Source organism: Cibotium barometz, chromosome 14 (assembly GCF_041138505.1).
Source record: "Cibotium barometz isolate CiBa-2024 chromosome 14, ASM4113850v1, whole genome shotgun sequence".
Classification (NCBI taxonomy): Eukaryota; Viridiplantae; Streptophyta; class Polypodiopsida; order Cyatheales; family Cibotiaceae; genus Cibotium; species Cibotium barometz.
In genome coordinates this window covers 9,282,542-9,426,720 of record NC_141059.1, presented here as the reverse complement: position 1 = coordinate 9,426,720, position 144,179 = coordinate 9,282,542, and the positions used below count along the sequence as shown (strand labels likewise).

The window sequence follows — 144,179 nt, the reverse complement described above, 5'->3', positions numbered from 1 at the left end:
CACCGACCTGCTCATCACAGATCAATGCCGTGGGGTTGAGTGAGATGCAAACCAAAAATTGGTTGTACGATCCTATGCGCCCGGAGGTAATCTTCATCTTCCTAGTTGAAATCACGCCAAGATATGGCCTCCACCAGCTGCTAGAAGGCCTCCACTAGCCGGGGGTTCTTCTCCACAAAAAATGAAAAGTGGATAACCTAATCTACACCAACCAAAATGTGACCTAATCTACCCAAGCTCTAAATACCATGTTAGAATTCGTGGTGCTCATGCTAGATTCAAACATGTGGAGGAGAGAGACCCCAAAATACAAGAAGAGATCTTGCTTATTAAGTTGCTTAGAAATACAACTTGGCTTTTGCATCCCCTTGCCTAATGCCTTCTAGCTTCACCTTTAAATAAGTGAGCTAGTGGACCAAATTCCATTCACACACACACCCTTCTCCTACCCTTTTACATGACCTTAGTCTTTTAATAAATTGTACCCAAAGGCTAAGAAGTGCATATTCATTGGTTGTGCACAAGATAGAAAGGCTTACAAATGTTCCAATCCAGAAACTAAATAGGTGCTCATTTCTAGAGATGTGGTGTTTGATAAATTAACAAGTTGGTACAAAAACAAAGATAATGTTATGGTGGATGGCATAGATGCAGATGTGCATGTGAACTTGCCAAAAGATAGCACTACTTCATTATCTGGGCCGGGTGAAACATCAAGTGGAAGTGATAATGTGATTCCATAGTCACTCAGGAAGGTTGAGACATGGTAGTGTGAGCATAAGTGGAAGTGTTGTTGATGACAGAGGCAAAAAGAAGGTTGAAGGAATTGGCACAAGTTATGAGTCATCTAGCTTGGAAATCTTAGATGAAGAACTTGACATGCCAGCCTTACTACGTACTTTAGGTGTAAGGCAAGAGAGATATGTTCCTCCACATGCTAGAGCATAGGGTGTACAAAGTGATCCACATGTTTTGAGAAGGTCACAAAGGATTAGGTATCCAGTGGAGAGACTGACATATGATGGGTATGCAATGCATTATGCATACATGACATCAATGATAAAGCATGTGGAACCATCATGTTTTGGAGAAGCTATTAGAAATCATGTATGGGAGAAAGCAATGGACAAAGAAATGGATGCCTTGGTACACAATGATACATAGGACTTGGTTGCATTACCAAGTGGAAAGAATGTCATTGGTTGCAAATGGGTGTATAAAGTGAAATGTAAGTTGGATGGATCAATACAAAGGCACAAAGCAAGGCTTGTCACAAAGGGATATGCATAGAAACATGGTTTGGATTATGATGAAACATTCAATCCCGTGGCTAAGATGGGAACACTGAGATCTGTGATTGCATTGGCTGCATCAAATGGTTGGGAAACACATTAAATGGATGTAAAGAATGCATTTCTAAATGGTGAATTGCAAGAAAAAGTGTTCATGGAGCAGCTAGAAGGCTATGTCCATCCCAAATATTCTACACATGTATGTAAGTTGAACAAAGCCTTGTATGGATTGAAGTACGCACCACATGCTTGGACAAGGAAGATAAGCAGGTATCTCATTAGCATTGTTTTTCATGTGGGAACATCAAACTTATCACTATATGCAAAGAAGACATGACATGGTATTGTGGTGATTATCATCTATGTAGATGACTTCATTAACAGGTGATTTAAGCAAGGATATTGTTGATGTGAAAGCTTCATTGTGTGGTGAATTTGACATGAAAGACTTGGGGGAATTGAGATATTTTCTTGGCATTGAAGTGGTGAAAACAAAGAGAGGCATTTGGTTGGTTCAAAGGCGGTATGCATTGAATATGCTAGCAAAGTATGGCATGGCAAGTTGTAAGCCAATGAGAACACCATCGGAGCAAAATGTAAAGCTAAGGGCTGATTGTGGTGAAGAGATTGAGGATGTGACAATGTATAGAAAGATGGTGGTAGTTTCATATACATGAATATCACTAGACCAGATTTATGCTATGCAGTTGGGAGCTTGTGAGTCAGTTTATGCAAAGCCCAAGGAAACCACATTTGGATAAAGTGAGAAGAATCTTGAGATATGTGAAAGCTACATCACATTATGGACTCCTTTATGAGTATGGAAAACCTATGGATGTTCATGGATATACATATGTAGATTGGGCATGTAGTTCTTATGACAGAAGATATACTAGTGGCTATTCTTTCACATTGGAAAGTTCAGTGGTGAGTTGGAGTAGCATAGAGGCAGAGAATAGAGGAGCAGCTATGGTTGCATGTGAGGTGGTATGGATGAAAAAGCTGCTCAAAGATTTGGGACAACAATGTGATGGGAAAGTTATCATACATTGTGACAACATGAGTAGCATATAGTTGGCAAGCAATCTCGTCCATCATGTGAGGACCAAACACACAGTCCATTATCATTTCATCAAGGAGAAAGTGTTGGATAGGTAGATAGAGTTGACATATGTGAAGAATAAAGAGTAGGTTGCATATATCTTTAACAAACCACTTGGTAAAGAGAAGTTTGAGTACTTCAAAGACAGGCTTGAAGTACATGAGATGAATATGGTGAGCTTGAGGGGGAGTGTTGAGAATGCAATCTCATTGGGATCTGGTGTGGATAGCAGTAGTGTGTGGACACCAGTCTAGCAGTGAATGTGTGGACAATAATGACCCCATCTGACTGGCCAAGTGTGTGGACATTAGACTTAGGTTATTTAAGTGTGAACTTATCACTCACTAGGAAAATGTGTTGTGTTGCTCATTTTGAGTTCAGAAGTCAAGGAAAGCAGCATTTAGCAGAAAGGGAATCAAGCGCACACATAGAATTTTCAAAATGTGATTTGGAAAAACTAGGCTTTCGATAGAGAAGCACTTGGCCATTGTGTACACCTTCCCCGAGGATGACCGTTAATTGCTTCATATTCTCATGATTGGCCCACATCCTCCTCGCTACCCAATCATCAATGCAATGTGCACTATTCTCAAGGTTATTAATGGTCGGGCCAAGAATAGGTGTTAGTGATGTGACGAGTTCCTTTTCACGTCCATGCACCCCTTTTTGTGACAAAAACCTCGACTTTCCCACCTGCGCCTTGTTGCTCTGCCACTTGGCTCCTCGATATCTATACATACCATTATTATATTTACACATGGGAAGTCTAATTTTGGGCTATTTTATTTACCATTTTTTATTTCTCCGAAATCATGTCCTTCTTCCTGCTCCTAGCTGGACATGGATTTTGGTTCCTCAATCAACTCTGGACCGACACTTTCTCTCTTCATCTGGCATCTTTCCATACTAGGGCTTCAACATGTACCCATTTACCAACTTCGTGAGTTTTTCAACATCCAAACTCACTAGCTCAAAAGTTCTTGTCCCTAGCTTTCTGACAATCTTGTATGGGCTTGTCCGTCTCATTTTCAATTTTCTTGGGTGGGGTCCCATTCTTGATGTGAACAACAAGACAACATCTCCTTCCTCAAAGATCTTGAACCTTGTGTTCCTGTCCACTTGCAGTTTTCTTCTCTTTTGCACAATTTTTGCTGTCCAGGCGCTGTGCAGTCTCCTTTCATCAAGCTTCAGGAATTGTTTGATCATGTGCACCTCTAATTCTTCTGGAGAGAGCCTTTCAGCCCACTGTATCATCCTGAGACTCTATTTCAGGAACTCCATGGGCACTATTGCTTCCAGTCCATATACCATACTGAAAGGTGTAAGTCCTATTGTATATCTTATAAGTTATCCGAAATGCCCATAATGCCAAGTGCAGCTTCGTGTCCCAGTCGTTCCTGTTCTCATTTACTATCTTGATCATGATTCCCTTGAGGATCTTATTGGTGGACTCTGCTTGCCCATTGGCTTGTGGGTAGTAGACTGTCGACTTCTTGTGTATTATTATGTGCTGCTCCATCAGTTTCCTGATCACTTCATTGATGAAGTGAGTCCCTTGATCACTGACTATCTCTATAGGGCATCCGAATCTTATCATTATGGTCTCATAAAGAAACTTTGCTATGGATGACGCCTTGTAGACTCTAAGGGCCTTGTCCTCTACCCCTTTTGTGCAATAATCAGTGCCACCAAGATGTATTTGTTTCATGTTCTTTGAGCAACTAGTTTGAATGGGCCGATAAAGTCCATACCCCACTTTTGGAATGGCTCGAGTGGCAGAATTGGATTATGGGGCATTCTATCTGGGTCGCTTGGTTTCCCCATCCTTTGGCACATGTTGCACTCTTTTAAGAACTTGTGTGCATCTTTTAATGCACTTGGCCACCACAAACCTACCTGGAACACCTTCCGTCGTGTGACTTCTTTGGAAAAATGCCCACCGCTTACACCTTGATGCGCTTTTGCTAACACAACATGTTGCTCGTGCTCGAGGACACATCTCCTAAGAATCTGGTCGATGCCCATCTTATAGAGCTACCCAGCTACTACCATGAATGACTTTCTCTAGAGAGTTAGCTTCTTTCTCTGATCTTTGGACATGTACTCCGAAAAGGACAAGTTAGACAGGAATTGCAGCATTTTGTCATACCATCTAGGTCTTTCTCCTTCTGTGAGGAGAAGCTGCGCATCTAAGAAATCGTCCTCCACCCCTTCTGGTTCTTCTCCTATTTCCACTCTTGATAGGAAGTCTGCCCACTGCATGCTTGTTTCTTCTAGGGGTATGCCTTATGTTGAACTCAAATTCCTCCAGCAAGAGTATCCATCTGGCCAACTTTCCCACTAGGTTTGGTTTGTTTATTAAGTACAATAGAGCTTTGTGATCTACATGAAATTCAAACATCTTACCTAGAAAGTAGTGCCTGAACTTCTTGATGGAGTAGATAATTCCTAGTGACTCTTTCTCTGTGGTGGAGTAGTTCTTTTCTGGTCTTGATAGCCTCCTGTTTGCATAGTGCATTGGTCTATACAATCCCTCCTACGCTTCCTACATAGCTACATTAGAGGCATTGAAAAACACATGGAACACCAGGTCATAGTTGGGTTCCTAGTGATGAGAGCTGCTGACAGTATCTTCTTGAGATTCTGGAATGCCTCTTGATAGGATCCAAACCAGACATATTCTACATCCTTCACCATCAAACTATACAAGGGAACCGTCACATTAGCTAGGAGCCTCATGAATCTACTGTGCTACTTGATTAGCCCCAGGAATCTTGCAAGCTCTTTGGCACCACAAACACACCACAAACACCCTCATGAAGGTGGTCAAATATTCATAGAACATTTCCTAAACCATCCTCTAGAATGTAGCAAGAGTATTTCTCAGAGCCCGAATGTCATCACATTGGAGGCAAATGCCCCCCATTTTGTCACAAAAGCATTTTATTCTTTATCTTTCTGGGCCATTTGCACCTAATTGTACCCACTAAATCCATCCAAAAAAGAATATGTTTTATGTCCCGCTACTGCATCCAACAAGGAATCAATGAAAGGCAATGGGAACGGGTCGGATATAGTGGAAGCATTCTGTTTGCGGTAGCTGATACACACCCTAAGCTTTCCATTCATTTTTGGAACTATGACTATCGGTGACAGCAATTCCACCCGATCCATAAGATAGATGAATCCTAACTTCAATAATTTATCAATCTCTTCCTTCACTTGTTTAGCATAGTTTGGGTTCATCCCGTATCTGCTCTGTCTGATTGGGGTTGCATCTTCTTTCACGTTAATTTTATGTTGGTAGAAATTGGGATCAATCCCCTTCATGTCAGAATAGTTCCAAGCAAAAGCATCCTTTTAGGAATTAAGCAATTCCAAGAGTCTCCCTCTGAACTCATAATTCAGCTTGGCACTAATCCTAGTTGTCTGGGGTTGCTGATCATCCCCTAGGTTCATCTCCTCAAGCTCGTCTTCTTGAACTCTGATATTCCTTTTCCTGAGCTCGGTGTCCTCTTGTTTTAGAGCCACTATGGGCCTTTTCCTGTTCTGCCTATAGCTCTTCCACATTATCCTGAGTGTCCTCTTCCTCTTTATAAGTGCTTTTCTCATTCACACTCACTTCAGGATGAGCTACCAGGAACTTTGGATCATACCTCTGCACTAATCATCTCTATGTCTACTTCAAACAAGGATAACAGATCTGGATTCTCCTTCAAGATCTATTCTTCTTCATCATCTTCTACCCGTTTAGGTAGTTTAGTCCTTCTGCATACATTGGTCAGCTTGCCGGATTTATTAGCATGTCCTTTCCTACCACTGAGATGCATACTTTCTTTTTGCCCCTTCTGATCGTGATCTTGTCCATCTCCCAGTTATGCTTTATTCTTCCACTCATAAGCCACGGCCTTTCTAGGAGCATGGGATATGCACCTGCTATCTCTGTCATCTTAAGAACAATTAACACAGCAGTGAAGCTACATCCTGCCACTTCTATTTGTTCTTCCCTGATTATCCAGATAGGTCGGACCCTTCTCTTGTCAGCCATGAGAATCTGGAATGGAGCAGGCTGCATGTTAGTAATCCCTAGCTTTTTAGCCAGGCTATTTGATATTATATTTACCCTTGACTCTTAGTCCAGAATGACTCTTGTCACTATCTTGCCTCTGATCCTGATGGTTTCTTCTGGAATAGACATATCACAATCTTGGATTGTCTCCACATTTCTGCATTTAGCTGCAAGGTGTTCCATTTCCTGCAAAGGCATCTGTAGTAGATTTTCATTCGGCACTATAGCTTGAAGCATCTTTTAACTATAATTGGGGACCAGATTCAACATTTGATCTAACATGATGTTTAATTTCATCTTGCTGAGATCCTCCTACAAGTCATATTCCTTGCTACTTTTCTCCTCATTCGCATTGGCGTGTCTTGACTTTTGTACATCCTTCTTTCTTTCTCCTTTCTTTCTTGTCCTTGACTTCCTCATGCCCGTATTCCTGTCTAGATTCCCTTCAAATTTCCTTCCTTTTCTTGTTCTGTCTGGACGCTTTTGCTGCTCTGTGCTGCACTTAGCCACAAAATTGGCCAAGGCCAAAGCAACGCAAAAAGCGGATGCGAGGGCTACCCATTTTGGTTGCCCACTAGAAATAGTGAGTGATCGTGGTACACATTTTATCAATGAAGTGGTAGAGTTCTTGCTTAAGGAGTTCCTTATGGTGCACAGAAAGTCGACACCTTACTACCCACAAGTGAACGACCAGGTTGAAAGCACAAACAAGAGTTTGTGCACTATTCTCACCAAGACGGTAGAAGCATCGAGGAGAGATTGGCAGTACAAGTTGGGCATGCATTATCTGTTAGTGTGTGCAACGTGTAGAGCAGCACGAGGGTCGCAAGCTAGCACGTGGATACATAGGCCAATGCATAGTGCGAATAGAGGCTTGTAGAGAGAGCGAGAGAGAGAGATTTTATTAACGTCTTCCAAAAGACCGAACTCCGCCTATGAGACAAATCAGTGTACATGTGTGGGGTATCCTCTGTCATCCCAACAAAATGAAAAAGTACTGAACTAAAAAGCTGACTCTGGGTGTGCAATAAGTACAATGAGTGGGAGAGGGGATGGAGCTCTACTACTAGGAGAATGCAAAGCTATATGCATGGAGTATACAATCATGATATGCAACCTAGCTAGCTCCATCCTGTACCATACTGGGGGTATAAAATGGTATACATCAATGAATAGAGAGAGAGAGAGAGAGAGAGAGAGAGAGAGAGAGTATCCAAACCCCTCTTTCCTTTAGAGAGAGAGAGAGAGAGAGAGAGAGAGAGCGAGAGAGAGAGAGAGATCTTGGTGTATGTGATATAGAGAGAGAAGACCGTCGAAAAAAGTAACAGCATGCACAATGACACGTGTTTATTTGCCATAATAATAATTGAAAGTTCTCCACTTTTTGAAAGCGTGGTTTAACATAAGGCTGTGAATAAAAAATTTAACACCACCACGCATTAATTAAGAAACAACGTTTTGGGGCCTTATTTCATGACAGCAGTGATGTCAGACCATGCGTTTTTGGAAGATGGAGAGTGAGGATGCTTGCAATGCCCTCATGCTGCCTGCTCGCCCCAAGAAGAAGCACAAAAGAAATGCGGTAGAATCTCTTAACACTTGTTCTCTGAATCATTTGAGTAATTCCAACTACTATTGTCATTTAATTTCTTCTCACCGTGAGACAGGATCAACCATCGCTAAGATCAAAAGCTCCCCGCCTTTTCAAAAACCAGCAAAGAAAATTACATCGGTTGCAGGTTAGTTAGCCCATCGATTAATACATACATACATGTGTTTAATGTAGAAAAAGTATCGGTTTTATCAACATGTGCATACATACATACATAAACATACGTACATAATACATGCATGCATGCATATATACATATAGATACATTCGCGTATGTTTAAGTAAAAGCCAATACTTTGCTGCATTTTTGTTCAACTAAAAAAGAATGTTACCAGTATTTCTTGTAGAAGTTTTTGCATTCTGTACACGGCATAGAAAAATTCTGCATAGTTTGTAAAGTGTAGTACTTCGGTCTTGGGAAACACAACGATGTCATCAGAGAAAGTGCCTACATACTTTCGATGTGGTCTAAAGATTCGATCCATCAGGGGGTCCCTACCAACTTCCCTAGCACAAGTCCGTGTGGTCCGTTCTTTGATGGGGTCCCGGATCCTCAACTTCTAACTGTCCGAATCCAGGTTCTCAAAAAAGATGTACGAGTGTAACAAATGGCGAAAATTTTCAACAGTGGCCCAAACGGCGCCGAAGAGGCATGTAATTCAAATCATGCATGGACAAATGTGTGGCAAGCAACCCGGATCGTTCTTGTTGTGTTCAGATGAGATTCGGACTCATTTCAGATTCGAAACTCTGTTATGGCGATTTTACACTATCTTCGTCGGGACCCAACTTTGACACCCTGGGAGAATTGATTGTGATGCCCAAATCCATGCACGGAGTGATGTGGACATAGAGCAACTTCCCTAGCACAAATCCGTGTGGTCTGTTCTCTGATAGAGTCCTGGATCCTCAACTTCAAACTATCCGAATCCGAGTTCTCGAAAAAGATGCACAAGCATGGCAAATGGCGAAAATTTCCAACCGTGGCCCAAACGGCACCGAAGAGGCAGGACGAAAAGGAGAATAAGGAGAAAAGTCTGGAAGTTCTAGCTACTCTTGAGTATCCGTCACCATGAAAGTTTCCCAATAACACCATATTGGGGAATATGAAAATTTTCCACAAGTTTGGGACACGTGGTCAAAAGTTTGGATTAACCATAACTTGAACACCACTAATCCAAAATGAGCGCTTTATAGCTCTTTAGATTCCATTTTTCAAGCGCTTTCCAACGATAGGTCATATGATAGGGTTTTGAGAAACTTAAAAACATGTTATCCATGTCCCCTTTTTTAAGTATTCAAAAATGAGAATTGGGAAATTCCCAAATTCACTAATATGGTGTTCAATGACACATTTCTTATCAGCCTTTTTCTCATGTTGATTACGCGAGCAAGTTTTGAGTTGTTAAAAACATAGTGTTGGGGATTTTAGGCCATGTAAAATGTGTGCAGAGATGTGATGGTGTAAGCATCTAGATAGATCAATAGGCCCATGTGCTAGTATATATATGTCTTATGAAGGTATATAGGTCTATGTGATTGTCGGTACGGACATCTACGTTCAATCAATCTTGAGGAGACAACATTAGGCCTTGTTTATACGTCTCAATCCATGCATCATTCACCATTAGAAGACCATTGGGCTCTTGGCCTTGCAAAGCTACCACCTTGGTTCTTGACAAAAGTTCAGAAAGTACAAGCTGGCTGAAAATGCCTATGCTCTGCTGCACGCCTCTGGTACACGTGGGCAGGTTAGTATATGGAAAACTAATCTATTCCAAGTGCATATCTTGTTAATTTTTTTAAAAAAATTAGGTCTGTTTGTTTCAATAGTAGAGCCTGTGTTTTGTGTATTGTGCAGAGAGAGAGCATGCGAGAGAAGCTTCGAAGGGCTATTCATTATGAACGCGCAGGATTGAGAATCCCATCTGAAGTCTCTTTAGCATTGCTTTGCATGTGCTTTGGCACTGCTTTGTATGTGTCATTGTTCGTTAATGACTACTTTGTGACTGCTTTCCCACATGCATGTGCTTCTAGAGAACTTTAGCACTACTTTGCATGTGCTTTGGCACTGCTTTGTATGTGCTTTGTGACTGCTTTGTATGTGCTTTGACACTGCTTTAGCATTGCATCTGCTTCTAGAGGGCTTTAGCATTGCTTTGCATGTGCTTTGGAACTGCTTTGTATGTGTCGTTGTTAGTTAATGACTACTTTGTGACTACTTTCCCACATGCATGTGCTTCTAGAGGGCTTTAGCACTACTTTGCATGTGCTTTGGCACTGCTTTGTATGTGCTTTGTGACTGCTTTGTATGTGCTTTGACACTGCTTTGAGTTGGGGGACTATTTTTGCTACCCCCCTTGCCCCTCTCTCCCTCACTCCCCTTCCTTCTCCTCTTCCCCTTGCCCTCCGTGGCCTTCCTCCCCTTCTCCATGCACCTTCACTACAGTGGTATCAGAGCACTGCTTTCTGGCACCTTTACTTTCATCCGTTCACTACGCCAACAAGCAACAAAGCTACGATCACCTTCACTCTGTTGTGGCTATAGCGTTTGCAGCTGGCTACCGCTTCTGTTGTGGCTATAGCGTTTGCACAGCTGGCTACCGCTTCTGTTGTGGCTATGACTCAGAAGGAGCTGTATTGATCTTCACACAGGATGGGGGATGACTCGGAAGGAACCATTGCATGTGAAGGAAGGAACAGGTATTGTTGCATGTGCCCTTTAAGTAACCGCTTTGTATGTGGACATGTGGCTCAAAGAGAGCTCATATTTTCATTTCATCGCATAGTGCTGCCTGCATAGCCAAGAAATAATACCTAAAGAACAATATCCCAAAGAAAGGAGACCTTTCATGCCCATTAACAACTAACACAAAATTAAACCTAACCTAATTTCTAACGCAGTAGAAACAAAGGAAAAGAACATCTGTCCACATTAGCAAAACAAGGTCTCTGCTGCTTTCAACTGGGTACTTGCTCCACCTTCAAACCTCAAGGCTCACATCGCTCCATCTGGTTGTGACTGGGAGAGCCAATGTAGCTTTGCAAGTCCCGAAATCAGCGGGCAGTCTTACCTATTTACAGCGTGATTTGGGGAGTCTGTTAGTGTCTTTGCAAGTCACCTTAACTTAGTGTTCAACTCTATCCCACGCAGACTTAATGAGTCAGGCACGTCTGCAGCTCTTACATGCATAAGAACAATATACTAACAAGGGTGCACGAGTGCGCGCAGGCACTGACTCCCCAGGTGAAGTTGTTTGGCAAGGTGGATGCAGCTATGGATTCATGCCAACTTTTTGCTTTTGGTTGTTTTGATTTGTTGTCAGCTTCTTCCGTGGCTCTAGTTGGCACCCTAGTATTGTTTGCTAGCTTCTCAACTTATCAAGAAATTTTTACTTGAATTTAGCACCACAATCAAATTTTCATAATCACAATAATAATCACTTTCTCATATTCCACACCATAAGCAATTCTCATGATCAGCATCATAATCAATTTTTATATTCAACATAATAATCAATTTCTCATAATCAAAACTATAATCAGCTTTTGATAATCAGCGTCATAAACAACATCACAATATTCAGCACAATAACCAGCATCATAAACAGATTCTCATAATCATTAGGATATTTCACATGACATATTTCCAATAGATATAGCTTCAGATGACAGCTTTTATAGTAGATAGCTTTATCACTTTCTCGTAATCAACAGCAAGCACACGTAGTGATGAAACAAAGCTTTAGGCAAGTCAACACTGTAACCAATTCACCGAGGGCCACGATTACTTGTCGCAATGTGCTAGTCCTCTACATTGTTTTGTGACCTGTGAAAGATAGGTGCAAAATATGTGATTGTAGGAAAGCTCTGGAACTTCGCCGATGCATCATAATGTTTTCATTGTTGCTTCGCCTAGAATGGAAGTACTTACCTTCGCGTCGAAGTGGAAACAATCAACTCCCTTCCATTGATCCACGGGTGCGGGCAGATGGAGAAGATTCCTTTGGGATCAGCCTGACGTGCAAATCTCTACAGCAAAGGGTTGTTGCCCGATGGTAAGATCAAATAGAAACTATCATCATCTCCCAATTTTTTGGCAGCGCAGATGGAGGCACCACTGCAGATTTCAAAAAGAAACTCTGTGCACAAACAAATCAACGATGCAACAAGCGGGCGGACATGGATTTTGTTCACCGAAAGTGCACACGGCCTTGCACACAAGCCTTCAAACAGAGGCCTGATACACTACACAACGGCCTTTTACAGATAGGCCTGCAAACACATGGCCTTCTGCACACAACCCTTATACACACGGCCTTTTGCAAGTTTACAGACAACCTTTTGCACACAGCCCTTGTACACATACGAAATGCACAGAGGCCTCTCACACAGGCCTGGGCCTTTAACAGAAGCCTATACACATGCCTTCCACACAGGCCTGTAGAGAGCCCTTCACACAAGGCCAGTGTATAGGCCTTTATCAAAAGGACTAGGCCCTACACACAGGCCTTTAACATAGGCTTGGAAACAAAATGCCTTTATCAAAAGGCATTCACACAGGCCTACGAAAGGCCTTTAACAAAGGCCTCATACACAGGCCTTTATCACAGGCCTCTACAGAGGCCTCACACACAGGCCCTTATACAAAGGCCTTATTCACAGAGCCCTTACACACAGGCCTTTAGAAAAGGCCTGTACACAGGCCATTGTCATGGCCCTCTGAAAATGGAACAGCACAAGTGTGGGCATGGTGGTTGCTGAGTCAGAATATTGAATGATTCACATGGGGGGTGCCCGGACAGAGTTAATGATGTGTGGACATCCCTAGGTGTGAAGGGGGGAACTAGAACATTAGTATTTTAATGTTTTATTAAAGTTGCCCCTAGGCCCTAGTGGCCCCTAGGGACTTTAATAACTTTTAAAGTGGGGGGGCCCCTAGGATTATTATGGGAAGGGGGCCACTCCACTTTTGGAGTGTGTGCTTCTCTCTCCTCTCTCTCTCTCTTCTTTTTGGGAAAAAGAGTCGTGGAGCATACTTGCATGTTCTCATGCGTGGAAAAGCAGGAAGAGGAAGAGTCGACTGCTGAAGGGTGGTTTTGCCGCTGTGTTCTCAGAGAGCAAACCAGCCGTACAGCCTTGTACAGACAGGCTGCAGGTTTTCTCTTCTGTTGCTGGCTGCGCATAGGAGTTGTTGCGTGAATCTCTGCTGCGCACAGGTTCTGGACAGGCTGTAGTTGCTGGTACAGGTGGCTGATCAGAGGGAGGCACAGTGTGTTATTTTGAGACGCAGATCTGTGTGCATGGATCCTCTGTGCTAAGAGGGATTGTGGGCCGTCAGATTGGACATACAGGTGTAATCTCTTGGCTGATTTTTGGTTGTACTCAGCCTTTCATACTTTTGGAATTGAATAAAGAAATACCGCAAGGGGCGCCAAGCTTTGGGGCCAACAGGTGTCGCTTTGTTTTCAAATTTGGGCACTCTAGCCCCAATCTTTTCTGTTTTCATATCTAGACTACAAGTGGACGGGTGACTGCTAGTCTACCGCACTCTGGTTTCTATCAGAGGCCGGTTTCAGGCCATTCCACACAAGACCTGTGTATGAAAACGCCTATACAGAGGCCTGAACACATGGCTATACACACAGGCCTACACACATGCCTATACAAACATGCCTTATACATAGAGGCCTATAAACAGCCCTATACACACATGCCTGTACTCACAGGCCTTATACACACAGGCCTATACATAGGCCTTATACACACAGGCCTTACACACAGGCCTATAGAAAAGGCCTATACAGAGGCCTATACACTGCAGGCCTGTGTATCAAAAGGCCTATACAGAGGCCTGTACACACAAGATGTGTATGAACAGGCTTGTACAGAGGTCTAAACAAAGGCCTTTAACACAGGCCTCATACTCAGGCCTTACACACACAGGCCTTGTTCACACAGCCCTTTATACAAGCCTTTAACACAGGCCTTGTAAAACAGGCATTCTACAAAGGGGCCTTTATACAGGCCTGTGGATCAATAGGCCTTTACAGAGGCCTGTACACAGAAGGCATGTGTATGAAAAGTCCTATACACAGGCCTAAACAAAGGCCTTTAAAACAGGCATGATACTCACGCCTTATACACAACGCCTTATACACAGTGCACACATGCCTTGTACACAAAGGCCTTGCACGGGTCATAGCAGAAGCCTTTATACAGACAGGGCTTAGCACAAGCCTTTATACAGACAGGCCTTTGTACTATCAGGCCTATACAAAGGCCTATAGTAAGGCCCTTATACTCAAGCCTTATGCAGAGCCTTCTACACAGGCCTACACAGCCCTCTCTACAGACACAAGAAAGAGAACAAAGTACAGACCTTTATACAGACAGGCCTTTGTACTATGAGGCCTATACAAAGGCCTATAGTAAGGCCCTTATACTCAATCCTTATGCACAGCCTTCTACACAGGCCTACACACAGGCACACAAAGAGCGTTGTAAAGAAAAGCCTGCACAGGCCCAACACACACAGCAATGGCCTTACACACACGCATGGCTTTTGCCTTACAGACAGGCCTTTTGCAGACCCAATACACAGGCCTGCACACTTGTCTTAAACACAGGCCTGCACAATAGCTTATGGGCTTGGGCCTTAAGCAGGCCATTGCAGGGCATTGGAGCCTTGGCTTTGGGCCACTGCTGGCTAACAATAGAGCCTTGGCTTTGGGCCAGTGCAGGCCATTAGAGAGGCCTTAAGCTCACAAGTGAAGGGGAAGTCGCTTCTCTGGTCTCCAATACCCAGATCAGGGAGTTCCGAACAGAACTAGGCTTTCAGTGCACTTTTCTTAGAAATTCCAACTAGCACACCCGGAAACTTGGCAAATCCAGTGCAGCGCCCTGTGGCCGTTAACTCCAGCTCCGCGCCCAATACTTTGTCCGCTCCAAGCTGATTTTGGGCGAACGTTTCAACCATTATCCTGGGACATTCGGTCACGACGTATTTTTTCCCGAAAGACGAGAAAACCCGCCATGATTCTGGATGGACGTCGTCAGCATAAAACTTCTGTAAGACGGCTAGGGCTACGGACTCAATGTCATGAAGCTTCAGGCCTGTGCAAGAGACGACAAAGGCCGGTGGACACCGTTTTGTTCCTTCCTCCATGCAGTGTGCGGAACGCGATGCGGAAGCAAAAAACAAGCAACTGTGATAGGGCTGGAACTAAAGAGGTGGCTACAGAAGGTGAGCAAGATGAACGTTACACACGCAATTCAGCCAACACGGCAAAAATTCTCGGACATGAGACTGGCATCTATGCCATTGACAAGATTTGAAACCAAAAATGGAGGAAATCGGAGATGATTCGCAGGGCACCCACCTTCACCTTCAACTGGAGGAAACCGGAGATGACTCGAAGGGCACCCCCTTCTCGATAAAGCTGATAGTCTCTGCGTTGGTTACTTTGTTCCCGTAGCTCCTCTCTTCATCAATGACATCGCGACAGAACCTGGTTTGCCTTAGAATTAAGGTCTCCACGCTTTGTCTCTTCTCTGACTTTTGCTTCCTCACCATCCTGCTTCTGCCCGTGTCTGTGCTCCGTTCTACTGCTCCCACCTCCTTGTTACGCATGTGACCAACCAGACATGGCCGATCTAAATTTCGAGGGATGATGAGTGCTTGAAGTGGCCATTGTAACGAGAAATAGAGCATGAGGAGCACCCCGAATGTTCCTTGCTTGGCTGTCGAATCAGGTTCGGGCTTCTTTTGGACTTTCCAAACTCCATTGACGGTTTTCGGGGGTAGCTATAGCTAGAGCGAGATTGTTCTGTCGTTGCAAGTTCCCCTGCCGAACCAGCGTCGTCGACGGAGCTTCCACACCAGAAGGGACACTTGTAATTGCGGAAGCCATAGGCTAGCTCTCCTCTGTTGTCCATCCTTGATTCTTTTTGTAATAGTAACAAATCCTTTAGGCTTGCTTTGCTACTATTCCTCTCCATGGCCATTGAAACTCGTGGCGGTTGCCCGGGGAACTAGGGCCTTTGACACACTTGTCGATACCATCAAAGCATATTAAAACATTTAATCATGGCCACAGCCTTAACACATATCCATCATCATTTTGCATAAAACATAAAAGCTGGACAAAATAGCCACAAATGCTGAAAATGAAGCTTGCAATTGTGACACCGCATAGAGGCCGGAATGGGCCGACCCCCCCCCTTGGAGTATTTTATTACCCAAGGAGAATAATATCATGTACAAGCTTTGAGGGCCTTACTCTCCCCACGGGAGATGCCGGATTATCCCTATACAAATGCCATAACACAGCCCAACGCGAGGCAACCAAGCCGGAACATAGGCTGTAGAAATGCCGAGCCAACAATATAATCCATATACCTCCGTGTGGGTACTGATTCTTCCCCAAAAACCACGGGTCTTCATGCAATAGAGCTGGTACAGCAAGTACAACTCTCCATTCAACCGGTATAGTAGGTACAATGGCTGGTACAGTAGGTACAGTAAGTACAAATGCTGGTACAGCAGGTACAATGACTAGTACAGCAAGTATAATGGCTGGTATAGCCGGTACGATGGCTAGTACAGCAAGTACAGTGGTTGGTACAACCGGTACAGCAAGTACAAATGCTGGTGCAACAAGTACAATGGCTAGAAATCATAATAAATGATTAAATACCCTTGCCTTCAGTATTTCTTCGCGATGGAAGCCTCCAAAACAGTCCCCAACAACCGGTATTCTTCATAGGCAGCCTTCAAGAGAGAGAGAAAGAGAGTAGCCATCATTAGGGCAGCCTTCAACGGTGGTAGAGGCTAGTTTGCAGCAAGAGAGCTCCATTAATGAAGAGAGAGGGCTCCAATTTATAGATTTGGGCCTCCCATGAGCTAAAATGGCAAGAGAAGGCTACAATGACAAGTGGAGAGCCACACAATAGCTGAAGTGACAAGTGTGAGGCCACATGTCTCACTTTGATCCATTTTCTAACAAGTGTCAGGCCACTTGTCTCACTTTGGTCCACTTTCTTGCCACATGTCTCAATCTAAGAGATGGGTCCTTCCATAAACTTTCTCTCTAAAAATATCCCAACTGGTAGACATTCTGTCATGGGCACTTTGCCAACTCTTGGTATCTGCTCAATTCTAGATGTAATGACGCGAACAGAATTTCCATCCGAGTCGGGCCAATAATAGCAACTCTCCTAAATTTTAGGAGTGTGGTCCTTTGTATGCTAGGATAATCCCCCATTCCCAAAGCTTGTACTTTCCAAATATTTAAACATACTGGAGTCCACCAGACCCCTTTCAGACTGGGAAATGTCCAGGCTGGTGACAGCCATAAAAGTTTTCTTGAGTATGGGTAGATTGTGAAGCCTTTTTCTAGCTTCCATCCTTGTCTCCTAAGGTGGAGAGATGATGCTAGTGAGGTGAGGATGAGGTTAGGTTGATTGAAATCATAGAGACACATTGTTCATATAAGATGGAGGCATACTAGAAAGTAATACAAACACTTCATCTACGGTAACCCCAACACTACTTAGTTGATCAATAAGACACCTTATAATATCATCTTATCCACCCTATAAAGTTTCACATTTTTTATCATCACCTAGACCCATAATCTCTCCTAAGGTGGAGAGATGATGCTAGTGAGGTGAGGATGAGGTTAGGTCGATTGAAATCATAGAGACACATTGTTCATAAGATGGAGACATACTAGAATGTAATACAAACACAGCTTCCTCTTCTTCTACAGTAACCCCAACACTACTTAGTCGATCAATAAGACACCTTATAATATCATCTTTTCCACCCTATAAAGTTTCACATTTTTTATCATCACCTAGACCACAAATGATAATGAAAGTGCTTTGGTGTCTAGACTAGTCCACTTAGCAATTTCTTCTTGATCACGATTAGATTACTTATCGGTGCCATTAAATATTCCTCACATGTCTTTATCCACTAATCCCATTTGCATTTGATGCACCAAGTGTGGTACTTGGTCCCATCAAACTTATCACTTCTTCTTAAGAACGATGGTTGCACACACACAGAGGTAGGAATGTCCTTTATAGATGAAGGACTACAATAGAACTTGATCATAAAGGTTTTAGGTTTGGTCACAAAGGCTTGGATCTCACTCACACAGTGTGCACATCTAGATCATTATACTTTCACACACAAACAAAGAGAAATTCCTTTATAATAGTAGGACATTACAAAGGACCATGTAGTTTCGCAAAGGATGACCACATACAAGGGTTTGTTTTCTTCACACAAAGAGTATTTTAACCCTTTACCCACAAAGGTTTGAGAACCTTATATCTTATCTTTAGGGTATTATAATAAAGGTTCCTAGGAATCATTCTTTTGTAGAAATTTGGGTGTCCAACATCTAAATTTCCACAAAACTCAACCTTTTCCATATTCATTCTATTAAAGTTCTTACCTGGCTGGTTGAAAGCATTCTGAAGCTCCTGCAGCGTAAGGGAAGCTGTCGAATGAGGGAGGTGAAGGAGGAAGCGTGTGCGGGGGATGAAAGAACATGTTGGAGGAAACTTGCAAGGAAGCGAGGGGGATCCAAGGGTAGGGATGAGTATTGCAGTAGGGGACGAGGATTGCTAAGGGACAGGGAGTGGGGAAATGGAAACAGGAGGGTCGAGAAGAAGCGTGGCAGTGGGAGTGACCTGTCAACCATGCAGAGTGCTACCTGGAAATTCGGAAATTAAGAAAATCCATTCTAAATGGACAAAAGAGCTCCATTTCTTCACTAAAGCCCTACCTCTTCGAGTCAGTGCTAATAAAAAGACAAAACTAGCATTGGCCCATTTAAGGCTCAAATAAGCAATAACTAACTCACACTAATAGCTCATTAAAAAATAAACTAACATTACACACTAACATCACCCTTAAAAACTCGTCAAGCTTGACCAAAAGCAAAGGAATTCAAACATGTGCCCATGCACAAAAATACACCACTTTTCATAGACCCTTGACAGGGCCAATAATAATATCCCAAAAAACACGGGAAGGCATCAATCTGTGAGTAAGAATTCTATCAATAAATAAATTTATTGCAGTCCCTCATCAAAGGATTTCACAAGTAGGATAGACCCACGACTTCTAAGCTTTCCCCTCTACTGTTACAACTACTGCATCTCCCTTTCCTTGGTCCTCAGAACTGGGTTTTGTATTTGGATCCTCCTTTGTGCCAATGGTCGAATTTATGTAACCGTCCAGCCTCTCGCGCTCATATATGTTCAGATAAATAGGATAGCAAGTGGCGAAGATGAATCCTGCCATGGGGACACAGAAAGCATAGCGAGTGCTATTGTGCCTATCTGCGGTGGCCCCTAAGATTGCCGGAAAAACGGCGCCTCCACTCACAGACGCCACCAAGAAACTCGCACCGCGCTTAGTATGGCGGCCAAGGCCGCGAAGGGCGAGGGTGAAGATTGTGGGGAAGATACAAGACTCGAAGAATAATATTAGGCTTACCATGGCGATGCCGGTTGCGCCAGTTTGCGTTTGTGCGCATGCACTGAATACCACCGTCATGGCGAGGAAGAAAAGGAGGATGTAGCGAGGCTTGGCAAATTTCATGGCGAAGGCGGCACTGAAGCGGCCAACTGCGAAACAGGACTGCGCGGCGGAGAGGTAGTTACTGGCCTGGGCCGAGCTGAGACCTTGCTCGACTTCTGTGGCGTAGTTGATGAAGTAACTGGCGACAGCCACTTGGGCGCCCACGTACGAGAATTGGGCAGCCGTTCCCAAGAGCAAGTTGCGCTGCTGATAGATGGGCTTGTCATCACCGAGGCCGGTCTCTTCCATTTGCGACTCCATGTCTGCGTCTGTGATCTCGGGGATCGGGGCAAAGTAAAAGGCCACGGCCAGCAGGAAGACAAATATAGCGATTGCAAGGTAGACGTATTGCACGCTCTTGAGATTGTTGCTCCCAACATGCTTGAAAAACACCTGAGCAGCCAACAGCGGCGCCACAACCGTGCCCACGGCTTGGAATGCCTGCGATGTGTTGAGTCGGATCTCGGAGTACTTTGGGGGGCCACAGATGGCAATGTAAGGGTTGGCTGCAGTTTCCAGAGTGGATAGCCCACAACCGATCACGAAGGTAGCAGCACAGAAACCTCCAAACGATCTGTACACGCCACTAGGCCAGTATAGGAGAGCACCCACGCCGTAGATGCAGAGGCCGGTCATGAAGGTGAGCCTGTAGCCCCAGCGACGGAGGACATAGCCGGAGAAGGTGAGAGGGGCGAAGAAGTAAGCACCGAAGTAGGCGCCCTGCAAACCAGAGGACTCAGTTCTGGTGACATTGAGGGTCTGTTGGAAGTGCTTGTTGAGGACGTCCAGGAGTCCGTATGCAAATCCCCACATGAAGAAGAGGATGGTCACCAGGCACACCGGGAGGAGGGACTGGCGGAGCGTCAGATTTGTTGCTTTATGGGCAGGCTTGGCAGGAGGAGGAGCGAATTCCATAGTGCTACTGGAAGAATTAAGCTCCATTCTTGCCAAGCTTCTGTGCCTGATGATGATGATCCCAGGTCCAGGAGCCTGAGCTTCAAAGTATACTGTACCTGATGATGATGAAGAAGAAGAAGCAGACGTTTCCTTGGGCCTTTGACAAGGTCCAGGAGCCTTAATAAGGCGTCAGGAGTTTCGACTCAATAAGATATTCGGTTCAAACAATCACGTATGCACCGAGCATAAAGTCAAGCGCTGATGACATATATATGTCACACAGCCAAGAACCGGGGCCTGCAGAGTCCAAGACACAATTCCACACCAAGACACACGGCCAACGTACACGGAGAAGCGGAGAGTTATTAAAAGCTGCTCCAATGCTTTTTGGATAACGTCTTTTGCAACAAAACAAGGGAAGAGTTGAAAATCTCCAGCAGTTGCGTGATACACTTGTGCTGTCCAATCTAGTTCTGAATCTTTTTCGTTGAATTCTCCTTTGTGATCATGAACGTTTGTGACTTCCCACTTGTTAAAAGTAAATCTCCCTTCAACACTAAAATTGCCTTTTAACTCACTGTGCGCCTTTTACTTTCCATCCAAAAGCACTTGGCACAACTCACTAAAAAGAGCATGTGCTTTTTATTTTGCATCCAAAAGCACTTGGCACAACCCCATTCCTTGCTTTCAGTAGTTTTTTATTTTATAGTTGAAAGATCCATTACTTCATATTATGAGAAAAGATAAATAGGGTAAATACATGCCTCGTGGAAACTAAGGAGAATAAGAAATGCTTTCAATAGTTTCCATTAATTGCTTCCCAAAAACTATAGACGCTTTTGACTTTCTTAATAATAAGAAATGCCTTTTCAGCCAAAAAGTTTTTGTCGAGGTAGGAGGCAAGAGAAGGAAGGCTCGTTGCATGAGCGCCACGACTGGTCCTAGCGAGCCCAGGTGTCGCTCATGCGTTCCTCCCTCTGCATGCAAAGCCGCCCCTCTTCCCTGCTTCGCCTCCCCTCTCAGCCTAGCCTGCTAAGCCTTTCATCGCTCAACTCCCTCCCCCCGAGAGGGGCCCCGAGAGGGGGAAGCCGTGTGCTGTGATGTCTCTCCAAGATATAGTACTCTATGGTGCAAGCACGGCCCCTCATGTCATCCGTGATGGTGCTGGTCCGTCGTCCCTAGTTCTGCATCAAGCGCCAACGAGGCCCCATGGTGGTTCGCATGCCACATCAAAGGCTGCTGCTCCTCTTCTTCGTCAGCAGAACGGCTCTGGAGGCCTGCGTGAAACGGAAGGCGGCCAGGGAAAACATCTTGATGGTCCCCCTCAGGCTCATCCCGGACCTGCCTCCCTTGGTCATCCGATCTCTTTCGCTGAAGCTATCCGTCATCCGAAAGGCGCCCGCTCTTTCAAGAGTCATGTTCACTCTTCTCTCCCCCCCAGGTCTGTTGAAAACCCTCTGCTTAATCTCTCTCAGAACCCGGCCTTTGAAGAAAGGACTGGTGATTTTGATGTTGATGTTGATGGAGCCGTCATCTGTGACGACGACGAACTGGCGGCATGGCAGGACCACCTGTCATCTCACTCGTTGATAGGGCTCTGTCATGGGGCTAGGCCCCCGGTGGATACTCTGAAGTTTTGGATTAAGACCAACTGGGAACAGAAGGGGATTAGAGTGGCATCTGTTCAACATTTACCAAATGCTTACTACATGTTTCATTTTGAAGACCCGGTAAGTGCTACCTCTGTAATTAACAGTGGCCAGTGGATAATTAGGAACACCCCCCTTTCTTTCTTCAGATGGTATGATACCTTCGACCCCAAAGGCCCCAAACCCACCAAAATCCCTGTTTGGGTAGAGTTTACAGACATGCCTGCTAAGTATTCCATCTGGGCCAAAAGGATTGGTGGCTCTGTTGGTAAGGTTCTAGGTCAAAAGCCCTTTCAGGTTGTCAATCCTCAATGGGCTCACCAGATGCTCATCGAAGTGGACATCGAAGTGGACATTGCAAAACCCCTAAAAGATAAAGTTCCCTTGAAAAACAGAGAGGGCCAGATTATATACGAACAAGTTCTAACCTATAAGAACCTTCCCAACGCCTGTTTTAACTGTAATAAGCAAGGCCATATGATCAGGGACTGCCTTGATCTCCACCAGCCAGCTGTGAGTGATAAAACCCCTGGAAAAGAGGAGGCCTTTGTGATGCCCCAGAAAAAACATGTGTCAAAGTTCAAAAACCCTAAATCTAATTGGCATATCCCTGCCAATAGATTTGCCCCCCTCCTAGCAGAAGTTCAAGATGGTCTAGGCAATCAGTTTCATGTCAAGGAGGCCCTAAATTCAGCCCTGGTAGGCAATGAACAACCCTCCCCGGGAAGGGCTTCTCACAAAGACCGAGTACTTTTCAGTCAAGATCTTGACTCCCCTATGGACTCAGATGAGGACTTCATAGATAAATCTCAACGAATGGATGAGGTATTCAAAGCTCGGCTAGAAGATGAGGATGCTGCATTGATAAAAAGAATGTCCCTCTCACCAATGAAACAGCATGAGGAGGGAGATTTCTCTCCCCTTCTTTTGGGTTCCAAAATGAAGAGGAAGAAGGAAAAAAGTCAGGAAGCCCTAAGAACCTCCATGTCCGCGGGGAAGCCATCCAAAACCAGTAAAAAATGAACTCTATAAACCTGCTCTCCTATAATTGTAAGGGGCTCACGAACCCTGAAAGGGCAGTAGCCCATCAATAGGTGGGTTAGTGACTTGGCTATTGATTTTGACCTTTTCAGTCTGCAAGAACTCAAAATTGGGGGTCCTCAACTTCACTTGAACCTTCAAAGAATCTCTCGGAAAGCTCTATGGTTTTTTACCAATCATCACTCAGGGAAAGGAGGGTCAGCAATTGGCATTCACATGAAGTGGGAGCACTCAATCTTAGATGCATGGTCTGATGATAACCACAGTTGGACAGCTGTTAGGTTGGGTAACCCTTTCAACTTCACTTTGATTTCGGTCTACGCCCCCTGTTTGGCCAGCATGAGAGCTGCAACCTGGCAATCTATCATGCAGGTAGTGGGGCCCATCTTGCTTGTTGGTGACTTTAACATGGTTGAGGTTCAGGGAGACAGAAGTTGGTTTCTGGGTAGAACCATTAGTGGATACGAAAAGGATAAATGGGACTTGCTGAAGGTGCGTAAGGATCTTTCAGACCTTTCAGTTAAAACTGGTTTCTCCTGGTCTAATAATCAGAAGGGCCTCTTCCATAGAGCAGCTAGATTGGATAGACTTTACGCCTCGGGTTGCCTTGTTGATATGTTCTTAAAAGTCAAGTGTAGTGCAGAGCCCTCCCTAACCATCTCAGATCACCTCCCTTTGATTGGTAATCTCTCATTAGGACAGGCCAAAGGAAGGGCTGGATGGCCCCATCTCGACCCTTCCCTCTTCCGTCTTCCGTGTATCCAACAGAAGATTAAATGTTTCATCACTGAGGCCTTCAGTCAATTCTCCTCCCCCTCCAAAGGATGGGCTTGTCTAGTCAATAAGGTTCATACTACCTGCAGGGAGTATAAGTTTAAAGCTTCTGCGATCCGTTGGAATCGCAGAGTCCAGATCAGGAACCAGATCCAAGACATCTATCAAACCAAAAATGGGGTAATGGACCACTCTCTGATCGAGCTTAAGAATCAACTCAGACTTGAGGAGTTGTTGGCAGCTAAGGCCACAATGCTGTGGTACAGAGAGGTGTGGGCTGGGAAAATAGACACGCCTCACCCTAAGATGTTCTCTCTCCTCAAAAGGAAAAAAGTTAGGGATCTTATTCCTATGGTCAAGAAACCCAATGGGCAGGCAGCAGCCGATGATGCAGAAAACCTGCAAGTTATCAAGAATCATTTTTTTGACTTGTTCTCCACGGCCCTTCCTCCCTCCCTCTCAGGAAGTTATTGCAGCTAGGGCCAAGATTGCTCTCATGAGGAAAAAGGTGGTCAACCCCTCTGTAGCTTCCAAGCTAGACTCCCCCTTCTCTGAAGAAAAGGAGGTCAAAAGGCTATCTCTCATCTCAAAAAGGGGAAGTCTCCGGGTGAAGATGGGATCCCAAATGAATTCTTTCTTGCATTTAAAGACGAGCTTACCCCTCACATCCTAAACATCTGGAAAGAAGCCATGAAGAAGGGGGGACTTGCTGAGAAGACTAATATGGGGGTTATAAAGCTTATTCACAAAAAAGATGATAAAAAAGATCTAGGGAACTGGAGACCCATAACATGTCTCTCTTCTCTTTACAAAGTTTTTGCTCATATCCTAACTATTAGAATCAACCCCTATATGGATGAGTGGATCCTCAAGGAGCAGAAAGGTTTCATTAGGGGAAGGTATATTCTAGATGCTATCATTAGCCTATGGGAGGGTATGGAACATGCTGAAAACTCTGGTCAGAATTACATCTTTCTCAAAATAGATTTTGATAAAGCCTATTTGACAGAATTGATTGGTCCTTCCTCTTCCAATCCCTTCAAGATATTGGCCTTAACAGGAAATTCATAAAGTACGTTCAAACCTTACTAGGTAAAGCTTCATCAAGGGTGGCAGTTAATGGGTCTCTCACTGATGCCTTTCCTCTTAGGAAAGGCATAAGGCAAGGTTGTCCTCTCTCCCCCCTGCTCTTTGCTATTGTTGCTGATGCCCTGGGGTGGCTTGTGAACGAGGAATTAGCCAACAATAACATCAAGGCTATTTCGGTTCCAAACAGGGCAAAACCCTTATTTCGGTTCCAAACAGGGCAGAACCCTTATGTCTTCAACTCTTTGCTGTGATTGATGACACTAATGTTCTTCTTCGTAATGAAGTGCAGACGGCAGCCCACTTCATGGCCTGTCTTGATACCTTCTGTTTAGCCAGTGGATCTCAAATAAACCACTCGAAGACCAGTTTCAGAGCCTTCGAAGGTGTGCCTCCTCCAGCTATCCTGTCCGCAGGTTGTAAGGCTATCCCTGAAGGGGTGGTGTTCAGGCTGCTTGGCATTCCCATGGGTTTTAACATTTCTGCCAAACAGAGATGGGACTATGTGCTGAATAAACTTAAAATTCAGGTCAAGAAATGGAGTCACATAAACACGGGGGTTGCTTCTCGAGCCTTTGTCCTCAACCACTTCATCACCCCCTCAGTTGTTTATTTTCTTGCCTGTTGGAGGCCCTCCAAGACTCAACTCCAATCCCTGAACTCTATCATGGGTAACTACCTATGGGGGGGTTCACTTGACAGTAAGAGGATCAGCAAGGTAGCCTTTCAGGTATGTTGTTTGGATAAAGAACAGGGGGGTCTTGGCATAATCAACATTGGTTTGCTGGCTGAGAAGCTAGCAGCTAAATGGGTTCAAAGAGCAATCTTTTCAAATGATGTATGGGCAGACCTGCTCAAAAGGGATGTTGGAAAATTCTGGCTTAAAGAAAAAAGGGCGTGGAAGGGGTTCTCTCTCAATGAAGCAAGGCATACCTCTCTCCAATAGGCAGCAAGCTCTGCTGCAGAATGTGGGAGTCATGGATGAATTATAAGAAGCTCTTTTCCTTTCAGACATATACCAAGAGAGGTCGGTATGCTTATGCTGCTGATTCAGTGTGGTTTGGTCATCTGGTGAAACCGATTACCAATGATCAAGTTCAGATCGGCCTCTCTTGTTTCAAAGCTCTGGTGTAAAGGTGTGGGGAGACCTATGTGACTCATCTGGCATGTTAAACAATGAGCAAATCAGTAATAAGTTCATCTTGCCACGGGGGGGAGTTGAGCTTGTAATACAAAGATGTAATGCTTTGAAGGTTTCCATTCCTCCGGGTTTTATATGTGACTACAAGGCATTTTCTAAAGCCCTTCTGTGGGGGTACTCTAGTAATCTTGTCAAGCTTCCTAACTTGTTTCATGCAGGAAACCTGGTTCTCAAACTCAACAAAAGGTGGTCCTTATCCTGGAACAAACATCAATGGGCCTTTCGCTTCAAATCAATTTGGGCCTTTGCTCAAGAAAGAAAACACGCCATTCTGGCCTGGCTGGTCATTCACAAAGCAACCTGGACCCTCGAGAAGGCTATGAAGATTGGTCATGGGAATGGTCTCTGTCCCCGTTGCAAAACCAAGCTAGAAACTGTCCCTCATCTTTTTTACTCTTGCCCAGACACTAGGCAGTTCTTGAGTGTTCTGAACAAGGCCTTCATGAAGATTAGAAACTCCCCTCTCAGTTGGAAAGAAGTCCTCTTAGGAGAATGTCACAACCTCCCCTCTCAGTTGGAAAGAAGTCCTCTTAGGAGAATGTCACAACCTGGACCCCTTAACGTGGCAGTCCGTCAGAATGGTGCTTCTATGGCATGTCTGGAAACAAAGGAATGAAGCCCTTTATGAAATTAAAACTAATCACAATTTTTATCTTTTTCTTGACAGTGTCCGCAAGCTTATCCATCATCTCCAACCAATTGGTGTTCCTATGGCGGTGGATCGTTGGCAGGACCTACCATGGAGGAAATGGAAAAAGTTTCTCAGCTTCTCGCTCTTCAAAAAGAAGGAAACTATGTTACAAGGATTGGATTTCGAATGTCAAAGAAGGCTTCAACACTCTGCTTATCACATTCAGGCATCGGAAGGCTTTCGAGGGGTTCTTTAAACCCTCCCGGGCGGTCAGGACTTGGGCTGCGGTTCATGTTGTTCTTCCATGACCTTTCAGGAGGAAGTGGATTGCGCAGCTCTTCTCTCCCCTAGAAGGAATTTAAGCTGCATGATTTGGATTGTGTTCGCCTTAGTCGATTTCAATATGCTGGTCATCAAGTTTTGGGTTCATAAAATATTTGATTATGTCTACTGGTTCAGTCGTTGCTCCATCTTCAGTTGTAGTCTGCTTTTGATGGATTACTGTTCAATTTTCTCATCTGTATCTCTCAGTTTAAGCTAATCCCATTATCTAGCAGTTTTAGCAGTTCTCAGGGTCCCCCCATGGACCTTCCTCATGGGGACTTGTAACCTCACCTTTTTTTTAAATATATTCCACTGTTTTAACAAAAAGAAAAAAAAAAGAAAAAAAAGAAATGCCTTTTCAATCTCTGTCCTCTTAATTCATTAGATATCACGAGATCCCATGCTAGTATTATAATCCCATCAACTCTCACATCTAAGCCATTTATGTGACACAACCATTCAAAAAAGGCCAAGTCCATTCTTAATAATAAGAAATGCCTTTTCAATCTCTGTCCTCTTAATTCATTAGATATCACGAGATCCCATGCTAGTATTATAATCCCATCAACTCTCCAATCTAAGCCATTTATGTGACACAACCATTCAAAAAAGGCCAAGTCCATTCTTATGTAATCCTAAACATGCCAAAGCTTCACCAATCCTCAAGTGCAACATGAGAAAATGTAAAAATGCAAGAATAGGGGTATTTTTAATACATGCTTGCTCGCACGTGCTATGTGGGGTTTATGAAGAGTGACCCCCCCAAGTGAGGGGATTTCATAAAATAGCAACTAGTGTAGTTCTTATATGTGTAGATTTTTGGAGGGGGATCTAAACAATGTATATATCCAAGAGGGTCCAAGAGGGGGTTCATCAATTACATCAAAAAATCTAAAAATGCAAGAATAGGGGTATTTTTAATACATGCTTACTCGCATGTGCTATATAGAGTTTATGAAGAGTGACCCCCCCCTGAGCCTTTGACAAGACCATATGCTCCTACAACAAAACTTGCATTGGATGATGGGAAGACCACTAAGTGGGCAAAATTCAAGGCATTTGAGGGACAACTCGGCTTAGAGCATGGCAATGTTCATCCATAAACACATCATTTGTAGATTGACTCCCCGATCAAGTTCATCAGCGATCCTCAAGGCAAGCATTTCGTGATTCAACATTCTAGCGAAGGACTATGTGCCAAGTTGCAACATGCTATAAGGCCAACCTAGGTGACAAACAAGATGTCAAAGTTTATCCTCACAAGACCATGAATGCAAGTCGCTCAATGCAACCCTTTGGGCGTACAAGACAACATATAAGGTCACAATAACACTCACCCCCTTCTTCGTGGCCTTATAGCATGGAGGCAATTTGACCTTCTGGAATTTTGATTTGCAAGTTTAAGAGTCGTAGCTAATCACAAATATGGATAAATAGAAGCCATTTGACGACAGCTTCACCACTTAGAGGAGCTCGATAAGCTCTAAGCCAAAGCATCTTGGTCAACATGTGATTCAAAGAAGACAAAAAGATTGGCATGACTACTACATCACACCTAACCACCTTAGGAATGGTGTGCTTAGGATTCTCTACCATTCCAAAATTGGTCCCAAGAAGCCCAACCTAAACTCAGTTGGAATGTTCAGTTTTGAATAGTGGAGGTTTCCTGCCAATTTGCAGAAACACATGATTGCGAGCTACTTGTTGATGGTGGCAGTAAGCTCAAGCCATATCATGTTGTTGCCTACCATGTTGCCTATTTTGTGGAACTAATGGCATGCCAACATCACACATACGGGAGTTTTATTTTAAACTTGCTAGTTTCAGCAATCATGTTGCAAATCACTCACTAATCCACTTCCTTTTCTCAGTGATTGCAAGTGCACAAGCAAAACCACTCTATTACTCTATGGTGCATATGCTTCTTCCTCCACAAATCTTCTTCTTATTTGTATCACTCAACTCCACTCTTTGCTTGTGCGCTTCACGCAACCTCTTATAGTATCCATACTTGGGGGGTCACTGTGTATAAACCCTATATATCATGTGCGTTCAAGGCCTATTTGGAAAACTCCTTATCTGTATATTTATCATGAATAAAACACACCCTTTTTCTATTCAATCTATGTATACGTCCTTTATATGATACCCTTCTATATTTAAAACATGTGTAAAAATGTGATTTAAAAAACGCCTTCTGTTGAACCCACGTGCTACACTTACATATTTACGAGTGACCCCCCCCCCTCTCGTATCCATAATGGCCTAAATAGACAATTTCCCCCTCTTTGGATGTTTTTCTTCATCGCTACTACTAGTGGTGCATTGTATATCAACAAGAGCAATATGCCTTCTTTGATATTTTCTTGTTGTGGTTGTCATGCCACACCTTTTTCTACTAGATTATGCTTTGAAATCCTTGCCGAAAAACATAGCCCAAAATGCCTTAAATCCTCATCTGCAAGTCATCAATCTTGGACAATTTGTCCAATCATTTTTGAAGGGATTTCTCTTGGACATTTGTATGTTGGACAACTATCCTTATACTTGGCACAAGGAGTTCCACTAGTAGAACTACTTCTAGAAAAAATGCTAGCTATAATATACGGTGCTTCCCATGCTCTTTTCAATCTCTTTCTAACGATTGCTTCTTGATAGCGAAACTTGTGCTTGTTGATCCTAATTTCACTTGGCTTCAAGTCAAGGGTTTATCCTTTTTTGGCTCTCCTCCAACCCATCTTTGTTCTTCCATTGTAGCTACAATCTGCACCATGTTGTACTACAGTGGTGGTGGCTGTCATCCTACTATTCCGTATGCAACCACCATAAGGATCCATGGATGAATAGAGTAGAGGATGTGAATGACACCACGCTTGCTTATGATGTGTGTGTCCATGAAAGAGAATCAATTCCACCACATACTCAGCCCACTAATTTTGGCAATCGATTCTCTTCAACAATCTTTCTTAAAAGGGTATCAGTGCCAATATATTACAAACATGCATCGTCTAGTTGTCAAGATCATTCCATATTTGATTTTGCAAATGAAGATGAAAGAGAATTGCCTTCACTAACGAATAGTGAATCTAGACAAAACGAAAGCTCCAATGCTAACAAAGAAAGTATGTAAGTGTGAAGAGGCGTCGAATCATGGCACGAGTTCTCAAACCTAAGAGGCACGTAATGTTGTCGAAACAAAATATTCAAGAAAGTATTATGAAAGTTTGTTGCAAGGGACTTTGTATCAGGTGAGTCACAAAAGAACACTGTGAGGCGCTACATACTAGCATTTGGAGCAAGACAAGGCCAAAAAGATATAACTATCTTCTTCATCGTTCTTCGTTTTTTTTAGACAATCTCATGACAGCTTAAAGACACGGCTCTGCAAACCGTGTCTCAAACCGATGGTAAATGGGGTATCCATTTGTAATCGAGGATATCAATGGCTGATTGGTTTATTTCATGGACATATTGGTGCATTTGGAATGAGGTGAAAGATAAAATTATTTTTAAAGTTCATGGAAATGTATAGAGACTCGTCTGTGTGGAAGAGGAAGGTCATGACTATAAAATTACATGGTGCAACGGATAGAATCTGAACAAAGAATACATTACACAACAAATTGGAGAAGAACAAATCCTTTCAATATCCAAATAGTATACATGATGGCTTTGCCAACCCATGTGCTCCCATAGTGGAGCTTAGATGGTGTTCTAGACTTATAGGAACTGATTAGTCGAGCAGTAATATACAAGAAGATTTCCTTAGTCGGACAGGGAATATCCTAGGAATATTCATTTTTTCCCCGCGGCCCTTGGGACCCCCAATTGAGGCCCCTGATAAACCTCCCAACCCTCAACTTGATGCAATGTTCCTCAAGTTGCTACCAGCTTATCTACCCTGCCTAACCCATATGCTAGGCCCAGACAGGTCACCTGTCTACCATCAACGGTCACACGATAGACTCATCTGACATGCAAGTCAAGATTCAACCAATGAATAGACTCACACATGGCTTCTTCTCATAAATGGGGCCTTACATCTTTAAGCACCATGGACCATTGGCGATACCTAATAAGGGTGGGCCATTGAGCATACCTAACACCCCCTCTCATTGTCCACCTGCTGGTGAACTACCTCCTTGGCCCAATTCCCAGTCTTTTAAAATTTGTGACAGAAGTTGCTCATATCATATTCAGTCCCACTTTTCCCACAAATGACATCTATGTCTTCCACTGTAGTAAGAACTTCATGCCCAATGTCACTAATCCGATCATGGATCTGCATCATTGCATCGCTCAAGCGCCTATAAATGGCATCTATATCTTCCACTCTAGTTAGCACTTCATGAGAAAGGTAACTACTATTAGTGATCCATCTTATTGCATCACTTGTATCACAAACAACATTAGATCTTCCACGTTGGTGAGAACTGCATTGACGTTGTCACCATATTTATCCAAATCACTTGTCTCAGAGGTGGCATCAGATATATCTTCCACTCCAATAAGAACGTGGATGTTTTCATAAACTAAATCTGTTACTACATCACTTGTCCCAAAAGCAACATCAAATATATCTTCCACACCAGTGAGGACTTCGAGGATGTCAATAATATAATTATCCACTATTTTTACACCAATTGATCCACCATTCCCTTTCCTTTGAGATCCATGAATTTCAAGTGGGGTTTTATCCTTTTATCTCCTTTTACTATTCTAGTTATATGTTATGGTGTCTTCCACTACATTGAAGGAAACAATTTTTTGCAAATGTAATGCCAAGAAAGCTACCCCCCACATGATAGTATTATGTATGTGGAAATGTTTTCCTTGATCCACCTTCTCTTTCTTACCTCCTCCCCTTACCTTCATTTCCTTCCCTTACCTCCTTACCTTCCCCTTCCTTCCCTTACCTCCTCCACCTTCTCTTTCTGACCTCCTCCCCTTACCTTCATTTCCTTCCCTTACCTCCTTACCTTCCCCTTTCTTCCCTTGCCTCCTCCACCTTCCTCTTTTTATAAAGAACCTAAATTGTGATAAGCATAGAACGAAAACGAAAACGAAAACTCAAGCACAGTCATGTGTAAACACCCATTAAGAAACGTGTGTAAAAACCCGCTAAGAAATGCGTGTATATCCACGTAAAGCAACTGTGCAAGAAGCAGACTATACATAGACATATATGCGCTCCTACACGCGACCCTACGAAAAATGCTTCGCAAAAAATGCCAACCACCAACAAACGTCCTTAAAAGCAAAGCCCAAACTGTCATTTTCATTCACAAAAGTACACAGACAGTTACTCAAAGACCAAAGAAGGAAAGAGGACAAAGACGGAGACAATTGCATAAAGAAAAGGGACATTTGTATAAAGAAAAGGAAGGAAAGAGACAAGACAAACTGACTCTAGAAAAGTGAGTCTTCTTTTTGGCCTTTGTGCGTAAGTTTCCTTCACTTGTGTTTGTGCACCTTCCACCCATGTGATCCTCCTAGCACTTGGCTTTCCTTGTTTGTTGGAAGAGGGAAGATTTGGCGGCGAATGAAGAAGATGAAAGATATGAAAATAAAAGGTTTTTGGAGTAGGCGGCGGGTTTTGTTTTAGATATGACATAGACCACTGCGTGTAGGAGCGCGTGTTCATTCGTGTGTTCAAACAAGGTAGCCACGTGCATACACATGTTTTCACACAGGGTAGCCGCGTGCATACATGCGATTTCACACAGTGTAAGGCATCGTTACACGCATTTTCACACAATCTAGACGCAAGTATACACGCAATACAGAGACTTTTTATACTTTGATTAAAAACTGATTATGATTCTGTGTTTACTATTTTGTACACAAGATGTCATCAACCTCCTCAAGTAGTTCTGGTGAAGATGAGACAATGCACAACCTTTCTGTTGCAACTTCACCCACGTGCAAAAACAGGACATATACAGTAAAAAACAACCACTTCTTTGAAGTGCCTGTTATAACTTTGCTATGCAAAAATGGATCCCAAAAAGTAACTTTTTGCAATAAATGCTATTGTGCATCACAACAAAGGGTGTCTCAGTGTGAAATTGTGCACTTTGCCTTCATAATTGTTTACTTGCACTAGTATGCTCCCAAAAGCTTTAAAAAAAGGAGACGTTGATCTTCTTACTAGGGTATCGTGATCTCCACTTACCTCTATTTGCTTCTTAAGCTACTCACCACAAACCAAGCTCTCATAGCATGTAAAGAATTAGGGAGAGAGGGAGGAGACTTGATTGTAGTTTACTTCACAACTCACAAAAGAGAGACCATACATGGTTGGAGGTTGAAGCTTATCTTCTTAGCACACAACAATAATACAATTCGAGATGGATATACACTATATGTGTAACCCTAAAATACATGGTTCATATGTGAACCCAATCCAAACATACGTGGCTATCTAACTATGCCACAAGTACAACTAGCAAAAGGCAGTGACATAAATCTGAGTCACCCAAGATATATATCAAGGATGGAGCTTCATATCTCAACATATTGGGCATTTGGTGTCTATTGGTTACCAAATGTGCATGGAGCTAGGCCTACTCTAGTACAAGGGCAGTGCAAAGTTTCATCTCCAACATACTTAGTTAGCATGTGTGCTATTTGTCCATAGGTGTGCAATGGCACACCTATGGACAAATGGGCACCTAAACTTGTAGAGGTGTAGTTCTAGAATATAATGAGGTCCATGCAAAGTTCTACTCCCAACAGATAAGTTTACATTTGTATTTGCCCCATAGATTTGCCCTTTTTTTACATGTGCTTACCTAAGAGGTGCATACGATATTAATAGCATTTCTTTGCAGTGCATCCGATGTTTGTTGAGCACCAAAACCTACGTGGCTCTATTTTTAGGATAGTAGGAGGTCTCGACAAAGTTTTGTCCTAAACAGATGAGTTCACATGTGTATTTTGTCACCATGTGCACTCTATTTTATACGTGCTCAGCTAGGAGGTGCAAATGAAATTAATGGCACTTCACAATACATATTTTTCATCCGGTTTCTATTGGCCACAAATACTAGCACAAATATAGGTTTACTCTAGTATGAGGGATGTTTAAAGTTTCATCCCCAATAGATAAATTCACCCACATACTTGGTCAGCATGTGTGCTATTTTTTGAACGTTCTCACATAGGACATGCGTGTGAAATTCATGGCATTTTTCCTTCCATGTGGTACACCCGTGGTCAAATGGGAACCTAAACTTGCACATCTATAAATCTAGGCTACTATGAGGGCCGTTCAAATTTTCATCCCCAATAGATAAGTTCACATGCATTTGGTTAGTAGATGCGCTTTGTTTTTATAAGTGCCCACCTAGAAGGTGCATGCGAAATCAATAGCATTCACCATCCTTGCAGTGCATTTGGCAGTAAAACTTTCATGGATCTATATCTCATCTAGTAGGAGGGACCTGCAAAGTTTTGTCCCAAACAGTTAAGTTCACATGTGTATTTGGTCGCCATGTGCGCTATTTTTTATACGTCCTCTTCTAGGAGGCGCATTTGAAGTTATTGGCATTTCACCATCCATATTGTGCATGGATCAAGGTCTACTCTAGAAAGAGGGCCATGCAAAGTTTCTTGTCCAATAGATAAGTTCACCCATGTACTCAGTTAGCATGTGCGCTATTTTCTGAACGTCCTATGCTCTTGATGGAATGAAAGTCGAGTGACACACATAGAATGACAATCAAAGGGCCTAGAATGATTGATGCTAATAATGTCTACACATAGAAAATAACGTATCACAACCCTATCATCATGCCAGTGAAATGAGGAGGGTGCACTCATGTATAAGTGATGGGTGCACCTCGATACCATGATCATGTGCATCCCTAAAGTGATCCACATTGTGACATAGATGTTATCACTGCAAAGCATGCTTGACACAACTACTTGCACCATCGTGCTCTCCTTTACCATGCATTGTCTCAAGTAACTCCACATGATTGGAATGTATGTCTTGTGTTGCCATCTATAGAACCAATGAAATTGCCTGGTAGACTCCAACTGAGCAGCAGCACAACCATCAGACCAAACCTAGCATTGCTACCATGTCACACCCTGCATGTCACACCCTGATCCCTCAAGAAACCATCATGAAGAGTAAAGTGGTGCTACACAAAATGGACATCTTGCTATTGATCATCACTAATGTAGAAGAGATACTCTCGCACAATGATGCATGAGTCCATGTTACTATCAATGCCATCCACTTGTGCCTATGCATGGCAATAGCTAATGTGCATAAATATAGTGACCTACAAAGCAACACGGAAAAAAAAAAAAAGAGGATCATGGAAAAAATTTAAAATTGATGAAAACAAAAAACAACCAAGAACTCGTTTTCACGTCACTTGTTTAGAGAAATAATACTTTGGCTAGATCTCCCATTGTGGTATGAAGATATAGCTCTCCACAAAGTCCACCACCACAGAGACAACCACCCCTATAGGAAATGTGCTCAAATAGTGTAGAATTGGCGATCCTCCCACTTCATAGTGTGCGAGTGGCGTATGTAGCGGTACAGCTTCCCTCAAAAATTGCCAATGAATACAACACGTGTAGTCTCCTTCTTTACAATCTGCAACCTCCTTGATTGTGAAACATCATCTACTATGTGTGTGGTGTACTCCTATTGTTGCCAATGCACCATCTGCACATCACAAGCATCCAATGCAACTCATGGCACTCTAGCAAAGTCACCACACACGGTACACCTAACCCTCCACACAGTCAAGGTAGAGGTACAAAGCATTGCCATCTCATGCACACAATATGGAGTGAAAGAAGTCAAGAGGGATACTAGGAACCACTCACCAATGACCATCAATGGTACAGAATAAGTCGTACATCAAATCAAAATCTACATCGTAGCGACAGCAACATGTGTCACGCTCTCTTGAGCATTGCAGAAACCATGGCCTACACCGCTCAAATGACCTCTACCTAATCCTAAAGTTCGTGTGTGCCTCTACAAATTGAGTGTACAACTCAGTTTGGGTACACTCCTACAAACACACACCATGCTCAATGTAAACACCACGTGGCATTGTTGAACATCGAAGATGCTCTGCAATGCTTCTTCCAAAACTGATGTGTGAAGGACCTAGTGTGATCATTCAACAATCGATCATTATAGGGCACACAACCACTAGAATCCCACAGAACATCAATATTGATTACCTCTCGACTACGCCTCTTAATGATGCCTCCTCGCATAATGTGCACGATGCAATATGAAGAAGAGGTGAAGCAGTAAGCACATGGCCTAGCATCAAAGGTCTACTAATGATAGCCACAATAGCACAACCTACTGGCAATGCAGGCATTAAAGATCCAAGTGGCATACCTTGTGGCTGGTACCCCTAATGCTGGCGGTATTTTGACTTGCGATGTCGTGGCGATGACCGAATTCGCAAGGTTCTTGAGCATGGTCGTGGTTTCCTTGATGATATTTGCTTCAGAATTCTCTTCGATGCTTGTATCACTAGGGTGGAGAACAGGTTCTTGTGGTTCTACTTCTGTGGTGGAAGTAGGTTCTTGTGTGTTTGCTCCCTTTCCCATGTGTTTTGTGTCGTCCTTTGGAAGACTAGTTTTACCCATGGTAGGTTCTTGTGTGACTACCTTAGGTTTAGTCACCCTTGTGGTTGTGTGTGTTAATGGCAAGAAAGATATAGATGTCGATGATGAAGGAATATTGGTAACATCTATCTCTTTTGCCTTGCCTTTGTCTTTTAGAGTAGGTTCTTGTGTAGCTACCTTTTGAAGTGTGGGCATTGCAATCACCTTCCTCCAGGTAGGTTCTTGTGGTTCTGCTCTTTTGCGTGGTACATCTGTTGTTGGTGATGGGCATGGTTCCCGTGTAGATCCGTTTGTCTTTTGTACCCATACCAGCTTAGTCTTTTGTGGTGCTCGTAGTTGTGGTGCGACTGCATATGAGGGTTCTGTGATAGCCACCTTCTTTTGTCTAGGTATCCATATCTGATCATTACCCTGGTAAAAAACTTGGCTTTTTAGTAACTTGACTGGCACCCATTGTTGATGTATTCTTTTGCTTCGTTGAGCTCTCTTGACCTTGGATTGGCGAGGGTTGGAATGCGAAGAAAGTATTGGCATTTGATGTCGAGGTTCACAAGGTATCCATACACTTTTTTCTCCTTGGAAATATCCTTGAGCATGAAGCAATTTGGTGGGGACCCACCTTGTAAACTGATGATATGGTCATGGGATTGCACGAACAAGGTGTTGGTCGTGGGCGAGGTTGTGGAGTGTGGAGGTGTGTAGTTGAGGATGTAGGTGTAAAGTGTGAGCTAGAAGAACTTTGGACAAGTATTAATTAAAGGCTGCAAATAGACATCAACATTCTTCACTTTATGTCTCCCAGGATTTAGAAGGCCAACACTCTAGGGTCCTTAGCCAAACTACCTCACAAGGGCAGGTACATTCATGCACAAGCACTCACAAGTCTAAGGTCAAGCCCATGTCCTAGTCAAGGTGAATAACAAAGTTAGGTGCTAGAGGCACAACACACTCATCAAAGAGCTTAAGCACTAACTAGGGTCAACACGTTCCCAGCACTCACATCTGCCCTAATTAGGTCAACACGATGGAATGCACATAGCTACAAGCACAAAATCATGAAGGAAGGACACTGCAGGACAGTTTTGCAGGAATGCAAACCAAGGTTATTGCAGCACGCTGCAATAATCCATGGCAACCAAAATCAATTCCAACTTGTTCTGGCAACTGAATGCATTGGAAAGTGGAAGTCTCACAATGGAAGGTGAAAATCAGCTCAACAAGTGCCAGAATTCAGGGCGCTGCAACAATAATACCGCATTGCATCGGGACTATGGAAATTTCCACCAAATGTCATCCAGGCAGCAGACAAGCCATATACCATGCCTATCAAGTATGCCAGGGCCAATCAATCACTAATATCAGCCAGGTATGTATCGTGTGTTCGTCTTGATGCATTAACGGTCAATGCATCGGCAGGCTCAATTCCACATATCGGAGGGCAACCAAGGGTCCCCAATGGGTATACTGCATCTCAGTAATGCTATGAGACCACTCAAGAGGCAACAAAGTGACTGGTGCAGCCAAAAATCAGAGCGCTGCATTAATTGGCTAATGCATCGGGTGCTTGAGATGAACAAAAAACTCATCAACATAAGTGATATTCATGCACAAATGTGTTCAATTAAGCATGTAGGAGGATAATCATAATTGTGTTGCATCACAATGGGGCAAAAGTACAGCAATTTATGGCACGTTGCAATAACAGGTTAATGCATCAGACTATGCCAAATTGGTCAAGAAAAGGACCAAGTATGGATTTTGCAGCATGGATTAGGGTCAAGACAATGATAATGTACCACTGATCACTTGACAGCATCAACAGGAAGCATTTTACAGGGGCGCTGCAAAAGCAGATTAATGCAGCGTGCTGCAATAAATCTATATAACCCAGAAGAACAGGTTGCTGCATTACCGATTAAAACTGCTGAATTTCCTACTTGATTTCCAACTGCTGCAATAAATCTATATAACCCAGAAGAACAGGTTGCTGCATTACCGGGTAGATTACAACTGCATGCTGCTGAATTTCCTACTCAAACCCAAACACTCCAAACCAACCCCAACTTGCACAACCCCCTAAAACAACTCTCCAAACATGTCTTTTGACACCGAAGAATTTATCCGCCACCACTTCACTCCCTTCAGGACGAGGAAACAGAAACCCAGTCACATCTTCCTGGTCAGTCCACTGACAAAGCAAGAGAAATCGAAGAAGCACTTAATCTCAGCCCAGGAGGCAGCAGGAAAGACAAAAAAGAAAGGGAAAGACCACGCAGATTGCACCACAAGAGGTTGGAGAACCCTCAACAACAAGCGCAGTACCACATAAACGAAAAGCCAGCTCTGACACAAGCGCATCCAGCCCAATGACTGAAAGGGGCATTACAATTACAATGCATTTGCCGTTAGGGCAAGAATGGGAGGCATGGTAGTGCATTCGACCTACATGCTGAATCCCACCACTCGATTCAAAGTGACCTATCACACATCAGAATGCTGCCAAGCACTACAGGACCCAGAGGTTATACCACATCTTGATGCGTGCGGGCTTGGCAGGATGAAGTACAAATTACCATGCAAACTTGACATGAGATATGCAGTTCAGTTTGTAAAGAATTACAACAGGAACACAAAACAAACAAAAATCATCGCTGACGATGGGCAAGAGAAAGTCTTGACACTCAGTGTGGATGCGGTACGAAACGCCTTTGGCCTTGAAGTGGTCGCAGAACCATACGTCGACCTAAGGAAGCTTGGAAACAAGATCGAAGGCGCAACAAACTATGAGAGCCATAAACCAAGAGGTGGGGTGAAATTTGTTGACATCACACCACATTTGCAAAAGGCGGCAAGAGTTCTTAGGCTACTCACAAGGGTTGAGCCGTGGGATCATCATAATATAATCGCGGCCAATCACTTGTTGAGCTTACATAAGCCATTGCAGCATGTCACAAACTGGCCGACTACTTTTACCAAAAATTGGATAAAGTCTGTGCACATCATAATAATCAAATCCAACATCCAATGTTGCTAATGCCACTCCTGTGTCACTTGGAAGCTTGGAGATTGGATAGGAAAAATTTTGGGTTCGCAGACAAAAATAGGACAGAACTACAAGAACTCGTGCCACAACCTGAACCAAAAAGATTAAGAGTGGATCCTGTTGGCCGAATGAAAACACACCGAAAGGAGAAAGAGGCTGATGAAGCAGCAAAGCAGAAGTTGCAGCAAGAAAAAGAAGAGTTAATCAAGGACAAGGATCGAATAACACAAGAGCACATCCAAGAGGCTTACCAGACAAATCTGCTGCATCGCAGAATGACACAACTGGAGAGTGCATTTCAGAACACAGAACGGTTGCTCAGAGAAAGGGAACAACAGATCCGTGAGCTGCAAGAAATTCCCAAAATTCCAGTCTCATCGGATGATCAATTGGAAGCACAGCACCGTATGATAATGGCGGCATCTTCAAACATTGTCAGTTTAGCTCTAGAAAATCGTACGGTGGACCAGATGCTAACATATTACTTCAATACCATTACCGCTTCATCTGTATAGTACTCTATCGATCTCACCCAACCTCTCTCCCCACTTCAACTTACCACCCTCCTAGAAAAGTATACATATTACACATCCAATTTTGGCTATGTCCTTTTTCCGAGGCGATCTATGCCTTGAGGATCAGACGGAGATATACCAATTATCTCTTCATCCCATAGTCCTTAATTTCCATTCATGGTGCCGTTGTATACAGGAATCGAACGATTTCGCACCCTCTCAACCAGTCATGGAGCTGTCTAAGCCTACTGACTTGCCGGATTATCCTTATCCGCAAGCTCAGATTTTTGAAAGCCAATTTTGGATGCAAACACAGGGCTGGATTGAGGCTAGATCATGCTACCAATTTTTGGTAGATCGAGGAGTGACACAATACACTCCGATGGGTATAATCATTTTGTACAATCGGGTATATGAGTGCCTTAGCACCATGTACACCGAGTATGCCAATAAATATGATACCTCGCATATCGCTTATCCCGAAGGCCAAACCTTCGAGGAACAGCAGGCCGAATGGGCAATTTTTGCGGCCCTACAGCCCCCACCAGAAGATCTTACCACCGATCACCATACGCCAACCCCCGAAGCCATGCATACTTACCCTGTAAAATACATTCCTTCCTACATCTTCAATACTCTCACCACCATCACTACTCCCCCAAGTCCAAAACCAAAATCCCCTCCATCTCTTGATCAACAAAGCAAGCCAGGGAATGAGCAAGCCATCCACCACGAAGTTCACGACAACGAAGAGGATACAAATGCATTTGTGCACATCAGATGTTAAAACCTCTCGTCAGTAATGCTGAAGCTGCTCCGACCCCAACAACTTTATTCCCGGACCTACAAAGGGAATTACCCACCGAAATGGAAGATGACGACATGCCACAACAGCCACCGCCAGCGCCACCAAAGGAGTGGACAGAAGCACTATATATCTTCCAAGATGTGCAAACCCAAGCCGATCTTTGCACCTAGACAGGAGAAATGCAGAAACAGGGACTCAGGATGATCAACATCGTGGATGTTCGAACCCTCACCAGGTTTATAAGCAATGCCATGTGGTGTTGGGCGAACGATCACCCTCGCTGATCACGTGGTGGTGGGTACATACAACCGCAAACAAGCCATTTCTCGCCAACAGAGCAGTAGATGGGCATCCAGCCAAAGTGGAGAGTCCGATTTCTTCAACAAAACCTTCTTGCATGGAGCTTTTACTGTAATGCTCATAGGGATAGACGAGTCAATCCCACATTTATGCCCATGACAAGAAGGTGGAGTTGGACAACATTCAAGGACTTGCACAAGCAAGATCCTAACGTGGTTTACAATTTTCCCAAATTCAATTTTGCGCCAATGGCAACTTCGAAAGGCTTAGCCCAGCAACTGCGGGAGTGGAACCAATAGTATCATGATGTACCAGATCCTGCCTTTGTTGCGGCAAGTCATTTCAACCGCCTTATTATACTACTGCTCGGTATGCCGCAACATTCGCCTACTTTAGAAGAACAAGAAATGGGGCTAAGGCATGAAATCAACTTCAACCCGGACATTGGACCGGATTTAAAACAAATCTGCCGCTTATATATCAGAGTCCGTAATTTGCATGCCTGCCATATCCGCACCTTTGAGGATATGGTAGATACTCATTTTTTGCCACCACATCCATATTTTACGGGACTCTCTAAAAAGTTGTTTGCCAGACATGCTTTAATTAAAGCATGTATGACAACCAACATTTTGAAGCCAACCCAATTTTGACGAATTCCAAGGATGGAATTCAGATCAGGAAGGGGGGCATGTTACGCAAGTAACATCTCCCATTTTGGCAATTGATTGTATTCTATTCATTATAGGCTGTGGGCCAAGAATGTCAAATATAGGGGCTAGAAGGCTAAGGCCAAAAATTAGGATTAAACCTCCCTTCAAAAGGTCTATGTATAAAAGCCAAGTTTGTTGACTTGGTCTTCATTCTTTCCTTGCTGGAGTATGGAATAGAGAGCAACTTTCCTTCTACCTTGTGTTGATGTCTATTGCTTCCTTTCCTTTTACTCTTGTCTTGTTGCTATGACTACGATCGATTCCCCATTCACCACGCTCACGCTTCTCTCTTCTCTCAAGGACGGTGTCTGTGACAACATCGCGCAACGGCATGCGAATCAACTCCCACAAGGAAGTTGCTTGGAGGACGAGCTCTCCGAGGCGGCTTGGCTGAAGATCCCCACGACACGTTAGTCTCCGTCGAAGGCTTAACAACAACATCTCATTCAGTGATGGCATGGGAGAGAATGAAGCATAATGAAAGGGTGTGGGCTTTGAAGCTCCTTGCTACCAAAGCTCCATTTCAAAGGCAATTACAATATTTTCCCTTGCATCATGTAACATAAATGCTATTGAGATATTTATCTTTGTCGACTCTCACAATCTACCCATTCTTCACTACAAAGGCACGGACAAGAGCCCCTCTACATCACAACTCCACTCTCAGGGAGAAACATTGGCTAAAATATATTGTGCCCATTTTAGTAGCAAACAAGTTTTAGCCTAATCAATCCCATCACCACGTCCTCTAGTTTTGGCCATGGTGTGGAGAAGGATAAAGTGACCATTTATTGGTTCCCAAAATTTTCGATCAAGCTTTAGTCATTGAGGGTGCCAAATATCTATGCTTGTGTAATCCATTCTCATGTTGTACCAAAATTGTTTGGGCCCCAAGAAAGGCATGTGGTTTAGAAAAAATCAAATAGCCACAGTGCACTCTCCTTCATTGATTCTTCAAGCCACTAGAAATGCATTGAGAGGCAACAATCTTAATCCAATTACTAGAGCGACAACTGCCCAAGAATCAAGGCAGAAGAGAACTCCTCCTAATTCTGACCGATCTATTTGAGGTAGCAAGCTAAGGGTGTCCACTTTTTGTTCACTCCCCAATCCGTAAAAGGTGGAAAAACAAGTTTTTGGCACACAAAAATGCACACTTGACCTACTTCCCTATAGATCTAGTCCTTTACATCTTTAGACACAACATCACACATGCTGTTATGCACACAATGGTATGGTCCGATCTAAAATTCAATGCACATATAAAACATTTCTTTGTGTCACACGGCATGGTTAGAGGGCAGTCACACATTTGACACAAACAGTTTGTGTCATATTAAATTCACAATTTCTCACTCATTTTGAAGCAAATGACATTTTAAATTTGCAAGAGCTATCATTACATTTTAAATTTATGAAAGTGTATGTAATTGAAATTAATTATTTTCAAAAATATAAAGTCCTAAAAGAGGTACACTGTAGTAGCACACCATATTTTTTAGTTTTTGGAAGAATTAATCAAATCCCATTAAGTGGAAGGTTCATAGACACATAAGGTTGTGTGGTTCAATCATCAAATACCAAATCCAATGGTTAGATTTCGAGAGATTGGGAATTAAATTTTACTTTTACTTGTGAGAGGAGCACCAAAGAATATAAGAAATAAATGTAGTAATTCATGCACATGACCAAACATGCCAAAAATCACATTATTATTATTTCTCCACATGATGAATAAGAGGAAATCATTTTGGTTAAATTTGACTAAGGTAAGGGCCAATTATGGCCTCTAAAAGTGAAATCCTCCTTTGGTAGGGGGAAAAGGGCCACCCTAGCTAAATACCAAGCCTACTATGCTTGGAGAGGTAGGTTAGGAGCATCATCGATGCTAGTGGAATGCCTTTCATGTGTTCCTATTGCCCATGTGGAAGGCCTAGCCATTCACAAGTCCTCAATTTTTCCTTGTCAGCATGCCACCTCAATAGCTCACATGGTGCCATGTCATTCCTAACATCCCATATCACCTCACACTGACACATGAGGTGCCACATTAGCCACCACGTGCCACCTCATCATGCCATATCACACCCATGCTTGGAGCCATGTCATGCCATATCACACCCATGCTTGGAGCCATGTCATGCCATATCACACCCATGCTTGGAGCCATGTCATGACACATCACTTCTTCAAACTACCACCTCACCAACTCCAATCCATGCAATCACATTAGATTGTCACTTCATGCTGCCACATCACCATTTCCACCTCATCATGCCATAGCACACTACCACCTAATGGAGGAGCCTCATCTTTTCCACATCATCATCACCTTGCATGGTGCTACATTAGCATGGCGTGTTGCATCACCCTCATGCATGGTGAAATGATACATGAATGTTATTCCAATGCATGTCATTTGAATTCTATTTATTCAAATTAGCATGGTTTATCACATAGGCTATTTTTCAATACCATTTACTAAAAAAACATTCGGATAGGCACATAGGGTATGTCAATGTTAAATTAAAAGATCACATAGGTTATTTCTCAATGTAATAGCATTGGGATAGGTAGATAGGGTATGTCAATGTTAAATTAAAAGATCACATAGGTTATTTCTCAATGTAATAGCATTGGGATAGGTAGAGATGGTGCCTGGGAGGGGGTGCATGAGTGTGTCTAGGAGGGGGTATGTCTCCTCGATGGTGCTAGCAGGAGACACCTGCCGTCTCACCATACTCATAGGCACAGAAGGAAGTGGAGTGACATGAACACTCGAGAGCGGGATGACCATACGAGGGAATCTGGGAGGGGGATGGACATATATATATTTTGTAAGCTCAATTGGGCTAGGGTGGCACCCAAAGTGAGCTAGCATGTCCATCATCCAACTGCCATACACAAATGGATCGGATGAAGAACTTGGATCCATGATTATCTGCAAGAAGAAAAGCATTTGTGTGCATCATGCATCATGAAGTGCATACTTTATGAGGCTAACTAGACTTGCATGGATCCTAATTTTAACACCTCTCTTTTTTAACTAAATCATATATCAGTATGAAGTAGATGCATAAGATGCGTGTATCCATTCGTGCAAAAATGCATGTATACACTCATGAAGAAATGTGTGTATGAACTCGTGAAAAAATGTGTGTATTAGTGCGTGAAACCTTTGTGTAAATAGTTTAGACATAGGCATACATGTGCATGTACACATGATTCTATGACAAAACGTTTCACGAAAATGGCCACCTGATCGACCAACTATCCATAAAAGAAAGCTAAGCTATCATTTTTCTACCAGTGTTTAGTACATTCTACAAACTTCAAAAGGGAAGCATAGACAGAGACAATTGCATGAACAAAAGGAAGGGGAGAGAAAGGAGAAAGTCACTCACCTCTTGATAAGTGAGTTTCCTTTTTGAATCTTATGTGTATGCTTCTTCCATCCGTGTGTATGCTTCTTCCACCCATGTGTATCTCTAGAAACTATGGTCCCTTGTATGTTGGAGGTGAAAACAATAGAAGGAGATGCTTGGTGGAGAGGATGATGAAAGTGATAGGGTTTCGAGATATGAAAAATAAACAACCGCTTTTGTTTTAGGTATGACGTAGATTGCCGCGTGTAATGTCAAAGTTACAATGAAAATACACGTGTTTTAACAAAGTATAGATGCGCATATACACGCGATATATAGATATTTTATACTTTAATTAAATACAGTTTATGTGATTAAATACAGTTTGCTTTTGTGTACCCAAGATGTCATCAACCTCCTTGAGTAGCTCTGGTGAAGTTGAGTCAATGTGTGACCACAATCGCGATGTGTGGTTGGGACAAAGGATCGAGTGTATTTGTAATTGATGTCAAGGATGCATTGTATGCGCAAGTCAAATTACGTTGAATCACATCTCCATGTATGGAGAATGGAATCAAACAGGTTTAGAGATGAGTAAAAGTAAATTGATAGTGTCTAAATGACTCATGGTGTCCAAATTACCAGAGTTGTGATATATATTCTAATTGGAGCAAGATGTAGTACCACACCCTAGCATGATGTCCTATGCTCGATGGGAGCATGCAAAGCATCGATGAAAAGATGCAGGAGCTTCAAGATCTACCGTCAGAGATGAGTGAGAAGGGGATGACAATAGCCCTCCACCCAATTACAACCTTCCACCATCAATGGCGATCAAGAAGGGACATCTTATGTTATCCCTTCTAATTCCATGGAAACATAAAGTAAAGCACATAGATGTTTATCTTAAACCGTTGATTGATGAGTTGGAGGAACTATGGAGAGGTGTTGTTGTGGTTGTTTGATGTTCGATGTGGATAATGCATGACTTTCTAGGATACATCAATTATTCTAGTAAGAATTTTAATTACCTCTCTACTCCAATACTTTTTGTTATATTAATTATAACTATTGACTTTATTATTCTAGCTTGTATTTATATTTTAACAGGTTTGAAAACATCGGGTAAATATGCATGTCTTGTTTGTGGTCCTTCGTTAGTAGATGAGTATGCTGATGGGTTGTGTAAGACTATATTCGATAATCATCATTGATTTCTTTCGTCAAATCATCCTAAATATGTTGCTAGTAAGAGTAACATTCCTTCACAAACACTTCGTACAAAAGATTGAAAGCACATTTGGGAGTCTACAAATGTTCTTCCTCTAGATGGCATGAATAGGTACAATAATGTTTTTCAATCTTATTTTGTGTAGTCTCTTGGATTAAAGATTACATAGAGCAATCTTGTGTAGGTACTTCATCCTTTTCTGGCTACCATATTAGGCCCATCTCAAGATCAACCATCTTCTTGAACCCATGCACATCTTTAAGAATGTGGCATCTAGTATTTGGGAACATGTTATTGGTAAACAAGACAATGTTAGTGTAAGGGAGGACTTACAAGTGTAGGATGGATGCGTTAAGCTTGGCCATGAGAGGAGGGTGGGCACATTTTTCTTTCGTGCGCACCGTGGATTATATCAAAGTAAGAGGAGAAGTAGGTGAAGCAAGCCATCACTACTTTGCATACTCCCACTAGATGCATGAGATTATTGAAGGGAGCCTTTACAACCACTAAGAAAAGAGGTATTGAGCAACTATATGGGTTGAAGTCCCATGATTGGCACATGCTCCAAGTAAGAGTTTCCCAAGTCGTGTATGTTCAAATTAAATTTGAGAAGGCCTCAAACCATATATACATGTGCTCTTATGTGCGTAGTTCGTACTACCTACTAGCATCGAGCATTGTGCGAACAAGAGTTTGAAAAAATGTATTTATAAGATGGGTGAGCTTGTGAGGTATTTTCCATGCACTCTTCATTATACTTTGCACTTCAATTTACACGTGAGTTTTTCAAAATGAATGTGAGGTATAATGTACTATTCATTGTTTTTAAGATATGTTAGCTCTAAAGCAATAGATCCTGCCATGTTGGATGGTGCGCACATTATGGCAATGGAGGTGGTTTGTTTGGTGGAGGAAACCTTTCTGTAAACCATTCTCACAAGCCAACTACATCTCATTGTGCATTTGGTGGATGAGATTACTTTACACGGCACTGTGCATGCACGTTGGATATTCTTCCTAGAGCACTTCATGAAGACCTTAAAAGACTGTCACGCAAAGTGCAAGGCCCGAAGGAAGCATGGCCAAAGGTTGGTTGATACAAGAGTCTCTCATATATACTTTAGAATTTCTTGGCCAAGTGGGTAGCTCTTTGCCGACTATGGAGCAATGAAGAGGACTTGAAGATGACCTCTATTGTGCCTTAAGGAAAAGGACAAAGTAGAATAATTGGCAGAGCATTGATTGATGATCTTAATTTCACTTGCATCCTTACTAGTGATATGATGAGCAAAAGGGTTACAAGATACAAGGATGCAAAGACAAGAAGGCAAGCAGAAAGAGCTCTCTTTTAGAGGCAACATGGCTCTCGTAAGGTGTACCCTAAGCATCTAGTAACACTTCCAAATGATATCCATGCTGATTGGTTGCAGGAGAAAATGGAGAGAGCAGAGCGAGATGGGGAAATGCATATCATGATGGAAGAATGGGAGTATGCACGAGGATGCATGTTAAAGGTACATAGAACTAATGTTTTGCATTAGTTGTAAGTGATTTTCTTTTAATATTTATTCACATTGCTTACACAATTACTTCTATTTTGGTCTAATGCACTATGTTCAATGCTATATGGTGTGAAGATAAGCATTTTCAAACACAAAAAATTGATGATAAGAGGAATACATAAGATGGTGGTGTCATTAGTAGCTTTGAGGGAGCCAATGGAAAAATGGATGATTATTGTGGCACAATCCAAGATATAGTTAAGCTTGACTTTTGTCGATTCTTTGTGTATGTTTTGGATGTCAAATGGCAAATGAACGTGGTGGAAAAAGGGCCTAATGCAACAATAAAATGCCATGCAAGTGGCTATGTAACTTATGACTCTACAAAGTTTTGGCAAAGAAAGAAAGATAGGCTCGTATTGCCATAACAATGTGAGCAGGTATGCATTTTTTTACTAATGTGTTTCCTATGCATATATATCTAAACTCACCCACCCCTTGACTTTTGATATGCTAACTATTTGAGTATGTGTATTTGAGTAGGTTATCTATCAACCAATGGTGCATGAGACTAAATGGTGGTACATCATCCCTGTTGCACCACATTTCAAAGTGATGTATAATACATTCACTGATATGGAGCATATGGAGGATGCAACACTAGGCCACAATGAAAATGATGTCGAACATGCCAATGAAGATGTTGATGATCAATAAAAAAGAGAGGATCATGATAATGAGGATAAGCGTGCCATTTCTCATGATCATGAGGATGACCCTACCATTGGTGATGATGGTGATGTTGATGAGGATTAGGGCATCGGTACCATTATCAATGGATAGATCGATAGTGAAATAAATTTATTCATAGCCTTACAAATTGATCAGATGGATATTGATGTTGATCATTTGGCAAGGATCTTCAATAAGATCAATCCTAACCAATCCATCATTGCTTACATTGTCCCTTCTAATTCTAGGGAGACATAAAGTGAAGAATGTTGATGTCTATTTGGAGCCTTTGATTGATGATCTGGAACAACTATGGTATCGAGGTTACTAACCTAAGTAGGCCTGCATCAAGAACAGCCTTTTCTTGAAGGCAGTGTTGATGTAGACGATGCATGACTTTCCAGGAGTGTTTGGTTAAGTATTCGTATTTACTTATGAGTATGTTAGTAAGTAATGTTTATGTAGTATATTCACTTATGAGTAGATTTACTTGTAACATGTTGGTATAGGTCTATCTACATCTGGTTACAATGCATGTCCAATATGTGGCTCTTCGCTTGTTGCATTGAGGCCAGATGTATTGAAAAAGTGCATATATGAGAACCACCATCGATTTCTTCCAATTGATCATCCCGGATATGTCTCTCCTTGGAATGAGAAACCTCCACAGTCTTTAAATGCAAGAGATGGAAGCATGTTCGGGACATTGCAATGAACCATCCTACACCAAGCGCATGAGCTAGTAAGGGTTTTAAGATAGTTTATGTTGTATTCTATGATGTTATCTTGTGCTTATATTCTAATGTTGCCTCCTTTCCGGATTCTCTATCTTCTATCGACTACCATATTGGCCGTATCTAAAGATTAGTCACCTCCTTGATCCCATGCATATCTTTAAAATGTTGCATCTAGCATTTGGGATCATATGATTGGGACATGAGATTCATTGGGCATAAGGGAGGATCTATAAAACATAGAGAGGATGCTTGAAGCTTGGCCACAAGAGAGACCGAATGGTGTTAACAAATGTTAACATTATTCTTTGTTTGTTAACAAAGGTTAACATTACTCCGACATATGTGTATATTAGAAGAGCCAATAAGTTGTTCCCAACACTAGGAATAGAATAGGGATCAACCACAAGGGTAGTTGCCTTGAAACTATGTAATGAAAAGGACTTTAATATCTAAAAAGAGGGCTAAATGTACTTAGGGTTAGGGCTGAACCCTAAGAAGCCTATGTATAAAGGCCAACTTTTGGCCATTTGGAGGATACTCACTTGTGGAATGAAAAGAGCAACAAGCTTCCCTTACATTGTCTCCCACTCTTGTTTGTGTTATCATTGTTGTTGTTCTCCTTCGCTTCTTGCGTTCACGATTATATATTCACCCTTCACCCTCCTCTCCCTCCCCTTCTTCTCCTCTTATTTGGATGCATGAATGAGTGGGACCGGGAGTAAGATTGACACTCTTGCCAGTTGGAAGGTTTGGTAGCTTTCAAACGAAGGTTCATGTGAAGGATGAGCTCTTTACACGCTCATGCCAAGTTCCACATGACACATGAAGAAGGAAACCTTAACAATTTTGGCACCGTTGCCAGGGAACCAAGCATTGAGCTTACTACACCCCAACCTCTCTTGTTAAACATCCATTGCCCACCATTGGATGAGTAGCAAACAATGGCTGGTTTTGGAGCAGTAGGTGCCATTGTGGGTGAATGATTTCTGGCCATTGTGGGTGAATGATTTATGGCCATTGTGGGCGTTTGTTTACTATTTTTGTTGAACTTGTGTGTTTAGTTAGTGTAGGTGACTGCTAAGGCATTGTAGGTGTTGAATCTAGAAGGAATAGCAAAAATGAAGTGATTTGGAGGTCGCAACACCATTGTTGCTGTGACAGTTGAATGGCACTTCGAACAAAAAATCTCCTTGTTTTGTGTTTGTTTTTGTTTTTCCTGGTTATAAAGTCATAGATCGGGAAGTAGAGCACCCATTTAGCAAATCATAGTCGAAGAAAACACGAAAAAACCTGCTAACAGAACGATTTTCCGTCTTCTGGCCACGTCGCAGGTGACTGACAGGCTTGCCACCGTCGTCACCTGGAGCATCGCCGATGGCACAGCCTTTTTAGGTGACCGAGAACCACGGATTTCGGCTCCTACTCAGATCCACCAATTTTGTGACACGTGTCCACCTACCTCCACCTACCCACAAGATAATTCATGTGGCCACCACGTAGTGATTATGCACCTTGGAAATTGCATGTTTAGCAAAAATTGTTTGTGAAAAACTAATGCATTGCATTCTAGGCTGCTAAATACACTATCAAACATCCAGAAAAACTTGACACCAATCTCTTTATTTCTTCTCTATCCTCTGTCTTAATCATGTGTAGTCAGCATCTTGTTCTTAATCAAGCTTAGGGATGTGGATCAGTACAACCAGACTCCCGTGCATGCAACATATGATGCATTGCACACACTTATGATGATATTGGTACACGTGTACATGATGATACACATGCACATGATCATAGTGGTACACATGCATATGATCATAGTGACACACATGCACATGATGCTATTGCCACATATGTACATGATGATGATAGTGATGTGTGTGAGTTGGATCATGTGGGCATGATCCCGAGGACAAAGATGGCAATGAGCACATCAAACATTGATACTTTTATGCCTATCTTCCTTCCTATGGATCATGAGGATACATAAGTTAATCATGGGAGGATATTGTGCATTCGATTAGTGATACATCTAGTATAGCACACGAGTTTAGTGATACTTCACATGTGGGTTCTCAGGATACTTATGAGCATAGGCCATAGTTGATTCCGTACGTCGTACGGTGGAAGACCTCCTGGCAGTGAACTCCGGGGGAGTGCAGGGACGTCGAGGGGGATGGTGTTCCCATGTAAAGGAGCATTCTGGAGATGTAGAAGAGGGGCGAGAAGGAAGACTTCACTGCAAAGCATAGGCTGGCCTTTTAATAGGTTCTTATTTGGCCTCTTGGATAGTAGCCACCCTGCCTCTCCATCTGCAACATCGCTCCTAACGATGAGCTTTTTCCTCTCCTTACAAGAAAGGCATCCTTTTTGCCGTAGCATTCCACTCTGTTGGAAGCATTTCCGTTTCTTTCTGCACTTCATATCTCGACAAATCTGAATCTTGGTTCACCTTTCCGTCCCATGTGTGGGTGTGTGCTTTGGGGGTTTGGAGGGTATAGAAATTAGCATTTCCCCCTAGCTTCAGTTGTGCAAGATTACTCATTAACAAGCTAGGGGGAAATTAGCATTTCCCCCTAGCTTCAGTTGTGCAAGATTACTCATTAACAAGCATTTTCTTGCATTTCAGCTCTTTTAGCGTCTGGATCGCTCTTCAATCATCCTCTCTGCCTGCTTTTTGGAGACGTCGCCGCTTTCAGCAGGATGCTGGGTCCTTAGAAAACCTTCAAGTCAAATTCACAGGTGAAAAAGAAACCAACGGAAGGCAAGGGAGGTTGTGCCATTGTTGCTGTTATTGCTACCTCACCAACGGAAGGCAAGGGTAGTTATGCCGCTTCTGCTGTTGCTGCATCACCATCAGATTCAAATGAAGATGTGAAGGCGTGGTGGTATGAAGCGGGAGGCGATAGATTCAAAGGCATGGGGGCATGAGGGCTTTGCCTGAGGGGTTAGGCATGGTGATGGTCTAGCCTCAGGCCCGAGAGTGCTCCTACAGGGAGCTACTGCTAAGTGGTAAGCTGCACCAAGGTGAAATACTTCCTAGAGGGCCATGTAGAGCATGTAGCCTCGCCACCCCATCTCCTTCACAGCATTGCCCTTACCAGCACCATACTGTGTGGGGTCGTCTCTCTGTCAATTTTCATGCCATCGACACAGAGACGTACAAAGTCTACGCCCGCATCCACTGCTCTAGGGATAGATGACTTGCTCTCTACCGCATGATCATCACCCGACCAGCAGTGAAGGAGGAGGTACAAAAGAAAGAGCCACTACCGTAGGGAATGTAAAGGTGAGCAACACCACCAGCCCACCACAGGATGTAGAAAGCCATAGGACACCAGGAGCTGGTCGGCGTAGCTTTGACTCATGCATGGTCGTAGAAAGCTTTCATTGCTGTTAGTATGAACTTTCGTCCGGCATACGTAGCACCAAATGTTTATGTCCAATGACATTCTGCTATGCACTTTCAAAGGTGCTCCATACTTTGTATAATCCCCCATTCAAGGTGACATTAGCAAAGGGCACTAATCAGAATTTTTGGAAATCCAAGGTTTTAAAATATATTGTGGTAGACCTAGGCTTTGGGACAATGAGGCGAAAAGTGTGCCAAGGCAGCTCCACCCACTAGGGTGACAGACTTGAGTGTGTGAACCTTTGGGACTCTAGAGGAATTGTATATATTTATGCTGAGAATGTGCATCCAAAGTTGAGAGTTTCGGGCTGTTATACGTTTCATTAATGAAGCACAAACTTGAGTGGAAATGGCTATAGGAAAGTTAGAGGGAAAGGTGGGATCAATAAAATGAAGGGAAAAAGGGGGGTAATCAAAGTGGGTAACTACATGGTAAAGGTGGCAGTAGAGAGAGAGAGAGAGAGATTGTGAGCTAAAGTATACGAAGTCAAAAGCCATGGGTGGTATCCAGGCAGTGCGCATGGAGCGGAGGAGGGGCCAGAGGGTGTGAACATGGGTTGGGTAGCGGCAAAAGCTTTGAATAAAAGAGGTGACTAGGCAAGGCGAGGCTGTTAATTTGTGGACTTCCCAGTGGAAGAGATGTCGGGCCATGACGGGAGTTCATGAGGATCTGACACAGCAAGGGAGGCGTGAGCTAATGCTGGAGAATTTTGGCGAGAGTGGACTCCAATGGGGAGGTCCATGGAAGGTCCTTAGCCAGGACTGCAACTTCGTCTGCAACATGGTTGTGTTGGTAATCCTCCTTGCTGCTCATCACTGTAAAGAGAAATCTCAGCAAACAGCTCTTAGTGTTAGCAAATTTAAAATAACAAACCCAATTTCTTCTTCCCCAGAAATCTTGGAGGTGCTGTTGTTTCTGCTGCTGTTGCGGGTGGGCCTGGGGTATTCGAGGGAGCATGCTAGGGTTGCCTTGGAAAGCGAGAGAGAGAGAGAGAGAGAGAGAGAGAGAGAGAGAGTCTTAGAGAGACCCATTGTTTTATGTAGATAAAAGTAGGAGCACTTGATTCGGAGGGAGAAGAAATTGAATAGGTATTTTAAGGCAATGGGCTGGCAAGAAATGGAGATCAGTTGATCCCTACTTTAATCAAACGCAATAGACGCTCACTAAAGAGCAAGAATGCGACACACACACACACACACACACACACACACACACACACACACAGAGAGAAGCCCTCTCCTCCTCCAAATTTTCTTTTTTTGCAAGTGCTATACAAATATATATATATATATATATATATGGCTAAGGTTTTATATAGTCTAATATATGCTTTGGGTTTCCTGGGTTCTGCACATGGCAACAAACAATCAACCTAGAGATTCAAAGAAGAGAAGAAAGAGGCTATGGAGGCAAAAGGAGCAGTTGTATTGAAGCGAGATCTCAGAGTTCATCTTCAACAAGGGGGAACAAATTCATTATAAGATTGCTAAATAGAAGCTAATGAAGGAATTAATATTTTTGTTGGCAATGTGCTGGTGTTAATGTTTGCCAAATGCATTGTACTCGTAAGCTGTACTCGCAAGCTTGACAAGTAGTTGAGGAGCTCCTTTCTATGGTGAATAGGGCCAAGGTGAGCAAGCACTAAATCTATACAAGATTAACCACAACCCCACCTCCCTCCACGTGGGTAAAGGAGGTGGGGCTAATTCAAAATAACCACTCCTCCTACAAGCCAGCCTGAGGAGGAGCCAAATCTCACATCTTCCAATGCAATCTATACAAGATTAACCACAACCCCACCTCCCTCCACGTGGGCAAAGAAGGTGGGGCTAATTCAAAATAACCACTCCTCCTGCAAGCCAGCCTGAGGAGGAGCCAAATCTCACATCTTCCAATGCAATTTTGAATTTCACATCTATCTCATGAAATCTCACATCTCACATGAAATCTTTGTATACATGCTTACATACCTATAGATACACACACTTATATATATTATGTATGCATGTGTATCTATAGGTATGTAAGCATGTATATATAAATAGATTTATATGTATGTCGACGCACACACATGTATGTTCATGCACACACACACACACAGACACTAGCACATGATACGTGCACACACACTCGCACGCATGGACACACGTGCAACATATAGAGATATGCACACTTGCACACATACTCAAGCTTGCACATACACACACAAACATATATATTATGTGCAAGAGAGAGAATATACATACACACACACTTATATATATTATGTATGTATGTGTATCTATAGGTATGTAAGCATATATATATATATATATATAGATTTATATGTATATCGACGCACACACATGTATGTTCATGCATACACACACACACACACACACATAACACACAGACACAAGCACATGATACATGCACACATGCATACAAACACACATACACACACTCGCACACATGGACACACATGCAACATATAGAGATATGCACACTTGCACACATACTCAAGCTTGCACATACACGTGTATACATGCATACAAGCACATAAATACACTCACATACACAAGTACATGTGCACACACATGGACATGCACACACTCACACACTCACACATGGACATGCACACACTCACACACACACATATGCACCTGCACGTGCACACACATAGATGTACACACGAGTATATTCACATGCTCACACACACGTACATGTAGACACTCGCTATGGATACACATATATAAAAACATACACACCATGTACACACACACACACAACAAATACACATTAACACATACACACAATCAAGACACTTGCACAACACATGCACGCGTGAAGACATTACACAATCATACATACGTGTGTATGTGCACACACAATCACATACATGTGTATGCAAAAGAGAAGACAAAAGACATTGTATATAAGATACACTTATTTAAGAGTGAACACACCTCATCATGCATCCCCACGTGTTAAAATTTAATATTAATTAAAAATATATGTGTATATGTGTTTATTTATTTTATAAATGCACATATATATATAGGTATACGTCTTTGAATTGGCTAATATTGTGAATAAGACAGTTTTGGATGAAATGCCTGGTGAGCCTAAGCAATATTTCAGTGCAGATTCAATTCTTGAAAATGATGAAAATTCATTCCTATATTCCACAGAATTTTTGAACACAATTGACCTTCGGGGCGGATATCCACCTCACTGCTTGGTTTTAAAGTTAGAAGCTCCTGTTATTTTTGTTGCCATATACATAGGCAGTGATGTGTGTGAACACACTTAGGACCTCCGGGGCACTTTTTCCCTCTTTAGGAGGTTTTTTCCCCCGGCTTGTATATACGCCCATCATTCTAGGGCTAACTTATCTTTTGTACATTGACATAATATAATACACTTTGTGTTGTGTGCATTCTTGCTTCTTCTTCTCCAAGCTTTGTGTGCTTTCCTGCAACCCTAATTCCAACAATTGGTATCAGAGCACGCATCGGCTCTCAGGGCTACGCTTCCAGCACCCTTTGACTCACGTTCTCCGATTGAGGTGAGCTTTCACGAGCGCTTACAGGTCCCTATACTCCTCAAATTAACCCGTAGGGCTTTGCGTTCTCAGAAATTAACCCGTAGGGATTTGCGTTCTCAGAAATCGCATCTGAGGTCGTTTCGGGCTCCGTTTTTGCATTTCAAGTTCTGCACAGGTGTTTTCGTCATTTTTTGCAGAAATTTCGACAGTGCAGTTTTCTGCAAAACAGGCATACGTACTCTATTGTGGACTATGCTACATAGCACGAGTTGTTTTCTATTCAGTCTTTTCTTCATTACAGGTAGCTTTTGCATCAGTTTCAGTCAGTGGCCATGGCTGATAACAGCAATGATGTATTTCGCATGTTATCTGCTACTGCTGATGACAAATTGGATGGAGACAGCAACTACCCACTTTGGGCATACATGATGCAGCATGTTTTGGTTGCAAAAGGAGTGTGGAACATTGTGCAGGGTATGGATGTACGTCCAGGTTCTGTGGATGTAGGATGATCTGTTGAGGATGTTGCAGGTTCTAGCAGCTCTACTGTTGCTGCTGTTTTACCCACTGCTGAACAAGCTCGTTGGGATGGTAAAGATGCGCAGGCTCATGCCTTGATTGCACTTTTTGTCAAACGTAACATCGCCCTACATATTCGTTCAGCTAAAACAGCAAAACAGGCTTGGGATATTCTAGCTAGTTTGTATGCAGGTCGTAACGAGGCAAAAATCGCTTACCTGCATAAACAGCTAGAATTGAAGATTATGCAGAAAGATGATGACATGAATGTTTTTCTTGCTGAGATTAAAGATCTCAAAGAACAGTTGATTTCTGCAGGTGAGATTATTCTTGATCATTCTCTTGTGCAGACTATTCTTGATGCTTTACCTAAGACATATCAGACTTTTGCTTCCACGTGGAGACTTCTTACTGAGGACAGACCTGATGCTGTTAAGTATGATACTTTAGTCAACAAGCTCTTGCAAGAAGTGCAGTCCAAGCAAAACAGGGCCAGGCAGCGTGCAGTTGATCAAGCATTTATTGCTGCCCAGCAGCAGAGAAGAAGTGGTAAGGCAGCCCCTTCCACTGTTTCTTCTCCTATTAGTAGGTCTGCAACTTCTTCTCCTTCCACCACCACAGGTAGCAACAATAAGTCTGAGAAGGCTCTTGATAAAGGCAAGAAAAAGACCAGGTGCAACTATTGTAAGGCAAATGATCATGTCATTCAGAATTGCCCTAAGCTAAAGGCTAAAGAGGCAAAGAAGAAAGAGTCAAATGTAGCCACAATAGCGGATGCTTCTACAAATGCAGATTCTGCAAATGTTGTGCAGGATACAGAATGGGCGTTTAGCGTGTATTGCCAGTATGACCCATCTGTACATGATGCATGTTTGGCAGTTTCTGTTGACTCTCATGTTTGGTATTTTGACAGTGGTGCTACAAAGCACATTACCTCGCATCGTGATATGTTCACTTCTCTTGAGGCTGTCCCTAATGGGAATACTATCACATGTGCCAATAATGCTTCTTACCCAGTGAAGGGCGTTGGTAAAATTATGCTTACAGCTGCAAATGGCAGCGCTTTCACACTTTCAGATGCTTTGTATGTGCCAAAGATAAAGAAGAATCTATTGTCTGTCTCTGCGCTTGCTAGACTTGGACTTGTAGTCAAATTTGTGGATGACAGATGTACTGTTCATGATTTGACTTCTGGTGATACGATTATTGTATCTGGCACCTTGTTTCATGGGCTGTATAGGCTCAATTCTTATGACAAGTGTGTGGAAGATTCAGCAAATGCAGTTTCTGATGAAAAGGCAGTTTCAGATGCAAAACTATGGCATGCTCGTTTTGGTCATCTGAACTTTGCTAGTTTACTGTGTTTGCAGAAATTCGATATGGTTGCTTCATTGCCCCCTCTTGAGGCACCATTAAAACATGTTTGTGAAGGTTGTATTTTGGGCAAAATGCAACATTCTGCGTTTCCAAAGGATGGTTCTGTGCGGGCCACTCGCAAATTGCAACTTGTACATAGTGATGTATGTGGGCCTATGCAAACTCCGTCATTTGGTAAACACTTGTACTTCGTGACTTTCATTGATGATTACTCAAGGCATCCATGGGTATATCCACTAAAGGCAAAGTCCGAAGTGTTTTTGTGCTTCAAACAGTTTTTGCTTATGGTTGAAAATGTATCCAATTGTAATGTGGGCACCCTCCGTTCTGATCGAGGGAGGGAGTACATGTCTAAAGAGTTTGATGCATTTCTGGCTAGTCGTGGGATAAAACACCAATGTACAGTGCCGTATACCCCTCAGCAAAATGGTGTTGCTGAGAGAAAAAACAGGTCACTTATGGAGATGGCACGATGTATGGTCAAGAGCCAAGCTTTGCCACATGCGTTTTGGCTTGAGGCTGTCATGTGTGCTGCATATGTACTCAATAGGTGTCCCACTAAGGCCTTGCAATCTATTACTCCATATGAAGCTTGGCATGGTAGGAAACCTTCTATTGGTCACTTGCGTGTCTTTGGTTGCTTGGCCTATGCTTTAGTGCCTGTGCAACAACGCAGAAAATTGGATGATAAGGCTGTCAAATGCATTTTTGTTGGTTACAGTGCTGAGAGCAAGGGTTACAGATTGTATCATCCGCAGTCAATGTGTATCTTGATTAGTCGAGATGTTGTTTTCATGGAAGATGCTGTGCAGCCTTTGTTATCATGTACCAAAGAGACAGGTGTGAGCTCACGGGATGTATTTGATACGTTGTTGCCTCTATTTACAGGTGGGAATTCAAATGTAAGTCCTAATGAGGCAAATATTCAGCCTATGCAGATTTCAAACGACATCATAGATCAGCCTATTTCTGATGCAGATTTACAGGATATAATTCATGAGGATAGGATTGAAAATGAGCAAGCTAGAGGTATGCCTAAATGGCTAGTGCAAACCTTGCGTGATAGTAAAATTGATGCACCTATATCGAGTCGTACTTGTTCAGGTTTTCAGCATGCCTCTTATGCATCAGATTATTATGCTTTGGCTGTGTCTAGTATGTATGAAGAGGAAGAACCTCTTTCATTTGATGAGGCACAAAAATCAGAAAATTGGTTGGCTGCAATGCAAAGTGAATATTCATGAGGATAGGGCTGAAAATGAGCAAGCTAGAGGTATGCCTAAATGGCTAGTGCAAACCTTGCGTGATAGTAAAATTGATGCACCTATATCGAGTCGTACTCGTTCAGGTTTTCAGCATGCCTCTTATGCATCAGATTATTATGCTTTGGCTGTGTCTAGTATGTATGAAGAGGAAGAACCCCTTTCATTTGATGAGGCACAAAAATCAGAAAATTGGTTGGCTGCAATGCAAAGTGAATATGATGCTATAATGAAGAATGGTACATGGTCTTTGTGTGATTTGCCTATTGGTAAAAAGGACATTGGATGTAAGTGGGTTTTTAAGTTGAAACGAAAGCCAGATGGCAGTGTTGATCGCTATAAGGCTAGACTTGTTCTCAGGGGGGTCACTATATGTAAATCCTCTATATCACGTGCATTCAAGGCCTATTTAAAAAGTCCCTTATCTGTGAATTTTTTAGTGAATATAATGTATCCTTTCCTATTCAAATCTGTAATTTTTTTAAAAAATACAATAAATAAATCCTCTCTGTAAATATATTTATGTAAGTTTTAAATATTTAAAATGTCCTTCTATTGAACCCACGTGATACTTACATATTTATAAGAGTGACCCCCCCCGAGGACTTGTTGCAAAGGGTTATGCTCAAGAAAAGGGCATTGATTTTGATGAGACCTTTGCTCCTACTTGTCGTATGACTACCATTCGTAGCATTTGTGCATTGGCACCTCATCAATTGGACATAAAGACTGCGTTCTTGAATGGAGATTTGCATGAGGAGGTGTATGTATCGCAACCTCGTGGTTTTGTTCAAAGAGGGCAGGAAAACAAAGTGTGCAGGTTGAAAAAGGCTTTATATGGTTTAAAGCAAGCTCCACGAGCTTGGTATGAAAAGATACATGCATATTTGACTGCACATGGTTTTCAGAATAGTCCAACAGAAAGCACTTTGTATGTTAAACATGTGGATGATGTACATCTAATCATTGCTCTCTATGTCGATGACATGTTGCTCACAGGACCAAATGAAAATCATATTGCTGATTTTAAGGCTGATTTGAATGCCTCTTTTAAGATGTCAGATTTGGAACATTTGCATCATTATTTGGGGATACAATTTAAGCAGTGTGATGGAGGAATTGCTTTGTGTCAGACAAAGTATATTGAGACATTGTTGCAAAGATTTGGCCTTGAAGAGTGCAAGCCTATTGCTACTCCAATGGAGACAGGTTTGAAGTTGAGTGGCATGTCAATAAACAAATCACAAAGCCAAACCCTAAATGTCTTGGGGTTGTATTTGGTGACTCCAGTTTGGTGACTCCAGTGTTTACTCATGGGTAATTGTATGTCGCATTGTCACGAGCACGGTCTCCTCATGCTGTGAAGGTATTACTTGAGGATAACGCTAATGTGGAGTGTTCATTTGATGATCTTCAAAGTTATACACCTACAACAAACAATATTTTTTATAAGGAGATCTTGATGACTTCAGAGTGACAAGTCAGGTTTCTTATTTAAGTTCTGTAATTTGATTAATTTTGTTGTGATTTCTTTTTTTATACATATTTGTCCATGGTAAAAGTACCTATTTTTGTTGTTTATGTTTTGACAGACATGTCTAAGATTACCTTTACATTGGACATACCTTTGTCGAGGATGGTAGGTGAGTTATTCTCTATATTTGCATAACTTTTCTTGATTACAAAGTATGGAACATGACATTCTATACTGATGTCTATCTGTACAGAGCCACCGCTATGGTCAGCTCCTATTACTACAGGTCACGTAGCAGGGATTATGATTGATGCTTATAGGGATGGGTAAGTATAAGTGTAATTGTTAGGCATTGTATAAATATTTTTTGAACCTATATATAAATAATTATATAACCTATTTGTTATGCTTTGATTTTAGGACATTGCATGACATTGATACGTTTATGGTAAGAGTTGTCGACGAAGGCATCGATTTGTTATGCTTTGATTTTAGGACATTGATACATTTATGGTAAGAGTTGTCGACGAAGGCATCGAGATGTACGGGATCAGTGTTCCTGATGAGGAGTGGGGTGTCTAGTTGTTTTGGAGAGAGATAGACAGATGCTTTGCATCATTTGAGGGGTATTCAGTACCCGATGACTAGTTGTTTCTTACATCCATCATACCATTGGTATTCGTTATGGGTTTTATACTAGAGCTTCTCATGTACCATCCACTCGATGTTCTATTGTACGAGGTAATTTTGATTATGTTTTTCTATTATAAGAGTTTATTTATCGATGTGTCGTTATGTGTAGGTCCTTTTGAGATTTGATTTATCGTTGTGTCGTTATGTGCAGGTCCTTTTGAGATTTGATTTATCGTTGTTTCGTTTGTGCAGGTCCTTTGCATTCATCGATAGTAGAGCATGTGCGGGATGGATCACCGCTTTACAATAGAGAGCGTATTGTGAGGAGACAAATGAATGATCCTTCTCACAAGAGAAGAATTCAATTTGTTGACTGAGAATACGTATTTTGTGGTGCATTTTGAGAATATGTAATATTGGTCCTTTTTTGCATCTTCGTATGCTACATTACTATGATATTTTTGTTTTCGCTACAAATCTACGAGACATGGATGTTATTTTGAGATATGTATTGTGCGCTTTTACCGCAGGTGTCGGAGCTGGGGACTTGCCGAACACCGTACGCGAGCCACGAATGGCTGCAAGCATACAACCAGAACCTAGCAAGCTCAAACAGAAAGCAAAGGTGTGTCACTCACCGCTCAAACCGCCGCCGTGAAGGATTCCCGCGTTGCAGTGAAGAAGGAGCCGCCGTCTCGCCGCTCTACCGCCTCACCGTCGCCGTGCCGCCACACAGTGCTCGATCGCTCTCTCTCTCTCTCTCTCTCACACACACACATATGCAGGAGAAGGGGAACCAGAAGATAAGGCAAGAGCACACTTTGTATTCAACACATTGAGAATGAGAGTTTTAGGGTTACATTTGACTCTTATAGGTGACTTAGCCGTTCACACATAGGCGCCCATACATGGCCGGTCGATCCTAACCCTTATCCTGCTGATATTCAAGGTACGCCTCTCATCGACGATCACCCAATCCCTTTATCATTTACATATGGTGCCGACAAGCCCGGCCCATGGTGCATTCGTTGGGCTTTTGTGTAGACGACTTTACGTTTTAATTCCGCATCCTTTTGTTGTTGAGCTAACTCTTGGTTTTGCCGCCTTCTCACAGTACGACTTAGTTTCGGTTTCTCTTCGATTTCTAATTGGGCGCGCGACATCATGAGGTTGCGGAATACACCACATGACACTTTGGAGGTATTGTCCCCAATTATCCACTAACTTCCGATGAGCGTCAATGGCTCCTACATAACTAAGCCATTCTGCAGTGGATCTCTCTTTGTTTATTGCAGTTCGTACATTAGCTCGATAGCGTTGGCGCTTATGTCTCATTTTCTTCTTACCAAGTTTTTGATTTTTGTTTCTATCAGATTCGGACTCACTTGGTCGATCTTCACTTGTGTCCCCCTCACTCTCGGATGAACTGCAGGAGGTCACTGTCCTAGGCCTTGAGCACCTTGCTTCCACACTTAGGTGAATATTTAATTTATCCCCCCCATTAGGCTCAGAGTCAGTTTCTTCTTGAGATTCAGACGACTCAGAGTTGCATTGGTCAGAGTCTTCGCTACTGTCAGTGTCAAGGGAGTTTGCCACTTTCTCGCCATCAGGAGTCAAGTGCATAGCACCTATCATGTTTATTGGCACTAACGGTGGCATATCGTGCCCCTCAGGTGTTACCCAACTTGTGCCTCTATTTCCCCATGTGTCTATGGTTGCCGCTAGGTGTGCCCAATCCACGTTATCCGACTCAATCATACCCGATAGGATATCCATATAAGGAGAATCTTTTCCATCATCAGTCTCTTTTTTGCATGTATAGCAATACCTTAATGGGGCAGAGTGAATAGTGGTATCCGATCGATTATCGATGATAACCTTGCTTCCTAAAGGATGCGCGCGACCATTCTCAAGATCAACTCGAATGACAGAGTCCTGGAATTGTAGGTAGACATGGTTTTTCGACTAGTCATGCACCATTTGTGCTTCCCTCATGAAAGGACGTCCTAAGATCATTTGATATGACATGGGATGCTTAGAGAAATCCATTACAATGAAGGTATGTCTTACCTTGTATCCCAGAACCTTGATCTTGAGGTCCCTTAACATCCCAATAGGTTTAGCAATAGTTTCGTTTCTTAACCACTATGTTTGTGACTTCGAGGTGAGGTCTTCCCATAGATTCCCAACAGTTTTTAGTCACAATGCTCACTCCAGCACCACTATCAAGGATTCCCTTTAGAGTTAATCCCTTGGTAGTAATGGGGAGGGTTGCATTAGATTCGTCACCTTCAAAGTACTGTCCCAACTTGTTTACAGGTATTTCAACGACCGAGTCATCATCTAGGTTGGGTTGTAGATCCCAATGTTCCCCTTCATCTTGAAGCGTGTCGGGTCTATCCATATTTGCAAATTGTGGTAACTCGCCTTCAGTTCTCCATTGAGAAATGCCCGAAGAGCTAAGAATAGCTCAGGATCTCCGTATAACTTGGATATGATCGTGGTTCTAATTTCAAAGGACATGAAATCCATTAGCTTGGACACATTCAACGGTACTTTTCGAGACATCGCCCCTTGACTAGGGAATGGTGAAGATGGAATCACTTCCTCTTCGATGGGGTCAGGCATTCCCTCACTAAACATTCTTTCCAGCAAGAAGGGTGTTTGCCCACTTCCTGATGTCCTATCCTCACTTTCTTCCCGAATGATACTAGGTATAGCTAATGGTTTATGGCTCCTGCGAGGCTGAACTTGTGTAGGAAACACTGTGTCTGGAATTTTGATTCTTCTAAGGTCTGCTGGCTCCAGTTCTCTTTGTGTTTCTTCTACCAAACCCCTTAAGTGTTGCACTTGTTCAATCTCCTCAACTGGGTTTGGGTAAGTTCCAATCTTTTTCTTGAGGGTTTTTGGCCCACGTGGCTTGTCTTGGGGAGTCTCAGTCAGTTTGGGTGGCCGAGAGGGCATTAGCTGACTTGGTTGTGGGGCCGAGGAAGTTTCCTTTTGTTTCCCCTGATTTATGTATTCGCTTGATTCCCCTTCGTTAAGCTCCCAAGTGGGGTCCTCCCTTAAGGTAGTGGCTTTGGTCCCCATGGTTTCTATTGAATCAGAATTATCTTCAGGATCATTCATATACACGGGGTCGTCTCCCGTCCCTATGTTAGTCTTTGAACTAGGCTTGGAGCTCGTGGCATTAAGCGATCTCTTCTGCCGCGTTTTCTTTTTCTTTGCTCGAGCAATTGATGCAATATCCCTCTCTTCAAGAATGTAGTTTTGATTTTGAAGCATTGACCGTGTAACTACATTCACGGGTACAACGGGTGTGGTTCCTCGTGCCTGGTTGGTGACCTCAACCAAATTCAATGGCGTAATCTTGGGTGCACTAGGATTATGTGGACATTGAGCAATCAAATGATCTATGCCACAACGATTACATGTACGTACCGGCATTCCCGATGTGCTCCCTTGATTTGGCTGCATTTGAGTAGCGATCTTCTGTAGCCTATTAGGGCACTCCGCTACACGATGCGGTCCACCACAATCGTAGCATTGAAGAGGTGGTCTCCTTGCCAAGGTATTAAGGTTTTGCCCTCTTGTGGCGAGAGCAGCCAGGCTTGACTTGCCGGAAATGATCCTCCATGTAGTACTGGGGAGTCATTTCAAACGTATCAATCCCATATGGAGCAGTGGGGTCTATCTCCTCTTCATAATCCCCACACGCACTATGTGACTCACAACCCATCTGGTTTATAGGGGTGATCCTTGGATGTGGAGGTTGTGGTCCTAGCACTGGCGGTGGTAACGGCACAGACTGGACTACATTCGGGTTCCTTGGAACTATGTGCTGTGACGCTTGCTCGACAGGTGGTGCAAGCATTAGCGTGGGTACTTGAGGCGTGTTTGACCAGGCTAAGGGTGCCTGATTTGCTAACATACGCTTAAGTACTAGGCAATCCTTAGATTGATGGCCATACTTACCACATGCATTGCAATTCCCATTGAATTTGACTCTGAATGTGGGACATTCACTCGTGCTATGTGGTCCTAAGCAAACCGAACACCATTGTTGCTCTCTTCTTGGGTACATATGGCTATTTTGAGGAGCTCGATTACCCCTAAAGTATTCTTGGAGAGCCTTAGTAAGGTCGGTCACAGACATTTCGGATATCTTGGGCTCCTTGGCAATAGGTTTTATCGTCATTGGCTCGTGCTCAGATACTTGCGAACTAACAGATTTTGTCTCCGAAGACACCTTTTTACCTGCAATCATCAAGTTGTCTTCTAACTGGATTGCATTGGCAGTGACTGCTTCCCACGTTGTAAGACATGACTAGGCCATTGTATATGTCCTCGTGGCGCAATCCTCGGATGAATCTATCGAGCAGTTGGTTGTTATTGAAGCGCTCATCGGGAGTGCAGCGAGAATTTAGATGCTTTAATCGTTTAATAAAGTCTCTCACTAACTCCCCTTCCTCGCGTTCAGCTTTTTGGAGTTGAGATGCTACTCCCCAAAGCACACCCTCACGTATGTATTCTTTCAAGAATAATCTCTTGAGAGTGGGATAGTGAGTACGCTCTTCAACCCTTAAGGTTCGTCGATACCAATCTCCGGCTTTTCCACTCAAGGTTAAGCCTAAGGCTTTACATTTATGTAGCTCATTGTGCTCTTCCAAGGAATCACACACGTGTTCAAAAACTTCAATGTGCTTCCTAACATCCTCGTTTACCCACTGAAGTTCTGAGTGAGCTTAGCCACTTGTACCGCCTTGCTTCTGGGTTCTCTCTCAGGCATGCCCCGCATGTTTTCCGCAATAGATTGTCCGATCGTCTAAGCAAACGCTATGAGATCACCTAGGGGAGCAGGCATAGTTGGTGGAGGCACTTCTAGGATAGCCTGGTTGATAGGAGTTGGCGTTGGTCTTGGTATGTAGGCAGCTGACGTAGGATATGATATGTGACTAGGCCTAGCTCTCTTGGATAAGGGTTGTGATAAGGCGGTCGTGGAGCATACGCCATTGGCATACTAAGAGGCGTAGGAGTTACATGAGCATGAGTAGCGATAGGTACATATGGTCGATCAGCACTGGCACACACTGTTGTAGGTACTATTCCACTAGGTAGCGGTGTCGTACTAACTACAGTGGTAACAGGTGCGCCTTCCGTCATGCTCATCATTGGAGTAGGCATTGTGGATTCCCTAATGGAAAGTTGAGCCAAGGTTGGAAAGCTAAAGTTACTGCTTGTGGGCTCAACCTGCATTGAGACTCCAGGTGAAACAACATACGAAGGGTCTATGGGACTCACCGAAGGAGTCTCCAATTGTGACAGAGTTAGTTGTTTGGCCTTGCCCGTATCCAAAAATTTCATAGGGCCAGTGGAAACTAGGTTCACTCCCCTATTTTGCCTCTCAAATTGGATAATTCTATGAATAACCTCACATATCATTTGTTGTTGCTCCTCTAGATTAGTGGCACTAGATGTAGATCGTATGACTTCTAACCAACCTACATGGTATGTGTAACCCGTGTATAGGTCAGTCAGAGTCTCTGTGTGTAGATCATATTCCCAATTTTCATTGAGAAATATCCCATCCAGACTTGGTGTGCCAAACGGTTCTCTTGAAGAGGAAGCAATGTCACTTCTTATGGATTGACTTCTAAAGACCTCTACTTTAGGGAGAGCGTCAGAAGGTGGTAGCTTAGTAGGGCCTTCATTAAACGAAGTGGGTAGAATATCCACATGGACACTCTTTGGGAGGGTAGGGTCTACATGAGATGTGAATGGCGAATCTACTACCCCTCCTTCTTCGTTTACTTCGCTTGTCGCATGTTCAGAGCGTGTAGCTCTACTAAAGGTCTCTATTAGACGACTAAACATGCTAGATCCGGGTTGTGGGGCCCAAACTGGCATGTTTTGGCTTGCCTCCTCAGGGTTCTTGGTAGGGTGCCCTTCCATGGCTTCTGAGTCAGAGGACGAGTCACTATCCGTTATTCGTGGATCTTGGGTTACACTTCCTTGGGTTCCAGCTGAAGGGCCAAGATACTAACATGGAGGGATGGTGTGAGCCTGCGTAAACTGAAACGCTTTCTAGTGGCTCAGACTCTAGCACCTGACCAGAGCGTAGATGCATGTGACGTGGGTACCCTATGGGCGTCGTAACTACCCTTGAAGCCCACACAAGTGGTTTCTTAGGTGTTTCGCACCCCGTTTTTACTTGTTTTTATATTGTTTTTAACCCGTTTTTTACCCCCTTACTTATGGTCGAACCTAGACTAGGGCGTGTGATAGCTCGAGACGAGCGTATCGTTCAAAGGGTCCTAGCGTGCGTTACAGCACAGTGTTTGCCTATCTGGAGCTCCTGTGGTCCTCAGAACAGTCTATTTGCTTGTGGGGGAAGGGTGAAGGCTTTATCCCACATGCTCACTCCACTCCTTGGGGGGTGGGCTACATATAGAGCTCCACTTCCCTTTAGCTCTCACTTGAAAGAAACCTATGGAGGCTCACTCTCCTATATCTATATATCAAAAGACCGAGACCGAGGTCAGGGTCAATTGGGGGTTTTTTCTTTTCAAAAATTTTTCCTCCAAATCAACAATTTCTTTCCTCTCCACACGGGTTTTTTTTCCAAATTTAATTTTACCTTTTTTTAAAAATTTAATTTTTTCTTTTTTTTTGGGATTTTGTTTTGTTTTTTTTTTCTTTCAAAAAAAGTTTTCTAGCGTTTCTTTCTAGGGTTTGGACTTGGCCGCGGCGCTGCTCGCGCACAGCCGTAGGGATTCAGAAATCCCCCTCTTCCGCGTCGCAACGCAGAAAACCAGAAAACAGAGCAGGGAGCAAGAAAATAACTAGAAAAACCAAAATTCCAGAAACAAATTACAGAACACGCAACAACGTCAACAACATACACACAATCGCCTTTCCTACAGTATGAATTTCACTTCACGCAGCAGACCGAGCTGCAAACTGGAGCTTGGTGCAGGGCATTTCCCCAGCAGCGGCGCCAAAAATGTGCGCTTTTACCGCACGTGTCGGAGCTGGGGACTTGCCGAACACCGTATGCGAGCCACGAATGGTTGCAAGCATACAACCAGAACCTAGCAAGCTCAAACAGAAAGCAAAGGTGTGTCACTCACCGCTCAAACCGCCGCCGTGAAGGATTCCCGCGTCGCAGTGAAGAAGGAGTCGCCGTCGCCGCTCTACCACCTCACCGCCGCCGTGCCGCCACACAGTGCTCAATCGCTCTCTCTCTCTCTCTCTCTCTCTCACACACACACATATGCAGGAGAAGGGGAACCAGAAGATAAGGCAAGAGCACACTTTGTATTCAACACATTGAGAATGAGAGTTTTAGGGTTACATTTGACTCTTAAGGTAACTTAGCCCTTCACACATGGGCGCCCATACATGGCCGGCCGATCCTAACCCTTATCCTGCTGATATTCAAGGTGCGCCTCTCATCGGCAATCACCCAATCCCTTTATCCTTTACATATGGTGCCGACAAGCCCGGCCCATGACTCAGAATATTTAAATTAATTACATGATGTAAAACATAGTACGTCTCAATGTCCGTCATAGGTTAACATGTATATATGAAGTCACTTGAAATAATGTATTGTGTTTACTTAAAACATGACCTAAATTGGAGAAACTGAGCCTATTTTTTCTGGAACTCTACGTGCCGCAACAACGCGCGGGTCCAATACTAGTTCACATTTAATTACATATCTCGGCAAACCACCTACCCAATCAACATGGGAGTGGTCATATTCCAGAGCTCACGCAGAGCCACACCTCCCTATGGACTCCATAGCAGAGGTGGGCTTACAAAAGAGCCACACACAACTTGCACCCGTGTCACTAGAACCCGTGAAAGCACCCCAATAGCAATAAAATAAAATTTTCACATGACAATAGGGTCAACATTGGGTCACAAGTGCCATAGAGTGGTGGAATATGTTCATTTTGGTCCCTTCAGTGGCCCACATACCGTAACATGAAACTATTGCACGTTCAATAATAGTACTTCAGCACACTGCAAGAAAACCCATGAACCCTTATTCTTTAGAAAGTGCAAAAAGGAGGCTAGGAAGTGTGAGAGAAAAGCTACTTCTTGAATTCTCAAACAAGATGGGTCCCATGTGGTAGTGACACATTGTGCCCAATTATGAAGCACTGGCATACATGCTAATTTGCAATCAAGTTGGCTGCCCATGAGTGTTAGGTGGTGAGTGCATGCCTGTACGACACATGCGCCAAGGCCACCTAAGTCAGACTTGTGCATTATTGCCATGTGGCATCGATTCCTCTCATTCATGATGGATGTATGTGAGGGTATGCCACCTCATGTGGCCGCCTAAAAGTCTCTAGTGTTCCATTAATGGCATAACATCATAGATGTTCTCCCTAGGACGACCTAAGGTCTTGCTAGCACTTTCTTGACCTTTGATTGATCTTTAAGCATAAATTAATCCTAAGATCGAATTTATGAACCAAACCATGGATTATCACCCATTTTTCCAACACATGCACTTCTTATGAACTTGAGGTTTGGATCATGAAGCTAGAGGATTACTTTCGCTTCTACCCCAATGATGATTTTCATAACATCCTTTATACTGGTCGCATAGGAGAGTTTTCCGCCACTTGGGAGCAATTCAAGAACCAAATGATTACAAATCTTGTTTCTCCATTGATTCTAGAGTAATAGTTGACTGACTTTTATGCTCATACACAAACTGGCAGTTTCAAGGGTACGTGCAACAATTTGGGACACTTTCCTGTTTGTGTAGGAAATATGGGAAAAACTGAAAATTGCTGTCTATACAAGGTTTGCATCCACCACTAGCACTAGATGTGAAACTCATGAGCCTCAAACAATTGAGAAGGCAAGTGAGCTTGCTGAGGTTTTCGAACCTAAATATGCCAATTGCTTGAAACCAAGCACGGGTGGTACTAATGGAGGCCTTGTAGAAATTGATCCAAAGCCCAAGTTGGTTGAGTGGCATGATAGACGACTGACTAGCGGCCCAACCCCAAAGTTTCCAACAGTTATGGGCAGCAAAATGCCTTATGAAAAGCCTTACAGACCCATAGAGGGTAAGGCTGATGCACAGAGACATGCTATTGGGAAAAATACAAAATTCAAAATCACTTAGAGCGCCATCATGGACAGCTGTAGTAGGAAGGGTAATTTATGCTTCAAAATGTAGTGAAAATTGGTCTCTTGAACATAAGGAAATCTGCAAGATGCGAAATACTGGGACAACCAAGCTCAACATGATCATCGAGCTATCTGATGAAGATGAGGAATGGGTTGATGCCCTAAAAGATTTTGAGGCTCATGAGGACACCAAGGAATCACATGAGGTAGAGAAGCTATTGTATTTGGAGATTACAGGTGGTAGACCCTTTCCTTTTGATCTAGGAAGAATGTAGTGATTGGTGTGCATGCGTACAAATCTCATAATTTAGCCATGGTTGCTACTTTATTCTTGCCATTACTTTCATTTCTGAAACGCGTGCAAAAGGTTCATGTAAGGAACATCTGGCTGATATACATTCCATGGCATGCGATGTATGTTGAGGGGGGTAAGGATCTTGTTAATGAGGAACACTAGTGTTGGTATGTGCACTCCGAACTATAGTCCATCTCCCCAGATGCTCTAATGGGATCCTTATATTCATAGACCTTAAGATTTGAAGGAAAGATTAATGGCAGAACCATCCATAAACCGATGGACAATGACAATACTCATAGGTTCTCCCTTAAGTGTTAGCCTTCATTTATGACTTAGTCTGCCCAGAACCTCCGGAGCTCTGACAGAAACTCAGTACATAGACCTTTGTATGAATGTATGCTCTTGTGTGCGTGCGGGCAATCATACAAAGAACCTTCTTACCTCCTCCCCTTACCTTCATTTCCTTCTCTAATATAATCTTTAAACTTTAATATTATAGCTTAATTCTACTCACTTGAAGGGGGAACTTTAGTACCTCTCAAAATATATATTAATGATGTAATGGGTTTTTTGTTAAGGTTTTATCATCTTTATGCGTTATGTTTTGGAACATACTTAATAGTAGGATTTTACAAGTTATATAAATTTGATTTCAACTTTTAATTTTTTGTTTCTTCAATCTTTTTTTGACAACAAAAATGTCAGAAATGATGAAGGATGTGACCAAGTGACATGATATATATTTTATTATCATGGAAATGTTTCCATTGCGGCATATTTCATTGCACCTCACCTTTAAACACAACAATCTCTCTTAGGAAGAAGAAATTTTTTCAAGTCTTGATTGTGATTATTTATGTGAATCGTATCGCACAAAATATTGTCATTGGGGGTCTTCGTGGTGGCATGTGTTCCTCTTTTGATGCAAGATTCCATATAAAACATCGACGTATAAGAACCATAGCAGAACCCCACCAAAATTACTCCACATACCACTCACAAGCATATTTGTGGCCAAACATTTCTACAAAAACCTAATATGCTCATATAATTTGGCATTATCATAGCTCATCACTTGGTATTTCTTATTATTTGTTACATTTATCTAGGTGATTCTAAATCACATTGATGGCTCTACAATTAGTAGACTAGTAGCAAGAGATGCCCTTGCCTCTGACATTTTGGATGATACCAGAAGAGTTGATGGCTATTATTCCTCTAAATTACCATTATACTAGAGTATGTAATCCATGGCCTTTATGTAACAATGGAGGACATTAATGTCACTCCCATGGACCAACCTGAGAAAGTCGAGGTCACATTTGTTTTGGGACGCAATTGACAAAATCAAAGACACTATTATCAATAAATGCGTCAACTACTTTTGTAGGGAGAATCAATATGTTATTGACCTATTCACCAAAGGAATGGTCTCTATGCATGCAATAAGATAGCTAAGAAGGGTGGTTACATTGGTAACAACAAATAAAGAAGCTATAGAAGTCGAGTCAAGGTGTGTACATATTGCATCAAAGGATGTAGCGATCAAAGTCTGCGCAGGCATGGAGAAAGGAGCCAACGCACCTATTGGATTACTACCGGCACCAATGGCTGATCCATATGAAGAGGGTGAGCCAATTGGTCCCTTGCCTCCTATACCACAAGCACAAGTTCCTTATATAAATTCACTTGATGATGTAGAATAGCTAGTCATTGCTTAGTTTTTCCATTGTCACTAAAACATCAGTAACAGTACTTTCAACATTTCCAACTTACTTTCTTAATTTTAGTCTTTTGGTTCTCTAGCCAAAATGAAAAGTTTTATAATGATATAATCAAACCTCCAAAGTATAATGATATAATCAAACCTTCAAAGTACTTTCAACATTTCCATCTTACTTTCTTAATTTTAGTCTTTTGGTTCTCTAGCTAAAATGAAAAAGTTTTATAATGATATAATCAAACCTCCAAAGTATGGTGGTAATCGCTTTTTGAATTATCAGGAGATCTCCAAGAGGATGAGACAGAGAAACACTTGACAGCTGTGAAGGCGGGGGAGAGCTATTGGAGCCCATGCAGCCTCTTTCAAGGAAGAAGGAAAAGATGCACACTAAGTGGAAGTCAGCGTTGGAAGATCAAACTGCTGTTGGCACAGAAACAATCAGCACGGAGCTTTCCGAGCTTGTCAATAGCACCAGAAATGTTAAGATAGATCTCACAGGTGATGGATCTCTTACTGAAGAAAAACCTAAGGCAGTACTGGCCCTACCATCAAAGAAAGCTAAAAGAGCTCATAAAGAGCTCCTAGAGTGTAACCCTGATGGCATCAAGGACACAAGACCTGCTTCTAAGAAAAAGAAAAAGCAAAAAAAAAGCAGAAAGGCAACAGATCCTATTAATATGGTGGGAGATGAAATTGCTAAGAGTGAATTTGACAATCTCAATGGGGATTTTTTCAATGCTCATCAAATTGCAGGAAATGCTAGGGCGGATGGAGTTATCTTGGACAGAAGCCCTAACGTAGTTGTGCATATTTCAAGAACAGAGGAGGTAGAAAATGCAAGGAAAAAGCTTCCCATTATAACGATGGAGCAAGAGATCATGGAGGCTATTGCCGAGAATCCAGTCACCATCATATGCGGGGAGACAGGCTGTGGTAAAACCACTCAAGTTCCACAGGTAGGCACCAATGCTGTCTATCAACTTCTTGGTGCTTCTTATGTTGATTCTTTATTGCCTAGCTTTTAAGTGTTCTTTGATTCTTGAAGCATAGTGCAATGAAAGAATATAGTGTGTGTGTGTGTATGTGTGCGTGTGCGCGTACTTGTCTGTATATGCACATGTATCTGTGTATACATGCATGCATTTCTTTTTTGTTGATATTTATATCATATAATTTAGATGTTGGGGTTCGAATTCATTCTCTCTGCTGGGCAAGGTGGCTCTACTTGGGCAAGGGTGTGCCGACTATGTATTATATGTTAGTCCTCAAAGTGGACTGCATAGCCTCTTTTAGCAAAAGAGGAGACTGGCAACAAATTCTTTATGCGTGGTACATAGAGTGCATTTGTAATGCATATATCTGAACCATCTGTGGCTGTGAGTATGATCTCACCAATCCGTTTGTTGGGAGATAAGAAGAATTATTAGCACATGTGACCTTCCTTCTGGTGCCGCCTTCAAAGACGTACACTGTTGCATGCGGGGAAGCCTTTGCTGTCCTGATCCACAGCCCTAAGCCTGATTAAGAACAAGATGCTGATTTAAACATGATTAAGATAGAGGAGAGAGAGAGTTGGTGTCAGGTTTTCTTGTATTTCATATGGTAGAGAAAGGTGACTTTATGTCTGTACATGGTTGGGCCCTTGGTTAGCCCTAAAGGGATGACCTCTGGCCCCTTAGATGACTTCCACTATACTGATGGATGAATGAACGACTTTCTGAATGACTTAACTTGATGACTTTTTCTTATATAATATGTTGAGGTGCTACAGGAGCTGTTGGCCAGCTCTTGGACAAAATTTCATGAATAAACACCTGTAAATGCTGCGCTTTATCATCAATGCTGCCCCTCCTTGTGTTGGTCTTCACTTTCCACTCTTGATAGGAAGTCTGCCCACTGCATGCTTGTTTCTTCTAGGGGTATGCCTTATGTTGAACTCAAATTCCTCCAGCAAGAGTATCCATCTGGCCGACTTTCCCCCTAGGTTTGGTTTGTATATTAAGTACAATAGAGCTTTGTGATCTACATGAAATTCAAACATCTTACCTAGAAAGTAGTGCCTGAACTTCTTGATGGAGTAGATAATTCCTAGTGACTCTTTCTCTGTGGTGGAGTAGTTCTTTTTTGGTCTTGATAGCCTCCTGCTTGCATAGTGCATTGGTCTATACCATCCCTCCTGCGCTTCCTACATAGCTACATTAGAGGCATTGAAAAACACATGGAACACCAGGTCATCGTTGGGTTCCTGGAGGATGGGAGTTGCTGACAGTATCTTCTTGAGATTCCGGAATGCCTCTTGACAGGATCCAAAAAACCAGACATATTGTACATCCTTCACCGTCGAACTATACAAGGGAACCGTCACATTAGCTAGGGGCCTCATGAATCTACTGTGCCACTTGATTAGCCCCAGGAATCTTGCAAGCTCTTTGGCATTCTTGGGGGCTACAGCTTCGCAATGATTGCGACCTTGGCCGGATTCACTGTAAGCCCTTCTGTAGACACTATATATCTCAAGAGAGATCCACTGGTTACAACGAAGGCACACATGGCTGGATTTAGGCTCAGTCTGGCCCTCCTACGCTTTTCCAGGCACATTGTGAGTTATGTAATGTGTTCTTCTTTCTTCCCGAACATGCTAAAGTCATCCACAAACACCACAAACACCCTCATGAAGGTGGTCAAATATTCATAGAATATTTCCTAAACCATCCTCTGGAATGTAGCAAGAGTATTTCTTCGAGCCCGAATCTCATCACATTGGAGGCAAATGCCCCTCATTTTGTCAACACATTGGAGGCTAAATCCGGCAAGCTGACCAATGTATGCAGAAGGACTAAACTACCTGAACGGGTAGAAGATGATGAAGAAGAATAGATCTTGAAGGAGAATCCAGATCTGTTATCCTTGTTTGAAGTAGACATAGAGATGATTGTGCAGAGGTATGATCCAGAGTTCCTGGTAGCTCACCTGAAGTGATAGTGAATGAGGAAAGCACTTGTAAAGAGGAAGAGGACACTCAGGATAATGTGGAAGAGCTACAGGCAGAACAGGAAAAGGCCCATAGTGGCTCTAAAACAAGAGGACGTCGAGCTCAAGAAAAGGAATATTAGAGTTCAAGAAGACGAGCTCGAGGAGATGAACCTAGGGGATGATCAGCAGCCCCAGACAACTAGGATTAGTGCCAAGCTGAATCATGAGTTCAGAGGGAGACTCTTGGGATTGCTTAATTCCTAAAAGGATGTTTTTGCTTAGAACTATTCTGACATGAAGGGGATTGATCCCAGTTTCTACCAGCATAAAATTAACGTGAAAGAAGATGCAACCCCAATCAGACAGAGCAGATACAAGATGAACCCAAACTATGCTAAAAAAGTGAAGGAAGAGATTGATAAATTATTGAAGTTAGGATTCATCTATCTTGTGGATCGGGTGGAATGGCTATCACCGATAGTCATAGTTCCAAAAATGAATGGGAAGCTTAGGGTGTGTAGCAACTACCGCAAACTGAATGCTTCCACTATATCCGACCCATTCCCATTGCCTTTCATTGATTCCTTGCTGGATGTAGTAACGGGACATAAAACATATTCTTCTCTGGATGGATTTAGTGGGTACAATTAGGTGCAAATGGCCCAGAAAGGGTGGACAAACACAAAGCCAGACTTGTGGCTAAAGGTTATGCTCAACGGCCAGGCATCGACTTTCCTGAGATGCATACTTTCTTTTTGCCCCTTCTGATCGTGATATTGTCCATCTCCTAGTTATGCTTTATTCTTGCACTCATAAGCCACGACCTTTCTATGAGCATGGGATATGCACCTGCTATCTCTGTCATCTTAAGAACAATTAACACAGCAGTGAAGCTACATCCTGCCACTTCTATTTGTTCTTCCGTGATTATCCAGATAGGTCGGACCCTTCTCTTGTCAGCCATGAGAATCTGGAATGGAGCAGGCTGCATGTTAGTAATCCCTAGCTTTTTAGCCAGGCTATTTGATATTATATTTACCCTTGATCCTTAGTCCAGAATGACTCTTGTCACTATCTCACCTCTGATCCTGATGGTTACTTCTGGAATAGACATATCACAATCTTGGATTGTCTCCACATTTCTGCATTCAGCTGCAAGGTGTTCCATTTCCTGCAATGGCATCTGTACTAGATTTTCATTCGGCACTATAGCTTGAAGCATCTTTTAACTATAATTGGGGACCAGATTCAACATTTGATCTAACATGATGTTTAATTTCATCTTGCTGAGATCCTCCCTCAAGTCATAGTCCTTGCTACTTTTCTCCTCATCCGCGCTGGCGTGTCTTGACTTTTGTACATCCTTCTTTCTTTCTCCTTTCTTTCTTGTCCGTGACTTCCTCCTGTCAGTATTCGTGTCTAGATTCCCTTCTTATTTCCTTCCTTTTCTTCTTCTGTCTGGACGCTTTTGCAGCTCTGTGTGCTGCACTTAGCCACAAAATTGGCCAAGGCCAAAGCAACGCAAAAAGCAGATGCAAGGGCTACCCGTTTCGGTTGCCCACTCGAAATAGTGAGTGATCGTGGTACACATTTTATCAATGAAGTGGTAGAGTTCTTGCTTAAGGAGTTCCTTATGGTGCACAAAAAGTCGACACCTTACTACCCACAAGTGAACGACCAGGTTGAAAGCACAAACAAGAGTTTGTGCACTATTCTCACCAAGACGGTAGAAGCATCGAGGAGAGATTGGCAGCACAAGTTGGGCATGCATTATCTGTTAGCGTGTGCAACGTGTAGAGCAGCACGAGGGTCGCAAGCTAGCACGTGGGTACATAGGCCAATGCATAGTGTGAACAGAGGCTTGTAGAGAGAGAGAGAGAGAGAGAGAGAGAGAGAGAGAGAGAGAGAGAGAGAGAGAGAGAGAGAGATTTTATTAACGTCTTCCAAAAGACCGAACTGAGCCTATGAGACAAATCACTGTACCTGTGTGGGGTATCCTCTGTCATCCCAACAAAATGAAAAAGTACTGGACTAAAAAGTTGAATCTGGGTGTGCAATAAGTACAATGAGTGGGGGAGGGGATGGAGCTCTACTACTAGGAGAATGCAAAGCTATATGCATGGAGTATACAATCATGATATGCAACCTAGCTAGCTCCATCCTGTACCATACTGGGGGTATAAAATGGTATACATCAATGAAGAGAGAGAGAAATGAAATGAAATGAAATGTTATATTAACGTCTTCAAAAGGCCATAATGACCTATGAGACCAAAAGTTACATCATGGTGGATCTGATACAATGTCTGGATAAAAAAACCCAGAAAATGAAAAATAAAGATGATACTACTGGCACCTAGAAAATGAAACTGGAACTGGAATATAGCGAGGGGGGGGTATGCTATGGAGGTGAGTGGAATATAGTGAGAGGATACAATATCATGTGGGACGGAGGGGTACACTATGGAGGTGCCTCCATCTCATAATATGTGCCGCATCGGACACTGGCGGATCTCCTCAATATCCTCTGTGGTCAGCACCCTGACTGGGTGTCCCGCATGCCTCGCAAGAATAATCCGAATCTGCCGCTGCAACCTCCGTCTATGCTGGGATGAGAGAGAGAGAGAGAAATGAAATGAAATGATATATTAACGTCTTTAGAAGGCCAAAATGACCTATGAGACCAAAAAGTTTACAACAATTGGTGGATCTGATACAATGTCTGTGTAAGAAAAGCTAAAAACAACTAACTGAAATTGAAACAACTATGAGGAAAAGTACGGTACTAGGAGCTCCTAATGGATAACATCTGGGAGGAAAACTCCAGCAACAAAGGTAAGCATCATACACTTCACTATCCAAAGATGTCTCTCATCGGTTGATGGCGGATATCCTCAATGTCCTCCATGGTGAGTACTCTGACTGGACGTCTCCCATGCCGTGCTAGTATGGTCCTGATCCTCTGTTGTAGTCTCGGCCGGTGTCGAGATGGGCCTCTCATCTTGGGGCGCCTAGACCGCCCTAGCTCTATAGCCCGATCAATCAGTGTACCTCTGGTGCGGCTATACTCTGGGACTAGCTGCAATGCCTGCTGGCTTGACTGCTCAATCTCTGGTCGAAAGAAGTCTGTAATCTGCCTCTGTAGGTGTCTCTCCCTCTCTGATCCCTTCCCTCTCAAGAGACCCTCTCTATGTCTACGAAGCTCCAGCAAGTATAATCCGAGGCATCTCTGATCCTGGTATCTCATGACTCTAGAAAGTGGTCCGAAACCCTCTCTAAACAGGCAGTGAAAATGGCCTCGTATCTCATAATATAATGGATAGTGACATATGTAATGTAACTCTGTCTCTGGCTCCATCTGGCACAATTGACAAATCTTGGCCTCAGCTGGAGCCTGGTACTCCTCTGAATCTGCCAGTCTCAATCTCTAGCTGGTGTGAGGATGTGCGCATCTGACCAATAGCACACCGTACCCCATGAGAAAGATGAGTATCCATGTAGCTAGGTCTAATCACAAACCCATCCTGTGTGAGCTGGAGAAGATGATCTCTATAGAAAGCCATCTTCGTACCAAGCTCGTGTGTCAGCTGTATCCATGTCCTCCTAGTGTCGAGCTGAATCAAGTCCTGCCTGATAAGTCTGGTAATCTCTGCCCGTGTGAGAGAGAGGGAGGGTGCATCCAGGGAGTACTGAAATGGAGGTAGCCTGTCCATACTAAAGCCATGCAGCTGGAACCAAGTTGTCATCTGTGCATACCAACATGATCTGTCTCCCTGTGATGCCAACTGTCGTGAAGACTCCAGGGCTAAGCGAGCATATCTGTCTCTAGGGAGAGCCCAAGTGCTATGTATAAAGGAGACTGATCGAGTGAGTGCCTCTACTACCAATGGGGGGGCAGCCATCTCTGCAAGGATAATATCATGTGGTACGGAGGCCTTGGCCCTAATCATCCGGGAAATCATAGAAACCAAGGGCCTCTCCATACGTCTCCATCCATCAGTGCTACCAGCTCGGCTGTGGTGATCCACTGAGGGTCCCCATATCTCCACTCCATACAGCATGGCTGAAGTGACCAAAGTGTCAAAGAGCCAGAGCTTTGTTCGAGGTTCCCGAAACTGAACCTGCGAACACATCCTCTCTAGTCTCCCCAATGCTGCATAAGCTCTGATCAAGGAAAATAGTGGGCCACTAAAAACCACACCAAGGTAAGTATGCATCTGTATACTCCACTATCTCTTGACCATATGTAAAGGTGGGTACTGACCTCCTAACCCACTGTGCTGTGGTGTTAAACACCATCACCTTGGTTTTACCAAGGTTAACAGACAATCCACTGTCTTGTGCAAACGTGTGCAATGCATCCAAATGACGCTGCATCCCCTCTGGAGAATCTGAGATTAGCACAATATCATCAGCATACAATAACAACGGAATCCATGTCCCTGCTAGCTGTGCTCCTCTGTCATCCTCCCGCTCTACATAGTCTGAAACCTCATCCACGTATATCCCAAATAAGGTGGGAGAAAGGGAGCAGCCCTGTTTCCCCCAATAGTGGAGTGAACCATCTCAGATATACCCTGAGTAGTACGTACCTGCCCCACAACTGTCCTATATAAAGCCATGATTCCCCAAATCAGCTTTGTGGGCACTCCCATCTCCTGTAGTCTGCGCATCAGTCTGGCTCTCGGTACTGTGTCAAAAGCTTTGCGGAAATCCACAAAGCAACAATAAATCCTCCTGCCATATAATCTGCCCTCCTCAATAATAGCTATGAGTGTCAAGATATGGTCAAGAGTGGAGAAACCTCTCCTGAACCCTGCCTGCCCTGATGCACGTATGCCCTCTCTCTCTGCCCATCTACTCAACTCCTGCCTAAGAATAGATGCATATAATCTAGCTAGTGTGTGACCAATCATGATGGTACGATAGTTCCCAGGAAGCATGGGATCCCCTGACTTGAAGATAGGCACAATCGTGGACAAATTCCAAGTCTCAGGAAAACCCTCACACATGGCTCGGTTAAACATCATAGCAATAAGCTCTGCAAGCATATCTCTGGCATGAATAAAGTGTTCTGCTACCAAACCATCATGATCATATGCTCTCCCAGTCCTCATCCTGTCAATAGCTTTCCTTACCATCTCAGCAGTAAAGAAAGCACACGTCTCTGGGCATGGCTCCGATGGGTCTGGCAGGGGTGGCTGTCTTGCTGCTGTGTACAGGGATGCTGCATACTCACCCCAAATCTCTGTGGAGGTAATGGCTGGTGATGGTGAATGCTCATGGAATAGTCTCCATGCCTCGCCTGAGTCCTGACTCATAAATAACTGATACAAATCCCTCTCTAACTGAGCAAGATAAGCCCTCTTCTTCCGTCGCACTAGGTGCCGAAAGGTAATCCGTGACTGTCTGTGAGTGGTAACACCCATGAGCACCTCTCTCTGTAATCTGATCCTCATCTCTCTGCACTCCTCATCATACCAACTGTTCTAGGGCATGTTCCCAGATCGTCTCCGTGTAGGCTGACTATGGGGATATGCCTCTGATGCTACAGCATGAAGCGTCTCTATCAACATCTGAGTGAGCTCATCTAATGGCCGTCCCGGCTCCTCGGCACATAAGCGTCTGTATATCTCATCCGTGTACACGGTGTCAGTCTCCCTCGTAAAGGTATAACGAGTGTGTGTGGGGACGAAACCGCCCAATGTCGGGAATCTCTGTAGGCCATTCAGGATGGCCAATCCATGTGCAGTCCCTATGTCTATCAAATACCGCCCATACACTGTATGTTCCTCATCCTGTGAGAGTCTAGATAGGCCCATATCCCTAACATCAAGCTCCCTCAACATCTCCTCTGAGGTATCATAAAATATTGTCTGGTTATGGGCGGTCCTGGCATTGAAGTCCCCCAGGAGAATGATGTCACCATCCCTGGAGAACTCCCAAATGTCATCATCCAAAATAGAAAAGGGAGACTGCCCGTTAGGTGATGCATACACTGATGTACTAGGAGCAAAATAGCATATAGCAATGTAGAGATATCTGCCCGTCTCTGCCCTCAGTCTAACCCACATTACCTAGCCTGCTCATCTCTGCGGACTATATGTATCAGTGGCTGTAGCTCCTCTCTAAACAATACTGCCACTCCTCCTGAGCCCTGTCTTCTATGCTCTGAACGAGTCTCCTGTCTACAGGCTGTCTCCCATCGGTATCCACTAACATGTGGCATGGACTGTCCAGGAGCCTGATGCGTCTCACAGTAGAAGATGACGTCCCTCCCAGTGAAACTATCCTCAAAAGCCCCTACATCAAGGCGTAGAGATCCATTACAATTCCAAGTAGCAACTTTGAGTGTAGTCCCATAGGTCTCGCGCCGTCATGAAGAGCGCCTCTCCATAATCACCACTCTACCATCTCTATAGAAGGCCACTTTCCCTTTCTCTCGGGCTGCCCTTATCTCGGGCATAACTTCTTTCATGTGGGCAAGTTGCGAGAGTGTGAGGTCATCTCCAAGAAATATTCCCGTCTTCTTGAGTGTAGGACGTCTCTTCAAGAAGTCCTTCTTCGCTTCCATGGAGGGGAAACGAATGATAAGTGCTCTCTCCTTAGAAGATTCACCACTACCTTCTATCTTCTTTCCCACTCTCCATGCCTTTGTGTGCGTGGCTTCAATGCCCATCATAGAGAAGAGCTCCTTGGTTTCCCCTTCCGCATCATCACGGTCTTTTAGACCGGACACTCGTACATGTAAGGCCCGGGTCTTCCTCCTTTGCTCCTCTTCAAGGGTCATGTTGATAATGGTGGGAGTGGGGATGGGTGGCGATTCTTTACCTTTCCCTTTCTTGGCGACCTCGATCCATTTCTCCGCCTCGTCCATCTTCTTTTGTGTCTTTGTGATCACCTCCACCCATGAAGATGTCTTCTGTTTATGTTGCTCCTCCTCCTCTCGAATGATCCTCATTTGTTCCTTGATGGTATTCAGCTCTTCAATAAAGGAGGGCTAAAATTTTCCATCCTCAAGCTTGCTTTTTGAAGTGGCTTCCAACTCCTTTTTGAGGGCTGAGATTTTAGCCGCTTGACTTTTAGCATGCAATTTGGCCTCCACTAGTTCCTCCTTTAAGGTTGAAATCTCAGCCTCTTGCTTCGATGTTCTCTCTTCAAGCTCTTGGATTTTGTCAAATCCCTTCTCGAGTTTGGAGAGGTGGTTTATGATTGCGGTAACGGAAGAGTCGACCATCTTCTTGTTTTCTTTGATAATTGTGCTGAGCTTGTCCTCCACCTTCACGAGCTCCTCTTTAAACCCGGTCTTGGCCATGACTTTTTGCAGAACTTCCCACAGCCTATGGACTGAATTAATCCATGACACTAGCGCGAAACAGCAGCAGCAGGGAGGGGGGGGGTTCAAGTCATGTAGGGAAAAGAGAAAAAGAAAGCAAAAGAGAAAGAGAAAGAGAGAGAGAAGAGAGAAAAGAGAGGAGATTCAGCAGAGAGAGAGAGAGTTATGTTGCTGCCTTGGGGGCCTGAGGAAGGGTGAGTGGGAAAAGCGAGGCGGAGGGACAGGCCAACCCAGGCGGGAAGAGAGGCGGGCGAATAGCGAAGAGGGAGGGAGGGAGAGAGAGAGAGCAGAAGCGAAGTGGGGCAGGGCGGCGCAGAAGCAGGGCAGGGTGGCAGAAGTGAAGCAGGGCAGGGTAGCGCAGAAGCAGGGCAGGGCGGCGCAAAGGCGGGGGGGGGGGGGGGGCATAGGCAGGTAGCGGGAGGGGGGGCGAGCGAGCGAAGGGGGGAAGGGCGGCAAAAGCGAAGCAGGGCAGGGTGGCGCGAGCGAAGGGGGGCAGGGCGGCAAAAGCGAAGCAGGGCAGGGCGGCGTAGAGGCGAAGGGGGGCACAGGCAGGCAGCGGGCAGGCCCCTCTTTCGTTTAGAGAGAGAGAAAGAAAGAAAGAAAGATTTTATTAACGTCTTCCAAAAGACCGAACTCGGCCTATGAGACAAATCGGAGTACCTATATGGGGTATCCTCTGTCATCCCAACAAAATGAAAAAGTACTGAATAGCAAAAAAAAAACTGAATCTGGGTGTGCAGGGGATGGAGCTCTACTACTAGGAGAAATGCAAAGCTATATGCATGGAGTATACAATCATGATATGCAACCTAGCTAGCTCCATCCTGTACCATACTGGGGGTATAAAATGGTATACATCAGTGAAGGGGGTGTCCACAGCTCCCTGAAGAACATGCCTGAGAGAGCGGAAGAGAGAGAGAGAGAGAGAGAGAGAGAGAGAGTATCCAGACCCCTCTTTCGTTTAGAGAGAGAGAGAGCGGGAGAGAGAGAGATCTTGGTGAATGTGATATATAGAGAGAAGACCGTCGAATAAGAGTAACAGCATGCACAATGACACGTGTTTATTTGCCATAATAATAATTGGAACTTCTCCATTTTTTGAAAGCGTGGTTTAACATAAGGCTGTGAATAAAAAATTTAACAACACCACGCATTAATTAAGAAATTATGTTTTGGGGCCTTATTTCATGACAGCAGGGACGACAGACCATGCGTTTCTGGAAGATGGAGAGTGAGGATGCTTGCAATGCCCTCATGCTGCCTGCTCGCCCCAAGAAGAAGCACAAAAGAAACGCGGTAGAATCTCTTAACACTTGCTCTCTGAATCATTTGAATAATTCCAACTACTATTGTCATTTAATTTCTTCTCACCGTGACAGGATCAACCATTGCTAAGATCAAAAGCTCCCCGCCTCTCCAAAAACCAGCAGAGAAAATTACGTCGGTTGCAGGTTAGTTAGCCCATCGATTAATACATACATACATACATGTGTTTAATGCAGAAAAAGTATCGGTTTTATCAACATGTGCATACATACATACATAAACATACGTACATAATACATGCATGCATGCATAGATACATACAGACATACATACATTCGCGTATGTTTAAGTAAAAGCCAATACTTTGCTGCATTTTTGTTCAACTAAAAAAGAATGTTACCAGTATTTCTTGTAGAAGTTTTTGCATTCTGTACACGGCATAGGAAAATTCTGCATAGTTTGCAAAGTGTGGTACTGGATAAGGGGGGTCCCTACACTGAACTTTAGGTTATATAGCCAAGTTTCACCTAACAGGGTGTGTGTGTGTGTGTTTCAGGACGAAAAGGAGAAGAAGGAGAAAAGTCTGGAAGTTCTAGCTACTCTTGAGTATCCGTCACCATGAAAGTTTCCCAATGGCACATTTCTTATCAGCCTTTTTCTCATGTTGATTACGCGAGCAAGTTTTGAGTTGTTAAAAACATAGTGTTGGGGGTTTTAGGCCATGTAAAATGTGTGCAGAGATGTGATGGTGTAAGCATCTAGATAGATCAATAGGCCCCTGTGCTAGTATATATATGTCTTATGAAGGTATATAGGTCTATGTGATTGTCGGTACGGACATCTATGTTCAATCAATCTTGAGGAGACAACATTAGGCCTTGTTTATACGTCTCAATCCATGCATCATTCACCATTAGGAGACCATTGGGCTCTTGGCCTTGCAAAGCTATCCACCTTGGTTCTTGACAAAAGTTCAGAAAGTACAAGCTGGTTGAAAATGCCTATGCTCTGCTGCACGCCTCTGGTACACGTGGGCAGGTTAGTATATGGAAAACTAATCTATTCCAAGTGCATATCTTGTTAATTAAAAAAAAAAAAATAGGTCTGTTTGTTTCAATAGTAGAGCCTGTGTTTTGTGTATTGTGCAGAGAGAGAGCATGCGAGAGAAGCTTCGAAGGGCTATTCATTATGAACGTGCAGGATTGAGAATCCCATCTGAACTTCCACTTTTACGTGAAAGGACTGGAGAAGCTGGAGATCTCGAAGAGGATGAGACAGAGAAACACATTGACAGCTGTGAAGGCGGGGGAGAGCTATTGGAGCCCATGCAGCCTCTTTCAAGGAAGAAGGAAAAGATGCACGCTAAGTGGAAGTCAGCGTTGGAAGATCAAACTGCTGTTGGCACAGAAACAATCAGCACGGAGCTTTCCGAGCTTGTCAATAGCACCAGAAATGTTAAGATAGATCTCACAGGTGATGGATCTCTTATTGAAGAAAAACCTAAGGCAGTACTGGCCCTACCATCAAAGAAAGCTAAAAGAGCTCATAAAGAGCTCCTAGAGTGTAACCCTGATGGCATCAAGGACACAAGACCTGCTTCTAAGAAAAAGAAAAAGCAAAAAAAAAGCAGAAAGGCAACAGATCCTATTAATATGGTGGGAGATGAAATTGCTAAGAGTGAATTTGACAATCTCAATGGGGGATTTTTCAATGCTCATCAAATTGCAGAAAATGCTAGGGCGGATGGAGTTATCTTGGACAGAAGCCCTAACGTAGTTGTGCATATTTCAAGAACAGAGGAGGTAGAAAATGTAAGGAAAAAGCTTCCCATTATAATGATGGAGCAAGAGATCATGGAGGCTATTGCCGAGAATCCAGTCACCATCATATGCGGGGAGACAGGCTGTGGTAAAACCACTCAAGTTCCACAGGTAGGCACCAATGCTGTCTATCAACTTCTTGGTGCTTCTTATGTTGATTCTTTATTGCCTAGCTTTTAAGTGTTCTTTGATTCTTGAAGCATAGTGCAATGAAAGAATATAGTGTGTGTGTGTGTATGTGTGCGTGTGCGCGTACTTGTCTGTATATGCACATGTATCTGTGTATACATGCATGCATTTCTTTTTTGTTGATATTTATATCATATAATTTAGATGTTGGGGTTCGAATTCATTCTCTCTGCTGGGCAAGGTGGCTCTACTTGGGCAAGGGTGTGCCGACTATGTATTATATGTTCGTCCTCAAAGTGGACTGCATAGCCTCTTTTAGCAAAAGAGGAGACTGGCAACAAATTCTTCTTTATTTGTGGTACATAGAGTGCATTTGTAATGCATATATCTGAACCATCTGTGGCTGTGAGTATGATCTCACCAATCTGTTTGTCGGGAGATAAGAAGAATTATTAGCACATGTGACCTTCCTTCTGGTGCAGCCTTCAAAGACGTACACTGTTGCATGCGGGGAAGCCTTTGCTGTCCTGATCCACAGCCCTAAGCCTGATTAAGAACAAGATGCTGATTTAAACATGATTAAGATAGAGGAGAGAGAGAGAGTTGGTGTCAGGTTTTCTTGTATTTCATATGGTAGAGAAAGGTGACTTTATGTCTGTACATGGTTGGGCCCTTGGTCAGCCCCAAAGGGGTGACCTCTGGCCCCTTAGATGACTTCCACTATACTGATGGATGAATGAACGACTTTCTGAATGACTTAACTTGATGACTTTTTCTTATATAATATGTTGAGGTGCTACAGGAGCTGTTGGCCAGCTCTTGGACAAAAATTCATGAGTAAACACCTGTAAATGCTGCGCTTTATCATCAATGCTGCCCCTCCTTGTGTTGGCCTTCACTTGACACTAGCCGCCTGCCACATGAATACCTTCTGGCTGCCGACAGAGTTCTCGCTTCATGCTTATGCTGATGATGCTGATGATGCTGATGTTGTGATGCTGATGATGATGCTGATGCTGATGATGGTGTTGACGCTGATGCTATTAATTTGATGCTGACGGTAATGCTACCACTACTGATGATGCCTAAATGTTGTCCTAATCAGGGATTGATGATGTCCTATGGTACATGATGAGAAACTGGCGCATCAATAGGGCAAGAATCATGTACAGAAGTAGTACCTGTTAGGATATTTTGTCGTATGCCGTGACCCCTTTGTGAGTCCCAGTCTGGGACATGTCAGGCACGAGCTACGTAGGTCAGTCTCCCAACCATAGAGGTTAGTGTCAGGTCAGTCCTCTTAACCCATTGTGGAGGATTCAAGAAGTGTTCATCATATAGGTGCATGTAGATGTCAACCATAGCTGTAGTATGCATCAATGAAGCATTAGTTTCATTCATGTAGTTGGGGCCAGCCTCAAGGCAGCCCAAAGAATGGGCAAGCCTTGCAAGGGGCACTCGACACCCCTAGCCTCCATATAAGACCTGTCGGCAGCCCTTGTGGGCCTGGGCAGCAGTCGGCTAGGTCAGATTGTGATCGGCCAGGTTTTTGCAGCCAGTTGGCCAGCAGTTTGACCAGCCCACTCAGCCCAACCAGCATTAAATGCTACAATAAACCAGTTGTGACAGCATATACATGCAGCTGACCAGCACTCTGGAATCATAAAATCATAAGATAAAATCAGAGATTCAAGAAAAGTCAGTCAAGCATGTCTGTATGGGCTTTAGCCTTTGCATACCTATAGCCACTCTTGTGCTTTTAGCCCAAGGCAAAGAAGCTCAATCTCTTCAGGAGTATTCAGCACACCAAGCCTCAGGCTCGGCAGGTGTATCCTCTTTGAAGATAGCTTCGTAGTCACCTACAGCTTATGCACAGTTCTGCCTAGCATTTGGTCGCTTTGTCCTTGCGTTTGGCGGTCAGTCAGTCAGTTTGTCCACTCAGTCTTATGGACACAGTTTAGCTTGTATACAGTTCTCCAGAAGAAGAAATAAAGCAAATACTCCTGCTTGCAGGGGGGGCCCTTCAGTGGGTAATTCGGGACCCCATCTGGCGTTGTCTCTACTACACCTCTTTCAGATTCATGTATGTTGTTTTAAATGATTGCGAAAGACTCACTAAACTCAAGTTTAAAGAAGGCTTCGTTGTTTCACACGGTCCTAGCTCGGTGTATGCTACATTGGTATTTGAGCTTGGCCAGGCAACCTAGGGTGAGAGCATCCTGTGGATGGTAAAGCTGAGAACGGAAAAACCTCTCGCCCATCCACTATGGCATCAAGCTTCGAAGACATCACTAAAGAAGAAGAATCATTCGAAGAAACGCTTCTGCAAAAAGAAGATGAAGACAACCATAAGTTGAAGGAGCAGATAAGGCAACTCCAGATTCAACTCGAAAGAGTCCAAGTGGGAAAAAAACTGGCAGAATTATAGGCAACCGTGGCCCAGCAGGAGACACCTAAAGAACAAAGTTCCTCAATGGAACAATGGTGTCGATGGATGATTGAAAAAGAAGATCGAGACCGTGAAGCAAGACTGGCTGAATAGCTGGCAGAGAAGCCAAACGCAAGGCCGAAGAGGAGCGATTGTGGGCAGAGCTCAAAGTGAATGCGAACCATGAGGGATGGGCCCGAGAAGACTTGAGGGACCAGTTCCAACAGACACTCCGGACTCTGGTAACTTCTTTCCACCCTTATCAATCCTCCACAACCCCAGCCATAGCCTTGACAATAGTTATCCGTGTCTCACCGAACTTCACCAAGTACGACGGCAAGTGCGACCATTTGGTTGTGACTCAGTTTATTCACCAATATGTTGTCCACTTTCCATTTTCCAAGATCATAGATACCCAAGACAAAGTCCATCTGGCGGCTCCACACCTTACAGGTTATGCAGTCACTTGGTGGCAAAATTGGTCCCATTTGCACATAGATTCTTACATTGGCTTATCGGACTATGATTGGGACACCTTTGTGTCCGATTTTAAGACCGGGTTTCTACCTGGAACATGCAGCGGAAGTATTTGTAATTTGAGTATCCTGTCACACAAATGCTCACACCGCCTTTTGTATGTCGAGTTTCGCGAGTTTAGCAATCCACTTTATGACTTCAAACTTTAAGAGATTTGAGAGAGAGAGAGAGATAGTAACTATACACCGTATGGGGTCCCGAATCACCCATTGAAGGGCCCCCTATCCCGTTACCGGAATAGTATTTGCTTTATTTCGTTGAAGAGTCTGATTGTGGACTAACGATAAGCCAAACACAAGATCTCGGAGGACCAAGAGTCGGGCTGAACTTTACACGGCTGTAGAAGCACCAATGATGACCAATCTCGAGCCTATGCACTCTTCCCAATAGATGTAGGAAGGTTGCAAATCTGAGGCTGAGAGAAGGGGCTGATTGGGACTGTTCTAGACTATGTATGAATGTTGAAAATGAGTATGAATGCTGAGTTTTACCTTCACCAAGTGGTTGTAGCAAAACGATGCATATGAGGGTGTTGAAAACTGTATGAATGCTGAAAATGCAAGGGGTACTGAAGGCTGAATGCTGCAGATGTTGCGTTTTTCCGCATAGAGGCTGAATTGCTCAAGCGTTGATGCTCCCAGATGCGCTGATGAGGAAAACGCTGAAGGATGAATTCTGCAATCGCTTATGCTCCTTGTGTTGAAGGCTCCAAGTGATGAGGTCTTCAAGGCTGAATATGATACGAATGAATGAAAGGACTACATGCTCAGCTATTTATATGGACAAGGGGTGCTGGTCGGTTGGCTACAGAGCTGGCCGGCTGCACTTGTCCAGGCAAAATATAGAATGATGTAAAAATGCCGAATAAATGTTGTAAATTATGGGAATAATAATAGATAAATTTTGATGGCTGCTATGATTTGGGTGAGCCTATTGATGGCAAGGTTGTCATTCATTGTGACAACATGAGCAGCATACGTTGGCCAAGAATCCAATTTTTCATGCGCGAACCAAACACATAGAGGTCCACTATCATTTTGTCAGAGAGAAATTGTTGGATGGCACAGTGGATTTGCAGTGGATTCGCAGTATGTGAAGACTGAAGAGCAAATGGCCGACATCTTTATAAAGCCACTTAGCACAAGGTGGCGGAACTTCTTAACCATGTAAACCATAGCTAATCCCTCTCTCTCAGTTATAATCCCTCTCTCTAAGTTATGGTGTAATTCCTCTTGGCTTCGTTGAGTTAGCAGCTGGCAATGATGGGGGAAGTCCATCTTATGTTCACTTGGTTGGGGTCCAGCATGCATCCTATAGCAATTTTCGAGGCATCTATTTGGACGTGGAGGATGAGATCCCAATTGGGGGATCTGAGGATTGGAGCGCTTGCCAATGCTTTTTTAAGTGTGGTGTAGGCCCTTTGGCATTCTTCTTTCCACTCGAAAACAATAAGGAGTCCATAAAGGGGTCGAGCAATATCCGCATACATAAAAATGAATCGTCGATAATACCCGACATGTCCCATGAAGCACTGGACACCCTTCTACATGCATGAATTCATCTCTTCAAGTGGGTTAAGGGACTTGGACTGATCGACTGACTGTCTAAGGTTGAGAATGACCTACGTAGCTCGTGTCTGACTTATCTTGGATTGAGGATTACAATGGGGTCACGGCGTACGACAAATATCATCCTAAAAGAGTACTAATAATATAAAATGTTGCACTGATGACGATGAGCCATCTTGTCACCATGCACTACAGTGCAGAGTGCATGTGACATTCCCTCCTGTTTAGCTTGGTGGTAGGTTCATGGCTTCCAAGTAGTCCACCAACAACTGGGAGTACTCTTGAAAGGACTCCTCGTCTAGCCAAACGGCTTCGTGAGTACCTCGATCTCGGAACTTCGTATAGAATTGACGTATCCGCCGTCAACCGGAACCATGCTTCCAATGATAAAGAAGGATCTGCTCAGGCTCGATGACTTTTACTTCGTCTACCACGTTTGGCTACTGTTCATCTGAAACATCAAACACTTCTGGTCCAACATATGGTTTTGGCCAAGAAACATGGAAAACATCATGCATCGTCCAACTGTTAGGCAACTTTAACTTCATGGAGACGTCACTTATCTTTTTAACTATTGGGAAAGGTCTAAAACTACGGAATAAAAGCTTGGGACAACGTTTGCCCACTTGTTTCAATCTCTTTTTCATGATGCGTAGATAGACCCAATCCCCGTCTTTGAAGTGGACATCTCGTCTAGACTTATTTGCCTGTATGTTATAAGATTCCTGTGCTTTGGTCAAGCGGTCCTTCACTGATTCAATGATTTCGGAAAATGCTTCCGTCGTTTTATTAGCCTCAAGAGATGGAGACATCAATCTCGTCAAAAGAGAAGAGAGAGAGATATATTAACGTCTACGAGAGGCCAAAGTCGGCCTATGAGACAAAAAATAATACAACTGTGTTCTTCCGGTCATCGGAAGAAAAGAAACAAAAGAAAAAGTGTGCATGTGTCTGGATACAACTGTGAATCATCATGGATCGGTGGAGCCCATATACAAACAATGTAAGGGGGGTGGGGATGTGGATGGAGTGCTAAGGCAAGATGCATCTCTATATGCTGAAGGGGTGGTACAAGCATGCTATGCAGATCTATGTCTAACTCCATCCAGTGCCATAAGAGGGATATAAGATATCATACATCGCCGATGCTGAGGCTGTGAATGGTATGAACATGTACCCTGAGTCTGAATGAAAGCGAGCTAGCCTCTCCTGTGTCTCCATCTGGTGTCTCATTCGGATAGCTGCTATCTCTCGGTGACAGAGTCGGGGTGCTCTATGTCCAGTCTGTCTAGGTCTCCTCCTGGCTCTCAATTCCTCTGCTCTCTGTGCGGTCACCCCACGTGGTACCTCAGCTAGCACTGGCATAGCTCTCTGGAAGAAATCTGTGAGTTGGGACTGTCTCCCACCCCTAGTGGGAGCGGGTGTCTGGAGGAGTCTCTCTCGAGAACTATGAAGCTCTAGTAGTAGTCTGCCAAGCTGTCGCTGGTCCGAGGCCTCCATCAACTGATGTAGTGAAGAGTGCTCCTCAAACAATCCTGCATATCTATCTCTGACCCCCTGGTGGGCTCTACATCTACGTACAAAGTGATCCTCAGTCTCCACCTCCTCGCGGCACAATCTGCATATCCGCTTAGCTCTAGGAACCCGTGCCGCTCTCCCAGCCTCTATCTCTAGCTGATGTGATGAGACTCGTAGCTGTCCAATAGCAACGCGAGAGCTGTGTGGCATGTATACATCCATGTACCGCGGTCGATGTATAAACCCATCCCCTGAGATGCTCATAAAGTGGTCTCTGTAGTACAGCATCTTCGGTGGTAGTGGGCTCTCTGGTGCTATCCATGTCTCGTGTATGTAGTGTTGCCATATGTCCTGTCTCATCACTCTGTTCCTCTCATTGAGAGAGAGGTAACCCCGTGGAGCAGACTGATCATACTGAAAAGGTGGCAACCGCTCAATGTCTATACCATGATGTGAGAACCACTGTAGCATCTGTGCATACCAAGATCCAGTGTGTCCAGCCTCGGCCAGCTGTCTGGATGCCTCAAAAGCTCGGCGGGATAATCTCTCCATGGGCATCTCCCTCATCCTGTATATAAAGGAGATCGTCTGGAACAATGCCTCCACTGCCATAGGTGGTGCAGTAAACTCAGCTCGAACAATGTCGTGCGGGACGGATGGTTTGCTACGTATCATCCTCGAGAGCATCAAGATCTGTGGTCTCTCCAGCTGTACCCATGTGGAGGCTGCAAGCCCTGGTGCCCAAACCGCTGCTGCATACATCAAGGCTGGTGTCACTAATGTATCAAAGAGCCACCCCTTCGTGCGGGGTTCCTGAAAATGTGCCTGATAACACTGACGCTCAAGGCTAGCAATAGCTGCATACCCCCGGGTCACTCTGTCTCGGACTGCCTGAGCCATGGAGAAGCATCCAGCTGAGCTAGTAAATGTGATGCCAAGGTAAACATAAGAGCTCACCACCTCGACCCGCCCTCCTGCTAATGTGAGAGTAGTGTGGCTCCTGACTGCGGGTGAAGTGTGGAAGATCATAACCTTGGTTTTCCCAAGGTTCACTGTGAGCCCCTGCTGTGCGCAGAAGTCATCAAGAGCCACAAGGTGTCTTTGAAGCCCAACCTGCGTGTCAGATACCAAGATGATGTCATCAGCATAAAGCATAACATGGACAGTAATACCTGATAGCTCAACCCCAGAGCCTCCTCCTTGTGTGATGTAGTCGACCACCTCATCAATATAGAGCCCAAAGAGCGTGGGGGAGAGCGGGCACCCCTGCTTCACACCAATGTTGCTAGCAACTGTGTCGGACGAGCCTCCTGGGCATCGGACTCTCCCAAAGACCTGCTCATATAGCCTGTATATGCCCCACATCATGTTTGAAGGTATGCCTAGTGTCTGTAGTCGCCGAAAGAGGCGCTCTCTGGACACAGTATCAAATGCCTTGCGGAAATCCACAAAGCAACAATAGAGCCGTTGCCTCCGTGCCTTGGCCTGATCAATCAGGCACCTCAATGTAAAAATGTGGTCGATGGTCGAGAAGGCTCGACGGAAGCCTGCCTGGCCTGCTGCTCTCAATCCCCCAACCTCTGCATGAGTGCTCAGCTCTGCCTCCAAAACTGCCCCGTATAGTTTGGCCAATATATGGCCAATCATGATGGTCCTGTAGTTCCCGGGGTCTAGTACATCTCCCGCTTTATGGATAGGCACAATAGTGTGCATCGTCCACTCAGCTGGAAACCCCTCTGACAGAGCTCTGTTGAAGAGATGAGCAAGAAATGGTGCCAATGTATCAATAGCATAGATGAGATGCTCTCCCTGTAATCCTGTATGATCTGTCACCCATCCATGTTGGAGTCGGCATATGGCCCTCCTAACCATAGGTGGGGTGAAGAAGGTGGAGACTGTGGGGCATGGCTCTGTGGGCTGTGGTATAGGGGGCTGTGCAGGCACATCATAAAGTCTCTCTGCATATGTCTGCCAGGTCTGAGGATCGGCAATAGGTGTGGGAGGACGGGGCTCTCTGAGTCTCCTCCAAGCAGCAGCAGCATCTCTGCTCATGAGCATGTGATATGTGTCCCAGTACTGAGCCTCCTCATAAGCTCGCCGCTTACGGCGAGCATGTGATATGTGTCCCAGTACTGAGCCTCCTCATAAGCTCGCCGCTTACGGCGGGTGAGAGTATGCATCCTCCTGCCTGCCTGCCTCCGGGTGATCTCCCCGCGAGCCCTCTGCACTCGGAGACTGCGGTAAAGGTTTCTGCACTCATCATCATACCATCGGTTCTGGGGCATGCTCCCAGATGTAGGTGGCCGTCCTGTCTGTATGTGGTATGGGAAACTCCTCGCGGCTGCGGAGTGAAGTACATGTGAGAGCTGGGAGGTGAGCATGGCCATGGGTGCCGATGGATCTAAGGCAAATAGCTGATCATGAACATGATAGTCGTACACCTCGGCTAGGTCCTGAGTGAAGTGAAAAATAGTGCGTGGTGGTTGTATGATGGGTGGGTGGGTCTCCAATAAGCTCCTAAAAGTGAGGGATAGGTATGTGTGATCCGCCCCAATGGGGCATGGTGGTACGGTGAAGTGAGACACCATATCTACTGCCTCCCGGGATCCCATCACATAATCCACTGTACTACTGCCGCCTCCCAAAGGCTGCTTCATACGGGGTCCGTCCACACTGGATGAATGAGTATCGTTCAAGATGGCTTGGACCAATGGAAGATAATGTTCACTGCTGGTTATGACAATATGACTTGAGAACATCAAAGGCCAACTGGTTATAGATTTCTGTTTGGTCGTCTGTTTGTGGATCGAATGCACTAGACAACTGTAACTTAGTTCCAAAGTTTTCGAGTAATGCTCTCCAGAAATGTGAGGCAAACTTGGAATCTCTATTTGATGTAATGGTGCTAGGCAAATCACAAATTGGGTACCAATGTTTGAGAAAAAGACGGGCTACGTCCTCAGCTGTGGCGGTATGCCTGCATGGGATGGGCATGCAAAACTTACTGAAGCGATCTACAATGGTGAAACACTGAGTGTTACGGGATCCACGTCCTCAGCTGTGGCCGTATGCTTGCATGGGATGAGCATGCAGAACTCACTGAAGCGATCCACAATGGTGAAACACTGAGTGTTACGGGATCCGATGGATGCTGGTAGAGGCCCTACAAAGTCCATAGATATGTCGATGAAAGGTCCGTTGGGAATAGGCAAAGGTTGAAGTAACCCGACCTTCTTTGTGTGTGGAACCTTAACTTTTTGACAAATCTTACAGGCTTGAATATGTGAATATACATCACGCCTCATTTTTGGCCAATAAAAGGACCGTTCTAATTTCTCAAGGGTATTGTTGATACCTTTATGTCCTCTAACTAAGGAGTCATGGGTATCATGGAGAAGAGCTGATCACTTTTCCCGAATGACACAGAGGCGGTTCTTGAAGAACAACCAACGGTTCTGCACTAAATAATGGCTAGGCTTAGAAGTGAGGGCCAAATTATATTGAGTACCAAACTCAGGGGAGTCGACATACTGGTCTTTCATGCTATCTAAGTCCTTCCCCGTGATTTCGAGAATGGTAGACTCGTGCATTGCCTGGATGCTGGCCTTTCGACTAAGCATCTGCAAACTGGGTTATGCTTACCAAGGATGTACTCAATCATTCCTCCAAATTGTTGGAAGAGTTGACTCCACCTGGCTTGCCGATCACTCCACTGAGCACTTGGCATGGTTTGAAGCCACTTAAGTTCTTGGTGGTCTGTTTTGACTGTGAAGACCTGTCCATAAAGGAAAGGCTTCCAATGTTTGAGCGCTGTGATCACATCCAAAAGCTCTTTGCCATAAACCGAATAATTCTTTTTGGCGACTGTTAGAAGTCATCTCCTGTCTAGATTTATACACCAAGGCCTTTGTTGTGGGTGTGCCCGCCCTTATGAGGTGTTTTCCCATTTTTCCCCACTCTCCGTATTTTTCCCCTATTTTTTCCCATTTTTCTGAGGCTTGGGAGGGCTGCCAGATGATGCCGGGAGCACCCCAGTGCTGGCCGACTGGATCTTGATCAGTCGTGGGCTTCAGGGCTGCTGGCCGACTGCCTTTTACCAGTCGTGGGCACCTGTTTTGCTGGCCGACTGCATTTATGCAGTCGTGGGTCTTTTCATCAGTCGTGGGCATTCCTTCTGCTGGCCGACTGCCCTCTATGGGAGGTATATATAGGACCCCAGCCCCCATACCTCATTTGTATCATTCCTCGGGATCTTCTTGTGTATATAGAGCAGAGTTACACGCCTACATCTGTCTCTCTCTTGTGCTGTTTTTTTGCCTGCGTTTTTTGCTTTTGCTCTTGTGTTCCCAGATTTGGTCATCATCTCCGCTGCATATTCTGACATGGTATCAGAGCCCTAGGCTCTAGATAGGTCTTGGGATTTGTGTGAGCAAGAGGGGGCTGTTTTGTGGCTGATTGGTGGACTGTTTTGGACTGTTCGGGAAGAGGAGAAGCAAGAGGAAGGCAGGCTGATGTGCTGGACAGCCACTTGCAGGTATCAGTTCTTCTTTGTTCCCACCCACCCACCCTTTTCAGAGTACATCCCCGCTATGGCAGATCTGTTAGAGATGACCGAGAGACATGTGAAGATCCCGACACTCCCCACGTTCCCGGTGGACCGTCAGTTGGACGGGAGCAACTACGGCATATGGAAGGTGATGATGGAATCCGTTTTGGAGTCTTACGACCTCGCCGATTTTGTCGTTGTTGGTGTTCCACGGCCGGAAGTAGAGGAAGGGGAGTTACCGTCGATCCGGAAGGACCAGGAGGCCCAGACACAGATGTGGGATCGTGTCAACGCCAGGGTCCGTTCGTTTATTTTCCTCAACTGCACACCACAGGTAATCAATCATGTAAAGCACATGACGCTGGCCAGAGGTATATGGCAGCATTTGGTCTCACTTTACAACAGGGTATCGCCCATGAAGAGGATTTCCTTGGAAGTACAGATGCGGGTTATGAGCCCTGCAAAGTCGTCGACGATGTGGGAGCATACTAACAAGCCGCAGGCTCTTCAGCAGGAAGTTCTCCAGGCTGGGAAGGAGATATCGTCAGAGGACATGGCCATAACGTTGCTTTCACATTTGCCCTCTTCGTACTCAGCATTCTACTCGTCGTTGATTACCAGTGGTGGCAGGCTCAGCACCATCACATGGGAGGAGCTTGTGCCCATGGTCCTGGACCAGGAGGAACGATTCACGAACCCTCCTCAGGGTGGAGGTTCGGAGGCCTTTACTGGCCAATGGTCGAAAGGCCGTAACACGGGCAAGGGGAAGGCTTCGTCGGAGAAGTCTTCTGAGAAGATGTCCGTTACTGACCGCGAGAAACTGAAGGCAGAGAGGACCTGTAATGATTGTGGCGAGAAAGGCCACTACTGGAGGCAGTGTCCCAAGCGGAAGACCGAGAAGGGTGAAGACTCCTCAGCAATCATGAAGACTCCGGCTTTTGTGCACCTGGAGGTGATGGACACCGATGCTTCATTTTCTTCAGGCAGGGAGGAGATTGGAGGACTCTCTGCAACAGATACTCGGGAGTGGATTCTCGATAGTGGTGCTTCCAGGCACATGACTCCTTCCCGTTCCGGTTTACAGGATCTCTGCAGGCTTTCTGGTCATATTCTTACTGGTGATACGTCCACTATCCCAGTTCACAGTGAGGGCAGGATGGAGATAGTTCCCGATGGCAGAGGGGGGAAGCATTCCTCCCAGGTGTTGTATGTTCCGGCACTTGGTTTTCATCTGTTGTCAGTGCATCAGGTTTGCAAGACTGGCGTACGGGTGGAGTTTGATGAGCATTTTGTTGCTCTCCGGGACAAAGCAACAGGCCAAGTGGTTTGGGAAGGTGGAGTGGAGAATGGAGTTTACAGGCTTTTAGCACTCTCTCTCCCAGGTCCTCAAGATTGTGATGAGTGGCAGTGTGGTAATAGCTACTCAGGTGTGGATACGTTGCAAGTGCGGGCTTTCCGAGACCAGATGGTGGATAGCTTGCCAGTAGATGGCAGCAGTTGGCAGGAACTTTCCTGTACTGAGGTTGGTAGTTCTTGTGTTCGTGAGTCAGAGGAAGCTGAACAGGTCACTTATGCTCTGATGTCTCGTCGTGTTCGGGACATAGAACTTCCAGTAGTTGAGGATGTTCTTTCCACGGGGACTTGTTGGAAAGCCAGGCAGGTGGCAGGTGTTTACTTGCAGAAGGAGGTGGTTTCTCCAGGCTTTGTGGTTCCGGATTCAGAGGGGGTGGTTGACAGGTTTCAAAAGGCCTTGCATGGTCTTCAGAAGGTTTCCAGGACTTGCTTGTGCACCGTAACAGGTGGTGATCCTTGTGAACAGTGTGATGTCTCTGTGATTCAGAAGCTGTATGGTTCATTGATCTGGTTGATGGACACCGGATTGGACGGGAGCTTCCTGATGAGGCAGTTGAGCTCTTGGTTGCAGATGTCTCTTTGTGCGGCAGGATTGCGTTTCCTGTGGTTTCTGCAGCATGCGAAGGATCATGGGCTCTTGTACACAGGAGGGGGATTGTTGGATGGAGTCCGACTCCGTGGTTGGAGTGACTCGGTTTGGGGAGGAGATTCGGACACGAGGGGATCTACTTATGGCCCAGGAGCAGTTTTACGGAGCAGGAGGAGGTTGCATGGCAGGTTTGGGCTTCCACTGGAGGAACCCACGGTCATCCAGAGGCACTTTGTTCGTGAACAATCATTGCTGATGACATCTTGCTGGAGTTCTGTTCGACAGAGGACAGTACGGTGGACCTCTTCACGAAGTCGCTCTCAGGATTTGCTCAGGCGGCACCCCAGCTCCCAGTGGTTCGTTACACAGCCAGGAGCTGAGAGGGGGTGTTAGAAGTCATCTCCTGTCTAGATTTATACACCAGGGCCTTTGTTGTGGGTGTGCCCGCCCTTATGAGGTGTTTTCCCATTTTTCCCCACTCTCCGTATTTTTCCCCTATTTTTTCCCATTTTTCTGAGGCTTGGGAGGGCTGCCAGATGATGCCGGGAGCACCCCAGTGCTGGCCGACTGGATCTTGATCAGTCGTGGGCTTCAGGGCTGCTGGCCGACTGCCTTTTACCAGTCGTGGGCACCTGTTTTGCTGGCCGACTGCATTTATGCAGTCGTGGGTCTTTTCATCAGTCGTGGGCATTCCTTCTGCTGGCCGACTGCCCTCTATGGGAGGTATATATAGGACCCCAGCCCCCATACCTCATTTGTATCATTCCTCGGGATCTTCTTGTGTATATAGAGCAGAGTTACACGCCTACATCTGTCTCTCTCTTGTGCTGTTTTTTTGCCTGCGTTTTTTGCTTTTGCTCTTGTGTTCCCAGATTTGGTCATCATCTCCGTTGCATATTTTGACAGCGACATCCAATTTTCTACTGTAGTAGGCCACGGGTCTATTGTCTTGCTGGAGAACTCCACCTATGGCTACATTGCTTGCATCGGTAATGATCTCAAAAGGTTCATCCCAATAAGCTAACTTCAAAACAGGCGCTTCTGAGGCAGCTTTCTGGAGTGTACGGAATGCATCAAGCGCCTTGCCTGTGATTGAGACTTTTTGTTTACGAGTCTTCACCCCCTTGAGCAAGTCGGTGAGAGGTGCTACAAGGTTGGAAAACTGATGAACATGGGTGCTGTAGGCTTGACAAAGACCTACGAAAGAACATATCTCTTGGGCGGTCTGAGGGATGTCCCAATCTAAGATCTCTTGAACCTTTGAGGGGTCCAATCGAATCCCATCGGAATTGATGATATAGCCCAAGTATTGAACCTCTTGAACGCCGAAGATAGACTTTTTGGCGTTTATGTAGAGCCCATTATCTCGCAAAAGTTGCAAGACTTTCTCCACATCTTTCTTATGCTGCTCCGCAGTGGCTGAGAATACAAGTATGTCATCCAGAAAGATGAAGACACACTTACCAATGAGGGTTGCGAAAATCCTGGACATTATTTTATTGAAGGTTGCTAGTGCATTTGTAAGCCCAAAAGGCATGACTACGAACTCGTAGTGACTACGCTCTGTTCGGAAAGCTGTTTTTGGAATGTCAGCTTCGAAAATGCGGACCTGATGGTAACCAATCTTGAGGTCGATCTTAGTGAAAAATTTTGCACCGTCTAAACGCTCCAAAATGTACTCAATCCTTTGCATAGGAAACTTATTCTTAATGGTGAGTTTATTCAAGGCCCCTGTAGTCTACACAAAGGCGTGCAAACTTGTCCTTCTTTTGGACACATAGGATGGGTGTAGCAAATGGTGAGGAAGAAGGCCGAACGAATCTAGCTCGAAGGAGCTCAGCTAATTGTCTTTCTAGCTCTCCCTCTAAAGTCTTGGAAAGACAATAGGGGAACCTGCTAGGAGGTTCTGATCCAGGAACCAAATCGATATGATGGTCCTCAGGACGTGATGGAGGGAGACTGGGCGGAAGATCGTCCTTAAGCATAATGTCCTGATGTCTGGACAGGAGGTCTGCTAACTGTGGGACTGAAGATGAGATAGGTGTCACCATTTGGTCCATCTCCATTTATAGAGCCGCTTCTATGGGACTCACTCCATAGAGCGGCCAGATTTGTGCCATGTTCACATGGGGCCAAGCTAGTGTCCCAGTGAAAGGGCCAGTCTTTTGGTGTCACATGAACGGGAGCCAGATTAGTGCCACCCGTGTGTGACCAGTGTTGCGTCACATGAACGGGAACCAGTTTCGTGCCACCCATGTGTGACTTGCTTCGTGCTGTATGGATGGGAGCGTGTTGGTGCCACCCGTGTATGGCCAGGATGGTGTCTTACCTATGGGACTGTCACTCCATAGGAAGACCAGGACATATTTTTATATTTCTGTCGCGCCAGTTTTGTGCCCGACAGGAACTTCTTGTACAAGTTTCATGAAAGGGGGATTTCGTCCATTATATGTGCACATGCATTTATGCCTGCATGCATAAATTTGTTTTTGCATGACTTGTTTGCGTTTGTCTACTTGTTATGCTGTGCCAGTACACTGGACGGGGACGCCCCTAGTGTACCGTGGAGTGTTGTTTGCTGACTCGCTGGTGTGACGTTTGAACAGGTGGTAAGTATTATCATTTTTCCCTTTTCAAAATGTAAAAATCTGTAAGTTATAGCCAACCTTAATATTTATAAGGCAATGTGTTCACACATTTAAAAGAAGGGCTGGACATTTTCTAGTGTGGGTGCCCATAGTATTAAATGGGTATTAAGGTTTTATAACCTTTGATAAAGGCTTTGCATGAAATATTTTTTTAGTACTTTCCCACGTGTGTGGCTGGTGGTTTTTTTCTCTCTCCATCGCCTGCTGGCTGCTCTCACTCTCCATCGCCTCTCTTCCCAAAAGGCTGAATTTAGTACCTGCCTTACAGCCGTGTTGTACCCGCCTGAAGTTGCTGAACTGTACTTGCAGCTGTACCTGTCTGCAGGGCTGCACCTGCCTGCTGTACGTGCAGCTGTACCTGCCTACAGGGCTGCACCCGCCTACTGTACTTGCATTTGTACGTGCCTGCAGAGCTATACTTGCCTGTTGTACCTGCATTTGTACCTGTTGAACTGTACCTGCCGTACTTGCTGTACATGCATATGTACCAGCAGTACTAACTGCACCTGTTGTACTTGCATGTGTACCTACAGTACTTGCAGTACTTACTATACCTGCACTTGTACCAGCAGTATCGGCTGTACCTGCAGTACTTGTAGTACCGGCTGTACCGGCTGTACTTGTTTGTACCTGTTGTTTGCACCCATTAGGAGTACAACAAAAAGGAAGCGATCTTCTCTGTTGAGATTTGAATTAAAACCTTTGCCAGGTATTTGTTTCTATATTTTATTTCAAATTCAGATAAAAAATTAAAGTTAAATGTTTTTTTTTTCCGAGAAAAGATCCTTTCATTAGTTATAAAAAAAACGCCCGTAGGGCTACAAAAGATCCTCTCCTGCTCACAAGAAAAAACAGAGCAGAGAAAACAGCAGGGCAGCCAGGGAGACTCTCCCTAGGTGCTGAAAAGTACAAGTATCAGTACAAAGAACTGAATGGCTATATCATACAATAGGAGGGGGGAAAAGCCAAACAGGTGGCCTGTAGTGCCAGCGGGGGGACCCCGCGTGAAGGGTATAGAAGGGGCCGCTGCGCCAGGTGGTGTGAAAGGCCTGGCGCCGCAAGATCGCCTCATCCGAGTCGCCCCGAATGCGGTCGTACTGTCCCCGCAAGGTGTGGATCAACTCCTGCCAGATCCCCCGAACAATCTCTGCTGGTGACTCCAGTCTCCCCTCAAAGGCCCTGAAACACCGGCCTTCCAGGTGAACCAGATGGTGATGCTGCTGAGGAGCTCCCATCGTAGATCCCTCTCCTGTGTCCAGCTGGCGGACGAGAAATCCGGTGAAGGAACAAGGCGAGGTTGGCCCCTAATGAATCTGATGGCCTGGCTGTCCTACTCCGTCTCATAGCCCATAGCAGGCCCTGACGTATACGTACCCTCTGGAGAGGGGGGGGCTAGAATACGCAGCATCCGCAGCCAAATCAGCTGCGCCTGAGGGCAGTCCTAAAGGCAATGTCTCTGTGTCTCCATAGGGTGGCCGCATCGGACGCAGGCCGCCGGAAGACCGCTGTAGACAAGCCAGGTGCCAACTGCTGAGCCCCTGTGGGCGACCAGCCACTAGAAAGTCGGGATCCTGCGGGCCTGTCGACTAGTCCAGAGTCGGGCCCAAAAATCCTCCAGAAACTCCTGTGAGAGTCCCTGTAGCCGCTAGTGCCCCGGTGCAGCTGGAGAGACCATCCTCCTCGCTGTCGTGCCCAAGTGCCCCCTGCTGGGGGAGCCCGAGCCTGCAGCCGTTGCAAGAGAAGCTCTTTCCAAGGCTCAGCACCTGGAAGCAGCCCCCGAACAATAAGCTTTCCCAATAAGGCTCTACTTTGATCGACTGGATCTATAATGCCCAAGCCTCCCTGAGCCAGCGGAAGTGTAATAACTGCCCATGCAACCTTTGCCCGAGCTGGCTGACCGTCCTGCCCAGACCAAAGAAAGTTCCTGATCAGCCTCTGTACCTGGCTGATGCAAGAGCTCGAGAAGATCCAGCAAGACATAATGTACCACATGGTCGCTAACAGCACCTGATTTGCCACCACCACCCTCCCGGCCAAGGATAGTCGAGCTGTACTCCAATACAAAAGCTTCTTCCGAATGCTCAGAGGGCTCAGTAGCTACAGACCCGTCCGGCCTCCCAAGCTGACGGACTCCTGCTCGAGCATGGCGGGGTCCAGTAATCTCAAAAAACTCCCCAGTCACTCTATCCCCAAGCTGCGTCCACTGAGAGGCCTGGCGACGATAGTAAAACTCATGTCTCTGCTCCTCTGCCTCTCTAACCTCCTGGCGTGCCTGGCTCAGCTGGGACGCCACCCACTCACATGCAGGTTGTTGCTCCTGAAGGCGCTGAAGCGAAGCAAGTCTGTGTCTCAGCCGCCCACTATGCGAACGACCAAATGACGAATCCCTGAGGCATCCACACTGCCGGGATCCAAGAAAAAATGAGCCAACTCCCATAGTCGGCCTATCACATCTGTCACCTCCAGATCGCTCACATGATGAGAAAACTCAACTACCTGAGTCTTCAAAGTGCTAAGAGTGAGCTCTAGAGTACACTCCCGGTCGCATGGGCCACATAGAGGGAACGAGAAGGCCACCGCTGAATCAAGTGCCTCCTCCCCGCCGGTCGGAGGAATCACTACATGAACTCTGATGGGTGTTGGCTCATGGGGGCCCTCTGCTCCAAAAAGCCGTGTGAAGGCGTAATCAAAAGCCTCCAAGCACTGTCTAGTGCCGAGGCGACTCAGCCGACTGTGGATAGATGATATCCGTGAAGCCCGAATCGGCATGGTAAGTCTCCTATGTGGTGCTCGAGCGAGGTCGGTGCTCAGCGCCCTCTGGACTGCAGGTGAACGCCAAGGGACTGCCAGGGCCGCCCGGGGAGGTGAGGCGGGCGGGGGGGGGAGGAGGGGGGGGTGAGGGGGGTGGAGAGGGAGCCGCTGCCGAAACCGGAGCGGGGACGGGAGGAGGCGAAGGTGGAAGCGAGGCGGTGGGGGGGGGACGGGAGTGGGGGGGGTGAAGGAGGGGGTGCTGGCATCTCTTGGTCCTCAGTCGTCGCAGGGGTCTCCTCCTGGAGGGGAGCAAAGCTGTTCCTCACGGGAACCCAGTGATGCTGAGACTGTGGCTGCTGTTGCAGCGGTCTGTGGGCGTGCTACTGTGGCTGTCTCCCTCGGCGGCGCCCCTATCCAGGCTGCCACTCCGAGGTCTCTGTGGCCTGAGCAGGTGTCCCGGAGGCTGCCTGCCGAGCCGCATCTGTGGGCGGGCCATCAGGGGCCTGCTGCTGTGGTGAGGGTCGGGGTCTCTTGCGAGGGTAGGCCTTGGCCAGATGACCGACCTGCGTACAAATGAAGCACTGGTTCGGGAGCCCCGAGAACTCTACTCTCTGATCAATCCATCCCCCCCCTATCCTAGGTAGCTGAATGACCTTAGGAAGGGAGGAGATGTCAGACACCAAAACTCTGACCGAAGGTAGCCTAGCTGCTCTGGCCACCACTGAAGCTGCTGTGGGGCCAGTCTCTAGTACCGAGCCCACCAATGCTCCTAGCCTAGAGAGGAGCGGAAGATACTCCTGGCGGAGTCCAGGGAAGCAAACTGTAACATGGAAAAGGCGCTCTCCCTACTTGGCCGCTCTGCTGGGTCAAAGCCATGTTGCCAAGGTCTGAAGAAAGCCCGAGCACCCCTGATGTCAAGGGGACTCATGGCTAGGACCTTGGCCACGCTCTGGGCGGTCTCGAACTCGATCTGGTAATGTCCACGGCCCAGTAGTTGTACGTCCTGGATCTTGCCCACATCTGCAAGAAGGCGGGCCTGGAGAAGATCCCGGATCTCCCCTCTGCTGGGGCAAGTGCCGACTATACGGCAGATGGTGGAATGAGCCTGGAGGCGTTCCACCTCTGCGGTGAGGCTTGCTTCCTCTTCTGGCGAAAGAGAAAGCCTGATGGGGGTGTCCTCAGGGGCGGGCGAGGGGGCTGCGGGGGAGTCCCTCTGAGGTGGTGCGGGAGGAGCCTCCATCAGAGTCTAAAGCTATGGCGAAGGCGAGGCGAAAGCGGAGATCCTGCAAGAACCAAGCTGCACACAGAGAGGCGGGAGACGAAGGCCGGAGAAAAAGGAAAAACCCCCCTGGGGGCGGAAATCAGCAAGAAAAGGGAGGGGGGGCGAGGCGGCGAAGGAGGAACCCTAGGGGGGGGGGGGGGGGGGGGGGGGGGAGCTGCACGCAAGAGGGGGAGAAAGAGCTGGCGGAGGGGGGGGGGTCGGGGCGCTGCAGAGGGGAGGTGGGCGCGAAAAGAAGGGGGGGCGCGAAGGAGAGGTGGCGGGCAGAACAACGAGGGAGGGGGGCGCAGTAGCAAGGGCAGGCGGGGGGGGGGCAAGGGGGGGCGCGAGGGGGCGAGCAGGTAGTTAGGCGGGGGGGCGCAGGTGTGCAGGTAGCGCGAGCAGGGAGGGGCGGGAGCTTCAGCGAGTCGTTCTTCTTCAAGGCATGGACAGATTTGTAGATATTAAAGTTAAATGTTGTTATTACAAACTTTGTGTAAAGCAAGGAACTCTTCCTCTACAGCGGTGTCTCAGACCAAGAAGGATGATGGTATTCTTCTATTAGCAGGTACTCGTTGTATACTTGCTCTTGTGACTTCTCAGTCGTGGTCATGGATTGTGGATAGCGGTGCTACTGCTCACATGTCCCTCTTGTTTACAAGGGAAGCAACACCGAGCCCCCTTTTCGAAGGAGGCGTCATATAGATCTTCGACATCACTTGCTCTTGTTCATGCAGACTTATGTGGTCCTATGAGTACCGCGTCTATGAGTAAGGCGTTGTACATGCTCGTGATGGTGGATGATTTCTCCCGATATACTTGGGTTTTCTTTCTGAAGACCAAGGATGAGACTTTTCAGCACTTTTGTGATTGGAGAGTTGAGGTGGAAAAAGAGACCGGTTCCTCGGTCAAGGCTGTTAGGATCGACAGAGGGGGTGAGTTTACATCCCAGGAGTTTCAGCAATATTGCAGGACCCATGGCATTCGGAGACAGCTTACTACAGCATATACTCCATCACAGAATGGAGTTGCGGAGAGGAAGAATAGGACCATTATGGAGATGGCCCGTGCTATGCTTGAGTATTCTTCATTACCTCGACGTTTCTGAGTGAGGCAGCGTCTACCGCTGTGTACATTTAGAATAGGTCTCCTAGTGCTGCTCTTCCAAATAAAACTCCATATGAGGCTTTCCATGGTGAGAAGCCCTCTATTGTTCATTTCCGGATATTTGGTTGTTCGGCGTATGTTAATGTGCCTAAGGAGCATTGCTCCAAGTTGGACTCGAAGTCTCAGCTCATGACTTTTCTCGGATATACCACTGTGTCCAAGGCATATCGTCGTTATGATCCTCAGGCCAGCAAAGTTGTGAGCTGTGATGTGGTGTTCGACAAGACTCCTACATCTTCAGAGGGGGTGGTGAGCTTCTTCTTCCTCCGCCTCCGCCTCCGCCTCCCTCTCCTTTTGTTACACCTCCAGCTGTGGATTCTTAGTCGGATGATGATGACTCTGCTCCTCTCCCAGCGAGTTCGAGCAGATCTGTGCTTGGATGGTACTATCAGACAGTTCGTGATTCTGGGTTACGTGAACTTGCTTTTGCTCCTCCGCCTGGTTCTCTCAGGCGATCTTCCAGAGTTACAGGGAAACAAATTCATGAGGGCAACATGTTTGTTAACTATGCTCTTATGTCCTCTATCATTCATGGTCCTTATGATCGTACTTCTGTGGACGAGGCTCTTTCACATGAGCCTTGGCGTCGTGCTATGCAGGCAGAGCTAGATGCTATTGAACGGAATCGCACTTGGATTTTGGTGCCTAGGCCAATGCAGCGTAAGGTGATTGGTGTGCGTTGGATCTTCAAATCGAAGTTCTGAGCTGATGGCAGCTTGGACAAGCACAAGGCGAGGTTGGTTGCCAAGGGTCATGCTTAGCGCCCTGGAGTCGAGTTCGATGAGACCTTCGCTCCGACGGCCTGGATGACTACCATTCGCACGGTTCTTGCTCTTGTAGGACATCATAGTGCCAGAATGTGCAGCGGACGACTAACGCATGTAGGAGACGCATCACCATCGAGTACCATGAACACCCCCAACGGGCATTGCCGCATCCGTCCACCGGGCTCCCATCTCCCGGTGAGCTGCCTCCCAAAACACCGTCCGGAGGAGATGAATATGACAAGGTATCACTCAAGCCTGTATATGGCTCCTCAACTTCCCATGCTTCCACTTATGGGATAATCCAAGGCACCTTCTAGCCATAGATCACATGCTCGAAATCGCCAACCTTCCAACACCCTCCCTCGATTCGAGCTCCGCAAGCCACCGAGGCGCCAGGGGGTCGCCCAAGACCACACACCTGAGCCACCCAGGACCACACGCGCTTGGGCTCTGATACCATGTCAGAATGCGCAGCGGAAGACTAACGCACGTAGGAGACGCATCACCATCGAGCACCACGAACACCCCCAACGGGCACTGCAGCATCCCTCCACCGGGCTCCCATCTCCCGGTGAGCTGCCTCCCAAAACACCGGCCGGAGGAGATGAATATGACAAGGTGCCACTCAAGCCTATATATGGCTCCTCAACTTCCATGCTTCCACTTATGGGATAATCCAAGGCACCTTCTAGCCATAGATCACACGCTCGAAATCGCCTACCTTCCAACACATAGATGGCCCATATTCCAGATGGACGTCAAGTTGGCTTTCCTGAATGGAGAGCTTACACAGGAGGTTTATGTTGATCAGTCGCCGGGATTTGTTGTTCCAAGCAAACAGGATCAGGTGTACCGACTGAAGAAGGCTTTATATGGTCAGAACCAGGCTCCGCGGGCTTGGTACTACCGGATTGATGAGGTCTTTGAGGAGCTCGGCTTGCGCCATTCTCATGCAGATTCGAACCTTTATATCCTCCTTGAGAGGGGGTTGATTGTTATCATTGTGGTCTATGTTATGACCTCATCTTTACAGGTTCTTATTCTATGAGGATCCGTTCAGTCATGGATGCTTTGGAGACAGAGTTTGAGATGACGGATCTTGGCCTTTTGCATTATGTTCTTGGCTTTGAGACCCCGAAGGGCATTTTTTTCTCTCAGCAGAAGTACACATGGGAGATTCTTGACAGATTTCAGATGACCGGATGCAAACCAGTATCTTCTCCTATGGATACTAGTGAGAAGCTTTCTCTACTTGATGCTTCTCCAGGGATTGATTAGGGACAGTATCGGGTTCTCGTCGGTCGTTTGGTTTGGTTGACCTACTCCCGATTGGACTTGTGTTTCGCAGTCAGTTTATTGAGTTCTTTCTTATCCGACCCCCATCAGTGGCATTGGCGGTGTGCTCTCAGAGTTCTTCAGTACTTGCGTGGCACTCTAGGTTTCGGCATCTTCTATGGCCAAGGATGCACTCTTCTTGGATGGTCTGATTCAGATTGGGCTGGAGATCCAGACACTCGACGTTCGACCACTGGTTGTGTTTTTTCACTTGGGTCTGGAGCCATTTCATGGAGTAGTAAAAAGCAGCCTACTGTGGCGCTTTCCTCTACAGAGGCGGAGTATCGTGCGGTTTGTTATGCTGCATGTGATTTGATTGCGGAGATTATTGGAGGACCTTGGCTGTCCTCCTACCGGATCTACTCTTCTTTGGTGTGAAAATCAGAGTTGCATCGCCATCGCCAAGAACCCTGTGTTTCATGCTCGTATGAAACACATTGAGATAGGTTCTTGCTGGAGATTTGCGTTTGGAGTATTGTCCTTCAGCGGAGAATGTTGTAGATTTGTTCACCAAGCCGGTTTCTCAGGCTTCCTTGGCTCCTCATCTTCGGCTTCTCGGAGTTTGTTCAGCATCTTGTGCTGACAGGGGGTGTTAGCACATTCATCCCCAGTTTCTGCACATGTTTGGTGTCCTTTTGGTCCCTTTTCCATGGCCCTTGATTGTGGGTTGGCCACCCCTTATTTTATATCCAGTCACCAGCTTCAGCATGCCCAGTCGGCTAGATTCAACATATCCAGTAGGCTTGCTCTCCCCACCTATAGATAGGTGGGCTGGCCTCAATTTTGTATCTTGCCTAGTCTTTCTTTTGCTCCCCACTTATGAGACTATTTCTGTCTCTTGGGTCTGTATCACTTCAGTATATTCAGCATAGTTGCTCCATATCTCTCTCGCTCTTGCAGTCTCTACTCAGCACACACTAGTGCTTATTTGCTTCCGCTCTGTGCACTCTTTCTCCTGAAGACGCTGTAAAGAGGCTAGGCCCCTCCTCAGACTCCTCTCCTGCTCCCGAAATCCCTCAAATCTCCTCTGGGCTGCCTCCTGTAAGAAAATACTGACCTCCCCAAGGCCCTCATCCAAAGTGCACGCTGCAGATCCTGAGGAAAAGTCTAGAGCCGTCCATATCTGCTCAATCCGGCTACAAATCTCGGGGTCCTGAATGAAGCTGTCTGGAATCCTGGAGCTCGCATGTCTGTTATGCCTCCATGGGTCCTCTAGGGACAGAATAACTGGGGCATGATCTGAAAATGTAGTGCCAATCAAAATACCAACCATTCCTCCACGGTTGCAAGCCCACTCGTCAACATAAAACCTGTCCAGCCGAGAGAGGTTGGGGCCAGTGCTCCGCCTTTCCAATCGAGAAAAGCTAAGACTCCCAAGGCTGCGCCCAAACTCTATAAGATGCCAAGGGTCTTGTCCCCTAAGAATCAATATCATCTCCTCCCATGCAAAGTACTCCACCCCTTAGACAGGCCGTGCCACCTCCAAGTATGTCCTCTACTGCCTCTATGTCACCAATTGGCCGACCAGTTGGTCCATCTCCAGTTTTGTGTCTCGTTCACTTGAGGCCAGGCCGGTGTCTCATGTGAAGAGGCCAGTTTTTTGCTTGACATGGATGGGAGCCAGACTGGTGCCACCCGTGTGTTAGCAGGATGGTGTCGTATGGACGGGAGCCAAACTGGTGCCACCTGTGTATGACCTGGACTGTGTTCTAGCCATGGGATTGTCACGCCATGGAAGAGCCAGTATTTGTGCCGTGTCTTGCCTATGGGACTGTCACTCCATAGGGAGGCTCGTGCTTGGGATTGTGTTTTACATATGGGACTGTCAGTCCAGAGGAAGACCAGGATTTATGTTTTACGTCGGGCCATTTTTGTGCCCGACAGATATTTTGTACTTGTTCCATGAACGGGAGATATGTCCATGATACTATTTGCACATGCACTCATATTTTGCATGTTTGAAACTGTTTTCGCATGACTTGTATTTTTGTGTTTGCTTGTTTGACGTGCCACGTACTGCGCGGGGATGCCTGCCAGTGAGTCGTGAAGTTTGCTCTGTCTTTTGACAAGTTTTGTTGCGTGTGAACAGGTGGTAAGTGTATTGCACATGTTGGTTTAATACTTTATTTTCTAACCTTTTGTTTTATAAGGTTGTATGTTCACATTCACTTAAAAGTGGGCACCCACATAGGGGCCAAGGTGGGGAGCCACACTTAACTTTTGTGTGTGTGGGGGTGGGTGCATGGTCACCTACCCACACCACCATGAAGCTGGCCGCCCCCATGCAAACGTGGGGAGCCGGCCAGCTGTGATCGTGGAACTATCCCTCTAACACCTACAAATGACGATGGTGCGCCTCCTCTCCACAGACACAACAGATTGCGCATCACGTCTTGCAGGCTGTTGGGTTTCTTCTCTTCAGGCTGCGTTTTTGCTCCTCACAGGCTGCGCTTTTGCTCCTCTCAGGCTGCGCATGCCACCTCCAGCAGGCTGCATTTCTGCATACAGGCGGCGGCTGAGCCCTACATACAGGCGGCGGTGACTGTTCTGCATAGGCTACGCTGCCTCTTTTGCAGGCCATCATCAGCAGGCTACACAGGCTGCATAGGCTACGCCGCCTCCTCTAGCAGGTGGTTGACCCCTCCAGCAGATGGCTGCCTCTTCTCCACCGCAGCCAGGTGACCATACAGGCTGCTCCTCCACTGTGTGTACTTCTCCTACTCTGCAGGCGACGGCTGTACCTTGCATACAAGCGGCTCCTGCTTCTTCAACCTCCTCAGGCGGCTGTACCTTCTGTACGTGGCTGCTGTTCCTTCAGTTGGCAGCTGTGCTCCTACAGCCAGGCGACTCCTCCTCTTCCTCCTCCACAGAAGGTGGCTCTGTCCTGCACAGCGGGTGGTTGTTCTCCTTTGCAGGCGGTTGTGTCTCCTTATATAGGCGCCATCTCCTTTCTTCAGGAGGCTATACCTTTCCCAGGCAGCTACTCCTCTTTCTCCTCGACATGCTGCTGCACCTTGGTGTCCCTCTCAAGTAGCTGCAGACAGACACCATGGGTATTGGTCTTCCATCTACAATCTACAAGTAAGTGAATTTCAGATTTAAGTAAAGAACTTTGTGGTAAATCTGATAAGGGATTCTCTCTACGGCTAACACCCGTTCGGTGCCGGGTAGTCCAAGCTTTTGGAGAACCACGGTCCAAAGGTGCCGAGATCGGGAGAGCCAGGCGTTAGTTTGGGAGCGCCTGTTTGTGCGTGTTCCTGGAACACCAGTGGGGCGCTCTCCGCGGAGTCCAGTGAAGGCACAAGACCGTAGAGACTGGACCACTCAAGTGGTCGCTCTACTTCGAACATCTACTTCGAACCTTTTGTTTGGTACTGTATTCATTTGTACATGGACATCATCTGGTTCTTTGAACCCATGGAGCATTGTATTTGTTAAATACTCCCAATAATATATCATATATTGAGGGCGGGGTCGGCCCGTTCCGGCCCCAGTGCTGGTATCCATCTATTTCATTTTATTGCATTTCAAATTTCTATCGTTATTAAGTTGTCCATTTCAAATTGTGATATTAAGTTGTGCTATTACGCGTGTGGGTTAATGGTATAACTGGCAAGGATTTGGACATCGTAGTATGGATTGTCCAACTCCTTTTGGATCAAGGTTTTCAGGGTAGGGAAATCAGGGATCAAGATTCCAGACTCCAGCTCCTCCCTTCCAGAGTAATCAGGTTTCTATCTGCTAAAATCAGGGAAATCCCACAGGTAGACCCTCTAACCAACCCATAGTTTCAAACCAAAGTAATGCAAGACCTCTGCCTCAGAATAGGGGAAGTCAAAGAGAGTTGTTTCCAAATTGGCCGTCCACTTCCAAGGCAGTAACGCTGGAAGTGATTGAAGAAGAAGAAGAAGATGAAAGAGATCATACTCCACCTGCGAGATGAGAACATCTCGTGTTTTTTAAGTAGGGTAGGATGTAAGATTCCTTCCCCAGCCCCTCAAGATGTCCAGTTTCTTCCCCTGTAATCAATCCCCTTTTTAGAATAATAACAGATCTTGTTTCTATTTGTTTTGGTCTAGAGAGAGAAAATATTCCAGAGAGAGGTAATTCAGTTTCTAGATATCTTTGGATGGAAAAATATCCCTTCTTAAAGGAGTCTATTCCCACTTGACGGGATCGGTTTCATTGGTATCAGAGCACGGTTGTTTCCCTCTTCTTAGTGGGGAAACGAATCTGTGTATTGGACACCCCGCTTCTAGCACACTTAACATAATGGACAGTCAAGGCAACCCTTTGGAAGTGCCTAATTCGAGGGGCCCATCAAGTGCCTCGCGTGGTTCTGATGCTCTACGAGGAAGGCACAAGTCCCTTGAAAGGGTAACTGATAGTGATTCAAAGGGACAACTGTCTCGAGGAAAGACAGTTATGCTAGAAGAAGAGCCTTATGCAATGAGGGCTGAAATGGAACATATGAGAAAGCTTTTGCAGGCACAAGAGCAAGAGCTAAAATTTTTGCATGAAGATCCCCATGTGCAAAGTGCCATTGAAGCAAGGAAAGCCGATGCAATAGTAGATGTGACTTTTGAGTCCATGGCACGGGAAGTGGGCAAGAAGCCAAGGGAGTTGGCACTTGCCTACCTCCTTCGCAAAGGTGACATCAAAGAGGGGGACAATGGAGAGCTGAAATTCAGAAATCCACCTCGTTTGAAGCATGGAGATCCCGCATCTCAAAGGTTGAGGTCATTTATGCACAAGGAAGAGGTGACAATCACCTCTCGTCATGCATCTTCTCCACAAGGCACAAAGCCTGCCAGATATATGTATGCTAGTGCTCATGGAGGGCATGAAGGTCACATGCATTCAAGACATGTATCCCATTGGTAGGGGTGACAGGTCTGCAACTAAAAGAGCTTTGCCTTCTGAGTTGTCTCATGGAGAGACATTGCCTTATGCAAGAAAGTCACATGCATCTGATTCTCAGGTTCGCGGAGCACATGCCACCGTGCTTCATGAAACTTCCATGATGGCCCATGGAGCCCATGCAGATAGGGCTGCCCCGTTGAATAAGGGGAAAAGAAAAAGAGAGGACCATGAGCCTCATGCCAGAAAGCTCAAGAAGAATTGGTTTGGCTTGACTCCTGAGCAAAGGGAGCAATATGCGAAAGACGGACAATGTTTTGCATGTGGAAGCAAAGAGCATATGTTTCGGCAATGCCCCAAACGTAAGCAAGATGCAAGAGGACAAGCAATCTAAGCCTAATGTGCATGTAGTTCCCGATATGCAGGGTAGTGTTGATCATGCTGGCAAAGAGGGATATTCCATCCCTATTGTATCACTCATCCATATTAATAAAGCAATTGTTATGGCCCTGTGAAACTGGAACAGCACAAGTGTGGGCATGGTGGTTGCCGAGCCAAAATATTAAAATATTCGCATTTGGGGTGCCCGGACAAATGAGAATGATGTGTGGACACTTCAGATGTGAAAGGGGACAAAAACATTAATGTTTTTAATGTTTTATGGGAGGCTGCCGCTAGGCCTTAGTGGCCCCTAGGGAACTTTAATTATTATTAAAGTTGGGGCCCTAGGACAAGTTTGGGGAGGGGGCAACTCCACTTTTGGAGTGCATGCCTCTCTCTCTTCACTCTTTCTCTAGCTTTTGGGGAATCGTGCAAGCCTAAGCGTGGAGGAGAGGAGAAGCAACGTGGGACTGCTGGATATTGTTTTTGTTGCTGTTTTTTGTGGAAACCTGCCCGTAGAGTCCACGTGTGCAGGCCGTACAGAGTTGTACGATTGCAGGTACAGTACGACTGTTTTTCTCTGTTGCAGATTCTTCTCTGGGTATAGGCGGCGCTGACAGGCTGAGCAGGTACAGGTGCGGTGGGTTCTGACAGAAGCTGTACAGTAGGTACAATCGTACGACTGCTGTCAGGTGGCTGTGCTGCAGGTACAGAACTGTACAGCAGGTACAGTCGGGTACAGCAGGCTGATTTAGGCAACTGCAGTACAGTCCGTACGGCTTTGTACGGACAGGTACAGGCCGGTGTTGACCTGTCAGTTCTGGACAGTAAAGCGGTGCACCTCCAGTTACACGTGGGATTTTATCAGAGTTTATTTGGTACAATAGTTAGGTGGTTGCAAGGGGAAAGAGTACAGACGGTCGTTGCCAAGTACAGACTGGTACGAACTGTTCCACGAGTGCAAAAACACGAGCTGACTTGGTAAGCTCTGAACTTGTTCATCTGTCTTTCTTTCCATTGGCTTATGTCTGTTTTGCAGATTTGTGCTATCTGACCCCTTGTGAGAGGAGGGGTATGGCAGATTGAAAAGGGTGGAAACAGACAGATTGGACAGTGAATGTATGCTTGTGCTGAGTTGTGGAATCATGTGCATGAGATATGCCAGATGTATGTTCAAGGTTGTCTTGCTGAATGGTCTTGGCTGATCAGAGGGGAGCACAGAGTGTTGCTTTGAGACACAGATCTGTGTGTGTGAATCCTCTGTGCTAAGAGGTATTGTGGGCTGCCAGATTGGACATACAGGTGTATTCTCTTGGCTAATTTTGTTGTACTCAGCCTTACATATTTTTTGAAATTGAATAAAGAAATACCGCAAGGGGCGCCCAAGCTTTGGGGCCAACAGGTGTCGTTCTCTTTTCAGATTTGGGACACTCTAGCTCCAATCAAATTTGTTTTCATATCTGGACTACAAGTGGAAGGGTGACTGCTAGTCTACCGCACTTTGGTTTCTACCAGAGGCCGGTTTCAAGGTTCCGTTTGCCGGGACCAATCATCAACTTTCTAAAGGGGGTGAGCTCGTGGTTGCCTCGAGGAAAGTCATCGCTGAAAAATTCAGCAAGCATGTCTGATACAGAAGATGAGTACTTTTATCATGAAGAGGAAGAGCAAGAGACCTCTCCTGAGAGAAATGCATTGAGGATATTTTTGCAGGAGATCAGGATGCAGATGATGAGCATTATGAGGACGTAACACAGCCAGAAGATGTGCTTGGTAAAGAGGATGATGATGCTCGGTTTAAAGATCGTTTGGCTAGTGTTATGGATGTATTCATGCAGCTCACTCAAAGTGAGAGGTTTGCTGAATTTATGAGATCCCGTATAGAGCCCGAGAAGAAGAAGAAGGTGCGTTCTCAGAACCTTCCTTAGGGTCATAGTGGTGCCATCCCACAGGATCCATCTTTTGGCCAGTTTCCGAATATGCAGCATGCTTATGGTGCAAACTCTCAGAGTTCCTTCTTTGGACAGCCATCTATTCCTCAGCAGACTATGCATCCAGGTTATTTCGGTGGTGGCTCGGTGTTCCAATCTATGACTGGGGGTTATCCTCAGGGAGGCATGGGTATGCCAGGGCCTTTTGGAGCCAATTTTCAGCCTGGTATGCAGGGGAATATGTATGGTGGTATACAGTCCGGTATGCAAGGAAATATGTTTGGGGGCATGCAACCTGGAATGCAAGCAAACATGTATGGTGGCATGCAGTCAGGTATGCATAATGGAATGTTTGGAAACATGGCTGGAATGTATGGTATGCCAGGTGTGGGAATGGGTAATGTTGACCCAATGATGGGCATGAATGTTGGGGGCAGCAATCTTGCGAAGCCACTTCCATATGATAATCTAATGCCTATGGGTAAAGCGAAAGATTATAAGGAAGGGGGAGCTGCAGTGAAGTTTGATACATTCAGTGGAGCCAAAGATAAACTGAAAGCACTTACCTTTTTACAACAGTTTGATGTTGCTTTTTCTGGTGGGAATTACACAGAGTTCTCTAAGGTGAGGAAAGCTGCCACTTTTCTCAAGGGCAATGCTTTGCAGTGGTGGTCTACTCTTCTTTTGCAGGGCATAGCACCCACTACTTGGGTACAATTTAAACAGGTCTTTTCTTCTGTATGGCTCACATCTACATTTGAGGTGGATGTTATGACTGCATGGCACAAGTTGGATGCTTCAAAATGTGAAAATTTGGAAGATTATAACAAGAAGTTTTGGGAAGCTTTACTCCCAGTGACTTCTTACCCTGCAGTACCTTTGTTTGAGCAGGTAGAGAAGTATTGTTGTGGGCTGCCAAAAAGGTGCGAGATTATTGTATCAAGACTCGAGTAACGAACATGTCACAGATGATAGAGAATGCTATGACAGCTAATGCATTACTCACTGGAGGTTCATCTGGGTTTAAAGGAAGTAAGAACTGGAGCAGGAAAGCTGAAAAATCTGGGCATGCTTCTCGTGATACTAAAGGGTCTTCAGAGACGAGGTATAAGAAGTTGCCAATGCCCAAGAGAACTTCTGAGGAAAGACAGGCTTTGAGAGATGCTCGGAAATGTTTTTACTGTACTGAAGAGGGGCATATGTCATTTAATTGTCCCAAAAGAAAGTCCCAAAAGGACTCTGTCAATAAAGGAGAGCCCAAGTCAAAGAAACCAAAACCTTCTGTAGGGTTAGTTCCTGATCTTGTGGGGGGACAGCCAGGTGGTGAAGAGATAGAGTTGTGCAGGGCATGGGGCAAATTGAGAGATCAGAATGCCTTGATATTCTTTGACACAGGTGCTAGAGCCAACTTCATTTCACCAGATTTGGCTGGCCGATTGGGGATTCGTGCAGAGGAGATGGGGCCGTTATATGAGGCTAACATGGCTTGTCCAGGGTATGCAGAACCCGTTACTCCTATCATAGGGAAGCTCAGGCTTCATTTGCAGGGTTATGTGGACAGCGAAGAATTTTTCATCATGCCTTTGGATGGCTGTGATGTTTTGTTGGGTATGCCATGGTGCCACAGAGTACATGCGGTGGTGGACACATACAATAGGAAAATCACTCTGACTCATAGAGGGAAAGAATATGTCTTGGATGTAAAACTCAAAGGGGAATCTGTTCCTATTGTATCCGCTTCGGCAATTTCATCAGTAATGAAAAAGCATCTTTCCGCGTACTTGATTTATGTAAAGGATGCAAAAGATGATGAGTCTAAGTCTAATTTGTCTATGCTAGATAAGGACAGGACTGATTTCTTATGTGGGTTCCAAGATTGTTTTTCCGAGTCATTGCCAGGAGAACTTCCTCCTGAGAGGCCAGAAGATCATGCCATTGATCTAATTCCTGGTAGTACTCCACCGAATAGACCGCCGTACCGTGTTAGTGCAGCCCAACAGGAAGAAATTATGAGTCAGGTGCAGGAGCTTTTGAATAAAGGGTTGATACAGCCTAGCTCATCACCCTTTTGCTCACCTGTACTCTTAGTGTAAAAAAAGGATGGTTCTTGGCGCATGTGTATTGACTACAGGGCGCTGAACAAGAACACCATCAAGAATCGATTCCCCATACCGAGGATCAATGACATTTTGGACCGCTTACAGGGCTCCACAGTCTTTAGTCGCATTGACTTGAAAAGCGGGTATCATTAGATATGTATTAGACCCGAGGATGTGCATAAGACAACATTTCGAACCACGTTTGGGTTGTATGAGTTCTTGGTTATGCCCTTTGGTTTGACAAATGCATCTGCCACATTTAACAAAATGATGGACAGGATTTTCAGGCCTCATAGAGCGTTTGTGGGCACATTCTTTGATGATATGATTGTGCATTCACAAACTGAGGAAGAGCATAGAAGGCATTTGGCCATTGTATTTGCAGAACTCAGAAACCATAGGTTGGTTGTTAATGGCAAAAAGAGTGAGTTCTTTTTGCAAGAGATACATTTCTTGGGGCATATTGTGTCTAAGCATGGAGTCCGTATGGATCCAGCAAAGGTGGAAGCAATTCTTAATTGGCCAGATTTGAGGACCGTGCATGATGTACGCAGCTTTCTAGGATTGTGTTCCTATTATAGGCGGTACATACGGTACTTTGCTGAAATTGCTTCACCCCTTCATCCCTTGACAAAGAAGGCAACTCCGTTTAGATGGGTTGATCGGGAAATTACAGCATTCAAAAAGCTCAAAGAAAAGCTTACTTCGGATCCAGTATTGGTGTTACCGGACCTCCGAAAGGCTTTTGTTGTCCAATGTGATGCATGCGGAAGTAGCATTGATGCAAGAGGGACATGTGATAGCCTATGAGAGTAGAATATTGCAAGATGCCGAGAAGCATTTACAGGTTTATGAGAAAGAGATGTTGGCTGTAATTCACTCTCTTTCTACATGGAAACACTACTTGCTTGGGGCTGATTTCACTGTGCAGACAGATCATCAGACCTTACGTTATTTCCTCACGCAAACTAAGCTTGCAGAGAAGCATATGCGTTGGGCAAACTTTTTGTCTATGTTTCATTTTTAGATTGTGCATGTGGAAGGCAAAAAGAATGTAGTGGCAGATGCTTTGTCACGCAAGCCACAGGTCTCCGCAGTTTCACTTGCTTATCATCATGAGCTTGATGAAAAGAAAGAGCAGTATGCCCATGATGAGGACTTTGGCAGGTTATATGATCAGATGTCTGAGGGTCAGCGGTATGAGCACTACACTCTCAGAGATGGGTTTTTATTGATGCATGGCAGACTGTGTGTTACCAAGCCATTGCGACTTAAGGTTATGATTGAAAGTCATGCTCCACCGTATGCAGGTCATAGAGGCATTGACGCCACGGTAAAAGCAGTGGAGACTTTCTTTTATTGGCCAACCTTGAGAAGAGATGTTGATGCCTTTGTGAGGCAATGCATCGTATGTCAGAAGGTAAAGTTTGACCGTCAAAAGACACCAGGGTTATTATAGCCTTTACCTATTCCAGATAGACCTTGGGAGCGCATTGCCATGGATTTTATATTTGATCTTCCACGGACACAAACGGGGAATGATGGCATTTGGACTATCATATGCAGGTTCAGTAAGCAGGCCCATTTCATTCCCGTGCGTAAGACGATCAAAGTAGATCATATGGTGAAGTTGTTCATGGTGAACATCTTCAAGTATTATGGCTTGCCTACGTCTATCATTAGTGACCGTGATCCACGGATGACGAGTTTGTTCTGGAGAGGGTTGTTTGACAACATGGGTACAACTCTCAAGTTTTCATCGTCATTTCATCCACAAACAGATGGTCAGTCAGAAGAGGCTAACTCTATAGTGTTGGATCTTCTTAAGTGTTATGTGTCAGAGCACAAGCAACAATGGGAAAAGTATCTTCCTTTGGTGGAGTTTGCATATAACAACACTGTACATACCTCGACAGGCAAGGCGCCTTTTGAGATTGTGGAAGGAGGGAAGAAGGTACCACCCATTTTGCATACAAAGGATAAGATCTTTGAGGCTGATCAGTATGTGGAGAGTATGGATGAAGCTTATCGGAGAGTTAAGTTGGCACTCCAGAAAACTCAACAGAAGCAAAAGAAAGCCGCAGACCGTCACAGACGTGCTTTAGAGTTTGCATTGGGTGATTGGGTTCTTTTGCGCTTTGAAAAGGCTAGACTCAAGAAGATGAAGGGTAAAGAGCACTTATTCCCTAAGTTGAGCATGCGTTATTATGGGTCTTTTCAGGTATTGGAAAAGATTGGTGAGGTAGCCTATCGTTTGAAGTTACCAGATCACTGGAGGATTCACAATGCTTTTCACGTGAGTCTCCTTAGACCTTTCCGTGGGCAGATACTGGCACATAAGGAAAGAAAGGTACGAGGTAAAGTTTCCCGTCGCTATCTTGTGAAGTTCAAGAACTATTCACCGATGGATGCGAAGTGGATGGAGGAAGGTGACTTAACAGATTCACCTAAGGTTTTGCAGTCACATGGGATATTGTGGTTGTGTATGGTTCACAGTGGTATACAACTTGGACTATTACTACGCCATTGGTTTGCAGTGAATGTTGATACATGTGCATGGCTTAGAGAGATTGGGACGCTGATCTTGCCATATTGTATTTTTCACTTTGGATATTTTGCTGTATCACCAGAATGCAATCGAGGACGCTTGCCATTTTTCAAGAGGGGGGTATGTCATGGCCCTGTGAAAATGGAACAGCACAAGTGTGGGCATGGTGGTTGCTGAGCCAAAATATTAAAATATTCGCATTTGGGGTGCCCGGACAAATGAGAATGATGTGTGGACACTTCAGATGTGAAAGGGGACAAAAGCATTAATGTTTTTATTGTTTTATGGGAGGTTGCCCCTAGGCCTTAGTGGCCCCTAGGGAACTTTAATTATTATTAAAGTTGGGGCCCTAGGAGAAGTTTGGGGAGGGGGCAATTCCACTTTTGGAGTGCATGCCTCTCTCTCTACGTGGAGGAGAGGAGAAGCAACGTGGGACTGCTGGATATTGTTTTTGCTGCTGTTTTCTGTGGAAACCTGCCCGTACAGTCCACGTGTGTAGGCTGTACAGAGTTGTACGACTGCAGGTACAATACGGCTGTTTTTCTCTGCTGCAGATTCTTGTGTGGGTACAGGCGGCGCTGATGACAGGTTGAGCAGGTACATGTGCTGTGGGTTCTGACAGAAGCTGTACAGCAGGTACAATCGTATGACTGCTGTCAAGTGGCTGTGCTGCAGGTACAGAACTGTACAGCAGGTACAGTCGGGTACATCAAGCTGATTTAGGCAACTGCAGTACAGTCGTACAGCTCTGTACGGACAGGTACAGTCAGACTCTGCTGTGCTGTACGGACAGGTACAGGCCGGTGTTGACCTGTCAGTTCTGGACAGTAAAGCGGTGCACCTCTAGTTACACGTGGGATTTTATCAGAGTTTATTTGGTACAATAGTCAGGTGGTTGCAAGGGGAAAGAGTACAGACGGTCGTTGCCAAGTACAGACTGGTACGGACTGTCCCACGGGTGCAAAAACACGAGCTGACTTGGTAAGCTCTAAACTTGTTCATCTGTCTTTCTTTCCATTGGCTTATGTCTGTTGCTATTTGGCCCCTTGTGAGAGGAGGGGTATGGCAGATTGAAAAGGGTGGAAACAGAGAGATTGGACAGTGAATGTATGCTTGTGCTGAGTTGTGGAATCATGTGCATGAGATATGCCAGATGTATGTTCAAGGTTGTCTTGCTGAATGGTCTTGGCTGATCAGAGGGGAGCACAGAGTGTTGCTTTGAGACGCAGATCTGTGTGTGTGAATCCTGTGTGCTAAGAGGTATTGTGGGCTGCCAGATTGGACATACAGGTGTATTCTCTTGGCTGATTTTGTTGTACTCAGCCTTACATATTTTTTGAAATTGAATAAAGAAATACCGCAAGGGGCGCCAAGCTTTGGGGCCAATAGGTGTCGTTCTCTTTTCAGATTTGGGACACTCTAGCTCCAATCAAATTTGTTTTCATATCTGGACTACAAGTGGAAGGGTGACTGCTAGTCTACCGCACTTTGGTTTCTACCAGAGGCCGGTTTCAGCAATAAAGAAGAATTTGGTAGCAGATGCATTGTCCAGGAGGCCATATGTGGCTGCAGTTACAGTGACCTCTCATAGGAGACTTATTTGCTATGCAAGATTTATATCATTTGGATGCTGATTTTTGCCATATATGGACTGATTTGATGGCTGGTCATTCACATGCCTCTTATGTTATCAACGAGGGTTATCTTATGAAGAATAACTGCCTATGTGTCGTGAAGGATTTGCGTCCAAAGGTTATGGAGGAATGTCATGCTCCCCCTTATGTTGGTCATAGAGGAAATATTTGCGCATTGATGCAAAGTGGGTAAATGAGGATTATTTTGTTAACTATCCACAGTTGTTGCAGGCATATCTTGAGGCTTTTCAGTTGAGGACAACTCTTTAGAAGCCCGGGGGGATGTCACCAATTGGTCGACCATTTGGTCCATCTCCAGTTTTGTGTCTCGTTCACTTGAGGCCAGGCCGGTGTCTCATGTGAAGAGGCCAATTTTTTGCTTGACATGGACGGGAGTCAGACTGGTGCCACCCGTGTATGACCTGGACTGTGTTCTATCCATGGGATTGTCACGCCATGGAAGAGCCAGTATTTGTGCCGTGTCTTGCCTATGGGACTGTCACTCCATAGGGCGGCTCGTGCCTGGAACTGTGTTTTACATATGGGACTGTCACTCCATAGGAAGACCAGGATTTATGTTTTACGTCGGGCCATTTTTGTGCCCGACAGATATTTTGTACTTGTTCCATGAACGGGAGATATGTCCATGATACTATTTGCACATGCACTCATGTTTTGCATGTTTGAAACTGTTTTCGCATGACTCGTATTTTTGTGTTTGCCTGTTTGACGTGCCACTTACTGAGCGGGGATGCCTGCAAGTGAGTCGTGAAGTTTGCTCTATCTGTTGACAAGTTTTGTTGCGTGTGAACAGGTGGTAAGCGTATTGCACATGTTGGTTTAATACTTTATTTTCTAACCTTTTGTTTTATAAGGTTGTATGTTCACATTCACTTAAAAGTGGGCACCCACTATGGGCACCCACATAGGGGCCAAGGTGGGGAGCCACACTTAACTTTTGTGTGTGTGGGGGTGGGTGCATGGTCACCTACCCACACCACCATGAAGCTGGCCGCCCCCATGCAAACTTGGGGAGCCGGCCAGCTGTGATCGTGGAACTATCCCTCCAACACCTACAAATGACGATGGTGCGCCTCCTCTCCACAGACACAACAGATTGCGCATCACGTCTTGCAGGCTGTTGGGTTTCTTCTCTTCAGGCTGCGTTTTTGCTCCTCACAGGCTGCGCTTTTACTCCCCTCTTAGGCTGCGCATGCCATCTCCAGCAGGCTGGGTTTCTGCATACAGGCGGCGGCTGAGCCCTACATACAGGCGGCGGTGACTGTTCTGCACAGGCTGCACTGCCTCTTTTGCAGGCGACTGTGTGCCATCATCAGCAGGCTACACAGGTTGCATAGGCTGCGCCGCCTCCTCCAGCAGGTGGTTGAGCCCTCCAGCAGACGGCTGCCTCTTCTCCACTGCAGCCAGGCGACCATACAGGCTGCTCCTCCACTGTGTGTACTCCTACTCTGCAGGCGACAGCTGTACCCTGCATACAAGCGGCTCCTGCTTCTTCTCCCTTAGGCGGCTGTACCTTCTGTACGTGGCTGCTGTTCCTTCAGTTGGCGGCTGTGCTGCTACAGCCAAGCAACTCCTCCTCTTCCTCCTCCTCCATAGAAGGTGGCTGTGTCCTGCACAGCGGGTGGTGGTTCTCCTTTGCAGGCGGTTGCGCCTCCTTTACATAGGCGCCATCTCCTTTCTTCAGGAGGCTATACCTTTCCCAGGCAGCGACTCCTCTTTCTCCTCGACATGCTGCTGCACCTTGGTGTCCCTCTCAAGTAGCTGCACACAGACACCATGGGTATTGGTCTTCCATCTACAATCTACAAGTAAGTGAATTTCAGATTTAAGTAAAGAACTTTGTGGTAAATCTGATAAGGGATTCTCTCTACGGCTAACACCCGTTTGGTGCCGGGTAGTCCAAGCTTTTGGAGAACCACGGTCCAAAGGTGCCGAGATCGAGAGAGCCAGGCATTAGTACGGGAGCGCCTGTTTGTGCGTGGTCCTGGAACACCAGTGGGGTGCTCTCCGCGGAGTCCATTGAAGGCACAGGACCGTAGAGACTGGACCACTCAAGTGGTCTCTCTACTTCGAACATCTACTTTGAACCTTTTGTTTGGTACTGTATTCATTTGTACATGGACATCATCTGGTTCTTTGAACCCATGGAGCATTGTATTTGTTAAATACTCCCAATAATATATCATATATTGAGGGGGGGGTCGGCTCGTGTTCCGGCCCCAGTGCTGGTGTCCATCTATTTCATTTTAATTTCTGTCGTTATTAAGTTGTCCATTTCAAATTGTGATATTATGTTGTGCTATTACGTGTGTGGGTGTCCAAAGGAGTCTATTCCCACTTGACGGGATCGGTTTCACTCTATCATGTTGAAGTCACCGCCCATACACCAAAAATCAGCCTACGGAAGGGCCTGTCGGACAATGCTCCAAAAGATAGCTCTACCTGCAGCTACATTCGGGGCATAAATGTTGAGGAAGCCAACGCTATCCTCTCCAATCAGAATGATAACCCACTGAGCACGTCCTGGAACTATGACTCCTGATCCTGTCACACAGACGGTAGAAGCTACTCACTGACAGAGAGAGACACTCCTCCTCCCTACGTCCCTGAAGGGCCGAAGGATGGTGACCAAAAAGCATGACTCCTGCTTGGTAGAATCTTCCTGCAGCGGCGGGTACACCCCTTAGTAAGATGGTGCTCTTGAAGGAAAAGAATGTCAATAGATCCCCCCCACCATAGCTCGATGCAGCTCTCCTCTAAGGACGCCTTGTCTCTAAAAGCATTGAGGCCCCCCTAAGCCCTAAATGTTCCATGAGACAATCTTGATATCAATCTTTGTGTGAGGCGGAACTACCGGAATTGCCCTCCACTCGAAGAGTCTTGGGCGTGGGCTTAGACGGGGAATAGTCACAATTTGTCCTGGTGCGGAGTCGCGCCAAGTGGGTGTGGATCCTGCCCTCCATGTACTGCCACTCTACCCGAGCGCGAGAGTATGCATACTCTGTGCTCCATCGATCACAATGGAGGTATTTGTAAGAGGGGGGGAGAGGTACTGCAAGAGAGGTATGCATGAACACAAAAAGCAGCACCTCCAGGCTGGAGGTCACCATCTCCTCTCCCTGGTCTCTGTGTGCTGATCCACCAAGCTCCATCTTGGCCAAAGGTCATAGATGAGTAAAAACGTCGGTGATCCGGAGATCGTGCAGATGACGCGATAGCTCAACTGCCTGATCCTGTATGGAAGTGGCCACCGACTTTGGATCCCACTCTGTCTCGGGGGCTGCGCTCAAGAAGAAAGAGAAGATCATCGCGCCATTCTCTGGCGTAGAGGGTCTGGAGTGGTGGAAGACCACACATACCCGACTAGGGGCTACGGTCTCCTCGAACCTGTCTATCCCTTCCGTTGGAAGACACCGGAAGAAACTATAATCCACAGGCTGCCCTAAGATCCTAGGGGTCCGCCTAGAGACTCAGGTGGGAGAGCCCTCACTGGTGAGGCCACAATGATCATCTCCACTGGCTCTGAGAAACGATGAATCAGGCGGCGAACGGTACTCGCCGGCTGTCTCCTCTCCGGCTCAGGGACTGCGGGGGTCGACGGGAATGCTCTGGAGGCAGAGGGGGCGGGGGGGGATCGTAGGCACGGAGAAAGAGGAAGGGGCAAATGGAGCGATTGCGGGAAGAGTCGGAGGCGAGGGTGGGGGAGGGAGGGAAGGAAGCGGGGGAGGAGGCGAGGGGGAGTGGGAAGGCGGAGAGGCTGGAGAGGGATGTTGCTGAGAGGTATCCATCGGAGAGGAAGGCTGCTGCGGAAGGCTCGACGAAGGGAGGGTGGGGTCAACTTGCCCCACTGGGTAGTGAAGGCTAGAGGAGAAGTCGCGACGAGGAATCGGCCGCCACCTCGGGGGGGGGGGGGGGGGGGGGGGGGGGGGGGGGACCTCTGTCATTGGAAGGGGCCCGCCGTCTGCGGCGGGTGGGTGTTGCGATAAGTGCTTGAAACGGTTTTCTGACAGAACCGAATCCTCTTGCATGTTGCCAGCCTGGCGCGCACGGCGGCAAATGCTCAGCTCTGGTGCTCGGCTGGCGACCGGGGCGGGGGCCAATCGTCTGCCACTCGCGGCTGATGGGTCATCCATGGTCAGAACCTGGTGCTCCGCGGCCTGGGAACCTGCTCCTCCCTGGGCCCCTTGATGAGGATCTAAGTGGGAAGTAGGAGGGGGAACCACCGGGGGCGGTCGCCTAGTCTGACGTCGAGGGCAAACTTTGTCCCGGTGATCCATCTGTCTGCAAATAAAGCATTGGCCTGGAAGGCCGGAATACTCCACTCGTTGCACAATGGGATCGCCCTGAAGACTGGGAATAGATATCATGTGAGGCACATAATCTGGCGAGGCAATACAAATGCGGAGAGATGGAATCCTTGCTGCTTGTGCGAGGGCCGAGGCGGGGGGGGGGGGGGGGGGTCCATCACTCTCCCGATGGCACCACCAATCACTGGGAGAATAGGAAGGTATTCCTTCCTGAGACCTGAAAAGCAGACTGTCACGAGAAAGCCTGAAACTCCAGCCAATGGGTCAGATGCCGGGTCGAAGCCGTGCTGCCACAGTGCAAAGAAGGCCTAGGCCGTATTCAGTGCAATGGGGCTTAGTTGCATGACAAGTTCAGACGCCGTTGGTGAGTCGAACTGAACGGGGTAGTAGCCGGGCCACAAAGGATGAATATTTGCGATCTTTGCTGGCGCACCTAGGAGGCTAGCCTGAAGAAGATCTATGAGTTGGCCACGCGCGAGGCGGCTACCGACAATCTTGCATACCAAAGTGGAGGCCTCTAGGGATGCGATCGTCGTAGCGAGAAGCTGCAGCCTGCAGGTCCGCTTCGGAAAACGAAAGTCATGTAATGGCGGCCTCGGTTGGGGGAGACGGAGTGGCTGCCATGGAGTCCTCTTGGGGGCGAAGACCAGAAGAGGCCGAAACTTGCCGCCACAATGATGAAATACCCACAACCTGAGGGCGCTGCCGAAGGAACAAGGATGGGCTAGAGATAGCAGAGGAGAGGAAAGGGAGGGGTGGAGGGCACAGAAAGGAAAAGAAAAGAAAAAGAAAAAAGAAACAAAAAGAAAAGAAAAGAAAAGAAAGGAAAAGAGGAAGAAGAAGGAAGAGGAGGAGGAGGAGAAAAGGAAGGAAGGAAGGAAGGAAAGAGAAAGAAAAAGAAAAAGAAAAAGAAAAAGAAAAAGAAAAAGGAAAAAAAAGAGAAAAAAAAGAAAAGAGAAAAAAAAAGAAGAAAAAAGAAGGAAAAAAAGAAAAAGAGAGTAAAGGGAGGGGCGGAGGGCGTAGGTGATGTCAGGGGGAAGGCAAAGAACGGGGGGGAGGAGGGCGAGGGGTGAGGGCTGGGCACGAGCAAGGAAGGGGGGGGGGGGGCAGGTGAGTAGGAGGGGACGTAGGTAGAGAGAGCAGCGGGGGGAGAAAGGGCCCAGCAAACGGGGAAGAAGGGGTGGGCGATGGCGAATTGGGGGGGAAGGGGAGAAGGCGAGCAAGAAAGGGCGAGGGCAAGGGGGTTTGGGGGAGCGGGGGCGAAGCAATGGCAGGCAGGCACAACAAGGGGGGGAGCTCGCAGCGCACGCACGACGATGATTGCTAGATGCTGCTTTCCTTTTTCTTCTCCTTTGCAAGCCTCTTTCTGCACTCATTCAAATAATGACCCGGCTTCTTGCAGTAGTCACATTCGCCCTTCTTCTTGGGCTTGCTTGCATCATTTTTAGCCTTTTGTGAAGGCTGTCCCGAATCAGCCTCTGGCTGAAAACTATGTTTGGCTTTTCCCTTGCCATTGTCTTGGGCAGCAAAAGCCCCATCACCACGCATCCTGAAAGATTTGTTCTTCCAATTCTGCTCCCGAAGATCCTGACTATCACCTTCATTCATGTCCAAGTTCTTAAGCTCTTTCTTGAGAAATGCAACCCTGGCCTAATTCTTTGCTTGATACATGGTTTCAAGTACATCCCAAGCTCGCCGCGCCGTGAGGTCCTGCAAGACCGAATATGCGGTACAATTGATTGCTTGACTGACAAAGCAATCAAAGCCATTGCTTGGGTATCGTGAGTATCCCATCTCTTCTGCTCCTGTGAGGGAGGAGTTGGTACTGTTGCTTGTTGAGTACCACAGCCAGGTGTGTTAGGTGCTATGTCAATAGAGCGTATATCTTCACCTGACACATAACCCCATAATCCTTTGGCCATAAGTAGATTTCGGACCATGAAACTCCATAGGGAGTAATTACTGTCATCCAATTCGTCCTCTTGGGACAAAACCCCGAATATATCGATCGTATTTCTAGCCATGTGCTGAAATCTCTTGCAAGAGAGATGCACGTACAACCAAATATGTTGAAAAAAAGCACTTGTAGGCAAAATCCCAAACACAACGGAGTGCAATGCCAGGCAACCACAAAGTCCGTACGTTGCTGCGAGTTTCCGTCACCACTCAAGTATTGTAGCACCCTTGTTACTAGAGCCTACACCACTTCACCTTCCGTTGCTCACGACCACCTCAGAGTGCCTCTGTATCCACTGACACGAGCCTTCGACACCGACCACCTCACGGAGTGCCTTTTGTTAAAATTATGGGAAGTATGCACAACAGAAGCAATAGTTGATGGTAAGATAGAGCAACATATATGAGAGAGAGCAAGAACACAAGATGTATAGAAAGCTTCTATATTACCTTCTACTTCCGCCACTCCAAAGTTGGCTTAACCTTCACCTTCAAGTATTGTGTTACAAAAAGTGAGGCTTCCTACCCTTTATATAGGGTTCACTAAGGGCTAGGGTTGGGCCAACCCTAGATCCCTTTTCCACCCACATGCCCACTTTATTTGGGGTGTGTTCACACCTACATGACCTCTTTCTCTCACCCTTTACCACTTGTACATCATATATTTCAACATCCCCTCTCAATGCCACCATGGGACAGTGCCAAACATGGAGCAAGGTGAGCATTGGACATACAAGAACAAAATGAGATTACAAAAGTGATGAGTTATAGAGAAATGTGATTCACTCCCAATTCTAGCAAACATGCTTTACTCTTTAACTAGAAAAGTTGCTTATTATGTGAGGAACTTATAAAATTCCCCTTGATCCAAGATTTGCAAGCTAAGCTCTTTCCTCGAGGTAGACACAATGTTATTGCTTGTGTCGAGACTGTCGAGCAGTACTTATGCTTGGGACTCGTTTTGGGCATATTGAGCTGTTTGGGTTGCTATCGTTGTTGTGTCACTTGCAAAGTCTCTTCTTCCTTTGCTCTAGCAGCTTGGATTAGTGTCTTTATTGTTTGCACTTCTTCTAATGGTCTACCATTAGGTATAAGCACTTGTGCGAGGGGTGGTTCGATAGTCACAGTTGCAGTAGGTGCAATAGGAGCTGTATGAACAAGGATATCAACGTGAATGCTTCCTGCTTGTAACGATGAGACTTCACTGGGTGTCTCTTTGGAATTTACCTCAATTCCTTTATCATGTGGTCTGTACGTAGTAAGATTTGGTTCAGAGATAGCAGTTGAGGCTGAACCTCTGAGGTAGCTAACTACGCAGCAGAAAAGGCTGGTAGCTGGCTTGATTGCTGAGGCTTGGTTAGGATTCTCACTTCTTGGGATTGAGGATCCTTCCATTGACTCGAAATCAGACGAAGTATCACTGGTCCCTATTGCAGCAGGTCCTTGTACAATGCTAAATTGGGTTCCGATCGAAGGTCCTGAGTCTAGTGTAGGCTGGTATGCATTTAGCTCTATGGACTCACTTTCGTGTAAATTGGCCTCTAAAACCCGCCCAAACCGTAGGTGTATGTGAGTATGGGGTGTCTGAAGGTCCACAAGTTGTGTCAAAAAGATCGCAACGGTCTAAAACATATATTAGGCGAACTTATGCGTGCACTTTTTTTAAAATTTCTATACTTCGCTTTTTGAATTTTGATTTTTTAATGTTTTGTTTTTTTTACTTTCACGGTTTTGATTTTTGGTTTTAGCGAAATTGGTTTTTTTTAGAATCTTGGCTTGCCTAAAAGCCTATACGCATTGAGTGTGGCAAGCACATCCCAAATTGGTTAATGTCAAGATTCAGATTTTTGTGACTAGTGGCCTAAAAGGTTGTATGCATTAAATGCAGCCAGCTAGTTAAGATGCCGCAAATTAGAAAGAGAATTAAGGCTAATTAACTTGCGTGATTGTACTAATGCAAAAACAGAGAAAACTTGCAAAAACACAAATTTTTTTGTGTCTTGTAAATCCTCCTCTAATTTCAGTTTCTATCTCAATTTTGTCATATGAGGAGTCAAAATTAGGATAAAAACTATACTACGAAGCCAATTCTAAGGTCAATTTAACCAAATTTTTTTCATTATATGCTCATTTAACTGTTTTTTCATTTCAAAAATGTAAAAATATAGAAAACCAAGAAATTTACAAAAAATGAGAAATTGTAGAAACAGTAGAAACTGTAATGAAAAACACAAATTAAACACATATTTATAATGGAAAACGCAACATATTAGGAAAAGAAACATCTTTCATAGATTTTAATTCTTTCATTTTTGCCATTCTTGAAAAAAAAAAACATAACAGAAATTAACTATTCACACATGAATTCAAAATGCAAAGTGCCTATGCGATGGGACTATTCCCGACAATGGCACCACTTATGGAGGGCCCTAATGCCAAGGCAAAGCTGCAGGAAATGACCAAATGTTGTGGTGCTTCGCCCAATGGCACTCGGGAGTACAAACAACTCAACCGAGAAGCCAATCTACCATGGCCTACGCACAAAATGCAAATGGTGGTGTGTCACTTACCTCGTTGAATGCTGGTTGTTGGGATTCTCGTGGCTACCGTCGTTGCAAGAGCACCCGAGAGCTCCACTCCACCGCTGCCGTCGCACTCCAATGGAAACTTGACCCTCTTCTTATTCAATCTCTCTCTCACACATACCCTCACACAGTGATAATGAGCATATAGTAGCTCTATTTGGATTAGGCAAGAAGTAAGAGAATGGAAAAGAAGAGCACTCTATTAGTTGCATAAGAGAATGAATGGTGAGAATACAAATTGACCCTTATCTTGGATCCAAGCATTCACACCTTAGCTGGCTATACTTAAAATATAGGTCCATGGCATAAGAGAATGAATGGTGAGAATACAAATTGACCCTTATCTTGGATCCAAGCATTCACACCTTAGCTGGCTATACTTAAAATATAGGTCCATGGCTATCCAAGGCCGCCTAGGCTTGTGCAAACACTTAATCTAAGCATGCAATCTCAATAATTAATCCCGTGGCGCGTCTTTTATAGACAAGCAGCGATCGTACACGTAAAATATACAATATTAGTATTTCTAATACCAATGGCCAAATGAAGTGACGGTTGCCAATGGATGGCGTCGACGTTGGAGAGGTGTCCAATGAGGGTTAACAATCAGGGAGGGCCCGCTCGCAGGTGTGGGTGTGAAATCTCTCTCAAAAAAAGAGAAACATATACAATCTGTGTTTATGTAACATTGATCAACTCTTTAGGAATAGAAGTGCCTTTTAAAGGGCTACTGTTATTAGATCACCCAGCAAACAGTATAGTTGAGTAAGTACTCATTGAGCTGCTTGAGTGCATTGAGACTACCTGTATTTTATGTGCCTTGTTTGTATTGTTGGAAATAAGTGCACACTAGGTGTACTATTTCTAGTCTAGTTTCACTTAAGTCTTTGTGTCTTGAGTCTAGTGCCATGTGGCATCTCTACATTTATCCCATAAGTCAGTCTACTCAATCTTGTACTTCTCACCTATATATTGTAGGTGTCACATCAATGAAATCAATCTTGTGTCTTGTCTACACTCATCTCAAGGTAACTCTTTGTCTTTCATTTATTCTTGTTTCATTTCTAGTTTTGCTCTTGCTTTCATATTTCCTACATGGTATCAGAGCCTGCTTTAGCTGCAAAGTTCGAAGAAAGGAGTTGTTTCCTTCATCAGCATAGGTTGTCCTTATAAGCAGCAGCGGGTCACACAGGCTGTGGCTCTTCTTTTCAGCTCCTCGTCATCAGCAGCCCTCCTGTCTCACAGAGGCTGCAGCTCATCTCATCAACGGCTTGTCACATCAGCAGACGACTCATCATCAGCAACGCCTGAAGCTCGTCATCAGCAGAGCAGTCATCATCAGCAGGTCTATGTGGCACGCTGCCCGCCGGCCTGCTGTTTCCCAGTAACTGCTGCGCACTCCTACGCCGGCCTCTTTTCAAGTTGCTGCTGCTGGCGCTTCATCCTCTACAGTCTGCGCATCACTTCATACCTGCGCAAGCCTCTACATCTGCTCCTGGCCCCCGTGCTGCTCCTGAAATTCTGCGCCATCTTCTTCAACAGGCTGCACTTCTCCAGGAGCTGCCCGAGGTTCTGCAACAAATTCTCCACCGCTGCTCGCTCTCCGGTCTCTCTAGGTATCGTGGCCCTGTACTACATCTCTCCTTATTTGCAAAAATCTCTGTTCGCAGCTCTCTCTCTCTCTCTCTCTCTCTCTCTCTCTCTCTCTCTCTCTCGGGTTACCCCTGAAAGGGTGGAAGACCTGAGAAAAAAACCAAAGTGGTATGCTTTAATATTTTCAGTTCTATTTTTCCTCAAAATTAAAACTGAACTCTCTCTTGTAAGGGAATAGACACTGCCCTTGCATCATTAGCAAGAGGTAAGACCTTCCCACATGGCATCTTCTACCCATTCTCTCATGTCTATCGACAAATTCAATGGGTCCAACTTTCATACTTGGCAAATCAAAATCAAGTGTCATCTTATGAAAGAAGGCCTGTGGGATATTGTTCATCATGCTACCCCCGAAGATTCCGACATTGAGCAAGTTATCACTTATGCTCCCACTGCCAAGAATGACAAAGCCTATGCTATCATCTTGCTCGGTCTTGGAGATGATTACATTCATCACATCTCCGACATACAGTCTGCTTCTCGAGCATGGATCACTTTGGATACCCTTTTTGGACCCCGCTCTAAAAACTCTAAGATTGCACTTATGATCTCATTCTTTGATCTATATATGCAGGAGGGAGCTACTATAGCCTCTCATGTCAATTATTTTCGCAGTCTTATGGTTCAGCTTGCATCAGTGAAGTCCCCCATCTCCGAAGATATTGCTATTGCTGTGCTTCTCAAAAGCTTACCTGACACTTATGCTACTCTTGTCACTACCTTCAAGTATCACAATAATCCTACTCTTGAAGGTATCATCAATGCTCTCCAAGAAGAGGAAAGAACAAAACAACAAAAGGTAACTGACACTGCATTTTTAGCAAAGAAAGGAGGATCTAAGGTAAGAAAGCCTTGCACCCATTGTGGAAAAACTAATCATTTGGAGAAGGACTGCTTCAAGGCTCATCCATGCACCATTTGTGGCCGTGATAATCACCGGGAGAAGGACTGCTACTCTAAAACCTCTACATCAATCCCTGCATCTGCCGCAGCACATGTTGCTACATCATCTACATCAGCAGATCTTGCTGTTCATTCCTCACATGATGAGGAATGGGCTTTTTGATTACTTCATCTTTCTTGTCTACCACTTTGACCACCGATGATGTAGGTCAAAGGGTTCTAGTATCTTACTCATTTTTGCTTTTTGACCTCTCTCTTGTCCCTACTTGAGAGGCAGAGATTGCCCTTGAGGAGGGATGTCTTCAAGGTCCATCTGTTTGTCTACAGTCAGTTTTCTGTCTATCTAGTCTTGTCTGTCTGTCTATCTGTTGTCTATCTATCTGTCTATCAATCTGACTGTGTCTTGTTTTAGATCCACCTTGTCCCTACCCTTGTGAACCCATATGAGGATATCACTTGAGGAGGGGTGTCTCAGGATCTTTTGTCTCTCAGTCTATCAGTCTTTATGTCTGTCTTCTAGTCTTGTCTTTTTGTCTTCCTCCTAGTGTCCACTTAAGGAGGGTGTTGGAAATAAGTGCACACTAGGTGTACTATTTCTAGTCTAGTTTCACTTAAGTCTTTGTGTCTTGAGTCTAGTGCCATGTGGCATCTCTACATTTATCCCATAAGTTAGTCTACTCAATCTTGTACTTCTCACCTATATATTGTAGGTGTCACATCAATGAAATCAATCTTGTGTCTTGTCTACACTCATCTCAAGGTAACTCTTTGTCTTTCATTTATTCTTGTTTCATTTCTAGTTTTGCTCTTGCTTTCATATTTCCTACATGTATAAGTATGGAATTGGATCACATGCAAGCCTATCCTCTCCTATAATGCACTTCGATGCCATAGCCTTTTATGTTGAAGTGCAAGTTCATGTACCGCCAAAAGAAGCCCAAGGTTAGTCAAGTCATGAGAATTTAGGGATTATGCATGGTGCCGATGGTATCACATGATTTTGTTAATAAATAATAAAAAATTAGCTTGAAACTCTTGATTAGTGTATGCTTTCTCTTTCTCTAGATCTTTATGCCAAACTATGACGAATCTGAGTAGATTTTGTGTTTCTCTACATTTTTTTGCCTAACTATGATGTATCTGAGTAGTTTTTGTACCTACTTCCAGTTTTTGTACGAGGCTGGGTTTTCTTCAAGTAACTGTTTGGAAAGATCAGGAATGATTGGAGTGACACAGCCCCGCAGGGTTGCTGTTCTTGCGACAGCAAAGAGGTTGTCACATGAGATGAATCTAAATCTGGGCCAGGAAGTGGGGTTTCAAGTTCGACATGACCGAAATGTTGGGGACAACACCTGCATCAAGTTTATGACAGATGGCATTCTTCTTAGAGAAGTACAGGTTAGTGAGATTTTTTTCATTTCAAAGTTGATTTTTCTTCTCAACTTCCAGGATCGCAAGGGAAAGGCCTGATAGTTGATGTCAGTTATTTAGAAGGTGTTTAGAAGATGGTGGATTGTTGTGGCATAAACTGTAAATGACACCTTTAAATAATACAACAAAAATCTCTTCATGAACCTAGTTCCATGTATGTAATGTGCACCCTGCACTGAGGTACACACAGTGACACACTGGCATCATCATCAATGCAGCATTTGTACAGTAATAGTACATTTTTAGGAACATTTGTCGTACACCATGACCCCATTGTGAACCCTCTATCTAGAGATAGTCAGGTGTGAGACATGTAGGTCAGTCTCCGAGCCATAGAGGCTAGTTTGGAGTTAGTTCTCTCAACCCACTTGGAGAAGAACCCCATCAGATAAGTGCATGTAGAAGTCAACCTTAGCATAGGTCTTGCATTAAAAGCATTAGCAAGCATGTTGCATGCCTATGGGCCACCAGCCCTTGGCTACAACACCATTTGGCAGCCTGTTTAAGGGCTGTTTACAGCCCTGGACAGCACCTAGTGTCAGCCGAGAGCATTGGGAGCAGCCATGCTCCAGTCGGCGAGCCTAAGCAGCATCATAAGCATCATGGAGGGCATGGGCACCCAGTTGGCAGCCACAACAGCTTCCTTACAACAGTTGAGAGCTATTGGGGCACCCAAGAATGCAGTCGGCCAGCATATAGGAAAAAGGGATTTAATCGCAGCATTTAAATAGCATGTTATGTATTTATCCCTTGTCCACAGCAGGCCGACAGACTTCAGCCCACCGACCGGCAGCTTATATCCATATATAAGCAAGCGCTTGGTATTCAGCCAAAATCATCAAGCATCAATTAAGCACAAAATCAGAATTCAGTTCATCGTCTCCATGCAAATCTTGAAGCCCCTCTTCAACATTCTGCCAACATATATGCACTCCTACAACTAGCCTGGACTTGCATAAGTGGTCCAGTAGAATTATCTACAGTGCCCTTGGATTGGTGGACACACGGTCTTCCTCGTCCTTGCGTTGGGCAGTCACAACTCTTGTTCTCAAGCATTGTACATAAGTTCTCCAAAGAAGTAATACAGGCAAATACTCTTGCTTGCAAGGGGGGCCCTTGAGTGGGTATTTGGGACCAATACCATGTCATCTACATTCTCTTCTCTCTCTCTACTCAATGAATGGATGCGATCTCACCAAAGTAAAGGTTTAAAGAAGGCTTTGTTGCATGTTACCATGGTCAACCTTAGTGCACGTAACAATGTATATGGATGTGAATGTTACCAGTACCACCTCCCCGTCATTGCCTTCAAAAGAAGTTCATGCCTTTAAAGGCATTCCAAGCTGTGATACATTGTTATGGGCCATTTAGGTCATCTTTCTCTAGACAAGATTGTTGGATGAGCAGTCATTCAACATGAAGAATGACCACCTCCCTATTCTTGCCTTGCCTTGCCTCCCAAGGCATTCCAAGCTGTGATACATCGTTACGGGCCATGTGGACCATCTTTCTCTAGATAAGATGATTGGATGAGCCGTCATTCAACATGAAGAATAATGGCTAGTTTTTGAGCTGCCCTTTCTTCTTAGCCAAGAGAGTATTCTTTTTCCATGTTTGAATTGCTTGTTTGCTTTTTAGTTGCACGTGCGTGTGTGCGTGTGCGTGTATGCAAGTAGTCCTTTGTTTTGCCTTTGACCTTTGACCTTTGTTGCTGCCATTTCCATCTTCAGTTCCTCCCAACCCTTGTTGATTTTGTCTTCTGCTTCTGCTTCTGCTTCTGCTTCTGCTTTTATCTCATCTTTCACCGTTTCTCTCAGCTCTCCTTAGTTCTTGCTTGCCTGTTGTTGGAGCTACCCATCTCCTTCTTCTGTAGGTTTTCTTGCTTTTCCTAGATCATGCTCCTCTATGGATGGGTCTCTATTTTGGTACTCCAATTGCTGATGAGAAATTGCCAGTAAAGAGTCTATGTTTAATAAACAATAGCTATCTCACTCACCCTCTGTTTTAGGATATGGTGGGTGATATTGTTTGTTGCTTTGAATGTAGAGATTTGTGAGGATATTGATGTTGCTTGGTACCATTTTGCTGTTTGCATGCAAGGAGTTATAACTCATTATGGAAAATGGTACTTAGAGGAAGAGAGGGAAACAATTTTTGGGTTGAAAAGACAATTGCAAGTTCTTGAAGAACTCACCCATATTTGTACCCCTCAAGAAGAAGATGTAGGCATATGCTCACTTATTGTAGTGCTACATGTGAATAGGGCTTAACCAAGGGCACTTTTTCCCATGTGGTTTTTCCTCTTGGATATCAAGTGTGAAAGGACACTCTATCCATATAACTTTTGTACTTCTATATTATATGGAAGTGACTCACATGCAAGAGTTGACTTGCATTTGTGAGCATCATTGCGAGGCATCGGACTCGTCCAACCAGGCATCTCACTATGGCAGATATCCAGGCCATCCGGTAGAGACCCAGAGCTCCTAGAATGATTACGACTCCAGCCATATACTATTGTACTCACTGGCACTTTTGTACTCCCCCATATTCATGTATTCATGTATCCATGTTTTTTTTAATCCCATTTTGACTAGTAGCATTAGCTTCCCACTCTCCCTAGTTGCTGCTTCCGGATGCTCCCTACTGATGTATTGTAGGGCTAGATACTTACCTTCAATTCTTTCTTTTCTTTTCCAGACAGTGTATCAGATGTCACATGGTTGTAACTTTGGTCTCATAGGTCGCTTTGGCCTTTTGAAGACGTTAATATAACATTTCATTTCATTTCTCTCTCTTCTGTGTGACCTTCTTCCAGCATCTAACCCTAATCTGCAGGAACCCTAGCTGTGTGTGTCTCCCCCAACAAGTGGTATCAGAGCAGTCTCCTATTCTTGGATTCATTCCATCGATTGCTTCTATAGTTTCGGCGCCGACAGTTGCTCTGTCTGTCCGTTGATCCTGTCCCCAGCGGCTGGTCTGTCCGTCACCTGCTGCCTCTCCATCCAGCTCCCTCCCGCCTCTGCTCCGCCCCTTAGGCGGCACTCGGCCCGTTTTCACCTCCTGGAGCGGCAGCGCTAGTGCGTAGTGCTCCACCTCCGCCCAGCCACCGGGCGGTCCCCGGCGGCCACACTTGTGGCTTATGTGGCATCCGCCGGAAATTTAAGTTTTTTGGGTGTCATACATTTGGTAGTGCGACTCCGTCCGTCGCCTGCACCTGTGGTCTCTAGCGTCAGCAGTGCCATCATCAGTAACTCCCGCACCTGGCGCCTGCAGGAGCCTGTCTTCAGCACTAACGTGCCGTGCAACTCAGACTCCCTGTCTGCCTGCCACCTTCATTCGGCCAAGGTCAACGTCTACAGGCCGCCTGCTGAGGTATTCAAAAAATTTTAAAGAGAAAAAAAACAAAAAACAAAAAAAAAATTTGTTGCAAAATTTCCCTTTGCATGGAAAAATTGCAAGAAGCACCATATGGTATAAGTAGACTTCTCAATTTGATGCAAAATTGCCAAAAATTGAACATGTTGCTTTGCTTGGAATTTGGGGGTTTTTCAAATTAAGGTCAAAATCAACAAATTAAGCCTCTTCTAGTTGCAAAAATTTGTGGCTTGTGTGAAAATTGGGAAATTGATTGCACATTGAAGCAATTGTAGTGCATAAAAATTGGGGCTTTTCAGTTTGGAGCGTATAATCGGGGATTACAGCGGTGATTTGTCACATGTGTATACACATTGTGTGTAATTGGACAATTTGGTGCAGGTTTACACTTGCTTCAGGTTGTAAGCAAAATTTGCACAGGACATTTGGTTGCCTGGCAGTGCACATTGGTGCTTGGTTTGCTTACAGGTGTATTTTGTCGACATGGTTCAAAATGCTACAGATGTATTTGGTGTGCTCACCCAAGAGGACAAGTTGGATGGATCAAACTATTCCCTCTGGAGTTTCTTGATCTGTAATTTGGTGGTAGCCAAAGGACTTTGGGGCATCGTGTGTGGTGACGACACACGCCCACTTACCATACAGCCAACAACGCCTCAAAGGGGAGGTGCTCAAAGAGCTCCTAAGGTAGAACCTGCTTCCACACAAGAGCAGAAGAGATGGGACTCCAGGGATGCACAGGCCATGTCCTTGATAGTCCTTTCAGTGAAAAGGTCTTATTCCACACATTCGGTCTTGCAAGACATCAAAGCTTGCATGGGACACATTGGAAGCAATGTATCAAGTACGCAACGAGGCAAGAGTTGCTTACTTGAAGAGGCAATTGGATCTTCTTTCTATGGATGAGGGTGACTTCATGTCAGATCATCTCACCAAAGTGAAAGATTTGCAGGAACAATTGCTCAACATTGATGAGGTTATCCCAGACAGACAGCTGGTCACCAACACTCTTCGTTTTTTACCACCTTCCTACTTGGGCTTTCACACCTCTCTCAACCTCTCTATGAGAGGAGGTGGTGATCCCGTCACTTTTGAAGAGCTGGTGGGTTTACTCTTGCAGGAAGAGAAAACAAGAGCAAGCCTATCTAGCAACCGTGGTGGAGACAAGGCATTTACAGCCAAGGATAAGGGTAAAGCAAAGAGCTTTAAGCATGGAGGATAACAGTCCAGTAAGGCTGGTCATGGACAGCTCTCTTTTGGTGGTGAAAAGTCTAACAAAGGGGATGCAAACAAGCCTAAAAAGAAGGGCAAATGTCACTACTGCCATAAGCCTGGCCACTACATCAATGAATGTAGAAAGTGGATTGCAAAAGAGAAAAAGAAAGATGTAGGCAATGCATTAGCAGACTCTTTTGATAACAAAGCACAACAATTGGCTAATGTAATTTAGGAAGAGTACACTTTTTTGGTCACATGTGCTAGTGACACACCAAATGCTTCAGACAATGATATGTCTTGCATTGCATGTGACAAGACAGGATGTATCATGGTATTTTGATAGTGGTGCTTCGAGCCACATCTTCATGCAAAGATGTATTTCAGCACTTGGTTTATGCTTCAAATGGCCACACTGTATCATGTGCAGATCATACCACATACGCAGTAAAGGGAATTGGCAATCCGCACTGTTGCTGCTTGCTTGACTCTCTTTGTTTCTTCTGTCTTTTTCAAGCAAAGCAACAAGGCCACCATGTCTTCAAATGATGTTGAAGCTATGTCCGTGACTTCAATGGTTTGCTGAAATCGGGTAAACATCTTGCATACTTTTTGTGAGAGCTGCCACCTTGTCCTCATCATCAGGCTCACATGAACTAGTGAGTAGAACTTGGCAAGGTGATCATTTAATTCTTCATTATCAAGCATTTTCAAATCATAGAATGTCAACTTCAAGAAAACCTTAGAATTAGTGATTTTGTTACCAAAAAGAGTCTCTAGTTTGTCCCAAGTTTTCTTGGCGGTTTGCTTGAAGTCTATGTGATGAATGAGAGTGTCTGCCAAACTGAGGCTGATTAGTGCAATAGCTCTCTTGTTGCGTTGTCATCGCAGCTTTTGCTTTTTTGGCCCTCCCTCATCAAGAGGAGTTGCATCTTGGTCTACCAGGTAGGGAACCTAGCATCGGAGAACCTGTCGATTGTACTGGTTGATAGAGCCATAATGTTGTAGGCCGTAGCACAAAAAATGGTAGTGGCTCAATGATGCTGAGACAATATTAATGTAAAGAGGAGCTTCTACTAGTAAGCTTCACCCTCGGGGAGGGGCCACTTGCCAACTGTGGAGGAAGAGCCTGGACCGGAGAGGCAACAATGGTCATTGCTACCGGCTGCGAAAAATGATGAATCAATCAGCGGACGGAACTCGTCGGCTATTGCCATGCCGGATGTAGCGCAAGCGGAGGGCGGTGGGAGTGCTTAGGAGAGGTTGAGGAGGGGGGAGAGGGGGTTGCCGAGATAAATGCTCAAAACGGTTTTTTGACAAAACCGTATCCTTCTGGATCCTGCCAACCTCGTGCACTTGCGGACGCCGCTTGGCTCTCGATGTCTGCCCTGGTGGCCCCGCTTGGGCCAATGGTCTGCCACTCTCCTGCGCCAGTCTCAGCCAAGGCCTGATGCTCTGGTACATGGGGGCCTAAGTCCCGCCCATCTCCCCTGAGGAGGGTTTGGAACGTGCCCCGAGGGGGGGGGTACATTTCGGGGCGGCCTCCTAGACTGCCGGCTAGGGTAGACTTGCGTGAAATGTCCCATCTGGCGACAGATGAAACATTGGCCTAGGAGGCCAGAGTACTCCACTCTTTGCAAAATCGGGCCCCCCCGCAGACTAGGGAGCGAAATGATGTGAGGCACTGAGTCTGGGGAGGTGATGTAGATACGAAGGGATGGAATCCCAGCCACTCGTGCAAGAACCGATGTAGCGGTGGGGGGGATTCCATCACCCTCTCGATAGCACCACCTATCACCGAGAGGAGAGGAAGGTGTTCCTTCTTGAGGCTCGGGAAGCAGACTATCACAGGAAAGCTTGGCCAGCGAGAGGAACGGATGTCGGGTCAAAGCCATGCTGCCACCTCGCAAAGAAGGCCTGGGCCGTACGCAGTGCGATGGGGCTCAGCTACATGACTCTGTGCTGCAGGCGAATCGAACTCAACCTGGCAGTAGCCACGTCCAAGAGGATGATTGTCAGTGATCTTCTAGGCGTGCCGAGAAGGTTGCCTGAAATAGATCTTTGAACTGTCCACACACCGGGCGGCTACCCACAATCTTGCATATCAAGGTGGAGGCATCCGAAGTCGAGGCGAGGAGCTAGAGATCTGTTTTTTTTTTGTTTTTTTTTGGGAAAAATGATCCTTCTATTAGTTAATGAGAAAACGCCATAGGGCTACAAAGCTCACCTCACAAGGAGGGATAATAAACACAGTGAACACCGGAGCTCCACCCCCGTGGCTGGCCGCTCTCTGGGGGGGGGCTACGTAGTAGTACATGCGGGAGGTGAGAAGAGCCAAACTGGAGGCCTGTAGTGCCAAGTGACATCCTCGCCCCTCGCGATGAGGAAAGGGCCAGGCTGCCAAGTGCGGAGGAACGCCTTGCGGCGACCTCTCATGCGATCCGAGTCGCCCTGAAGTTTCCCCCAGTGTCCTCAAGGTGTGAATGATGTCCACCCAGAGGGCCTGTATGACCTCTGCCGGTGGAGTCGCCTGGCGGTCTATGGCCTCCCTGCATCGGGCTCTCCATATGTGCCAAGCCGTCATGCTGCTGATCATCTCCCATCTGTGCCCGTCCCCCTCCTGGGAGACTGCCGAAGAGAAGTCTGGCGTCAGAACCACCGCCATCGCCCTGTCAGAGACCTGGATGGTCACACTGCCAGGGACGTCCTCGTATCCAAGGGCCGGGCCGCCGTCCGTGGCCCAAGCCACCGCACCCCACGTCGCCATCATCTCACCTGGCGAGCGTGCAAAAACCATCCTGAGAGCTTGCTGCCAGACCTGCTGTGCCTGTGGTGGGCAATCCCACAAGCAGTGCCGCTACGACTCCTGTGCATGGCCGCACCGAGGGCAGGACAGTGGGTGTCTGCCAAAAGCTAGCCAAGCCCCCACAGCCAGTCCTCTATGCGCTGTAAGCCAGAGAAAAAGCGTCACCTTCCGGGGCCGGAAGCTGGCCCAAAGGCGCTGCCAGAAGTCCCTAAGGAAGGCATGGGAGAGCCCCTGTCGCTGCCAATGCTCGGCCGCCGTCGGGGTGCCCGCTGTCCTGTGCCTCTGGATCCGCCGCTCCAGCCTCGCTGTGTACTGAAAAAAAGGGGGTGCCTGGGCTGGTAGGGGCCGAGTAGGGATCTCGCCAAAGCCACTCGCCTGGATCCCACTGAAGGCGAATAAGAGGCCTGCTGTCCCAAGCCCATAATCTCCAAGAATAGTCCTCCCCTATCGAGGCCGGTGAGGGGTCTACATGCCACTGACTCTGATGAAAGCCGACCACCCGCACCCTCTGAAAGATACAACCCTGGAACTCATCCAAATCTAGTCGGGTCCTCTGAAGCTGGCCTCCCTCTCCCACCTCGAAGGTGAGTGGGGCGACTCTCTTTGCTGAGCCGCAGACCGCTAGAAGGATCTCATGCCGAGTAAAGACGCCCATCCACTGTGGAGGTGGAGGGTCCTGTACTGGAGTCCGCCACTCCCGGGGGATGGCCGCCTCAATGTCCTGCCTCATCAACTCTCTGCCCCTCATCCCGCTGAGTCTCCTCTCCTGAGCCTCTAGAGGCAGCTGCTGAAAACATATCCAGTCGTCTAGGGACTGGGCTGGGCCGGAGCTCAACGGGCCCCACGACACGTGAGATCGTGATCCAACCATATGACCACTGGGAAGTCGGATCAAGGGGTTCCAGATCAATGGCTGCCTCAGGCGCTCCTCATCGGTGCCCGGGGGAGTCTGGAAGAGTGACGGCCTCAGATGCTCGCAGGCCCTCAGAAGGCTAGCTGCAAACGCTCCTCGAAGCCAAGGCCCAATCCTCTGGATCGCTGCTCTGTAAAGATCCACCTGATGCTGGGGGTCCAGGGGCCGCTAAGAGGAGTAGTGCGGCTGAGAATCCTGGAAACAAGAAACTCCTTCCACGGCTCAGCGCCTGGTAGGAGGCCACAAACCACCAACTTGCCAAGCAAAGCTCGGCTCTGACAAATTGGATCAACTATGCCCAGGCCGCCTCTCTCCCTCGGCTGGGTGATCACAGCCCATGCCAC

At 45.3% G+C, this 144,179-nt stretch overlaps 1 protein-coding gene, 1 long non-coding RNA gene and 1 other non-coding gene across 4 annotated transcripts; 2 read left to right on the top strand and 1 right to left on the bottom strand.

Moving 5' to 3' along the window:
- Positions 1-9,081: 9,081 nt before the first annotated feature.
- On the top strand, positions 9,082-9,989 carry LOC147631647 (uncharacterized). The gene is made up of 3 exons (XR_015267321.1): positions 9,082-9,135; positions 9,766-9,826; positions 9,937-9,989. It is a non-coding gene; the product is annotated as an uncharacterized LOC147631647 (long non-coding RNA).
- Positions 9,990-12,080: 2,091 nt separating this feature from the next.
- On the bottom strand, positions 12,081-12,168 carry LOC147631646 (small nucleolar RNA Z122). The gene has a single exon (XR_015267440.1). It is a non-coding gene; the product is annotated as a small nucleolar RNA Z122 (small nucleolar RNA).
- Positions 12,169-73,472: 61,304 nt separating this feature from the next.
- LOC147631645 (uncharacterized) lies at positions 73,473-135,622 on the top strand. Of its 2 annotated transcripts, none has more exons than XM_086808164.1 (7): positions 73,473-74,184; positions 84,732-84,833; positions 84,917-84,988; positions 85,360-85,409; positions 85,781-85,841; positions 85,952-86,734; positions 135,260-135,622. In XM_086808164.1, the coding sequence occupies exons 1-7, from the start codon at positions 73,579-73,581 to the stop codon at positions 135,560-135,562; spliced, it is 1,977 nt and encodes a 658-aa protein (XP_086664290.1). In that variant the 5' UTR covers positions 73,473-73,578; the 3' UTR covers positions 135,563-135,622. The 2 variants fall into 2 exon arrangements, with proteins under 2 accessions (XP_086664290.1, XP_086664291.1); XM_086808165.1 differs by having other exon boundaries at positions 73,474-74,184; positions 84,735-84,833.
- The last annotated feature ends 8,557 nt before the right edge of the window (positions 135,623-144,179 follow it).

Coding starts and splice junctions, on each gene's coding strand:
- LOC147631645 (XM_086808164.1), top strand. CDS start 73,579: ATGCAGCCTCTTTCAAGGAAGAAGGAAAAGATGCACACTAAGTGGAAG. Junction 74,185..84,731: donor AAACCACTCAAGTTCCACAG/GTAGGCACCAAT, acceptor ATTTCATGACAG/CAGGGACGACAGACCATGCG. Junction 84,834..84,916: donor AGAAGCACAAAAGAAACGCG/GTAGAATCTCTT, acceptor TCACCGTGACAG/GATCAACCATTGCTAAGATC.